The sequence below is a fragment of the Theropithecus gelada genome, chromosome 10 (genome assembly GCF_003255815.1).
Source record: "Theropithecus gelada isolate Dixy chromosome 10, Tgel_1.0, whole genome shotgun sequence".
Taxonomy (NCBI): Eukaryota; Metazoa; Chordata; class Mammalia; order Primates; family Cercopithecidae; genus Theropithecus; species Theropithecus gelada.
This window is the reverse complement of record NC_037678.1, coordinates 31,143,523-31,282,665: the sequence shown is the minus strand read 5'-3', so window position 1 is coordinate 31,282,665 and position 139,143 is coordinate 31,143,523. Positions and strand designations below refer to the sequence as shown.

Genomic DNA, 139,143 nt, shown 5'->3' with positions numbered 1-139,143 from the left:
GCAGGTGAGCGCTGTGCAGGTGAGTGAGTGGGGCATTTACCTGGACGGACAGGTGTGTGTTTACCAAGGTGCACAAGAGTCGAGGTATGCGTTTACCCAGGTGAGTAGGTGGGGCGGCGGGCCATTTACTGGGAGGACAAGGGGATGGGCGTGCACAGATGACTCTGTTCAGATCCCCTTTTGAGGTCAGCCTACTGGTCCCCACCTGCTGACTGTTGCCTCCTGGTGGCTCATGGCCTTGGTCTTGGAGAATTGTCCTGGGGAATGACAGCCACCCACACAGCAGCCCTCCAGACCCAGAGGTAGAACCCTGACAATGGCTGATACATGGCCGTCCCTGCTTTGCCAAAAGGTAGTTCAGATCTGTGAAGTTCTCAGTGTCTGCCCCAGCGCTTTCATGTGGAATGATGGAAACTGACCTCTAACAGAGACAGACTTCTGCTCAGCAGTCTCCACTCCACCACCCAGCCCTGTCCTACTTCCACAGTGACCAGGCATCTCAGTTTTCCCAAGACTAAGGAAGTTCTTGGAAAGCAGGGCTTTCAGCACCAAAACCTGGGAAAGTCCCAGGCAAACCAGGATGGTGAGTCCCTCTAGGTTTCTGTTGTGTCCCCCAGAGATGCCAAAGTCCCAGCTCATCGTACCTGTGAATGTGAAGTTATTTAGAAATAAGGTGTTTGCAGATGTAATTAACATTTAAATTAATTAGCTGGGCATGTTGGTACACATCTGTGGTGCCAGCTACTTTGGAGGCTGAGGTGAGAAGATTGCTGGAGCCCAGAAGGTTGAGCCTGCACTGAGCTTTGGCCACATTACTGCACTTCAGCCTGGCCAACAGAGCAAGACCCTGCCTCTTAAGAAAGCAAAACAACAACAACAAAAACCACGTAAATGAAGATGAAGTCATACTGGAGTAGGGTAGGTCCTTAACCCAGTAAGACTGATGAAGTCCTCAGAAGAGAAGAGCTGCATACAGGAGAAGGCCATGTGATGACCGAGGTGGAGATGGGAGGGGGCATGTGTGAGCCAAGGAATGCCCAGTGGGTCCAGCAATGCCAGATGCTGGGAGAAAGGCAGGGGGTAGACTGTCCCCTGGAGCCTTCAGAGAGCATGGCCCTGCTGACACCCTGATCGGGGGTCCTGGCCTCCGGAAGTAAGAACCAGTAAGCTTCTCTTGGAAACTTCAGGGCTCAGCACCACCGGAAGGTAGCATGGACTTCCCCACTCTCCTAAGCACACGCTCAGCAACAGCCCGAGAACAAGAATCCTCGCTTTCAGGCTTTGCTTCTAGGGAACTTGACCTCAACAGTGGGTGTCTGGTGGGTGGCCCTGGGAAGCCCACCTGAAGGACAGCACTCTGATATTGGATCCTGCACCGGCAGGGTGGCAACGGGGAGCCGTCACTCTTCTCGTGTTTCCAGCATTTTGTGGTGTTCTGTCCTTGTAGATGCCAAGGTGGCAGGTGGAGAACTGAGAGCCCCCGGCCTGGGTGGCAGTGTGACAGTAAGAACTGTCACCAGGGGGAACTGGGATGGGAGACATTGGGAGGCAGTGTCACTGGTGCAGCGCCCTGGGCACCTGAGAGGTGGGGAGGAACTCCAAGAGCCATGGGACTCAGAGGCTGTTGCTAAGCACTATTGATTCCTTGAGGAGAGAACATGACAGATCCAGACACACCCATCAACAGCATGAAGCAGAGTGCCCCGCGTCACAGCCAGCTGGCACATGCAGAGACTGGCCGGCGGGTGGACAGAAATGAAGATGAGACCCCGGGGTTAGTGGAGCACAGCTGAACTGCAGGCAAGGTGGGGGATCTCAACTTAAACAAGTCTCTGGCAGCAAAGTGACAGCGCTGATGGTGAAGGGGTGGGATGCCGATGTGTGGGGCGGGATATCGGAGTGGATGGCCTTGCGCACTTCGGTTTTTTGTTTTAATGTTTTGTTTTGTTTTGTTTTGTTTGAGACGGAGTTTTGCTCTTATTGCCCAGGCTAAAGTGCAATGGCGCGATCTAGGCTCACTGCAACCTCCGCCTTCCGGTTTCAAGCGATTCTCCTGCCTCAGCCTCCCAAGTAGCTGGGATTACAGGCGTGAGCCACCGCGCCTGGCCTTGAGGTATTTATTTGACATGGAGTCTTGCTTTGGTGCCCAGGCAGGAGTGCAGTGGCATGATCATAGTTCACTGCAGCCTCCAACTCCCAGGCTCAAGTGATCATCCCACCTTAGCCTCCTAAGTAGTTGGGACTACAGGTGTGCACCACCAAGCCCCGCAAATTTTTAGAGACAAGGTCTCACTATGTTGCCTAGGCTGGTTTCAAACTCCTGGCCTCAAGTGATCCTCCAGCCTCGGCCTCCCAAAATGCTGAGATTATAGGCATGAGCCACCACGCCAAGTCCTTTATACCTTTTATATATTTTTCTTGCTTTATTGCACTAAGACTTCCAGGACAATGTTGAATAGAAGTGTCACGGATATCCTTACTTTACTCTTGATTTTAGGGAGAAAATAACCAATATTTTGCCAGAAAGTATGATATTAACTGTAGGTTAACTATAGATTATTAATAAAGTTGTTCATTACATTCCCTTATTATCTTTTAATGTCTGCAGAATCTATAGTTATATCCCTTCTCTCAGTCCTGATATTAATTTGTGTTCCTTTTTTTCTGATTCAGTTCAATTTATTAATTTTGTTTATCTTTGGCTTCATTATTTTCTCTATTTTTGCCTTTTTATATATTATTGACTCTATACAAAAAAATCTTCTTTTACTTGCATCTTTTTTTTTTTTTTTTGAAATGGAGTCTTGCTCTGTCACCCAGACTACAGTGCAGTGGCATGATCATGGCTCAGTGCAGTCTTGACCTCCACAGGCTCAGGTGATCCTCCCACCTCAGCTTCCTGAGTATCTGGGACTCCAGGTGTGCACCACCACACCTGGCTAATTTTTGGAATTTTTTGTACAGATGGAGGTCTCTCTATGTTGCCTAGTCTGGTCTTGAACTCCTGGGCTCAAGCAATCTGCCCTCCTCAGCTTCCCAAAGTGCTAGGATTTTTTTTTTTTTTTTTTAAAGATGGTGTCTCACTCTGTCGCCCAGGTTGGAGTGCAGTAGTGTCATCTGTATCCTCAACCTCCTGGGCTCAAGCGATCCTCCCGCCTCTGCCTCTGAGTATCTGGGACTACAGGCATGTGCCACCATGCCCAGCTAACTTTTGTATTTTTCGTAGAAATTCAAGTGGGGTTTTGCCATGTTGCCCAGGCTGGTCTCTAACTCCTGAGCTCAAGTGACTTGCTTGCCTTGGCTTCCCAAAGTGCTGAGATTACAAGTGTGAGCCACCATCCCACCCCAGACTGGATAATTTCTATTATCTAGCTAGTCTCAAACTGACTCTTCCATTATTCTGCTATCTCTCTTCTGCTGTCAAGCCTATTCAGGGAATTTTTTATTTCTGATGTTGCATTTTTCAGTTCTAGAATTTCCATTTAGTTATTTTATTTATTTATTTACTTGAGACAGAGTTTCGCTCTTGTTACCCAGGCTGGAGTGCAATGGCGTGATCTCGGTGCATTGCAACCTCTGCTTCCTGGGTTCAAGCGATTCTCCTGCCTCAGCCTCCCGAGTAGCTGGGATTACAGGTACCCACCACCACACCTGGTTAATTTTTTGTATTTTTAGTAGAGACAGGGTTTCACTATGTTGGCCAGGCTGGTCTCCAACTCCTGACCTCAGACGCCTCCACCCGCCTCGGCCTTCCAAAGTTCTGGGATTACAAGCGTGAGCCACTGCACCTGGCCTATTTAGTTATATCGTTATTTTAGCTATTTTTAAAGTTTCTTTTTCTCAGCTGTGTGCTAGGATGCTAAAACAGTTACCAGATGACTACACAAACATGGACTGTATTTTTATATACCATTGGCAGGCCACTGAAAGATTAATAAAAACAATCCTGGCCTGCTGCTGTGACTCCCGCCTGTAATCTCAGCAATTTGGGAGGCTGAGGCGGGAAGATCACGGTAGTCCAGGAGTTCGAGACAAGCCTGGGCAACATACCCAGACCCCGTTTGTAAAAATGAAAAGACGAATGCATACATAGTGATAAATCCACTATAGCAAAATATTAATCACTGAATAATCTAGGTAGTGAATATCCCTTCAAATTATCTGAATATTTGAAAATTTTCATGATGACATATTGGAAAAAATAATATAAGTAAACTCAACAACAACCACAAACAAACAACTGGCTGGGCACGGTGGCTCACGTGATCGCTTGAGTCCAGGAGTTTGAGGCTGCAGTGAGCCGTGAATAGCCACTGCACCCCAGCCTAGCCCACAGAGCAAGACTCTCTCAAAAAAAAAAAAAAAAAGAAAGAAAGAAAGGAAAAAGAAAAAAAACATAAAAATGAGCAAAGAGGACAGGCACGGTGGATCACCCCTGTAATCCCAGCACTTTGGGAGGCTGAGGCGGGTGGATCACCTGAGGTCAGGAGTTGATGATCAGCCTGGCCAACATAGTGAAACCCCGTCTCTACTAAAAATACAGAATTAGCCGGGTGTGGTGGTAGGCACCTGTAATCCCAGCTACTTGGGAGGCTGAGGCAGGAGAATTGCTTGAACCCAGGAGACGGAGGTTGCAGTGAGGTGAGATCGTGCCAACTGCACTCTAGCCTGGGGGCCAAAAGTGAAACTCAGTCTCAAAAAAATAAATAAACGAAAATTGAAAAAATAAGCAAAGTGGCTGGGCACAGTAGCTCACACCTGTGATCCTAGTACTTTGGGAGGCCAAGGCTGGCCCATCACTTGAGGCCAGGAGTTTGAGACCAGCCTGGCCAACCTAGCGAAACCCATCTCTATTAAAAACACAAAAATGTGCTGGGTGTGGTGGCAGGCGCCTGTAATCCCAGCTATTCAGGAGGCTGAGGCACCAGAATCGCTTGAATCAGGAGGTGGAGGTTGCAATGAGCCAAGATCGCACCACTTTGACTTCAGCCTGGGCGACAGGGCAAGACTCCGTCTCAAAAAATAAATAAATAAATAAGAATGAGAAAAATACTTCATCCCCACTAGGGTGTCTATACATTTTAAAACCAGAAAATAACAAATGTTGTTGAGGACAAAGATAAAGTAGAACTCTTACGGGAACCTAGTGGGAATGTAAGATGGAGCTGCAGCTGTGGAAAGGTTTGGTGGATCCTCAAATCCCTAAACATAGAATTACCATGCACCCCAGCAATTCCTCTCCTCAGTGTATACCCAGAAGGGCTGAATGCAGGAACTGAAGCAAGCGCTGTACACCCACGTTCACAGCAGCGCCATTCACAGGAGTCAGAGGGCGGAAACAACCCAGGGACCCTGGAGGAATAAGTGGATAAACAAAATGTGGTCTGCACATGCGCAGTGCGGTGTTATTCAGCAGTAAGCTCCCCTCGCCGGGCGCTGGGAGTTCAGGGAAAGGCAGTTACTGTGCAATGGTTACAGTTTTCTGATTAGGAAGGCTCTGGGAACGGTCGTGGAGAGTTACACAGCTTTGTGGATATCCTTAACGCACACTTGTATTGCACACGTAGAAAAGGTTAAAATGAATCTGGGCAAATAAGTGAGACCCGATCTCTACCAATACACAAAAATTAGGTGCGCATGGTGGATGCCTATGGTCCCAGCAACTGGAGGCTGAGGTGGGAGAATCGCTTGAGCCCAGGAGGTCGAGGCTGCAGTGAGTCATGACTGCACCACTGCACTCCAGCCTGGGCGACAGAGCAAGACCCCCTCTACAAAAAACAAACAAACAAAAAGGTTAAAATGGTAAATGCTATTCTGTTTTTATTTTACATTTAAAAACATAAGTAAAAATAATAGAAGGGCAAAAGGCTGAGGTCACCTGCCCACTGAACTGTCTCAGTGCTTCGCCCAGTGTCCAGCCAGTTCTCAGGCCCAGACCTCCTCTGCTGAAGTCTCCTTCCCAGGAGAAAGGAGTCAGTAACACCATGAAGGGTATTTCTTTATTTTATTTATTTTATTTTTTATTTTTTTTGAGACGGAGTCTCACTCTGTCGCCCAGGCTGGAGTGCAGTGGCACGATCTCCACTCACTGCAAGCTCCACCTCCCGGGTTCACGCCATTCTCCTGCCTCAACCTCCCGTGTAGCTGGGACTACCGGCGCCCACCACCGCGCCTGGCTAATTTTTGTATTTGTAGTAGAGATGGAGTTTCACCATGTTAGTCAGAACGGTCTCGATCTCCTGACCTTGTGATCCGCTCATCTCGGCCTCCCAAAGTGCTGGGATTACAGGCGTGAGCCACCGCGCCCGGCCCATGAAGGGTATTTCTATTGGTGATCCCCCTCATCCTTCCTTGAAGGGGCCTATGTCCGCTTACTCAGGTAGCTGTGTGCTGGGGAAAGGGAAAACTCAGATCTTTTTAGTGCTATTAGATACTGGTTCCAAGTCAGCACTGATTCCTGGGACCCAAAGTGCCCTCATGGCCTCCCTGCTAGAGCAGGAGCACAGAGAGTCAGGCAGTAAGCAAAGTCCTGGCCCAATTCCATCCCACAGTGGCCCCAGCAATGCATGAGCTACCCACGGGTTATTTCTGCAGTTTCTGAATGCATAATTGGAATAGACGTATTTAGTATTTGGCAGAACTTTCATAGTGATTTCTAACCTTTAGAGTGCCAGCTGAAAAATCACACAATTTATAAATTTAGAAAGGAGACTTTATTTCTTTTTTTTTCTCTAGAGACAGTCTCACTCTGTCACCCAGGCTGGAGTGCAGTGGCACAATCATAGCTCACTGCAGGCTCAAATTCCTGGGCTCAAGAGATCCTCCCATTGCAGCGTCCCAAGTAGCTGAGGCCACAGGTGCACGTCACCATACCTGCTAATTTTTTTATTTTTTGTAGAGATGGGGTCTCACTATGTTGCCCAGACTGATCTCCAACTCCTGGCCTGATCCTCCCACCTCGGCCTCCCAAAGTGCTGGGATTATGGGGTTACAGGCATGAGCCGCTATGCTTTGCCAACTTTATTTCTTATAAAGGGTTACAGCCCGCAAGGCGGCCAGGCTGGGAAGTGTAGCCACTTGCAGAGACCAAAAGACAGGCATGTTTAGGATGACAGCAGTGAAACAGGAATTTATGCTGAATAGGATAGCCAAGTATGCATTTTTTTTTTTTTTTTTTGAGATGGAATCTCGCTCTGTCACCCAGGCTGGAGTGCAGTGGCGCCATCTCGGCACACTGCAAGCTCTGCCTCCTGGGTTCACGCCATTCTGCCTCAGCCTCCCGAGTAGCTGGGACTACAGGTGCCTGCCACCATGCCTGGCTAATTTTTTTGTATTTTTAGTAGAGACGAGGTTTCACTGTGTTAGCCAGGATGGTCTCGATATCCTGACCTCATGATCCACCTGCCTTGGTCTCCCAAAGTGCTGGGATTACAGGCGTGAGCCACCGCGCCCAGCCAGCCAAGTATACGTATTTAACAGGATCTGGGAGGAGTTGTGAATATGCACGAAGGGGGAACATGTGCATATGTGGTAAGCAAATATGCATGTCACATGCAGCCACGTTTACTTTGGGGTGGAGACTTCACATTTAAATGCATTACAATTAGACCCTACACGTCCAAAGGTGAAGCAGGGACGGACATGAAGGCACGCAAGTGTGCAGCCTCTGTAACCAGCCAGAACCAGTCTAGGTTGGGTGGTCTTTTTATCAGAAGACAGTTATTAAATCCAGTCTCTTGTCCTATCAAAGCTGTAGTTGTGGCTTGTAAGAACAGGAGGGTCAGTTAGTGTCCGGCGGTAGTTGAGTTGTAATTGTTTTAATATTGTTTATCTCGAGGTGAGTGCTTGTTTAACTGTTACAGAAAAAAAAAAAAAAAAAAAACCCACCCGTGACAGAAAATAGTTTCTTCTTTACGTATGGGGATGCGTGACTTAACCCTTGCCTAGCATGGCCTTTGGTCCTGTTTATACTTTGGTATCTTTTTGCCACTGTCTCTTCTGTCAGTTTTATGATCTCTATTTTAACATTAATGTTGGTCAGTTGTTGTGTTTAAACCACAAAAGGGACAGGGTTCAGCAAGGCATGTCTGACCTTCTCTCCTGTCACGGCTGTTAACTCAGTTTTTAAGGTTTCTTTGCGGTCCCTTCGGTCAAGGGGGATCTTTTCAGTTGGTGGGAGTGCTTAGGATTCTACTTTTAGTTCTCAGGAGTGAGACCTATTTTGCAATAAAGGCTACATAGAAGTTCCTGAACTGCCCCTACCAAGATAAAAAAAAAAAAAACAGTGCTGCATCCCAGGAAGTATAGCAGAGCTTAGAGGTCTCAGTTGAACATTGGAAGGATGGCCGGGCGCGGCTGGTCATGCCTTGTAATCTCAGCACTTTGGGAGGCTGAGGCAGGGGGATCACTTGAGTCTAGTAGTTTGAGACCAGCCTAGGCAACATAGTGAGGCCCTGTCTCTACAAAAAAATATGAAATTTAGCCAGGCATGATGGTGCATGCCTGCAGTCCCAGCTACCTGGGAGGCTGAGGCAAGAGAATCACCGGGGCCTAGGATGGTGAGGTTGCAGTGAGTGTTGATCACAGCACTGCACTCCAGCCTGAGTGACAGACCAAGACCCTGTCTCAAAAAATAAATAAATAAAGATTGAAAGGAGGTTGCAATGTGGTCCTTAGGAAATCCCAGTTTAATACATTATCTGGCTCCTGCAAAAACCAGTGGATCATGTTGTTTAATCCCAAAACTAGAAGGACATGCTGGGTGCGGTGGCTCACACCTGTAATCCCAGCACTTTGGCAAGCCGAGGCGGGCAGATCACGAGGTCAGGAGTTCGAGACCAGCCTGACTAACATGGTGAAAGCCCGTCTCTTCTAAAAATACAAAAATTAGCTGGGCTTGATGGCACGCACCTGTAATCCCAGCTACTCGGGGTGCTAAGGCAGGAGAACTGCTTGAACCCGGGAGGCAGAGGTTGCAAGGTTGCAGTGAGAGGAGATCATGCCACTACACTCCAGCCTGGGCGACAGAGTGAGATTCTGTCTCGAAAAAAAGAAAAAAGGACACTTCCACAACTTGATAAAGGGCGCCTATGAAAAGTCCTCAGCTAACATCACACTCAGTGGTGAAGACCGAATCATTTTCCTCTAAGATCAGGAACAACACAAGGAGGTCCACTCTCTCGCCACTTCAATTCAACACTGTATTGAAAGCTGGGCACGGCGGCTCATGCCTATAATCCTAGCACTTTGGCAGAACGAAGCAGGTGGATCACCTGAGATCAGGAGTTCAAGACCAGCTTGGCCAACATAGCGAAACTCCATATCTACTAAAAATATACAAAACTTAGCCAGGCATGCTGGTGCGTGCCTGTAATCCCAGCTACTCGGGAGGCTGAGACAGGGGAATCACTTGAACCTAGGAGGCAGAGGTTGCAGTGAGCCACGTTCGTGCCACTGCACTCCAACTGGGCAACAGAGTGAGACTCTGTCTCAAAAAAAAAGAAAAGAAAAGAAAGCTCTGCAATTAGGTAGGAAAATGAAATAAAATGCATCAATCGGTATTGGCCGGGCGCGGTGGCTCATGCCTGTAATCCCAGCACTTTGGGAGGCCGAGGTGGGTGAATCACGAGGTCAGGAGATTGAGACCATCCTGGCTAACATGGTGAAACCCCATCTCTACTAAAAATACAAAAAATTAGCCAGACGTGGAGGCGGGCGCCTGTAGTCCCAGATGGTGGGGCGGCTGAGGCAGGAAAATGGCGTGAACCCAGGAGGCAGAGCTTGCAGTGAGCCGAGATCGCACCACTGCACTCTAGCCTGGGTGACAGAGCGAGACTCCGTCTCAAAAAAAAAAAGGTAAAGGTTGGGTGCAGTTGCTCAGTCCTATAATCCCAGCACTGTGGGAGGCCGAGGTGGGCGGATCACCTGAGGTCAGATCAGCCTGGCCAACATAGCAAAACTCGTCTCTCCTAAAAATACAAAAATTAGCCGGGCGTGGTGGCGGGCGCCTGTAGTCCCAGCTACTCGGGAGGCTGAGGCAGGAGAATGGCATGAACCCAGGAGGCGGATCTTGCGGTGAGCCAAGATTGTGCCACTGCACTCCAGCCTGGGCGACAGAGCGAGACTCTGTCTCAGAAAAAAAGAAAAGAAAAAGTAAAAGCTGCCCACAGAATGAGAGAAAATATTTGCAAATCATATATCTGATAAGGGACTAGTATCTTAAATATACAAAGAACTCTCACAAACCAATAATGAAGAAGAGACAAAAAAAGCATGCCTCTGGGAGCCCAGTGGCCTGGGATACCACAGCAACCCCTCCAAAGCAAAGGGCGAGCACCCAGCTCCTCCCACCACTACGAAAGAACACAACAGGGTGAGGCTTCTTTGTGATTTGGAGGCGGAAAAAACTTGGGAATACCGCCCAAGAAATGTGTGGGTGATATGGAGGATGCAGCTTTTAGTAGAGCCCAGGGCAATACGGGATCTGCTGCAGGTCCAGGCTGTGGTACCAGCAGCCCTGAGCCTGACCCTGTGACCTGACAGAGCCATGGCCAGTGCTTGGCAGAGAAAGGTTTCATGTGGGGCCTTCAGCAGGCTGCAGTGGAAGGGTGGCAGTGCCCACTCCTAGGGTTCTGGAGCAAGGCCATGCCACACACCTTTCACAAAACAGCCGGGCGTGGTGACAGGTGCCTGTAGTCCCAGCTACTCGGGAGACTGAGGCAGGAGAATCACTTGAACCTGGGAGGTGGACGTTGCAGTGAGCCAAGATTATGCCACTGCACTCCAGCCTGGGAGACAGAGCGAGACTCCATCTCAAAAAAACAAAACAAAACAAAACAGCTCCTTCCACGTTTCTGGGCCCTGGCACGAACTGGGCATCTGACAATGGGCTACTGAGTGACCAGAAGGCCCATTAGAGCTGGGTATTGTCAGAGCCACCCACTGGGTCTTTTATTTATTTTATTTTATTATTTTATTTTGAGACAGAGTCTCGCTCTGTTGCCTAGGCTGGCATGCACTGGTGTGATCTTGGCCCACTGCAACTTAGCCTCCTGGGTTAAAACGATTCTCCTAACCTCAGCCTCCCGAGTAGCTGGGATTATAGGCACCTACCACCACGCCCAGCTAATTTTTGTATTTTTAGTAGAGATGGGGTTTCACCATGTTGGACAGGCTGGTCTGGTACTTCTGACCTCAGGTATTCCACCCGCCTTGGTCTCCCAGAGTGCTGGGATTACAGGCATGAGCTGCTGTGCCTGGCTTTACTTATTTTATTTTTTGAGACAGGGTCTTGTTCTGTTGCTCAGGCTGAAGTGCAGTGGTGTGATCTTGGCTCACTGCAGCCTCGAACTCCTGGGTTCAGGCGATCCTCTCACTTTAGACTTCTGAGTAGCTGGGACCCCAGGCGCATGCCACCACGCCCAGCTAATGTTTTTATTTATTGTAGAGACAAGGTTTTGCTATGTTGCCCAGGCTGGTCTACAACTCCTGGGCTCAAGCAATCCTCCTGCCTCGGTCCCCCAAAGTGCTGGGATTATAGGTGTGAGCCACTGCACTTGGCCAAGCCACCAGGTCTTAAGGTACCATCACACAACAGAAGTGGCATTACCAGGATCAGCTCTCAGCAAGTCCAGGGGACACACGTAAGCTGTGAAAGCAGGTGACTGCCATCCCATGTGGCCTGACTTATGACGTCTGCCCTACAGCTCACTCAGACTGCCCTGAACTGCAGTGGAGCATGAGGGCAAAGACCCCCAAACGACAGAGTTTCTGGGAGCACTGTGCCATCCACTACATGCAAAGACAGATGCTGCGAGACCCACTGGCAGTAGCAAATAGTTGAGCTGGTTGGTTCAGGGACCTGGACAGAGCAAGATTAGAAGTTAAGAGATGAGGGCCTGGTGCAGTAGCTCATGCCTGTAATCCCAGCACTTTGGGAGGCTGAGATGGGCAGATCACGTGAGGTCAGGAGTTCAAGACCAGGCTGGTCAACATGGTGAAACCCCATCTCTATTAAAAATATAGGCTGGGTGCGGTGGCTCAAGCCTGTAATCCCAGCACTTTGGGAGGCCGAGACGGGTGGATCATGAGGTCAGGAGATTGAGATCATCCTGGCTAACACGGTGAAACCCCGTCTCTACTAAAAAAATACAAAAAACTAGCCGGGCGCCTGTAGTCCCAGCTACTCGGGAGGCTGAGGCAGGAGAATGGCCTAAACCCGGGAGGCGGAGCTTGCAGTGAGCTGAGATCCGGCCACTGCACTCCAGCCTGGGCGACAGAGTGAGACTCCGTCTCCAAAAAAAAAAAAAAAAAAAAAAAAATACCAAAGTGTAGCTGGGTATGTTGGTGCATGCCTGGAATCCAGCTATTCAGGTGGCTGAGGCACAAGAATCGCTTAAACCTGGAAGGCAGAGGCAGGCTGCAGTGAGCCAAGATCACGCTGCTGCACTCCAGCCTGGGCGACAGGGTGAGACTCTGTCTTGGAGAATGAGGAGGAGGAGGAGGAGGAGGAGGAGGAGGAGGAAGAATGTTAGGAGATGAGGACATCAAGAGAGGCACTTGAAGCTCTGGGGTGATGCGTGCTGCTTCCATGAGTGAATGCGCTGGTCTGAGCCCCAAGGGGGTACTTTGCTCCCTAGGACTCCTGGTAATCCCCCTGGGGTAATTCTGTTCCCAACCTCACAACTTTAGGTTCTGGGTCCCTTGGGGTGGGAGGCGGGGAGTGTCGTCACCAGGGTCATGGTAAGGGTTGTGTGAAACATAAATTATGACAGTTGCCCAGTCACTCTAGGCTCCTTGTGCCAGCAAGCAAAGGAGTCCCCAGGCTGGCCCAGGTACCCAACCCAGCTCATACTGGGGACTGGGAGGAATGTTCCATCTTCCGGGCATCCCTTGGGTGTCCTGTGATGCTCCCATGCCCAGCCCTCCCTGTCAATGGGCCACTGGAGCATTGCAGCCTGCCACAGGCTGGCACCCAGGGGATCAGACCCCTCCAGGAGGAGGACCTGGATCAGCCTGCCAGGTGAGCCACCCAGACCTTCAGAAGTGCTTCCGGCTCCAGGAGAGGGAGCCCTGAAAAAGGGAGGAATGGGGAGGAGATGGTCCTCAGTTACAGCCTCAGGACCAACTCACGCAGCATGGGCGGCTGCTGGCCCCACCAACCTTCCTCCTGTACACCTGCACAGCAGCTGTGACCAATCAGACTTCCTGTTCCCTGCATCTGCATGGAATGGACTTGGCCCAAGAAGCCAGGGGAGTGGAGCTCTGCAGCGCTATGGGAACCACCCTTGGCCTCTCCTGGAGCCTTCCACCTGTAGCTGACTCGAGAAGATCACTCACAGCAGGTCCCTTCTCCGGAGCACTGGCCAAGTGGGAGCCACCTTGGAGCGGGGAGACTGTGCACCCCGACCCTCTGTGGGCTACAGTGGAGGTTCTGCAGTATCACCTGCCCTCCCCTAGCATCTCAGGAAGCCCTGGTGCCCAAATCCCTGTCTTGGGCTGCAATTCCAGGCAGTGATACTAAGAGAGGTGGGTGGCTATGGGATTAGGAAGTGGGTGGGCGGGCAGGTGGGCGGTTTCCTGGCTCCAGCTCCTCTCCAGCCCTCCACACAGAGGCAGTCTCTTTATGCCCCTCCCTTGAACCTGGGGGCCCCTTTCTTGAATTTGTCAGGAACTCCACTCCCTTGCAGCCCCACAGCTGGACCCTCTGGTCTGTTGGAAAGTGTCTGTGAAGCAACCCTTTATGTTCTGGTATTTTGTTTTGTTTTGTTTTAGTTAAAGACAAGGTCTTTCTGTATTGCTCAGGCTGGAGTGCAGTAGTACGATCATGGCTTAGTGCAGCCTCAACCTCCAGGCTGAAGTAATTCCCTGCCTCAGCCTCCCGAGTAGCTGGCACCATAAGCTGGGGTCACCACCAAAACTAATTTTTACAATTTTTTTTTGTAGTCAGTCGAGGTGGCTCACACCTGTAATCTCAGCACTTTGGGAGGCTGAGGCAGGCAGATCACCTGAGGTCAGGAGTTCAAGACCAGCCTGGCCAACATGGAATCTCTACTAAAAATACAAAAAATTAGTTGGGCATGGTGGCACATGCCCGTAATCCTAGCTACTCGGGAGGCTGAGGCACAAAAATTGCTTGAACCCAGGAGGCGGAGGTTGCAGTGAGCAGAGATTACACCACTGCACTCTAGCCTGGACAACAGAGCAAGACTCCATCTCAAGGAAAAAACTTTTTTTTTTTTTTTTTTTTTTTGAGACGGAGTCTCACTCTGTCGCCCGGGCTGGAGTACAGTGGCCTGATCTCAGCTCACTGCAAGCTCCGCCTCCCGGGTTTACGTCATTCTCCTGCCTCAGCCTCCCGAGTAGCTGGGACTACAGGCGCCCGCCACCTCGCCCGGCTAGTTTTTTGTATTTTTTTAGTAGAGACGGGGTTTCACTGTGTTAGCCAGGATGGTCTCGATCTCCTGGCCTCGTGATCCGCCCGTCTCGGCCTCCCAAAGTGCTGGGATTACAGGCTTGAGCCACCGCGCCCGGCGGAAAAAACATTTTTTTATAGAGATGAGGATCTTGCTATGTTGCCTAGGCTGGTCTTGAACTCCTGGCCTCAAGTGATTCTTCCGTCTCAGCTTCCCAAAGCATTGGGATAACAGGAGTGAGCCTCCATGCCCGGCCCTAACTCTTGCTTTTTGAATCATATCTTCTCTCTTTTTGTTATTGGTAGCTAGAAGAAGCCAAGCAGCACCTTGAACCTTCTCTCTGGGCATCTCTTTAGCTGGATCATCTTATTCTTGGGTATACTGTCTGGCTTCTAGTTCCTATTTGGCCACAGGTGACAACGTTGCTAAACTTCCTGCCGCTGCATAACAGTGGTCTCCTTTCCTCCGTCTTCCAGTAACATTTTCTTCACTTTCCTCTAAGTCCCCACTGTCAGCCTCTGCAAGATCCTCCCAGCTCCCGGATCCTGCCCCGTCCCAAAGCCAATGTCACATGATTTAGGTTTTGTGTCAGCAGCACCCCACTTCCACTACCAGATCCCGTTCTGCTTATCTGTAGCTATATAACAAACCACCTCAAACTTGGTGCGGTAAAAACGCACAGCATCGGCCGGGCGTGGTGGCTCAAGCCTGTAATCCCAGCACTTTGGGAGGCCGAGGCGGGTGGATCACGAGGTCAGGAGATCGAGACTATCCTGGCTAACATGGTGAAACCCCGTCTCTACTAAAAATACAACAACAACAAAAAAAAACTAGCCGGGCGTGGTGGCAGGCGCCTGTAGTCTCAGCTACTTGGGAGGCTGAGGTGGGAGAATGGCGTGAACCCGGGAGGCGGAGCTTGCAGTGAGCCGAGATCACGCCACTGCACTCCAGCCTGGGAGACACAGCGAGACTCCGTCTCAAAACAAAACAAAAACAAAACAAAACAAAACAAAACAAAAAAACGCACAGCATCATCTATCTTATTATCTCTCATCGTCCTGGAGCTTGACTGGGCTCAGGGAGGGGATTCTCAGTTTTGGTATCTCCTGTGGTTGCAGTCCAATGGCGGCCCGGGGCCAGAGCCACCTGGAAGGCTTCCTCACTCACTTGTAGGTGCCCCGTGCAGGGGGTGGGTGGGTCTTTCAGCTGACGCTGCTGGCTGGAACACTCCTATCTTCTCCCGAGGCTGCCTGTGCCCCTCACAGCATAGTGGCTGGGTGTGAACAGCAAGCATCCCGAGATATGAGAGAGAGAAGGAGCTGGGTCGCTGATCTGTGTGACTCTGTGTGTGACTTGGCCTCAGAAACCACACGATGTCAGTTCTGCTGCATTCTGTGGATTAGAAGCAAGTCATTGAGGCCAGCCCATGTTCAGGAAGAAACCCAACTAAACTCCCAAAGGGAGGGGTGTCAGAAAACCTGCCAGCATATTTCAGAGGCACCACAGTGGCCAGGCACAGTGGCTCACACCTATAACCCCAGAGCTTTGGGAGGCTGAGGCAGGTGGATTGCTTGAGGTCACGAGTTCTAGACTAGCCTGGGCAACATAGATCTATATTGTTTCTTAATTAGCCAGGTGTGGTGGTGTGTGTCTGTGTTCCCAGATACTCAGGAGGCTGAGGTGGCAGAACCTCTTGAGCCCAGGTGTTCGAGGCTGCAGTGAGCTATGGTCACCCATTGCACTCCAGCCTGGGTAAAAGAGTGAGACCCAGTCTCAAAAGTGAGAAAAAAAAGGGAGGGGGGGGCGGTGGGCAGGCCAGGCAGGCACAGTGGCTCACACCTGTAATCCCAACACTTTGGGAGGCTGAGGCAGGCAGATTGCTTGAGCTTGGGAGTTTGAGACCAGCCTAGGCAACATGGCAAAACCCCCCAAAACCAGAAACATTAGCTGAGCATGGTGGTGCACCTGTAGTCCCAGCTACTTGGTAGGCTGAGGCAGGAGGATCACTTGAGCCCAGGGCACCAAGGCTCCAGTGAGCTGTGATTGCACCACTGCACTCCAGCCTGGGCGGCAGAGCAAGACCCTGTCCCAAAAAATAATACAAAATAGAAAATATTTTGAAAAGGTGCCACAGTGGGCCATTTACCAAGGTGGACTGGTGATGAGGCAGGGCACACGCAGAAGCAGACAGGTGGAAGAGAATGAGCCCTGGAGGTGGACAGGTGGGCAGTGGTCCATTTGTAAAAGTGGGGAACAAGAAAGGGATTTTGAGAAGACCTAGAGTTCCTTTCTGGCATGGTGACTGGGAGACCTTTATTGGTGGTGGAGATGGAGATGTGGAGCAGGCTCTGGAAACAAGAGCCTGGAGCAGAGAGAAAGGCCAGGCTGGAGGTGCACTTGTGAGTCACTGTCACAAAGATGGTGTCTGGATCTCCAAGGCTGGAATAGGTATCAAGGGTGAGAATGGGAAGGGATGAAGCAATGGCCAGGGCTAGGAGGAAGAGGGCTCAGCAAATGTTGGGGTGGCTCTCCTGACCAATGACCCTGCCTCCCCTATCATAGCAGAGCTCTGATTTTCGAGGATGGTCCAGATGCAGTTCTGTGAGGGAGGTCTGCTGGGGTAGAAGGGATCCATGGCCATCCAAAAGGCCATGGGAGGAGACGAAAAGTGTGGGGCTGTGGCAGCCATTCTACCACCAGGAGGTGGGTGTGGGGTTGGCAGAGCCACTCACGGAGGTGGCAGCTCCATCACTGAGCCTCCAGACTAACAACCCCTGGGAACCCTATGTGGGAGCTCTTGTGACAGAAATTAAATCAGTAGGTTCTGTCACAGCGATGTCCACAGCACTTTCACTGATAGCAGAGGGGGGATGGCAGAGTCTTGCAGAGGGGCTGGCGGCGGGAGGAGCGCAGGAATACGCATTGCCCTGTGGAGGCGGCCAGCTTCTAACCGTCTCACGCCTAGTCACTACAGTTTACAGACTGGGAGAGTCAAGCCCAGAGGCTGAAGGCACCTGTGGAAGTCACACGGCCAGAAAGTGACAACTCGGTATGAGCCAGGCCGTCTGTTTCTCTGTGCTGAGTCCCATACAGTATTTTCGGAGGTCAAGAGGAGAGGGTCTTAAGCTGAAGGGACGGTCCCGCTGTCCGAAGCCGCTTCACTGAGGGTGAAACAATGCAGCCAAGTGCGGGTCACCTGCGCTGTGGCAGAAGGGACCGAGGACGGTGTGGCCAAAGTAGGACTGTCCTGGGCGGAGAGCGAGGAGGGGGAGCCCACAGCTCCTGGGGGCAGTGACAGTGCGAGGAAGGGCGGGGTGCAGTGTTGGATGTTTCTGCGGGGATTCTGGGTCCAGTGGGAAAGCTGGAGGACGGACGGCTCTGGAGCACCGAGGAGGGGCCTTGAAAGGAGCAGGGAGGTCTCCTTGACGCAGGTGAGGAGACGGAGAACTGGGGGCACCCGGCAGCCCAGGTTTCCTGCCGCGCTCCCACGCCCTCTAGGGCCATGAGACCCTGGCTCCGAGGCGGCGGGCGGGTTTGGAACCCAGCGCGGCGGGACCGTGGGGTTGCCGGTGGTGTTGGGCCCCATGGAGGCTGCGGTCCCGGAGTTTTGGGTGGGCGGCTAGGCTGGGCTTCTGCGGCGTGCTGAGCCGCCACGGTAGGGCCCCAGAGGGGACGAGGAACAAGGCCCGGCGGAACGAGGCGTGGGGGGGGGGGCGGGCCACCAGAGGCTGGGCCGGGAGGCACCGCCGCGCTCTGGGGGCCGCCAGGGTCGGGGCGCCCTCCGGGCGGCTGCCAGGCCCAGGGGTCGGCGGGGAGGCGGTCATCCGACCCTTCCCCCGCAGGTCGCCCTGACCGCGCGAACGGTGGGCCCCGGCGGGACAGGAGGACGCGGGCGGGGGGCGGGGAAGGCACAGGGCGCCCTCCCCGCAGCGCCGCCGGCCCCCGCGCGCCGAGGCAGAGCCGCCGCAGTCGAGGATTAGCGCGCTCGCGGCCGGCGCTGCGGGATTAACCCGCGTGGACTGGGCGCCCGGCCCGGGGATTACTGCGCGCTCCCCCCCTCGACGTATATATTTCAGCGGCGGCGGCGGCGGCCGGGCCGGGCAGGGCATGGCTGCAGCGGCGGGGGCCCCAGGGCGGCCCTGCCCCTTCTCCATCGAGCACATCCTCTCCAGCCTGCCCGAGCGGAGCCTCCCGGCCCTGGCCGCCTGCCCACCGCAGCCCGCCGGTGGCCAGAGCCCCACCGAACCAGAGGAGCCCGGGGCGCCAGAGGCTGCGCCCTGCGCCTGCTGTTGCTGCTGCAGCCCCCGCGCGGGGCCCTGCGGGCCCCCAGAGGCGGCAGCCGGGCTGAGTGAGTAGGCGCGGGGCGGGGCGCGGGGCCCGGCTGGGGAGCCCGGGGCGCAGCGCGGTGGGTGCCGAGCTTGGCCCCAGCCCCGCGCCTCACCGCGCCCTCGCTCCATAGGCGCTCGTCTGGCGTGGCCGCTGAGGCTGGGACCCGCGGTGCCCTTGTCCCTGGGTGCGCCAGCTGGAGGTTCCGGGGCGCTCCCGGGCCCGGTCGGCCCGGGTTCGCAGCGGCGCACGCGGCGCCACCGCACCATCTTCAGCGAGGAGCAGCTGCAGGCGCTCGAGGCGCTCTTCGTGCAGAACCAGTATCCTGACGTGAGCACGCGCGAGCGCCTGGCCGGCCGCATCCGCCTTCGCGAGGAGCGCGTGGAGGTGGGTGCCCCGCCCAGCCTCTCCCCAGAGCGCGCGGGCCGCGGCTACACTGCACTGGGTCCTGGCGGGCGGGCGCCCTTTGCAAAAACGGCCTCGGCCCAAGCCCTACCCTGGCGCGCCGGAGGTCCCTGGAAGGTGCTGGGCGTCCAGGGGGACGAGGAGCGGGTGAGGGCGGGCAGGTGTCGCGGGAAAGGGACGGGAGGGCTACTTTTGTTTTACACTTTACCCTGATGACGAAAGAGGCGCGCCTTCACGTCCCGAATTTGGGATATTCAGAAGGGCCCTGAACCCAAGAAGGGGCGTCCTGTTCGCCGCCAGCTGGAGGCTGGGGCGGGTACGAAGGGGGTTCCCATTTCGCGTTCAGACCCACCGAGTCTGTCCGCAGCGAATAAGAGCAGCGCCGTCCGCCCACGCCCCTGTCGCGAAGCTCCCTTGTCGGTCCCTGTGGGAGCCTCGGGAGCCGGTGGGACGTGGGACCTGGGCTGGGGCTGAACATTCTCCTCATTCCCAGGTCTGGTTCAAGAACCGCCGGGCCAAATGGCGACACCAGAAGCGCGCGTCGGCTTCCGCGAGGCTCCTGCCCGGCGTCAAGAAGTCCTCCAAGGGGAGCTGCTGATGACTCTAGGAGCTGCCCCTGGGCTCGGCCACCCTTTTTGGGGTCTTTGGAGTTGGCCCTGGGAGAAGACAGATCTACCCGAAAAGGAACTGGGAGAGTATACCCGTCTGCTCCGCCCGTCTCCACAGCCCTTGCCTCCTGCAGCTTGTACCCTAAAGACAGCTGTACCCTAAACACTCCTCGCTGGGAAGGAAGGACCCCAGCCCAGGGCCCCTGGTGCATGGTGTTCCACGGTAGTGGGAGTGGGGAGTCCCTTGGGGGTGGGCTGGGGCATAGAGCAGCTTCCTCACCCCCTCATCACCCCAAGAGACACTAACTCCACCCCAGGAGGGGAACCACTCCGTATCAACACTGGACCCAGAATCCTCCGCAGTGGAGCCTCTCTCCGCACCCTGGGACATGCTGGCCTCCCTCTTCTCAATGTGAACATTGACCCAACTTGACCTGGCCCGCCCTCCCGCAGCGGGAAGCAGGGTGGGGTTCGTGTCTGTGCAGTCCTGGGGTTGCAGGCTTCCCAGGACCTGGGCTGACTCTTGGTATCTGGACCTGTAGGATAAGAAGGTCGCAGGAGCGATTCCAGGAGCCCCTCCCCAGTCCCTTCACCTTCACCTTCACCTTCGAGCCTCTCGCTGATACTGAGAAACAAGCAACTTCAGATACCACAGAAGCCGCCCAGAGTCTCAAGTCCACCTTGGCTCCACCCTCACAACCAACAAGGAGCTGTCCCTTCTTCCTTCCTTCGCAGCGAGGGGAGTTTAGGGTACAGCTGTCTTTGAGAGGAGCACAGCTTTGCGAGGCCTCGGTCTCTGCACCAGGGTGCCCCCCAGCAGAGGAGACTGCTCCATGGATGGTGGCCTTGGGCCCCTGGGGTCCAGCCCTGGCCTCTGGGCTACTGTGAACCTGCCCATGGGTGGGGGTCCCCTGCTTCCTTCTGGGGTTTTCTGTGCTGTGGGGTCGGCCTCCCTCACAGGAATCTCTGCCATCCTAGGGTAGGGCAAGAGGAGATTGGATTGGGGAGACCCCACCCCTGCTGCCTAGGAAGATGCCTGCCCTCCCCTTCTTTATCCTGGCCCATGGCAAAAGGCACCCTGCAAAGAAGCCTTCGATTCTCCAAGTAGGCCCTACAGTGGGTCCAAAGCATCTCACATCCCCTTCAGCTGGCTTGAGCACCTCGCTCTGTCACCTTACAGGCCCTGCAGGAAACGGGGCAGTTCTCCCTGCAGGAAATGAAATCCATCTCTAAAAGCAGGACTGCAGAAGCCAGGGCTGCAGCTCCTCGGACACCCCAAGGCTGGCCAGCTTGGATGACACCAAGCAAGCATGGTGTCCCCAGTCAGAACTGCCCTGACACTGCTGGGTGTCCCTAGCATTCCCGCCTCCACCCCTAGCATGCACACTGCTGGTTGTCACAAAACCCTTCTCCCTGAACCCTGGTCTTGCCCTCGGGGACTGAACAGACGACCTGTGGACATGCCCGTGTCCCGGTCAGCTCCCTTGCAGGTGGGGACACTCCCATCTGGCGGGTTCCAGGCCCCTCGCACTCCTTGGTTGAATGGCCATCTGTCATTGTGTCGGGAGCCCTGATCAGAGCTTGTGGAGCGCCACCTTCCAGGGCTCAGTGGCTGTGTTGCTCTCCTGAATTTGCTCCTTGAGCTCTAGCTGCTCCTTGGCAGGCTGACCCCCCCCCTCCCCAGCAGGCTGTTAACATAGGCATCCTTCAGGCTCACACCCAGGCGCTCACTTCTCATCTTCACCCTCTCCCCGGTTTATCTTTTACCCTCGGGCTCCAGTTCCTATCTTTCTGCCACATTTACATCTCAAGCTCAGGCCCTTCCCCTGAGCCAGGTATTTATCTCCAGCTGTCTGCTTGAAGCCCACAGACTCCTTAAGGTCACCTTGTCCACAGTGAGCTCTTCTGTGCAAACCAGGCACATGAGCCAAAGAGCCAGCGGTCACTGGACCCCTCCTTCTCCTGATCATCCACTATACCCAGGCTGACAGGAAGTCAATTTTACTGTTTATCAATAAATTCCAGAATCTCTTCAGCTCTAACTGTACCAGTCTGATGTAAGCCACCGTCACCTCTCACCTTGACCACTGCCAACTGTTTCCAGTCTTGTCCACCTGCACCCACACTGGCTCTGCTTTTTTGTCGGTTGGTTTGTTTGAGACAAGGTCTCGCTCCGTCACCCAAGCTGGAGTGCAGTGGTGCAATCACGGCTCACTACAGCCTCCAGCTCCTGGGCTCAAGTGATCCTCCCGCATCAGCCTTTTGAGTAGCTAGGACCACAGGTGGGCACCACCACACCTGGCTAACTTGAAAAATATTTTGTAGAGATGAGGTCTTGCCATGTTGACCAGGCGGGCCTCAAACTTCTGGCCTCAAATGATCCACCAGCCTAGGCCTCCCAAAGTGCTAGGATTATAGGCATGAGCTACTGTGCCTGGCCTGTCCCTTCAATTCAGAATAAAGACAAACCACCTCACCATACCCCACGAGGCCCCGTGCAGCCTGGCCCTGCCTCTCTGGCATCATCTCACACCTCACTGCACTCTGCATTTCCAAAGGACTTCTTGGGAACTTGCCTTGCTCCCTCCCACCACTAGGCCTTTGCACATGCTCTTTCCACCTGACCACTGCCTGTTTGTTCATCTTTGGAATCTGCAATCACTTTCTGCCTGGGGAAACTTCTCTGACCTCCCAAACTAGGTCAAGATTCCCCAAGTACAAACTCTTTTCTTGCAAGGACACAGCTGCAATTTTACACCTGTTTGTGTGATGATCTAACAAGTGTCTCTGTCTCCCCCATTGCCCTATCACTTCTACCAGGGCAGCAGCAGCACGCTGCACTTCAGTGAATGAAGGTATGCTTGTATGTTGCAAAAGCAAAATTGTATTAAATTGTTCCAGGCCAGAATTTATTTGTCTGACATAATTCACATCTTCTGTTTGGGGAGAAATTCCTTAAATTTTCTGGTCCACTTGAATGTTAATTTTTTTTTTTTTTTTTTTGGACAGAGTTTCACTCTGTCACCCAGGCTGGAGTGCAGTGGCACAATCTCTGCTCACTGCAGTTTCCGCTTCCTGGGTTCGAGTGATTCTCCTGCCTCAGCCTCCCAAGTAGCTGGGACTACAGGCACCCACCACCACGCCCAGCTAATGTGTATGTGTGTGTGTGTGTGTATACATATTTTTTTTTTAGTAGAGCTGGAGTTTCACCATGTTGGCCAGGCTGGTCTCAAACTCCTGACTTCAAGTGATCCACCTGCCTGTGCTTCCCAAAGTGCTGAGGTTACAGGCATGAGCCACTGTGCCTGGCCTTGAATGAGAATTATCCCTCTTCTGGGAAGCCCACTATGGCATTTGGGGGCCCAATAATCTCTTTTATTTTTATTTTTATTTTTGACAGAGTTTCACTCTTGTTGCCCAGGCTGGAGTGCAGTGGCGTGAACTCAGCTCACTGCAACCTCCGCCTACTGGGTTCAAGTGATTCTCCAGCCTTAGCCTCCCGAGTAGCTGGGACTACAGGCACCCGCCTCCACCACCATGCCCAGCTAATTTTTTGTGTGTGTGCGTGTTATTTTTTTATTTTTTATTTTTTTTTGAGACGGCGTCTTGCTCTGTCCCCTGGGCTGGAGTGCAGTGGCACGATCTCGGCTCACTGCCATCTCTGCTCCCAGGTTCACGCCATTCTCCTGCCTCAGGATTCAAGTGCCTCCTGGGTTCAAGCAATTCTCCTGCCTCAGCCTTCCGAGTAGCTGGGACTAGGCGCCAGCCAGCATGCCCGGCTTATTTTTTTTTGTATTTTTAGTAGAGACAGGGTTTCACCATGTTAGCCAGGATGGTCTCCATCTCCTGACCTCGTGATCCACCCGCCTCGGCCTCCCAAAGCGCTGGGATTACAGGCGGTGAGCCACCGCCCCTGGCCTTTTGTGTGTTTTTAGTAGAGATCGGGTTTCATCTTGTTGGCCAGGCTGGTCTGGAACTCCTGACCTCAGGTGATCCGCCCCTCTTGGCCTCTCAAAGTGCTGGGATTCAGAATAATCTTTAGACATTTCTTAATTGATCCACTGTCTTGTTCTTTCTTTTATCTTTTGTTAGATAGCTATAAAAAAAGATTGTTTTGGCCGGGCGCGGTGGCTCACGCCTGTGATCCAGAGACCAGCCTGACCAACATGGAGAAAACCTGTCTCTACTAAAAATGCAAAATTAACTGGGCGTGGTGGCCCATCCCTGTAATCCCAGCTTCTCGGGAGGCTGAGGCAGGAGAATCCCTTGAACCCGGGAAATCCGGTGAGCCGAGATCGCACCATTGCACTCCAGCCTGGGCAAAAAGAGCGAAACTCCATCTCAAAAAAAAAAAAAAAAAATTGTTTTAAGGCCCTTTTTTTTGCATAAAGCTTGAAACTCCTATATAAGCACATTTCCTCGTGTGTATTTTTGTTGAATAATCTCGAAGCATACATAGTTCTTTCTTGTGGGAAATTAGAATTCTAAGGCCTTTGGGCACCGTAAAGCTAGAATTTTTCGCGTGAAGAACACGCCCCACAGCACCCGCCCCCCGCCACCTCCACAGCACCACCTCGTGTTCACAGCATTGACAAGCATGAATAGCGCGGGGCAGGACAAAGACTACAACTCCCATAATGTCTAGTATTTATAGTGACGTCAGTACGGAGCGCGGGCTGGCTTTCTAGAGCCACAGCTTTTCCATTGGCCAACTATTGGAGGCGCCTGCGCAAATGATGCAATCCCGCCCCCTCCACCCTGTGACGCGCCTGGGGTGCCCGAGGTTTTTCCTGGGATAGCGATGGAGACTCCGGGCGCATCAGGTTCGTCCTTGTTGCTCCCCGCCGCGTCCAGGCCCCCGAGGAAGCGCGAGGCGGGAGAGGCTGGGGCTGCGACGAGCAAGCAGCGGGTCCTGGATGAGGAAGAGTATATTGAGGTACGACCTCGGTGCGGACGCCGGCGACTTCTGGGACCCTCCCCTGCTTCACGCTCCCCTCGGGTTCCCTTTTTCAGGTCTTGACGCTCCGTCTCCTCTTGGAAGTGGAGGAGCCGGAGTCCCTGCCCTTGGGGTGTGGACGGTCCCACGAGTCAAGTAAACAGGGCAGAGGAAGACGTCTGTGGTGGAAGAGGCTGTAGCAGTGTTGTCAGGGAAAAGAGGGAGCGGCTCTCTTTCTGTAGGACGGGGGTCAGGGAAATAAGATTTTCTGTTAAAGTGTAAGAGTTTGACACACTGGAAGGATGGTGGCAAAGAGGGCTTTCTAAAGAGCGGTGGCATCAAGTATGAATGCTGGGGTTCCAGGAAAAAGCCTGCAGTTGTAACAGCATCTCGAGTGAGTGGACCTCCGTCGCCCCACCACAAGCTCACAGAAGGAGCTGAAACGGGGATTGGCGGAAGTCAGTTTGGTTTTAGACCTGTTTAATTCGGGACACCTTTTGGGATATGTAGATGAGTGGCTTTAACGGACGGTTGGGTGCCCAAATTCGCAGCTCGGGAGCAAGGTCTGGCTGGAGGTGCAGACTTGGGAATCTCAGCCCGTGCTAGTGACTGGCTGAAGTTACTCAGGAAAAAGGTTTATTTTTATTTTATTTTTTGAGGCGGAGTCTTGCTCTTGCCTCAGCCTGCCGAGTAGCTGGGACTACAGGTGCCCGCCACCACGCCTGGCTAATTTTTGTATTTTTAGTAGCCGCAGGGTTTCACCATGTTGGCCAGGCTGATCTCGAACTGCTGACCTCAGATGATCCGCCCGCCTTAGCCTCTCAAAGTGCTTGGATTACAGGCGTGAGCCACCATGCCCCGCCAGGAAAAAGGTTTAGATTGGAAATAGAAAGTCATGTGTGGAATGAAAGTGATAATACCCACGTTGGTCTGGCTGGTGGGCAGCCAGCAATGGAGAATGAGAATGACCAGTTAGCAAGGGCAAGAGAGAAGAGTTTCACGGACATCAGAAGAGTGTTTAGTGATGGTAGAGGTTGCAGCATGGCAACCATATGGGATGCTCAATCTGGCTAGAAAGTGCCCTCAAGCTCCCTCAAGGCAGGCCCAATCACTGGGGAAGCAGAATTTGAAGGAGTGGACTCTAAGGCAGGAACGCCCAGACGGCAACTCAAACTTTCTTTTTTTTTGAGACAGTCTTGCTCTGTCACCCAGGCTGGAGTGCAGAGGCATGATCTCGACTCACTGCAACCTCCACCTCTCGGGTTTAAGCGATTCTCCTGCCTCAGCCTCCCAAGTAGCTGGGACTACAGGTGCCTGCCACCATGCCCGGCTAATTTTTTGTATTTTTAGTAGAGATGGGGTTTCATCATGTTGGCCAGGCTGGTCTGGAACTCCTGACCTCGTGATCCACCTGCCTTGGCCTCCTGAAGTGTTGGAATTACAGGCATGAGCCACTGTGCCCAGCCTCTGACCTTCATTCTGATCTCCTTGCAGGGCCTCCAGACAGTCATCCAAAGGGATTTCTTTCCTGATGTGGAGAAGCTCCAGGCACAGAAGGAGTACCTGGAAGCCGAGGAGAATGGAGACTTGGAACGGATGCGCCAGATTGCCATCAAATTTGGCTCTGCCTTGGGCAAGATGTCCCGGGAGCCCCCGCCGCCCTGTATGAGGACCCTATGGGTAGTGGAGAGGGGAAAGCCTGCTGAACTGTTGCTTCGGGCTGCTCTAATTCTCATCCCCCTCTCTTCCCTTAGATGTGACTCCAGCCACGTTTGAAACCCCTGAGGTGCATGCAGGCACTGGAGTGGTGGGCAACAAGCCCAGGCCCCGCGGCCGAGGCCCAGAGGATGGTGAGTGAGCATGCCCTTTTTCAGTCACCTGGCCAGGATTGCCTGGGAATCTTAGCCTGTGAGGCCCTGAGGGGGTGCTCCAGAGGGCTGCAGGTCACATCTTGTTCCTGAGAGGTCTTGCCTAAATAGCAGCCTGTGAAGTCAAAGGACGTTGGTCTAACTGTTAAACATTTGGGTCCAGCTCCCACACGTGACTCGCCTCTGTGAAATGGGACTCTCACTAGCTCTCACTGGCTTTTCGGCTGTGTTCCAGCCCTGCCCTGTGGGCTTCATGGATGTTGGAAGGCCCCTTTTGTCACTATCCTGAAGACGCCTCAGGGCCTCTCCATTTGTTTCCTTCATATTGGTTGCTTCCCAGATAATTGCATGGCTCGCTGCTTTTTTTCCTATAGATCTCTGCATAGATGTTACCTGTTCAGAGAAACCTTTCTTGACCTGCCACTGTAAAGTCACAACACCACTGGTGCTCTGTGGCTTCCAGCCTGGCTTTGATTTTTCATCACAAGACATTTTATTTTATTTTATTTTATTTTATTTTACTTTATTTTTTATTTTTTGACACAGAGTCTCACTCTGTCACCCAGGCTGGAGTGCAATGGTGTGATCCCAGCTCACCGCAACCGCCACCTCCCGGATTCAAGCAATTCTCCCTGCCTTAGCGTCCCAAATAGCCAGGATTACAGGCTCCCGCCAGCACACCTGGCTAATTTTTGTATTTTCTAGTAGAGACGGGATTTTGCCATATTGGCCCTGCTGGTCTTGAACACCTGCCCTCAGGTGATCTGCCTGCCTTGGCCCTCCCCAGAGTGCTGGGATTACAGGTTTACACCCCGGAGTGCTGGGATTACAGGTTTATACCTTAATATACAAGGCTTACGCCACCGCGCCTGGCCGAGACATAACATTTTAAAGGGATTACTATTTATGGTCTCTTTCCCTAATTGGCATCGCTTGCATAAGAGCAGAAGCGTTATTTTGCTTTCATCTGTATGCTGTGTTGGGAACAGCACACGTGGTATTGTGGGCCTTGCACAGGTACACGTGGAACAGATGAAAGTTGTCATCTTCAGCATGTTTGCTGGGACACACAGGTCTATATGGTAACATCGTGACTTGATGGGGGAGTCCGTTTAGGAAAGGGCACTCCGAGTCCTGTTGAATGTAAGTGTTCTGCACGCCATGGGACTTCCGCATGGTCAGGCCCTCTTTTAATCAGTAGTAGAACGTCAGTGCACGTATGGACGAATGAGATGCTCTTTCCTATCAGTTTCTAGACTCCAGTGTGCTGGAACAGCACAGATGTGTTGTATGTTTGCACAAACATGATATTTTTTGCTTTACAATTCAGCTTTTTCGGCCATTAACACAGTCCTTGTTGTCCTTGAAACTTGATTATCTGTTGAAATGTAGCTTGTGCATCACAGGACAATTTGTAGATTTTTTTCTTCCTTTTTTTTCCTATAGAGATGAGGTTTCATTATGTTGCCCAGGCTGGTCTTGAACTCCTGAGCTCAAGTGATCCTCCCACCTCAGCCTCCCAAAGTGCTAGGATTACAAGTGTGAGCCATCATACGTAGCCAATTTGCAGATTTTCAATACCTGTACACCTACATGCCAGTAAATATAGGAATCCTTTTCAGAACCTAAGTGGTAGGAGCCATCATCGCGTTTACAGGTGAGGAAGCTGAGGCTCAGAAAGGGAGTCACTTCTGCAGGTCTCAGCGATGGTCAGGGTTTCACTTCTTATCTCTCTGACCCCTGTCCTCATCCCTTGGGTCTTGAACTTGTAGCCACTGTGCCTTGTGCATAGCCTCGCATGTAGCAGGTGGTCAGGACTGTCACTAGACTCGAAGGCAAAACTCTCCAGGTGGCCCCACTGAAGTTTGCACCACCACACGCAGCACCAGGGCACCACCTCAGTGGGGGTACCACTTTCCATGGTGGCAGGCTTGGTGTCGAGGTGTTTGGGGTTGTGGCTTAGCACCTGTGAGGCCCCATCCAGAGGACCGGGTCATATGGGGTCCCTGGAATTGGGGCTGGCTCTCAGGTCAGGATGATAAGGCGATGACCACCCACCTGTAGTACAGGTACTGGGAAGAGAAGAGTGGTTAAAGTAAGGAAATCCTAGAAAGTGAGGGAGAGCCCCCGAGGATTTGGAGGTACATCCCACAGGGCTGGCACCACTTTGGTGGGGGAGGAGCCTGCCTGTGATCACGAGCTCTTACTCTAACACCTGTGTTGCTCCCTCCAGTCTGAATCAGACTATGTAATTCCCTTGGCATCCAGCACATGAGCAGAGCTAGCCCTGCATCTGTAGAGCACCACCTGAAGGCTCTCTGGGCAGTCAGAGTGGGTGGATTCTGCCCCCATGGGGAGTCCTTGGCAGTGTGGGCTCTCATGGGCAGAAGCCAGGACCAGGGGAGAGGATTCCAGCACTGCATGTTGGGGGCTGTGATTCCTGGGCCTGGGTGTCGTCCTCTTTCCTGACTACAAAGGGTGCTGTGTTCCTCCTCCCGCAACCCCTAAGCAGGAGAGGCTGGAGAGGAGGAGGAGAAGGAGCCACTGCCCAGCCTAGATGTCTTCCTGAGCCGCTACACGAGTGAGGACAATGCCTCCTTCCAGGAGATCATGGAGGTGGCCAAGGAGAGGAGCCGGGCACGCCACGCTTGGCTCTACCAGGCTGAGGAGGAGTTTGAGAAGGTGTCTCTGGGGTCTTGGGTGTCACATAGGCATAGGCACCCTCTGTGGTGGTTGGGGGAGCCCCAGGGCCGTGGGTACAATGCCCAGGGGCATCTCTGACCATCACTTTTCCCCATGTGATTGCAGAGGCAGAAAGATAATCTTGAACTCCCGTCAGCAGAGCACCAGGCCATCGAGAGCAGCCAGGCCGGTGTGGAGACCTGGAAGTACAAGGCCAAGAATTCCCTCATGTACTATCCAGAGGGTAAGCAGCGGGCCTGGCAGCCAGATGGGGAGGTGTTGGGTAGAGCTGCGTGTGTCTGGCTCTGTGTTTGGAGTAGCCTTCCAGGTGTGTATGTCCGTGCCCCCTTGCAGTTTGGGCCTCCGAGGGATACTGGTCTGTCTCAGAGTGGACAGGTCTGTGTGAGGTCAGCAGTGAGTGAGGCCCTCTCCAGCAGCACCAGGGCCTGCGTTCTGCTCAGTGCTTCTGTTCATCTGGGAGTGACTTGGCCGAGAAGCGAGCTCCTCATGCTCCTTAGGCTGCTGCCCTTCTGACACCTGCTGCTACCTTTGCTTCGTCTGCCAGGTGTCCCTGATGAGGAGCAGCTGTTTAAGAAGCCCCGGCAGGTGGTGCATAAGAACACGCGCTTCCTTAGGGATCCCTTCAGCCAAGCCCTGAGCAGGTGCCAGCTCCAGCAGGCAGCCGCCCTCAATGCCCAGGTGAGTGGCGGGTCAGCAGGGTCACATGCGCCAGGCGGGGCAGGGCTGCCTGGGGGCAGGCACGATCTCTCCCATGTCTTTGAGCTTGGCGGAGCTCAGTGAGTGGAACCATCTGCGGCCCTGTGTGGCAGGGTCCTGAGTCTTTCCTCAGCCCCAGTGGGCTTCCATTGAACACTGCCTTGGTTACACACGTTCTGTAGGTCCAGATCTGTGCCAGCTCCCTTGATGGCAGGGGCATGAGAGAAAAGGGGCTGCTGGGAGCGAGTCCAGGCTGGCCGCTGCACGCGCACACGCCGGGCAGGGAAGCCAGCGAGCAGCAGAGGGAGCCCAGTCCCAGGGGGTGGCTGGGGTGAGACAGGCCCTGGGTTGGCAGACAGCAGAGGCTGTCTGAGTCTGGGGGCAAGACGAGTGGACACTCTCTGACAGTGACTGTGGCGGTCACAGGGTTGAAGTGAGGAAGGCAGGAAGAGACTAGAGCATAAGTCCTATCTATCGTCAGCATTGCCTCCTGCAGGGGCCTGGCATCAGCATCCTCCAGAGTCGCTGGGATAGGCGCAGCTGGAGCTGAGCCCTGGCACCTCCCTGGATGGGAGGAGGGGCTTCCCTCGCTCCGGTGCCCACTTTGACAGGCCCTCAAAGTCTTTGGGGTGGTTGGGGCAGGGGCCCTCCCTCTCTTTGTCCAAGAAGGCCGCCAGCCCCAGAGCCCCAGCCTTGCCTTGAGCAGAGGAAGTGTTTCCAGCATGTTCCTACGTGTTTGCCCACTAGCCCGCTGTCGAGCGTGTGGACTGCAGTCCCCCTGATGCCAGCCTCTCTGCTTGTTCCAGCACAAACAGGGCAAGGTGGGCCCCGATGGCAAGGAGCTGATCCCCCAGGAGTCTCCTCGAGTGGGTGGATTTGGATTTGTTGCCACTCCTTCTCCTGCCCCTGGTGAGAAAAGTGCCCACTGGCAAGTGGCCTACTGCTGGGACTCCCTGGGAGAGGTGGGCTTCTCAGTCGGCCCTGGCCACTCTCGGTCTCTACCTGGCCTGCCCCACACGTTGTGTAACTCAGGGACCTGGTCTCCTGTCTGTACAAGGCCTTAGAGGCCAGGTGTCCAGGCTGCTTGGGGCTGTGGGCGGGCTGGACTCTCAGGCAGACCTGACCCGAGACGTCCTGGGGTGATGTGTCCTGTCCTGGTCCTTACTGTGATGTCAGCAGGTGGGGGTGTGTGCATAGTGCTTATGAGTCTAAGTCTACCTAGCACTGCAGGGAGGGAGGCTCGGCACCTCAGGGGGCAGGTGACACTTAGGTGGTCCCGTGGCATGCGTGGGTGCCCCTCCTGCACTCTGGCCTCTGTGCTTTTGGGTGCTGGTGCTGTGTCACAGGCCAGGGCATGTGAAGGCACCACAGGTTTGTCCGGGGTTCTAGGAGGTTTGGGAGCCCTGGAAGGCCTGAGTGTCTCCTCCTGCATGGCTGGGGGAGACCTCCCAGAGGCTCGTAGGCTAAGCACATGGCTGTAGGGCCTTGAGCCTGCCTCGGAACTGCTAGGAGCTTGGCATTTCCCTTTCGGAGGATGGAGGTGCCAGGGTTCCAGAGTCCTGGGGAAGGAGAAAGGGCTAGCTGCCTGTATTCATGTTAGCTGGGATGCACATTGGGTGAACAGGCTGTGACTGGAGGGGAGGGGGGTGGGGAGTCCTCTGGCCTGAGACGGTTTTGGGCTCTTTATTTGCAGGTGTGAACGAGTCCCCAATGATGACCTGGGGGGAGGTTGAGAACACACCATTGAGAGTTGAAGGGTCGGAAACCCCCTACGTGGACAGGACACCGGGCCCAGCTTTCAAGGTGGGTCGTGGTGATGGGGGAAGTGTGTGACCGGGGTGGACACCTCTAGAGCCCTGAGTGCCTGTGGCTGAGGACTGAGCACTGGGATCGGCCCCCAGCTGCTGACAGGCAGAGGGCTGGCTTTTCTGAATGCCAGGGCACCGAGGGCAGGTGTGGGTGGGTGGACCTGTCACAGAGGGATTTGGGGGTGTGAGGGCTGAGACACCAAGGCAGGGAGTGGCTTGGGCCCTGTGGATCCTGGAGGCCGGGTGCTGTTCATGAGTGAGGGAGGATAGTCACAGACACGTCAGGAGCTCTGCAGGCCTGAGGACCACGGGACGCGGCTGTGTGCTTGCAGAGGAAGGACCCTGGCTACAGAACATGACTGGGGCACGCTGGATGACACGGCTCAAGCCTGGTGTTGTAGGAGTGGTCGGGGTGGAGTGTGTGAGAGCCGGCACAAACCAGGGGAGGCTCTTCGTGGGCTGGGTCAGATGCAACAGGCCTCCCCATACCACTGCGGGGCTTTCCCCAGAGTACTTAGTAGAGGTAACCCATGTCCAGACAAAACATGGGGAGAGGTTTTGGTTACTTTCGTTCTGAATTGTCTGGGATGCAAGGATAACTAAGGCAGGCATGCGAGAGGGATAATGAAGAGGATGCTATGCTGTCAAATGTGACAGCATAAGGCAAGGGCTGAGGTGCTTCCAAGGTGCGCCTGCCACTGCTTCCCGAGTCTCCAGGCCAACGGAAATTGTGAAATCATGATCCAAGTCAGAATTTAGGGCTCGATAAAGATGGCAACTCAAATTGCACTGAATAGCAGAGTATTTAGAAATGAAGGAAGCTAGGTTCTTAGGATGTGTAGCAGCATACATTGTGGAAAGGTGAAAAGGTTACATGTAAAAACAATAACCATAAAACAACTAGAAGAAAATAGTGGCAAGTATTTAGTTTGATTTTTTTTTTTTTTTTTTTTGAGATGGAGTCTCGCTCTGTTGCCCAGGCTGGAGTGTGCTGGCGCGATCTCGGCTCACTGCAACGTCCACCCCCTGGGTTCAAGTGATTCTCCTGCCTCAGCCTCCCGAGTAACTGGGACTACAGGCATGCGTCATCATGCCCGGCTTATTTTTGTATTTTTAGTAGAGATGGGGTTTCACTGTGTTGGCCAGACTGGTCTCGAACTCTTGACCTTGTGATCCACCCACCTCAGCCTCCCAAAGTGCTGGGATTACAGGTGTGAGCCACCATGCCTCGCCTTTATTTATTTATTTATTTTAAACAGATAGGGTTTCACTGTGTTGTCCAGGCTGGAGAACAGTGGTGCAATCATAGCTCCTTGTAACATTGAGCTCCTGGGCTCAAGTGACCCTCCAGCCTCAGTCTCTGAGTAGCTGGGACTAATAGCACACACCACCACACCCAGCTAATTTTGTGTGTGTGTGTGTGTGTGTGTGTAGAAAAGAGGTCTCGTCGTGTTGCTCAGACTGGTCTCCAACACCTGAGCTCAAGTGATCCTCCTGCCTTGGCCTCCCAAAGTGCTGGGGTTCCAGGTATGAGCCACCACTCCCAGCCTGTAGTCTAATCTTAAGTTAGGAAGGACTCTCTAAACATAAAAGCAAAGGAAGAAATCACAAATGAAAATAACAAATACAGCAGAAAATGTTATAAGTGAAACAAGTGCAAATAACTGAAAACACATATGCTGGGTGTAGCGCAGTTGACTTGACACAGGGTCTTGGCGAGGGTCTTCTGAGTGACAGCAGCAGAAAAGGAAAATGAGCCCCTTGAGAGTAAAATAGGCCACAGACACGTGGGGAAGCGCCCAAAATACAGAGTGCCGATAAGACAGAGATGTTCACGCCGATAATCAGGGAAACGTTAAAACAGACCTCTTGTTCCTGAGAGGTTGTCAGAGGTCATGGCTTTGGGAGGAACAGGAAGACAGGTGAGGAGTGCTGGGCCCTGGGCAGGTCAGGCGGGGTTGGGGGCTTTCCAGGGGCTTTTAGTGGGAGGTGATGGTGGGTTGTGGGGGTTTTGTAGGCAACAAAGAGAGGCTGGCAGCCACCACAGTGGCTTTCTGTGTGAAGGGCTGCCTGGCATGTGGCAGGCCTGGCACAGCTACCCACACGCCTGCTACCTTGTAGATCCTGGAGCCGGGCCGCAGGGAGCGGCTGGGGCTGAAGATGGCCAACGAGGCTGCTGCCAAGAACCGGGCCAAGAAGCAGGAAGCCTTGCGGAGAGTGACGGAGAATCTGGCCAGGTGAGGGGCCGCCTGGCTGGTGGGGAAGTGTGAGGGTAGCTCTGGCCTGCTCCTGCTTGGCCCCTGCCCTGACGGTGTGGAGGCATGGCCCATGCGGCAGAGTCCAGGGCAGATCTGTGGGGTTCTGCAGTGGGTACTGTGGCAGCTCCTCTATCCAGAGCACAGCCACACATGGACAGGATGAGAGGCCCCCTCCATCTTCTCTTTCCTCCACCTCCTCTTTGGCCCATCCCTAAGAGGCATCTTTAGGCATGTGGTCCTGCTGGGAGCTTTCATCAGCCCTGTGGAGACGGTCATTGTTCCCCTTGGAGAGGGGTGGGGACTCCAACTCTCAGAGGCCTGGGGGTCCACCCCAGCCCCCACAGCCAAGGGCAGTGCTGCTGTTTGACCTTAGGTTTGACCTGAGTGCTGCTGTTTGACCTCAGGGATCCCCCGCATTTGCCGCCATGCCATCCTCCTCAGCTCAGAGTGACTGTGTCTCTGTCCAGGCTCTTCCTGGGAGCCGAGGGAGGCCCTGCTGCCGGCAGCTCTCAGCCCACCTAACCCTGCCTCTCTCGTCCATCCCTTCACCCCAGCCTCACTCCCAAAGGCCTGAACCCAGCCATGTCCCCAGCCCTACAGCGCCTCGTGAGCAGGACGGCCAGCAAGTACACAGACCGAGCCCTGCGGGCCAGCTACACACCATCCCCAGCACGCTCCACCCACCTCAAGACCCCGGCCAGTGGGCTACAGACCCCCACAAGCACACCAGCGCCTGGCTCTGCCACACGCACCCCTCTCACGCAGGACCCGGCCTCCATCACGGACAACCTGCTGCAGCTCCCTGCTCGGCGCAAAGCCTCGGACTTCTTTTAGAGCCAGGCTTGGGCTGGGCCCATAGACGCTTCATGGAGCCTGCAGGGCAGCTGTACACCCAGCAGAGGACTCCAGCCTTCTCGGGGCCCAGGCCTGGGCCAAAGCTGTTGACTACGCCAGGAGCCACTGGAGAAAGGGGCTGTGCTGGGGCCAGGCTGGCACAGGATGCACATGCCCACGCCACATCCCAGGGCCTTGCCAAGCTGTTTGCTGTTTAATCGGCCCCTTGAAGTGTCATTAAAGAACACCTGGTACAGTCTGGGGGTTGCCTCTCCATCCTGCTCCCCACACAAGCCCTAGCCTTGCCCTGGGGCCTACGTCGTGTCTCAGGACTGCAGGGCTTGAAGCGAGGGGCCCCCCAGGTGAGGAAGCTGCAGGTGGCGTGGCTGTGGGGGCACCGGATGACTCTGGCATTGCTTTCTGCAGCACCTGGAACCTGTGTTCTGAGCTGAGCTCACATCCTCCTATGCTTTCTGCTCCTCTGGGGGGATGTGAAGGAGAAATGGAGCCCTTGGAAGTTGTACTCTCGGGTTCACCTGCAGTTCTGGGCCCAGGTCTGCAGCCTCCACTCTGGGCTTGCCTGCTGTGAGGTGCACTGGTTATAGGACTGTGTAGGGGCTGCATATCAGGTGATCTCAGCCATCACCTTCTCCCAGCCCTGGCTTCCAGCTCATGGGGTGGGACTGTCCCGCTCACCCTTCTGCCGTAGGCACTGCTAATCTTATGCTGCTGGCCCTGGCCTCACCTTGTCTCTCCCACCAACAGGAGCTCCCAGATAACAGTAATGTGGGCCCCAGGCTCCATGCAGACCTGGCAGGTCCTCTGTGCACTGCGGGCACACTTGCCCATTGGCCAAGGATATGGGTGTCTGACCCTTAGGAGTCTGGTGGCCTGACAGTCCTGTGCCTGCTTTCTGCAGAGGTAGAGGGGCCCAGCTGGGCCCAAGACCAAGGTCTGGCCCCCAGACCTCAAGTGGAGGTCACAGATTGTGCATTCAGGGTGGGGGTCTCACTGCTCAGGGACACACCTGGCCTCTGCTCACACTGGGATCCTTCTTGCTTTGAGTGTACCCAGCCTGTGCTAGGCGATCTCTGGTCCTCTCACACCTTTCCTAAGTGCTGAAGTTCTCTGGAGGCTGGTGCAGGGCCTGATCTCTGCCACCTACCTGGGGCCACTGCTAACCTGTGTTCCTCGATAGTGAGTTCCTGCAAGTTCCTGGGGTGGCTGAGCTCCAGATGTGCCCTGGGACCTGCAGGTGGATGTAGGGTTGCTGGACAGGTAGGATGGGACTCTTAATGGGTGGGGGATGTGGGGCCTTTGGTGCTTTATCCCATAGGAAAGGGTGCATGTTGTCCTAAGGGAGTCCCCAGGAAGTGGGGAGGGAGGGGGAGGAGCACTGTCTAGGTGCTGACCACCTCAAGCACTTGGCCAGCAAGTGGGCCGCATGCTTTGGGAGCAATGGGTGACACAGCAGGAAGCACAAAAGACAGGCCAGTGCACCATCACCAAGGGCTGCTGAGCAGCTTGCAGAGCCACTGGGTGGGGAGGGCACACCGGGAGGTCTCAGCTGGGGCTGCCCCTGGAGGACAGGGCAGGGAACTTGAGGGCTGAGTACAGAAATCTCAAATGACTCCGGGAAATAGAGGAAGAGGAGGATGCTGAGCGAGGGACTCTGAGGGAGTGGGGGTAGGTTAGAGTGGGCTAAACTGTAGGAGGCCAGGGGGAGTCGTGGACCCCTGGAGCTGGCCAGCCCCAGGGCATTGGGGAGGAGGCCAGGTCAGAGGGAGACAGTGTGGGCCTGGCAGGTGGACCCTGGCAGAGGCCCTCTCGTCCCCCACAAGGCCAGGCCACACCACGAGTCTGCCTGTACCTGAGCACCTGTCCTGTGCTCCTAGGCCGGAGACCACTGTGTGTCAGGTGGGGCGGTTGGCTGAGTCCCAGAGAAAAACACTCCTCACTGGGCACTCTTGATGCTTGTACACACCCTGTGGTTTATTTGGTGGTCAGTAAAGAACGTCTTTGCTACTAAGTGGAAGAAAGCTAATGGAACGTAATCAAAATAGTGGTTTAATTGACGAATTTTACTTGCACCTGTGCCTTCTTCAGATCCTACCTGCCTACTTAGTTAATGTGAAGGCCGACTGCGCCATGCCCCCCCACCACGACCCCCACCACACACGACGGGGCCATCGTCATGCTAGGTGCTTGCTTTCCCCACCTCAGCTCCGGAGACGTGATGGTCTTTGGCCCTGGAGGTCTCGGCCAGCCTGTCCTCCACCCTGTCCTCGTTCTCGGGCACCACCAGCAGCCGGTGCTGGGTTTTGGCTCCAAGCTTGTGGTCGGGTCGGTGGTCGGGCCGGTGGTCGGGCCTCAAGCCTGGCTTGGTGTCCAGTTTGCACTCGGCACGGTACTTGCCCTCCCCCTCCCTCTTGAAGGAGGCAGAAGACATGGCTTTGGGCTTGGGGGGCTGCAGCCACGAGTGGCTGAGGATCTCATCGATGTGGAGCCGCTGGCTGACGTCAGGCTGCAGCATGCGGTAGATGAGGTCCTTGCACTCACAGGTCAGGTTCTTGGAGCGCGGGAAGTCCACACGGTGCTCCTTCTGGATACGCAGCATCTTCCTGATGTCGGAGTCGTCGTAGGGCATGGAGCCGCAGACCATGATGTAGAGGATCACACCCAGGCTCCAGATGTCGTACACCTTGGGCTGGTAGGGGATGCCCTGCAGCACCTCGGGGGCTGCATATGCCGCTGACCCGCAGAAGGTCTTGCTGAGGATGATGCGCCCATTGCTGTCCCGCAGGCAGCGCTTGGAGAAGCCGAAGTCAGACAGCTTGATGTTGAAGTCCTTGTCGAGGAGAAGGTTCTCGCACTTGAGGTCTCGGTGGACAACGTCCAGGTCGTGGCAGTACTTGACGGCCAAGGAGAGCTGTCGGAACATCTTGCGCGCCACGTCCTCGTGCAGGGCTCCCCGGCACTTGATGAACTCGAGGAGGTCGCCCTGGACGCCAAGCTCCATGATGATGTAGATGCGCCCGTCAGAGGTCTCAAAGATCTCGTAGGTCTTGATGATGGAGCCGTGGTTGACAGTTGCTAGGATGTCCATCTCCCGAGGAAGGAATCTCTCCACAAAGTCAGTGGGTGTTTTCTTGCGGTCGATGATCTTGACAGCCACATTGAACTTGAGGCGCTCAGAGTAGGCAGATTTGACTTTTGCGTAGGAACCCTTGCCAAGATTGATGCCTACGATGTAACCCTTCTTCCTTAGGACTGTGGCATCGTCCATGGTGCCAGGAGCGACTGGCGCCGCTGCCGTCTACATCCCCCCGTCACGTGGGCCAGCGGGCATTGTCCTCATTTACACTACCGGGAGGTGTCTGGCTGGGCTGGGCTGGGCTTCAACTCAGGGGTGGAACACTCAGCATTGTCTCTGGGTGACTTCAGCAAATGAACTCATAAAGCCAAGGAGTGGGGGCGGGGACTGGGCTGAGGGGGAACAGGGTTCCTGGAACCATGGAAGCCAGGCTGGTCTGGCAGGAGCGCCCGCTCCCCACCCGCTGGAAGGAAGCCTGTCCCCAGACAGGACTGTGGTAACCCTGTTGCTACTGCTTGCATTGGTTTCCCTGTCTGTCACACAAGTCAGGCCGGAGGGGAGGCGGCCCGTGTCCAGCCTGTTTCCATCACCTGGCTGTGGGGACCGACCCTGTGTTGGTCTTTGTCTCACTAGGGTGGGTTTCCTGCAGCTTCTTTGGGCTATGAAAAAAAGCCCCCCTTGGGCCGTGTCCTTGGTGTGGCAGGACAGTTCTCCCTGACAGTCACCCAGACAGGCCTGCATAGCACCCCGGTTACACAGACAGATTTCCACAGCACTGCCTTAACATTGAGCACATAGTTAAATCTAGGGAAATTAGTGCCCAGACATCGAAGCCAGAAATGAAACATACGGTCAGTAGGAGCCTTGCATGGGCTTCTCTCTTGCTGGAGCCAGCCAAAATAATAGGAACGGTTTTACATTCCTAGTGCCACGACCCATCTCGGGTCGACAAAATCTGAAGACAAGTCAAGGTAACAGGCAGCTGTTTGAATAGATTCATCGAATAGTCTAAGGCAGCTCTCTGGACCAAGCTGTAAAGGAGATAAAATCGAAATAATCACACCCGTACCACAGTAGACAGGCCTTGAAGACAGTGGGCCCCTTTTGATCAGACTTAGCAAGCATTTTTTTTTTTTTTTTTTTTTTGCCTCTGACCTACTTGAAACAAAATCAGTTACCAGTAGACTTAGGTGATTGCTAGCACGTAGGCATATAACCCCAACCTATATAAACACTAAGAAAATTGTAACACTTGGAGTTGGTCTGGTGGAATTATCTCCAGCCTTCTCCCTGTATCCAGTTACAGTAAAAAATTCCCTTCTTTCCTAGTTTGTCTGCTTCTTGTTATTGGGCCTCAAGAAAATGCAGCTGGACCTGGCTTGGTTCTGGGAACAGTGGTACCTGGGAGGGACTGCCCTGGACCAGTCCGGCTGGCAGTGGTGCCAAGCCTGGTAGACGAAAGCAGCCCTGTGTTTGGGAGCGGAGGCGGCAGGCCCCTCAGGGTAGAGAGCCGGGCAGGTGAGTCGCTGCTGCTCCAGCGAGCAAGGGCCTGTGTATGGGTGGGTCAGGGCTGCAGTACATGCCAACTGGGTGCCCAGGGTCCAGGGCAGGTGCCTGCATGTCTGAGGGGTGGGGCAGGGCCTCCCTTGGGTAGAGGTGGCAGGAAGGCACCTGGGCAGCAGAGAGCTTGGGAGAAGAGAGGGCTTTTTCTGAGAGTGGCTGGGAAGGAGGAGGGAAGTGAAGGAGTCGGGGCTTTTTCTGTAAGTGGCAGGCCGCCACTGCAGGTGTAGGACAGGAGAAGGGCCGTCCCAGTTGTGTTTTAAGATGGTCAGTGGCAGAGAAAGAGACAGAGTAGAACTGGCTTTGCGATGAAGGTGGGGGCCAGTGCCTTCAACCAAGTGAGAGGAGGCTGGGCCAGGGTGGGCCTCGGGATCAGCAGGAGACAGAAGGTCAGGTCTGTCTTGTTTGCTAGTCTGTCAGTGGATGGGCCCTGGTGCTGGGGAATCCTGGGGCTGAGAGTACCCAGGCCATGCACTGGGAAGAGCAGGCACCTGGGTGAGGAGGGAGTTCTGAGTCATGTCAGTTTGGGGCTTTGTGTGGAGTGAGCAGCAGTCGCCTGTTGGAACCCTGACACTGAGTATCATTTGCATCTTGGGCTGCCTTTCGCACCTGGAAACAGTGTGAACATCCTGTGTCAGGGCTGGTGTGTGGATTTGTGCTTTGGGAAATGTGGCATCCTGTACATGTCTCAGGTGCTTTGGACGGATGTTCATTTGTCATCCATCACAGGCATCCTGGGTCCACAGGGAGTGGCTGGGACAGACGAGCTGTGTGCTCAGCGTTAAGGGGAGAGGGAGGAAGGCCTGCTCCCAGGTGGGGTTTAGTCCTGGAAGGTTTCAAAGAGGAAGTGATGTTGGAGCTGGGGTGCTGGGAATCAACAGACTCCATGGGGTTGACAAGAGGGGCAGGACATGTCAGGCAGATGTGACATCTTGGCCCTGGCATGGCTGTGGGAACCCACTCTGTCTGGAGTACACAGGGAGCACCCTGTGTCTGGAGGTCACTAGGGAAGATTGGAGAAACAGGGCAGCCAAAGTCAGGATGCCAAGCTGAGAGGCTCAGATGAGCAGGATGGGCCGATGTGCCCACAGTGACTGCCTTCCAGCAGTGACAGCCTCCCAGAGTCCCACCCGAAGCTCTTTGTAGCATCGGTGGTTAATAGCTTTAGTTTGATGCTTTCCTTTTTCCTGGGAGTCTCTATGGCTGAAATGACCAGCACTTCACTCCTTTTTTTGTCCTAGAAGGGGCTGGCTATGAAAATTTGCAGGCCAGGACCCAGGAGCATGAGAATTCCCACTTACCACCCCTTGACCCTTTCCCTTGCTCCCCTAAATGACCTATCTGGGGCATTTCTCTGCATATCTGCTTGCCCTGCCCTTTCCCTTCCCCCTTCCCTTCCCCCTTCCCTTCCCCCTTCCCTTCCCCCTTCCCTTCCCCCTTCCCTTCCCCCTTCCCTTTCCCCTTTCCCTTTCTTTTCAATGGAGTCTTCCTCTGGCACGATCTCAGCTCACTGCAACCTCCACCTCCAGGGTTCAAGCAATTTTCATGCCTCAGCCTCTCCAGCAGCTGGAATTACAAGCACGCACCATGATGCCCAGCTAATTTTTGTATTTTTTAGTAGAGATGGGGTTTCACTCTATTGCCCAGGTTGGTCTCGAACTCCTGGCCTCAAGGGATCTGCCTGTCTCAGCCTCCCAAAGTGCTGGGATTACAGGCATGAGCTACCGTGCCCTGGCCAGATATCTGCCTTCTTGCTAGACTCTATCAATGCCTTCTCCCTCTTTTTGTGCATTCTACTTCACCCCCCGAGTGCCTCTCTGGTCCTTGGGGGACATGCCAGAAGAGGCAGGTGTCAACATCGCAGAGGCGGAGCTGCCCAGGCATGGAGTGGGCTGCTTCATCCAGGAAGCACACACAGGGCCGGGACTCCTGGTGTGTTTGACGGAGAGGGTTGGATTGGATCTGGGGACCTCCAGCGTTGCTCCTAGGGTTGCAGTCCTGTGAGCCAGGTACCTGCACACTCTGAGAAATCCACTTCCCTCTGAACCTTCCTTTCCTTTATAAAGTAGACACCCGTTTACCCATTTGTCCCCCAAGCACTGAGGGTCTGCCCTGGGTGCTGAGGTACACTGATGAGCTAGACCACCCATGCCTTCCTGGAGCCCAGAGGCGAGGGAGGCTCAATCACGCCAAGTGTGTATGCACGATGGTGGCTGTGCCACGCCTCAGAACCATGGTGCTGTGAGGACAGGGAACTGGGGATTGGACTTTGGGAAGCTGAGGAAGGCTGAGGTGTGAGGAACGAGCCAGGTGGAGGGGGATGAGGATGGCTACTACATGTGACGGTTTGAAGGGATGTGGCTTGGCAGGAACATGGACAGGCCATGGAGGGCCTTGTTGAGGTCCTGGTCCTAGCACCTCTGAGGGTCCTTGAAGGGGTCTGAGCCAGGGCTGAGCCACCTATGGGAGTCGCCCGGCATGGCGAGGCCACCTGTGGAGGGGTCACCTGGGCCTCCTGCCCTGGGCAGTGTGATCTCAGACACTCTCTCTGAGCTGTTTCCAGCTGTAAAGCGCAGAGCAGGAACTCCTCCCGCAGCCCCTCCCACCCGGGCTCACCTGGCTGAGCTACAGTGAAGCTCCCAGACCTGCTTGCTGGCCACTCCCCTGAGGACCAGCGCAGGTCTGTGGGGATAATTGGGGAGGAGGGCCCAAGAGCCATTCCTCAGGATGTCCCACCCGGGCCCCCATCCCGGCACTCTGGGCTTCCTCTCCACCGTGAGTTTCTTGGTGGGAAGAACAGGGTGGCCCCTCGAGGCCTGTTGGCAGAGTACAGAGTGGCAGGCTGCTGAGAACCCCTAGAAGGCTTTATGGAGGCCTCAGCCCCTCAGCTGAGCCTGGAGAGCTGGACAGAGTCTGCAGGGGCAAGTTCCCTGTATGATTATGGGCCATGTGTGTGATGGGGGCACAGTGGTGAGGCCTGGTGCCCAGAGGCCAGGGGAGGATGCACTGGGCCACAGGAGGACCCTAGAGGCCAGGGTAGGTTTCTCCCCGCTGGGCAGTGGGAGCCAGGCTGGGTGGGGGATGGCTCTGGACACTGTTGGAGGTGGTGGGAGGGTTGGGGTGGAGGCCTGAAATTAAACCACGTGGAAGGGGGCTTTGGGAGCATGAGGAGGCAGGTGGACTTGAGGAGGAGTGCAAGGAGGGCTGGTCCAGGCTCTCAATGGACCCTGCTTCTCCAAGGGGACTGAGGTTGGGGTCTTCCTGAGGTAGAGAAGTGACCATAGGTAGACTGTGGACAGTGATCATGAATGCTGCTGGCAGTGGAGCTCCTCTGCTCTGACATTCTCTGTGTCCAGTACCTGCTTCAGGCCCCGCCCCGGGGGAGTGGGAGTCGAACTGTCCTAGCCTTGGGTTTGACTTTGGCCCCATCCACTTAGAGGCCATGGGAGAGGTGATTCTGAAAGCGCTTGTCCTTTGTGTGTGTGTCAAGCCTTAGGCCCACATAAGGTTGTCCACAGTGGGGCGAGGAGAAAGGGGCCATGGAGAGGTAGCCCTGCCTAAGATATGCACAGGCCATGCAGCACACTGTAGCCAGTGGTGCCAACTTTAGGCTCATGACCCCTGTGGGGCTCCGATGGTCAGCATTCCCTGTCCTCAGGCCAGGCATGCATTGTGGTTGCCTGGCCTATCCTACTTGCCAGTGTCAACTTCTAATGCTGGCAGGGGTGTCATCCCTGGGGACAGGCTGGGACGGGGATAAGATGTGGTCAAGACCACACACGACTGTGGGACATGCTTGGGCTGGAGTGTGGTTGGGCCATCCGGCAGAGCCTCCTACTTCTCCTGGGCTGGAGAGTGACCACAGGGTGGGGTGACCCCGGCACTGTTGAAAGCTGGGTGCTGGCTGGACACAGGGGGCCTGTGGTGGACAGAGCACAATGAACGAGTTGCCCAGCAGGGTAGGGAGCTCAGGAGTGGCTGAGAGGCTGGCCACCTGTCCTCTGCAGCCTCCTGCAACCCCCACTGGCAGCCTTGTGGGGCTGCAGAGGGCAAGTCTGCCCAGACCCTCAGTCCCAACTGTACACAGAGCCTGCGCTCCTCTGCAGGGGTGCCTGGGCACACTTCTTGGTCCTGTCCTCTCCCTGTCCTTTCCTGACCCCAGCACCGCACTCGGGGGCGTCCCTTCTGAGGCAGCAGCTTCCTCATTCACCTCTCAGCTCTGGCCCCTGCCCCTCCAGGTCTCTCCCAGCCCTAGCCCCAGCCCCAGCACGGGCTTGAGGTCATGGTCTGGGCTGGGCATGCTGGGATGTGTTTTCCCAAGTGAAGAAGGAATCATAGCACAATCTGAGTGGGAAACCCGTGGAGGGGAGCCCAGGACTAGTCAGTTGAGGCAAAGACATTCACTTTGGCATCTGCATTAATATAGTGATTTATTGCTCCTTTAGCAATGTGGTTATGAAGTTCAAGGGGAGAGAGAAGAAACTGATGAAAACAGCGGCTCATCCAGGACTGTCTTCCTTCTCTGGTTTGTGCCTTGACTTCTTCAGAGCTTCGGCCTGAAGGTGTGAGCTCCATCTCATTCACTGCTGGCATACTGGGCCACAAATGCTCACTAGATGCGAATCTCTGGAGGCCTTTGGGGGAACCCTTCCTCTTTCTCCCTGGTTGACGGCTTGCTGGGGAAGCCTAGGATGTCCAACTGCCTGGACATTTGCATTGCCAACCCCTCAGGTTTTGTCTCAGGTTGTCTCTTGGGCTGTGCCTCTTCCCCAGACTCCAGCTTGGTGGCAGACCTCTTGGCAGAGCCAGGTTCAGGGGTCCACAAGAGTTCAGTTCCCCGGGAGCTTTCCCCCTCCTTGTTGATGACCATAGAGGGCAGTCCTTGTGCCTTGGGCTGCACCCAGCATTGGCTGAGAATGTCATGGATGTGGAGCTGTTGGCTGATGTTGGGCTGCAGCATGCACTAGATGAGGTCCTTGCACTCGTCTGTCAGGTTCTTGGAGTGTGGGAAGTCCACGTGGTGCGCCTTCTGGATGCGCAGCATCTTCCTGATGTTGGAGTTGTCCTAGGGCATGGAGCTGCAGACCATGATGTAGAGGATCACGCCCGGGCTCCAGATGTCATACACCTTGGGCTGGTAGGGGATGCCCTGCTGCACCTCAGGGGCTGCATATGCCACCGACCCACAGAAGGTCTTGCTTGATCTCTGTTGGCCATTGTCATCCCGCAGGCAGAGCTTGGAGAACCTGAAGTAGAACAGCTTGATGTTGAAATCCTTGTCGAGGAGAAGGTTCTAACCACTTGAGGTTCTGGTGCACGATGTCCAGGTCGTGGCAGTACTTAATGGCCGAGGAGAGCTGGTGGAACATCTTGCACGCCATGTCCTCGGGCAGGGCTCCCTGGCACTCGATGAACTAGTTTTTTTTCTCAACCCTGGCTGGGCTCCCAGGGCAGACCTGGGGCTGGGGGCCAAAGGCGGGGCCTGGATGCCACCCTGAGCACTGGTGGCTGCTCTGAGGACAGTATAAGCAGCAGGGGCAGCACTGGACAGTGGCTATTGTTTCTTCTGGCAGTGGAGCCCTGCTGCTGTGCCAGGCTCTGTGTCCGGCACCTGTTCCAGGCTACGCCCTAGGGGAGTAGGGGTCACACGACTATCCTAGCCTTGGATTTGACTTTGGCCTCATCCACCTAGAGGGAGTGAACACCCCTTCCTCACAGAGCCAAGTGGAACCCTGGATCCCTCAGGGATGACTTGGTAGTGCAGGCTGGATGTCACTCAGGTTGGGTTGGGTCCCTACCTGCCATGGCCCTTCCCCCTTTTCTCTGCTCCTTCACCTTCTTCCCTAACCCTGACTGCCCACTGCCAGGCCTTTGTGCGTTCTGGGCGCTCCTTCTTCCGGACAGCCTCCTTCTCCTTCCTGCTGGGGACACCCCAACTACTGTCTCCTGGAAACCAAAAATAAAATTCTAAGCTCCCCAGCCATCTGAATGGACCCCTCCTCTCCACCAAGGGCATTCCAAACTTAACCTGAAAAACTAGTTCAGGCCGTGATAGGAAGTGGGAGTCAGGCCTCATTATCCCTCCTCCCTTCAGGTTTCAGGCACAGCTAAGCAATGGTAACATCGACACAGAGACTTGAAGACTGACAACAGACTCTGTGGCAGTAAGATACCAGCATGACAGCAGGCCCGGGAAGAAACAAGTATTTTACTGTAGAACAGATTTCTTTCACATATTTTGAAGTCACTCTGCAAAGCTGTTTCTTGTGGGGAAAATCTACATTCTGTAGAGAATCCCCATCCCTTTCAAGGTCTTTTCTCCTGAGAGAATTAACTAGAGTCTGGCACCTTTTATTTATTTTCCTTTTTTAATTTTTTTTTTTTTTTTTTTTTTTTTGAGACAGAGTCTTGCTCTGTTGCCCAGGCTGGAGTGCAGTGGTGTGATCTTGGCTCACCGCAACCTCTGCCTCCCTGGTTCAAGTGATTCTCCTGCCATCAGCCTCCTGAGTAGCTGGGATTACAGGCGTGCGCCACCACACCTAGGTAATTTTTGTAGTTTTGGTAGAGACGTGGTTTCACCATGTTGGCCAGGCTGATCTTGAACTCCTGACTTCAGGTGATCTGCCCACCTTGGCCTCTCAAAGTGCTGGGATTACAGGCATGAGTCACTGTGCCCTGGAGTCTGGCACTTTTTTTTTTTTTTTTTGAGACGGAGCCTTGCTGTGTCACCCAGGTTGGAGTGCAGTGGCACAATCTCAGCTCACTGAAAGCTCTGTTTCCCGGGTTCACACCATTCTCCTGCCTCAGCCTCCCAAGTAGCTGGGACTACAGGCGCCCGCCACCACGCCCGGCTAACTTTTTGCATTTTTCGTAGAGACGGGGTTTCACCGTGTTAGCCAGGATGGTCTCGATCTCATGACCTCGTGATCCGCCCACGTCGGCCTCCCAAAGTGCTGGGATTACAGGTGTGAGCCACCGCGCCCGGCCGAGTCTGGCACTTTTTAATAAGAAACATTAACAGTTTCTTCTCTGTGAAGCCTGATACCTGGAGGCTTCATCTATCTAAGAAGCTTGGTCTCCACAATCCCTTAATCCAGACAGTCCCTTTTATTGATTCCACGTCTTTAGATAAACTCTTTGAACCAGCTGCCAATCCGCATGACCTGGAAGCCCCCCTCCACCCCTACTTTCAAGTTGTCCCGCCTTTTCCGACTGAACCACTGTATACCTTACATGACTGATGTCTTGTCTCTCTAAAATGTATAAAACCAAGCTGTAGCCCTACCCCCGTGGACACTTGCAGGATCTCCTGGGGCTGTGTCCCAGGCTATTGGTCACATATTGGCTCAGAAGAAATGTCTTCAAATATTTTACAGAGCTGGACTCTTTTCGACAACACTGCCCTCCAAGGTTCACCCTGTTGGTGATGACAGGTGAGAGGTGGCACTTGGAGCACTGTTCGCAGGTGCGCTGGGCCTCCTCTCTGCCTAGCTTTCCTTCCTGCACATGTGGCCTTCCCCTCGCCATTGTGCAGGGAGGTCCTCCAGGGAGCCGGCTTCGCTGCAGTCTCCAGGACCTGGCCTTCCCGGTATCTCTTTGCCTGACACTCCCTTAGGCCATTCCTGTTCCTTACAGGGTGACCCTCTTTTCCCACCCTTAGAACCGGCAGGCCCTCACTCCTCCACAGCGGTTCGGCCTTAAAAAGACCCCTTTGGGGCGCACTTTTGGGCTGCTCACGGGACCTGAGCTTGCAGGTGTTAAGACCCTTGGAGTCTCAGCCAGGTTCCCGCTTCGTCCTCTCCGCTCCCCACCCGCGCGATCCCACGGCGCCCCGCCCCATGCCCCGCGCCTTTCGATGTCTGTCCTTGTGGTCCCGCGCCCGCCGCCCCTACCCCGCGTCCAGAGACCCTACTCCCTTCCCAGGCCGCGTCGCTCAGGCCCCGGCCCCGGCCCTGCCTCTCTGCTTAACCAATGGCACGCCTCACTCCGTATGGTCCCGCCCTTCCCTTAGAGCCCGCCCCTCAGTCACCGCCCTTAGGTCCCCGCCCACCGCCGTCGTGACCTTAGGCCTCACCCCCTTCGGGGGGAAGGTCTGTGGCTCTGGCCCCGCCCCCTGCCTTGGCGTTCATTGGCCCGCGCCGGCGTCGCGGGCGGGAGGCGGGGCGGCGCGGCACGGAGCCGAGCAGGACGGCAGCCATCTTGCGCGGAGCTGGAGTCGGAACCTGAGGCTGCCGGCGAGAGTGCGCGCCAGCCCGCGGCCCAGCCGAAGCTCTTTCCCGCCGCCTCTCCGCGCCTCGCCCAGGTCCAGCCCCGCCTGACCCTCCTCTTGGCACGGTCCCCTGACCCTCAGTCCGGCCCGGTCCGGCCTCCCAGCGGGGTCACGCAGCCGCCCCGGGGACGATGAACGGAGGATAAATGGTGCCCAAGGCAGACAGCGGCGCCTTCCTACTGCTCTTCCTGCTCGTGCTCACTGTCACCGAGCCGCTGCGGCCAGGTGCGCCGCGCGATGGGGGCGGTGTGGGGGCGGGGCGGCGAGCGGGGCCGGGGTCGCCCCAGGACCTCCTTTCACCCGCGGCGCCCTTCTGCAGGGGCCGCGCCTGGGGCAGGGGCGGGCGGGGCCTGGCTCGCGGGCCGCCTGGCACTCTCTGCGGACGCCTGCTGGAGCTTACCTGGGCTCGCGGCGCCTCGGACTTCGTGCAGCTGTGCTGTCCGGGATGTTGCCTCTGGGCCCTTCCTGGGAGCGGCGGCGGCCAGGAGCTACGCCACGGGCGCGCCCTCCCGCCAGCCCAGTGTCGGAGTCGGGCTGGGGACAGCGGCTCTCGGGGGCACCTGGTTTCGCAGAAGTCCTCCCAGCAGTGGCCTAGTGGCAGCCTCTCAGTCCTGGAAACTCCTCGCCTGGACATTGGTGGCTGTGGCAGACTGTCATTCAGTGAGGCGTTGCACTGAAGAAGTCCTCAGCTCACACCCGGTCCAGAGGAGGCACCAGGAGTCAGCCTAGCGTTGTGTGGCCGGCGCCAGCGTCCCGCGAGCGGAGACCTCGCCACTGTGCGGGGCCCTTAGGCGTGCTGCGTGTATGTGATGAATGAGTCCAGGCTTTGGAACTCCCCTAGGAGCTAGTGTGTTCTTAAGTCTGTGGTGGGGAATCAGAACCCGGGCAACCTCCTAGGAGACCCTTTTCTACCTATTTCAGTGTACCTCTCCTTCCCTTGAACTGCCCCAGAAAATCAAACCCCCTAAATACAGGACCGATGTATCCATCAGGCACAGGAATTCTGATATCACTGGCCCACGGTACTTTTAGTGGCCTGCGAATGTTATTTTATTTCATTTTTTAAGTCAGCAGAAAAAAACAACTTCTGGTCAAAGAAAATGTTTTCTTATGTATATTAATACAGTTTTCTTTATGCCAATACAGTGAAAAAGCATGACTCTTAATATTTCTTAGTGGAGGAAAGGTCCCATGAAGGCAGAAGTGCCAGGGCCGTCTTCTCTGATGACCTGGGTGTGGGAGCACGGGGTGTGTGGCCCTCTCCTCTGTCCTAGCCAGGCTCCCAGCCCAGATACACCGCACCTCTTGGCTCTGCGCTTGTGTCATCTGTATGGAATGTCTGCCTCCTCCCTGGTGCCTACCTGGTGGCCAAGGCCCTGACCCATGCTCAACCTGGACAGATTCAGTGATGCTTCTCTGGTCTCCCCATGCAGAGCTAGTTGCTCACTGCTTTTGGCTGCTCTCTGGGCAGCGGGATGACTGGTAGTGGGGTGGCCTTGGTAAGAACAGAAGCCAGGGCCGGGCGTGGTGGCTCACGCCTGTAATCCCAGCACTTTGGGAGGCCGAGGCGGGTGGATCACGAGGTCAGGGGATCGAGACCATCCTGGCTAACACGGTGAAACCCCGTCTCTACTAAAAATACAAAAAATTAACCGGGCGTGGTGGCAGGCACCTATAGTCCCAGCTGCTGGGGAGGCTGAGGCAGGAGAATGGCGTGAACCCGGGAGGTAAAGCAGGGGGGCGTCATAGGAGACCTCACACTGAGACTGAGGTCTCAGTAGGGCATGGGTGGGGTAGCTCTGGTAGAGGGAACAAACATTCTTTTTGATTCCATGACTCTCCAGATGAGAACATTGCAGCTACCCCTGGAGGCGTCTTGAGTTGCCGTGCAGAACCTGGGAGCTGCAGTTGGCTCCCTGGCTTTGGCTGGGCAGTGAGGGCGGGCCTCTGGGCCTGATGTGTTCCTTGTATGCCCGCGTGTGCCTCTTCACACATTCACCCTATGTCCTTCCTGAGAGTGCTGCAAGGATCTGCCTAGCTGGTGCTTTCAAGAGGCTGGGGCTTCTCTGGTCTTAGTCGGCGTTCTTTCTGTGGGGATCCCGGCCTTAAAAGCATACTTGGGTATGTGGAAGGTACCAGTCAAAGCCCACTTCTCAGGAGTGTGTTTTCTGACTCCTGCCTGGTGGGTTCCCTGAAGATGAGGCCAAGCCACTTGGGTCTCCTCTCTGGTACAGGGCAGGGTGGAAGGCCTTTCATGGAGTTATGGGGCAGCAAGTGCTTGCTGTACTTGACCTTTCACCAATTTTTTTTTTTTTTTTTTTTTTTTGAGACAGAGTCCTGCTCTGCTGCCCAGGCTGGAGTGCAGTAGTGTGATCTTCGCCCACTGCAACCTCCACCTCCTTGGTTCAAGCGATTCTCCTGCGTCAGCCTCTCGATTAGCTGGGATTATAGGCACACACCTCCACGCCCAGCTAATTTTTGTATTTTTAGTAGAGATGGGGTTTTGCCATGTTGGCCAGGCTGGTCTGGAACTTCTGACCTCTGGTGATCCACCCACCTTGGCCTCCCAAAGTGCTGGAATTACAGGTCTGAGGTACCATGCCCAGCAGTTTTCTTTTAAATGCATATTTGAACTTGATTTAAGATGTGTCATGTGCCGGACACTGTTCTAAGCACTAATATGTATTAACTCTCAAGAGGTCCCTGCTGGATGCTATTTTTAGTCTCATTTAAAGATGGGGAAGCTGAAATCCAGAGCGCTTGTGAAGCTAAGTGGCTGAGATGAGATTTCATTGTAGGAGTCTGGCCTTCCCCTCATTGTGCACCCCGACTGGGGCTTGTGCACTCCAACTGTGTCTCCAGCCCAGCCACAGGAGTACCTCACATTATGCTCTGAAAAGCTTCCTTAACCCCAGGTGGAGCCACAGGGGACCTATCTGTCCCCTGATAGGTCCTGGGGTCCTCTAGGTGAGGGTGCAGAATCTTTTTCCATGTGGATACTGCAGTCTGAGGGACAGAACCACCCACTCCCCCAAATCCCGTCTGTGTTTGGCCATGTGACCACTGATGATGTGTGTTATGATCACTGGGGGTGTGATGAGGAAGAAGGGTTGGAGACTACTGCTAAGGTAACTGACAGCAAGACGGTGGGGGATTTGGGGAACACTGATAATGTCTCATTGGCCCTTTCTCCATCTGTATAGAGAAGGCAGCATTGATTGCTGATTCTAAAACTGTTTTTCTTTCTAGCTTGAATTGTGAAACAAAATTGTATCACAAGCCACAGCTCTATCCAGGTTGAACCTACCATACATAGCTGAGAAAAAATTGCCTTCTGAGTACTGGTGCACCCTGGTCCCTTCCTGCTGGTTGCTGGTCCTGTACAGGGCTTGTGCTCAGCCAGGCCCCTTGGTGAGGTATAGGATGAGAAGATCGTCTTCCTTCTATTGCTGGTACAGCTAGCTGGGAGAGGCAAATGACTTGTCTAAGGTCACACAGCTGGTGAGCAGCAGAGCGAGGGTTCAGACCCAGGTGGAGCTGGCTGCTAGCTTAGGGTTCTTGCCCTTTTGCTTTCAGTAGGCAGCTGTGCTGAGCTGATAAAATCTCAGGGAGCTGTGAAGTGAACACAGCACCTTGGCTCTGGAGTCCAGAGTTGTTTTTTTTGAGACGGAGTTTCTGTCTGTCACCCAGGCTAGAGTGCAGTTGCGGGATCTCAGCTCACTGTAACCTCTGCCTCCTGGGTTCCAGTAATTCTCCTGTGTCAGCCTCCAGAGTAACATTACGGCGTACACCACCATGCCGGGCTAACTTTGTATTTTTAGTAGAAACGGGGTTTCACCATGTTGGCCATGTAGGCTTTCCTCAAATTCCTGGGCTCAAGTGATCTACCTGCTTTGGCCTCCCAAAGTTACGGGATTGCAGGTGTGAACCACCTCACCCGGGCTGGAGTCCAGAGTTTTCTATCATGTGACGTAGCACAGGGGTTTGGTGAATAGGGAGAGAGTGCATATTTTCATCACAAGAAAAAGTGACCGAGGCTTAGAAGTAGCTGGAGAGGTGAGCTTGCACCTGGCCTTGCCAAAACCTCCTGAGTTTGGAGTGCTTTCCTCTATAGCCTGGTACTGTGACACTTTGTAGAGTTTGCCCACTGGTAGATTTGGCTTTTGGGTTAACAGGTTCATTTTTTTTTAGTTGGAAAGTGGTGTAATATACTTTCTAGCTTTACTAGCTAATGAATTTTCCTTTCTTTTCTTGACAAAAAGAAACCTTTTACTTGGAAATAATTTCAAACTCACAGAAAATTTGCAAGAATAAAATGAGTGCAGAGAACACCTGCATATTCTTTGCTGAGGCTTCCCTACTGTTGGCGTTTTACCTTATTTGCTTTATCCCCCGTCCTCTGTGTGTATATGCATATCGTGCATTCACACACGTTGCTTTTTTGTGAACCATTTGAGAGTAAGTTGCATGCGCCATGGCCCTTTATCCTTGTACATGTTAGCCATTGCAGAGAGTAGAGGCTGCTCCCACTTAGCCCCTCCCCATTGTTCTCCCTAACACCTGCTATGTGCCAAGCCCTGTGTCACGTGGGAAGGTCTCGTGGGTGCACGAAGCCCTGTGGTTAAAGCCCAGGTTGGCCCAGGTGGCAAGCTGGCATCACTGCATGTCAGGGTTATTATTTTAGTTGGCGGTTCTAGGTTCGGGAATGAAGATTGCTGTTGTGGAACATTTGTGCTCTGTTAGGCTCTGTTAAGCTAGCTTATGGGCACTTTTCCCACCCCTTCCTTCCCAGATACTTCCCAGAGTGCTGAGTGATTATATCCTCTTAGCAGCGGTGGCCAGTGATTTGTTTGTGCAAGTGTCCTTCTAGCAGTGACGGCAGGTAATCTTGTTACGCACAGATCCTCTTAGCAGTAATGGGAGGTGATTGATCTATGTGTGTCCTCTTAGCAGTGAGGGCAGGTGGTCTAGCTGTGCACGTGTCCTCTTAGCCATGGTGGGAGGTGATTTGGTTGTGCAAGTGTCCTCTTAGCAGTGATGGGAGGTGATCTCAGTGATGGAAGGTGATCTCAGTGATGGGAGGTGATCTCATTATGCATGTTTCCTCTTAGCAGTAGTGGCAGGTGATCCGGTCGTGTGCATGTCCTCTCAGCAATGATGACAGGTGATCTAGTAGTGCATGCATCCTCTCAACACTGATGGCAGGTGATCTGGTTGTTGACTCTCCTCTGCTGGACCTGAGCCTTTGACGGGCAGGGAGTTCCTCTGCTTCTCTTGGTTGTTGGCATAAGGAAGGACCCGACTGGCGTTTAGTAGTTTCTTGACTCTTAAGTGGAATGCATCAGTGACAACATTAAGGACCCCGTAGAAAGCTCATGACTGATTAGATGTCTTTTCCTTGGTGTGCTGCTAGATTTTCCCTTATCACATGTGCTGTTATGTTTGGGTGCTGAGGTTTGGTGACCGTCCTCTTTCCTTTCTTTCCCTGCCAGTCTGCAGAGTGGGCTTGGTAATCCAGAGAGACCAGTTTTGGGCCAACAGTTCATTGAGCAGCGTGATGCATGGGCTTGGGTATGGTTATTATGTGAAAACTGTGTACCAACTGTATTTGTGTTTCTGGCATGATTTACCAGTTGTCCTGGGAGCTTTAGTCAAAGCCATTCCATCTCATCCTGCCATTTCAAGCTGTGTGTCCTGTCAGTGTGGACATGGTGGGCTTGGCAGGGTAAGTCTAGGTTGAAGGGTGAATGGCCTGTGGACCCAGATGTCCTGGACCTTCTGGGCATCCACTTGGGAGGTAGGGAAGCTCAGGTCTGGTTTGACCTCAGATGAGCTGTCTGTAAAAGTAGCAGCTGGGATTAGATCAAGCCTTCTCCTCCCGGCCCATGGCAGCAGTTGGGTATGGTGGCTTAAGAGCATGGGCTCGGCTGGGCGCGGTGGCTCAAGCCTGTAATCCCAGCACTTTGGGAGGCCGAGACGGGCGGATCACGAGGTCAGGAGATCGAGACCATCCTGGCTAACACGGTGAAACCCCGTCTCTACTAAAAAATACAAAAAACCAGCCGGGCGAGATGGCGGGCGCCTGTAGTCCCAGCTACTCCGGAGGCTGAGACAGGAGAATGGCGTGAACCCGGGAGGCGGAGCTTGCAGTGAGCTGAGATCCAACCACTGCACTCCAGCCTGAGCAACACAGTGAGACTCTGTCTCAAAAAAAAAAAAAAGAGCATGGGCTCTAGAGTCACACTGCCTAGGCTCAGTCTGCTCTGCTGCTCACTCTGTGACTTCTGCTTCAGTTTCCTCATTTGGAACATGGACATCATAACAGAACTTCATGGAGATGTTGTGAGGATTAAAATGGGTAAGCATAAAATTCTAAAAAGTGTCTGATGTAAAGCAAACTCTTCATCAGGCAAAATGTTAGTATTAATCACAGAGAGACTTCAGGAACCCTGAACTGAAATGTGAAATGTGAGGTTGTGTGTGCACAGGGCATATTGGTCGGGAGAGGGCTCCCTCAGGAGGTGGCAGAGCACAGTGGCTCTGAGGAGTGTCTGCGCACAGAGAGTGCGCTTTGCTGTTCTGATGGGATCAGAGGGACTGCGTATGACTCTCTGAGAGCCCCCGAAACAGCCATGGTGCTTTGGACAGGGCGAGGATTGTTCATACACGTTTTGCTCTTTGTCACATTCATGCTGTGTCACCTGGGCCTGGTCAGGCACAGAGTGGGCACTCAGAAATCAGTTATTGAACAAATGCACAAATGCCTATTTATATTTTGACATAAAGAGCAACAGCTAGTTTAGCCAGCAGGCCTTGCAGCTGCCTCTGGTGGGGGTGGCGAGGAGGATGAGAGCCTTGTGGCAGTCCTGCAAAAACGCCTTGGGAGGATGGGATGGGGGGTAGGGGACATGGCTGTGGAGCCAGCTGGCCTGGGCCCCACCCTGGTGGGAGCTTGCTCCTGTGATGGGAGCTGAGCTGAGAGGTGAGAGCAAGTGTGGCTTCTCATTAATGTGGATCCTCACTGAAGCTCACCAGCTGCCCAGCCTGGGGTGGAGGGTTGAGGGGCCCCCCAGAGGGAGGGACCCCAGCAAGCCAGTGCAGAGGGAGCACTGCCTCTCTGATGGACTTGCTGGCACCTAGCTTTGAGAACTGGACTGCCCTGTGTGAGGATGTGGCCAGACCTTCCCTGGGTCGTTTGCACAATGCAGGGCTTGTTTCTGGTCAAGAGCTGGCTGGGTGCATGGGCTGTACATGCTTGCCTCTTGGCCTTCTCCCCTCCTCTGCCTGGGGTAGCTGTTGCTTCAGTCACTCTGGGCTGGTCATTGTTCTCAGTGCCCTTGTCCCCTACAGGTCCCTCCCTGTAGGCTGACTTCTGGCTGACCTCTGGCAAAATGGCAGACAGCTATCAGTTTGGTTAGCTTGTCTTCCTTGGTTAGTCTGTCATCCTTCAGCTGTTGGCTGCTACCTGTTAGGACAGTACTGAGGACAGTACTCTGGTGAGTATGCTGGACTGAGGGTCCCCCAGGTAGACCCTGCCCTCTTCCTTGCCTGGGAAGTCTCATTTTCTGGGAAACCTTCCTTAGGAGTTCATAGTTGTGGAGACGATTGTTTTTGGCTGGCCAGGGCACTGGATGAGGGGCAGGAGTCACAGCAGAGGGACCCAGAAGGTCAGCACAGGGGTGGTCAGCAGGAGACTGACCACAGGACCTGGCCGGGTGCTCCACTGAAACTAGGTCTGCTGATGCAGAGGTCTCTCCGGTGCCCCTGGCTGCTGCTTAGGGCCTCCAGGTAGATTAGTTTACCTACAGAGCTCTGTCTATGGTCTTAGAATAAGAGGACCCGGAAGAGCTAGAGGCTTGTTGAGGCCCATGGCAGGCCTTTGCTGCAGCTCTTGGAGGTTTCTTGGCCACTCCTGACAGTAGGAGCAGCTCTTAGGATTTCCCCATCTACCCTATTTGTGAAGGATGCCTGCTAGACCAGCATGGTAAGCCATGGGGCATGGAGAGAGCCCAAGGGTGTAGAAGATCTTGTCTGCACAATCTAGAAAAAATAAAGTTGATATTTTTTCACATTTGGTAACATTCATACATGGGATATTTTACATAAATGGAATTATGTTTTTTATTTAATTTTTTTCATTTGTTTTCAGATCTTTGTAGATCAGTACATATATAACCTCATTCTTTTTTTTTTGTAACAAAAGATGGAGAGGAGAGGTGGGAATGGGTTGGGGCAGGGTTGTCTAACTCATTCTTTTTTTTTTTTCCAAACGGAATCTTGCTCTTGTTGCCCAGGCTGGAGTGCAGTGGCGTGATCTCAGCTCACTGCAACCTCCCCTTCCTGGGTTCAAGTGATTATCCTGCCTTGGCCTCCCAAGTAGCTGGGATGACAGGCATCTGCCGCCATGCCTGGCTAATTTTTGTATTTTAAGTAGAGATGGGATTTTGCCATGTTGGCCAGGCTGGTCTCAAACTCCTGACCTCAGGCGATCTGCCTACCATGGCCTCCCAAAGTGCTGGGATTACAGGTGTGAGTCACCACACCCAACCAACATGGATATTTTTAAAAGAGTACAGGCCAGTGCTTATAGAATATATTCCTCACGTGAGGTTTATCAGGTTGTTTCCTTGTGGTAAGATTGAGTCCGCTCAATTTTGGGAGGAGCAACACTGCAGGACATTCAGTCCTCAGTGCATCCCATCAGGAGGTGCCTGCTGCTAACTTGTCCCAGGAATGGTGATGTTCACTTTGACCACTTGGTCAAGTGCTGTCTACAGGGTTTCTCTGCTGTAAAGGTGCTTTTTCCCCATTGTGATTGGCCAAGGACTCTGTGGGAGGTAGATAGCTTTGTCAGGTGGTTTTAAGCATCCGTTGATAATTCCTGCCTGAATTGGTTACCATAATGATTGTTGCTAAATGGTGATTTTATCTTATTCTTTCTACTTTTATTGGTATTCTATAAAATAGAGCCTTCTCCTGCAGAATTCCTTTTTATTTACTCTCCGTATGGACTCATGGAGTCTTCTTTTTATTTAGTGTGTTATAACCTGTTATTGTCATAGTTCACATTGGGGCTCATATTATAATTGAGTTGGCAAGTGGAAACCCCTTCACCTGGCCCCTTCAGGATGGGAATGTTGCCTTCTGACATGTGTTCATCAATTGGAACATTCCTTATTGCCAGGCTCATCTTGCACCTTACCTGCCCCAGACTGGAACAGGGCATTTTTCCACAGAGCGCTGGTTCCTTTTGGTGGGAGATAGTATTTAGAAAGCAGGATTTTGGTGGTAGGTGTGTTTATTGCTAGCTACTAGAGTATGCTGCAACTCCATCTTTTCAGTCTAGCCCAAGAGGTATGTCTCTACGTGCATGTGTCTGTCTCTGTGTGTGCATGTGTGTGTGCGTGCATGTGTCTGTGCCTGGGTAAATTCATACTGGTTTTTTTTTTTTTTTTTTTTTTTTTGAGACGGAGTCTCGCTCTGTTGCCAGGCTGGAGTGCAGTGGCGTGATCTTGGCTCACTGCAACCTCCGCCTCCCAGGTTCAAGCAGTTCTCCCCGCTCAGCCTCCCTAGTAGCTGGAACTACACGCACGTGCCACCACGCCCAGCTAATTTTTGTATTTTTAGTAGAGATGGGGTTTCACCATGTTGGCCAGGATGGTCTCGATCTCTTGACCTCATGATACGCCTGCCTCGGCCTCCCAAAGTGCTGGGATTACAGGTATGAGCCACTGTGCCTGGCCCATAGTGTTTCTTTAGTTCCAATCCAGCATTACAGGGTCTTACTTTCTCTGTTTCATGTTTGTTTCTCTTTTTTTCTACAGTGAAAACCCTGGCTCCCAACAGCATCAGTAGGTTTACTCATTTGCTTAGTCTTACACTGTACACAGAATCGTTTCAGAAGTGCTGCATTCACACCACTAGTAACAGCAGACCTACTAAGTAGAGTTTAATTTTTTTTTCTTTTTTTTTAGCTCTTTGTGTTTTCAGACTGATGGTGTATACTCAAGAGTCTTGGGTTCAAAAGCCACTTGGATTAATTCTCTTACACAATTAGGTTCAAAACTGTGTTGTGGCAGGGCAGGGTGGTTCACACCTGAAATTTCCAACACTTTTGGGAGGTTGAGGTAGGTGGATTGCTTGAACCTAGAAGTTCAAAACCAGCCTGGGCAATATGGCATCTCTGCAAAAAATAGAAAAATTAGCTGGGTATGGTGGCGCACGCCTGTACTCCTAGCTACTTGGAGGGGACTGAGGTGGGAGGATCATTTGAGCCCAGTGAGCAGAAGTTGCAGTGAGCCGAGATCATGCCTTTGTACTCCAGCCTAGACAACAGAGCAAGACCTACCTCAAAAACCAAAACCAAAACCAAACCCAAAAAAAAAACCTGTTTTGGTTTGAAACTGTGTTTATTAAATAATATTGAGAGTGGTATTTACTGTAACCTCAGTATTATAACAAGCCCCTCTTTCATTACACTAATTGGTAAGGAAGCATCTCAATTTTGAACAGGTTTTATTATTTTCCTAGGTAAATTTTTTTCCTTTCTTTTTTTCTTTTCTTTTTTTTTTTTGAGATGGAGTCCCGCTGTGTCACCTGGGCTGGAGTGCAATGGTATGACCTTGGCTCACTGTAACCTCTGCCCCCGGGGTTCAAGTGATTCTCCTGCCCCAGCCTCCCTGGTAGGTGGGACTATAGGTGCAAGCCACCACGCCCGGCTAATTATTGTATTTTTAGTGGAGATGGTGTTTTGCCATCATGGCCAGGCTGGTCTTGAACTCCTGACCTGAGGTGATCCACCTGCCTCAGCCTCTGAAAGTGCTGGGATAACAGGCATGAGCCATCATGCTTGGCCAATAATTGGATATTTTAAAAATAATTATTTTTCATTTCTGAGAGTCCTGAGCCTTGGTTGACGCACTTTTGTCAAAACTCTTGGCAAATCACTTTTTCAGTTTCAGTTTCTTCCTGGAGACCAAAAAAAAAAAAAGAAAGTGGGGGTTTAGATGTTCAAGGGCTATTTGGGCCCAAGTGCTGACATTGTGAGCTTGTTGGTGTAATAGGGTCTCAGTTCCCCCAGCCATCACCTTTTGTGTTTCCTGTCCGTCTGATCGCTTGGGTCTGTGCTCTGATAGTCTTTGGGCATGCAGTGGTATGGGGGAGCTGTCTGAAACAGGGCCTGAGGTTGGCCTGGGAGTTTGGGTGTAGTTGTGCACACCCTTTACCTGACAGACTCATTGTGGAGGGGTGATGAGTGGGGTAGGTGGTAGGTCCGTTTTGGAGGTTAGGATGCTGAGGCCCAGAGAGGTTAATTAGCTTGCCTGGTGGCATCACTTAGCTTTTAAGTAGAAGCAAGAACAGGAAACTCAGGACTGCTGTCCTGAGCCCTGTGCTTTGCCTCCTGCACCATGATTCCAAAAGCTGATGAAAGAGCTGTATGGCAGAGGGAGCTAAGTGGAGCGCCGCCACCTGGGGCCTCCTGCCTAAGAACCAGGCACCTTTTCACCGGGTTGAGCATCGCTAGTGTTCACAGTTCTGACTGCACCAGCATCTTGTGTGGACAGTGGTGCTGTGATGTCTCTTTGGGCTTGGGTGATCAATTCAGGCCAGCTGGTGACCACCCTCTGTGATCTCACCATACAGTAATTGCATTCAAAGCGATCTGTACGTTCCCAGAAGCTTGGGAGGCTTATTAGAGAGTCGCCTTCTTTTGTATGGATGGACTTTGTGGATTTTCAACCATGTGGTTGTATTACTTCTTAATAAACACTCATGAAAGTAAAAGATGAGGAAAAGGTATTTTAAAGGGAAAAAGTTTCGTATAACTGAATATAAAACGGATATTACTTAACAGAAAAAATAGATCTAAAATGCTTAGAACCAACAAAAAATTTAATGAAATTCTAGCTTAATGCTGTTGCATATTTCTGCTTTACAATTGCAGCATGAGGTGTCATGATGCCTTTTTATAGGAAGTAGGTACTCATATTAACCTCATTTTACAGATGAAGAAACAGAGCTCGGGAGACTAAGTGACTTAGCTAACGTCACACAGCTTTTAGAGTCAGGGAGTGGGTATTTGAAACCTGGGCTGCATAGAGCTCATGCTGTGGTATTGCACAGCTTCAAGAGAAGTCTTCGGCTCGTTTTCCATCGACTCCTTGTCTTTCTCCTTCCTCCTTTGCTTTCTTTCTTTTTTTTCAAATTTAATTTTATTTTGCTTTAAGTTCCGGGATACATGTGCAGAACGTGCTGGTTTGTTACATAGGTATACATGTGCCATGGTGGTTTGATGCACCTATCATCTAGGTTTTAAGCCCCGCATGCATTAGGTATTTGTCGTAAGGCTCTCCTCCCACCTTTTCAATGTGAACCTCCCCACCCTGCTTTTCTTGTCTTCTTCCCATTGCTTCAGCAGGCTACAGGTGCCACAGCCCTGACTCCTCAGTGCCCACCCCTGCTGTGTCCACGCAGATGCCCCCAGAAAACTGACACTTCCCCGCAGCCTGTTCCTGCAGTCCCTGCCTTGGTTCTTAGCTGATGTTGTCATCATTATCAGCCCCACCCCATCCCCGTTTCTGAGCATCAGGCACCCTGATCAGCACTTGGCACACAATAGCTCCATTAACCTTACCTGTAACCCCACTTTTTGGATAGAGTTTTTGCTGTGTTAAATCTTGTGCTCAATTTAAGTTTTGAAATAAGTGCAGGAAATGAAGCTTTCAGACTGCACATGTTTCTTTGAACATTCTTTAAAGACCCCGTATGATAGGACATGTGCTTTTTGTGAGTGTAACTCCCTGTGGTGATCACACTAAAGTTTGGACCCACTCTGCTAGACAAGGGAGGAACTGGGCAGAGCTACCTGCCCATACTGGGCTGTAGGCTCAGTCTCCTTTTAGATGCCTCAGATTTCTAGTCTTGCTTTCTTGCAGGAGTTACTTCGTTCAGTTGTAGTATTATCCTTAGGACTTTAAAATCCCTCCATATTTTATGTGTGCTTTTCAGGGTTAGGTGACCCCACTGCTACCCCAGTTTTTTTTTTTTTAAATAAAATATAGTAAAATATACCACCATGACCACTCAATTCAGTGTTCAGTTCATTCAGTGTTCAGTTCGGTAGTGCCAGAGTATGTACCTTGTTATGCAACAGGTCTCTAGAATGTTTTCATCTTGCAAAACTGAAACTCCGTACCCATTGAGTAACTACCCTCCCTTGTATCTCTCTCTCCAGCCTGGCAACCACCGTCCTACTTCCTGTTTCTAAGAGTTTGACTACTTTAGATACTCCATATGAGTAGAATCATGCAGCATTTGTCTTCTTATGTTTGGCTTATTTCACCTCAAGGTTCATCCATGTTGTAGCATGTGTCAGAGCCTCTTTTTGAGACTGAGTAGTGTTCCACCGTGTGTGTGTACTGCATGTTGCTTATTCACTGTGCACTTGGATTGCTTCCACCTCTTAGTTACTGTCAGTAGCTCTGCTATGAGCATGGGTATATGAATATCTCTTTGAGACCTTGCCTTCAATTAATTTGGGGTACATACCCAGAAGTGGAATTGCTGGATCATGTGGTAATTCTATTTTTAATTTTTTAAGGAAACTCCATGTTGTCTTCCATAGTGACTGTTCCATTTTACACTCCTACCAATGATGTGCAAGAGTTCTGATTTCTTCACATCTTTGCCAACACTTGTGGGTTGTTTTGTTTTGTTTTTTTTGACAGTGGCTATCCTAATGGGTGAGGTGATAGCCTATTGTGGTTTTGGCTTACATTTCCCTGATGATTAAGGAGGTTTTTTTTTTTTTTTTTTTTTTTTTTTTTTTTTCCTTTTGAGACAGTTTAGCTCTGTCACCCGGGTTGGGGTGCAGTGATATAATCGTAACTCCCTGAAGCCTTGACCTCCTGGGCTCAAGTGATCCTCCTGCCTCAGCCTCCCATGTAGTTGGCACTACAAATGCGTACCACCACAGCCAGCTAATTTTTTGTTTTTTGTTTTTATTGGTAGAGATGAGATCTCGCTTTGTTGCTCAGGCTGGTCATGAGCTCCTGGGCTCAAGCAATCCTTCCACCTCTGCCTCCCAAAGTATGAGGTTCATTTTCTGATATGTGGAGTCCAATCGTCTAGTACCATTTGTTGAAAGGTTATGCTTTCTCCATTGAATTGTCTTTGTACCTTTGTCAAAATCCATTGACTACATTTGTGTGGGTCTGTTTCTGATACCTGTATTCTGTTCTGTTCTGTTGGTCTGTGCATCTTTTTTTTTTTTTTCCAGATAAAGTCTCTGTTGCCCAGGCTGGAGTGCAGTGGTGGGATCACAGCTCACTGCAGCCTTGACCTCCCTGGCTCAAGTGATTCTCCCACTTCACCCTCACTGAGTAGCTGGGACCACAGGTGTGCATCATCATATGTGGCTAATATTTTTAATTTTAATTTTTGTAGAGACTGGATCCCTATGTTGCCCAAGCTGGTCTCCAACTCCTGGGCTCAAGTGATCCTCCTGTCTCAGCTTTCCAAAGTGTTGGGATTACAAGTGTGAGCTACTGTGCTCAGTGTGGTCTGTGTATCTTTACTAAGCTTTTGATCAAAGACTTTTTTAATTTTGAAGAAGTCTGATTTATCAGTTTTTCTTGTTATGGTCATGCTTTCTGTGTTTGTCTAATAAATCTTTGCCTACCCCAAGGTTACAAAGATCTTCTCCTTCCCTAGTAGAATCTGAGCTTCGTAGGGGCGGAGGCACCTTTTGTTTCTCATCTTGCTCTTCTCACTTGTGTCCTGCACAGCACCTGGCCCCTAGGAGGTACACGGCAGTGTTCATGGAAGGAGCAAATGAGTTGTCTTAAGGATTCATACTAATGTATTCTAAGCACTTGATATACTGCCTGGCACATGCAAAATGAGCATTCAGGAATCTGATTTGGCTACAGCTGTTCTTTCTCTTAGAGAAATTGGCTGTGCTATCCTGTAGCTATGATCAAAATGTGGTATGAATGTTGGATGAAACTGCTGGCTGATGTTTACATCAGATGCGAGATAACTCACTCCAGTTCTGTCCCACCTTCCTGCCCTGGTCTTACTTCCAAGTATGTAGCCCCTCCTGCCCGAACCCCCATGAAATAAAGACTGATTGCAGGTTGCTGTTCTTTTCTTGAAAGTGGCACTCATGGAATAGATATGCTTGGCAGACCTGCCTTTCTCCTCTTTCATCTTATATGATCACTTCCTTTTTCTTAGGACCTTCCCTTCTTTTCTAGGATAACTTATTTTAAACAGGGCCTTCTTCCCCAAACATCTGCCTGAGGAGAAGCCACAGGGCAGAGCAGCTGAGCCAGTGTTTTGGTTGGATGGCATCTACAGATAAATGGTAGCAGGTGATGGTCCCTTCATCTCCTGGAGGTAGAAAATGCTTGTTATTTATGAGAAGTAAATGCTGAAGCATAGGCCTTGTCCCTTTGTTCTTGTGTGGTGTTCCCCAGTGTCAGTGTTGTGACCCCTTGGGCTGTGGGAGAAAGTGGCTGGCACTCCGCTAGCGCTTGGCAACCCTACTTCCTCTCCACTGTCACAGGAGAGCTGACCACTTGCCTCCAGTAATGGTGATGGGGAGTCAGGAGCTCCAAGGTCCAGAGAAGGAGTGACTGAGGGTGGAGCCTTCACTTAGAGATTCCACTTGGCCCAGGGGCTGTATGGAAATGGGTTTGGTGGTTATGTGTTTGGGGAGCTACTGCCATTTAGGGAACCATATCAAAGAAGTTGTGGGCATATTTCAAAACTACAGCAAGAGTGTTTGCAGGTTTAAAATATTTCATTCTAGTAACTGGCCACTGGTAGGGAAAAAAAGTAAAATATGTTGGTACATCCTTGGCTTTGTGCCAAACTGGTGGTGGGGCTCTGGTATCCCTGGGCTTTGTGTAGCGAGCCCCCAGAGGCTCCACTGGCTACTGTCTCAGTGAAGGAAATGGCTCAGAACTGGAAAGTTTGGACCTGGTCCTCTGAGGAGTCAGAACGCAGAGCCCCAGCCAGGGGCTCTGCTGGCTTCAGGGATGGGGATTTGGGTGAAAGAGCCCACAACCTGGCCTCTGATGCCCATTCTGCTGCTGCCAACTTGATGTGGGACACTGAGCAGGTGGGTCAGCCCCTCTGAGAAGCGAGCTGACTGGACTAGATGGGAGTTTCAATACATAGAACAGCTTCAGGCCCTCCTTCACATTTTGCTAATGAAACTTCCAATCCTACCATTTTCCACGAGCCATGCATGTCTTGCTCCCCTTTGAACTCTGGGCCCTTGTGGATGAGGAGCCGGCTGGTCCCTGGGCTTCTTGTGGCTTGAAGTTCAGATGCTGGCATTCTTTGTGCTACAGCTTGGTGGCTGCCAGTGCAGAGGATACCCAGGCCTCCAGGTAGCAGCAGTCTTCACTGTGCCTCGCTGCTGCGACGCAGTGGCAGGTCAAACTGCACAGAGCCCCCGGCCATGGTTCCTGCCTCCCGTCCTCTCTTTGCCCCTATGGGTCCCTCTCAGAGCATTTCAGAGGACCTCCCAGGATTGTTCCTAGGGGGTGGCGTATGTGAAAGTTCAGCAGCTGAGCATTGTTGGAGTGATTTTCTCCTTTGGGCCTCATGACCTCCGTGGAAGTCAGGAGGGATAGGCAGGGCAGGATGATCACCTCCATGCTTTACAGATGGAGGAAGCAGCCTGGCAAGGCTGAGTGGGATTACACGGGCCAGGAGCTGAAGCCTGCTGTTTGTCTTGCGACAGATCTCTGGGGCCTCTTTCCAAGCCAATCTCCCTGCGTGGTTCCAGGAAGCCACAGGGGCGGGGAGGTTGCTGCTGGCCTGCTGGTGCTATGGGGCAGTGGCAGTGACAGGGAAGGAGCTAGATGGGCTGCAGGGGAGAGCTGCAGGGACTGATGAGCCAGGACCCCCAAGAACCTGGGTGTGGGGCTTTGAGGGAAGGCTAGAGGTGGCCCTTGGACCCCATAAAAGGGCAGATGGCATTTAAGCACTGTAGAGAAGGCAGGGAGTTTGTGATATGATCACAGTTGGTTCTGGAATGGTCTGTGCACTGTTTGGAATGCCAGGTCCTGCCTTTCCTCACTTCCTAGCTCTGCCCTCCCAGGTCTGCTCTCTGTGTTGATGCAGATTGATATTCTGATGATCTGCTCCTCCATCGCCAGCTGTGTCGCTTTCTGGAGTTACAGCACATCCCGTGAAGCTGTTTGGTCCCAAAGTCCCTTAGGGGCCCTGGAGTACAGTGTGTCTTCCAGAGCACACGTCGCTCCCTTCCCCTGTGGGCAGCACTTGTTCAGGATGGATGCTTGCCAGAGGCTTGCCCTATGGCCCCTGGTGGCTCAGATGTTGGCCATCTCTGAGGCCCCATTCAAGGCCCTTATTATTCACTCTCTTGTCTCAGGACAGAGGTGACCGCTCCATTTAGAAGGTCACTGAGCAATATGCCCTCTGTTTTGTCTTTTAGTTACTTTGCTATCAACAGTGCTCTCTGTCCTCTTTCTATTTTTTTATTTTTTTGAGATAGAGTCTCTCTCTGTCACCCAGACTGGTGTGCGGTGGCACGATCTTGGCTCACTGCAACCTCTGCCTTCTAGGTTCAAGCAATTTTTCCCACCTCAGCCTCCCAAGTAGCTGAGACTACAGGTGTGCACCACCACGCCTGTCTAATTTTTGTATTTTTAGTAGAGATGGGGTTTCCCATACTGTCCAGGCTGGTCTTGAACTCCTGACCTCTGGTGATTCACCCGCCTTAGCCCGCCAAAGTGCTGGGATTACAGGCGTGAGCCACCGCGCCTGGCCTTCTGTCCCTTCTTGAGGGCATCTGGAGAAGAGATGGCTGGCCCAGGGCAGAACCCAGCATCCACAGCTCTGGTCTCCTAGAGCTGCATGGTCACCTGTTAAAATAGCCCAGCCAGCCCTTGACTTTCAAACCCTCTCCCCTCTGCTGCTGCTGCTTTGAAGTATGGTTCCTTTCCTAGTAGCAACTCGTATGGAGGGTGAAATGACCTGTGGGAAAGCCCTACTGGGAAGCAGCTGCCAGCTCTTTCCAAGGCAGAATGTGCAGTGAGGCTTTCCTGCCCAGGTGTGAGCAGGCCTGCCAGGGATGCTGGAACCTTCTGGGCACTCCAGCAGGGCCTGGTTGTCCCCTGCCCCAGGTGTGGGAGCCCGTGTCTGATAGGTCTCAGACCGCTCTGGTGGAGACCTATCCTAGTGGGCTGTGAGTAGTGCGAGATGGGCTGGAATTTCTCTTACATTTCTTTGCTGGGAGTGTTTTGATTTTCTTAGTGATGTAGCTGTGGACATGTGTACTTCTGCTGGTACTCTGTCTCCCTCTTGTTCTTTGTGGGCACAGGTTGAGGAGAAATCAATTCTAAACAATTTATGCAGCATACTAAATTTCACACAGTAATTTGAGACAGCTCAGTTTACATAATTTAAAACAAGGCTAAGACTTGCTGACAAAGAAGAAATTGAATCTAGAGAAAGAATCTGTATTGCAGAGACACGTGGGTTTCTGCAGGGCATGAATCCACTAATTCCCAAGCTTTGCATAACCCAAAGCAGTAGCTCTCTAAGTGTGCCCAGGGGTCTCTGGGGGGGTTCCCTGACCCTTTTAGGGGCTTCGTGAGGTCAAAACTGTTTTCATAATAATACCGAGGTGTCATTTGCCTCTTTCTCTCATTCTCACAAGCATAAAGTAGCATTTCCAGAGACTGTTTGATGTGTGATGACATCATTGCTCTGACAGCTAATGGGATGTATACTTGGGATTCTCTTTCTTGCTCGCTTGCTCTCTGTCTCTTTTTTAAGAACGGTGCCTCACTCTGGTGCCCAGGCGTGACTGCAGTGGCCAGGTCGCAGCTCACTGTAACCTTGAACTCCTGGGTTCAAGAGATCCTCTCGCCTCAGCCTCCTGAGTAGGTATTACTACAGACAGACACCACCACAACTGGCTAATTTTTATTTTATTTTATTTGTAGAGTCAGGGTCTGGCTATGTTGCCCACGCTGGTCTTGAAATCTTGGACTCAGGTGATCCTCCTACTTGGCTTCTCAAAGTGCGGGGATTATAGGCATGAGCCACCACACCTGGCCTCTGTTTTTTTAAAAAAAAATTTTTTTTTATTGTGGTAAGATACACATACAATTTACAACTTTTTAAGTACACAATCCAGTGGCTTTAAGAACATTCAGAATGTTGTGCAGCCAGCACCACTACCCATTTCCAGAACTTTTTTTTAATCCCAAGCAGTAACTTGATACTTTTTAAACAGTAACTCCCCAGTTCCCCTGCCCACAGCCTTTGGCAATTTCTGTCTGTATAGATATGCCCATTCTAGACATTTCGTACTAATGGAATCATGCAATATGTTGTCCTTTGTGTCTGGCTTCTTTCTCTTAGCATTATGTTTTCATAGTTCATCCATGTTATAGAATGTGTCAGTATTTCATTTCTTTTTTTTTTTTTTTTTTTTTTTTTTTTTGAGACGGAGTCTTGCTCTGTGCCCCAGGCTGGAGTGCAGTGGCGCGATCTCGGCTCACTGCAAGCTCCGCCCCCCCGGGTTCACGCCATTCTCCTGCCTCAGCCTCCCAAGTAGCTGGGACTACAGGCGCCCACCACCTCGCCCGGCTAATTTTCTTGTATTTTTAGTAGAGACGGGGTTTCACCGTGTTAGCCAGGATGGTCTCGATCTCCTGACCTCGTGATCCGCCCGTCTCGGCCTCCCAAAGTGCTGGGATTACAGGCTTGAGCCACCGCGCCCGGCCTCATTTCTTTTTTAAATTGCGGTAAAATATATATAACATAAAATTTACCTTTTTTTTTTTTTTTTTTTTTTTCCAGAGACAGGGTCTCACTGTGTTGCCAAGGCTAGAGTGCAGTGGTGCAATCAAATCATAACTCGCTGCAGCCCTGACCTCCTGGGTTCGAGCAATCCTTCCATCTCAGCCTCCCGAGTAGCTAGGACCATAGGTGCATGCCACTATGTCTGGCAGATTTTTCTATTTTTTTGTGGAGATGAAGTCTCACTATGTTGTCCAGGGTGGTCTCAAACTCCTGGCTTCAAGCAATCTTTCTGTCTTAGCCTCCCAAAGTTCTGGGATTACAGGAATGAGCCACCATGCCCAGCCCCATTTTAACCATTTTTAAGTATACAGTTATTTCAGTGGCGCTACGAACATTCAGAATGTTATGCAACGAGCACCATTACCCACTTCCAGAACTTTTTTGTTGTTCCAAACAGAAACTCTATACCCATTAGACAATACTCCCTATTCTTCTCACCCCTAGTCCCTGGCAACTGCCATTCTACTTTCCATCCTTACAAAATTGACTACTCGGCCGGGCGCAGTGGCTCAAGCCTGTAATCCCAGCACTTTGGGAGGCTGAGACGGGCGGATCACGAGGTCAGGAGATCGAGACCATCCTGGCTAACATGGTGAAACCCCGTCTCTACCAAAAAATACCAAAAACTAGCCGGGCGAGGTGGCGGGCACCTGTAGTCCCAGCTACTCAGGAGACTGAGGCAGGAGAATGGCGTAAACCCGGGAGGCGGAGCTTGCAGTGAGCTGAGATCCGGCCACTGCACTCCAGCCTGGGCGACAGAGCCAGACTCTGTCTCAAAAAAAAAAAAAAAAAAAGAAATTGACTACTCTAGGTACCTCTTATGAGTGAAATCATATATTATTTGCCTCTTTTGTGTCTGTCTTCTTTCACTTAGCATAATGTTGTCCAGGTTCATTCATGTTGTATCATGTGTCAGAATTTTCTTCCTTTTTATGGCTGATGGATGATCACATTCACTTTTGTGTTTTATTTTTTGTCTCACTCTTTCTTTTTTTTTTTTTTTTGAGGCGGAGTCTCGCTCTGTCGCCCAGGCTGGAGTGCAGTGGCCGGATCTCGGCTCACTGCAAGCTCCGCCTCCCGGATTTACGCCATTCTCCTGTCTCAGCCTCCCGAGTAGCTGGGACTACAGGCGCCCGCCACCTCGCCCGGCTAGTTTTTTGTATTTTTTAGTAGAGACGGGGTTTCACTGTGTTAGCCAGGATGGTCTCGATCTCCTGACCTCGTGATCCGCCCGTCTCGGCCTCCCAAAGTGCTGGGATTACAGGCTTGAGCCACCGCGCCCGGCCTTATGTCTCACTCTTTCACCCAGGCTGGAGTGTAGTGATGCGATCTCGGCTCACTGCAACTTCTGCTTCCCAGGTTCAAACGATTCTTGTGCCTCAGCCTCCCGAGTAGCTGGATTACAGGTGTGTGCCACCATGCCTGGCTAATGTTTGTATTTCTAGTAGAGATGAGGTTTCACTATGTTGGCTAGGCTGACCTTGAGCTCCTGGCCTCAAGTAATCCACTTGCCTCGGCCTCCCAAAGTTCTAGGATTACAGACAAGTGTGGTGAGCCACCGTGCTTGGCCCACATTCACTTTTTTTTTTTTTTTTTTTTTGAGACAGAGTCTCGCTCTGTCGCCCAGGCTGGAGTGCAGTGGCCGGATCTCAGCTCACTGCAAGCTCCGCCTCCTGGGTTCACGCCGCCATTCTCCTGCCTCAGCCTCCCGAGTAGCTGGGACTACAGGCGCCCGCCACCTCGCCCGGCTAGTTTTCTGTATTTTTTAGTAGAGACGGGGTTTCACCGTGTTAGCCAGGATGGTCTCGAACTCCTGACCTCGTGATCCGCCCGTCTCGGCCTCCCAAAGTGCTGGGATTACAGGCTTGAGCCACCGCGCCCGGCCTTTTTTTTTTTTTTAAAAACAGAGTTTTGCTCTTGTTGCCCAGGCTGGAGTGCAGTGGCACAACCTCGGCTCACTGCAACCTCCGCCTCCCTGGTTCAAGTGATTCTCGTGCCTCAGCCTCCCAAGTAGTTGGGACTACAGGTATGTGTCACTACACCTGGCTAATTTTTGTATTTTTGGTAAAGACAGAGTTTCACCATGTTGGCCAGGGTGGTCTTGAACTCTTGACCTCAGGTGATCCGCCCACCTCAGCCTCCCAAAGTGCTGGGATGACAGGTGTGAGCCACCGCGCCGGGCCCCACATTCACTTTTGAAGCGACACAGTACACCATTACTTGGTTGCCCATGGGGTACTACATGCCTGCTGTTTTTATGGCGGAATAATACTCTTTTGTATGGATATACCGCATTTATTTATCCTCTCATCTGTTCTGGCCACTTGGGTTGTCTCTGCCTCTTGGCTGGTGTGAATAATGCTGTTGGGAACAGTGGTGTGCCAGCATCTGTTTGAGTCTGCTTTTAATTCTCTTGAGTACATGCCTATGAGTGGAATCATGAGCATTTGATAATTCTAATAAAAGGTTAAAACCTTTGAGCAGGGGCTTGGGATTCTTGTGTTTAAAAAAATTCTCAAGTGTTTTTTTTGAGACAGGGTTTCACTCAGACGCCCAGGCTGGAGTATACAGTGGTGCAATCTTGGCTCACTGCAACCTCCATCCACCTCCCAGGTTCAAGTGATTCTCCCACTTCAGCCTCTGGAGTAGCTGGGACTGCAGGAGCGTGCCACCACGCCCGGCTGAGTTTTATATTTTTTGGTAGATACAGGGTTTCATCATGTTGGCCAGGCTGGTCTTGAACTCCTGACCTCAAATGTTCTGACCACCTTGGCCTCCCAAAGTGCTGGGATTGCAGATGTGAGCCACTGTGTCTGGCCAAATTTCTCAGTTTTAATTTCTGATACAGTAAATATTGACAGATATAACCCACATAAATAAAAGCTCTTTGGGGTCTTCAATAATTTTAAGTGTATTAAGGTATCTTAGAATGAAGAAGTCTAGGAACTGCTGATGTGGCAGGTTTTTGTTTTTGTTTTTAAAAATGGAGTCTCGCTCTGTTGCCCAGGCTGGAGTGCAGTGGCACAATCTTGGCTCACTGCAACCTCTGCCTCCCGGGTTCAAGCGATTCTCCTGCCTCAGCCTCCTGAGTAGCTGGGACTACAAGCACAGGCTACCACGCCCCGGCTAATTTTTTTGTATTTTTAGTAGAGACAGGGTTTCACCATGTCAGCCAGGATGGGGCCGTTCTTATTTTGGTACTGCGGCTGGCATGTTGTGGGCATGGATCGTTTCATAAAGTGTCAACAATCCATTGGCTAAGAGGAGCTGGCCTGCCTCTGCCATGCTACAGCAAGGTGACAGTCATCACCAGAAGGCCTGGGACAGGACCTCATAAAGCCAGTAGTGGAAAGGGGTGACCTTTTTTTTTTGTTTTTTGTTTTTTTTGACACAGTCTTGCTCTGTTGCACAGGCTGGAGCGCAGTAACGTGATCTTGGCTCACTGCAACCTCGCCTCCCCGGTTCAAGCGATTCTTGTGTCTCAGCCTTCTGAGTAGCTGGGATTACAGATGTGTGCCGCCACACCCAGCTAATGTTTGTACTTTAGTAGGAACAGGGTTTTGCCTTGTCCAGGCTGGTCTCGAACTCCTAACTCCTAACCTCAAGTGATCCTCCTACCTTGGCCTCCTAAAGTGCTGGGATTATAGGCATGAGCCACTATACCTGGCCAAGGGTGAATTTTTTTTTTTTAAGATGGAATCTTGCTCTGTCACCCAGGCTGGAGTGCAGTGGTGCAATCTCGGCTCACTGCAACCTCCGCCTCCTGGGTTTAAGAAATTCTCTGCCTCAGCCTCCAGAGTAGCTGGGATTACAGGCGTGTGCCATCACGCCCAGCTAATTTTTTTGTATTTTTAGTAGGGTCGAGGTTTCACCATCTTGGCCAGGCTGGTCTTGAACTCCTGACCTCGTGATCCACCTGCCTCAGCCTCCCAAATTGCTGGGCTTACAGGTGTGAGCCACCACGCCCGGCCAAGGGTGACTGTTTTTAAGCAACTCTATATGTCGCGGAAATTGCACTTAATGCTTTACAGAGAGACTGTGGAGGATATTGAGAAAGGACAGGCAGTTATTTGTTGTTGGTGGTGTTTTGTTTTTTTGAGACAGGCTGGAGTGCAGTGGTGCTATCATGGCTCACTGCAGTCTTGGCTTCTCAGGCTGAGGTGATTCTCCCGCCTCAGCCTCCTGAGTAGCTGGGACTACAGGCCTGCACACCACCATACCTGGCTTATGTTTTGTATTTTTAGTAGAGCTGGGATTTCACCATGTTGCCCACGCTGGTCTCGAACTCCTGGGCTCAAGTGATCCACCTGCCTTGGCCTCCCAAAGTGTTGGGGTAACAGGCATGAGTCACCATGCATAGCCGTGGAAACGCAGTGTTGACGTCCAGCTAAAGCAATGCCAGTTTGACCTGTCGGAGTTACCATCTGGCATGCTGTGCTGGATGCAAGCTCTGTCATGTCCTGGAGTTGACTTGCTTTGTTCATTTCCACAGCCCTGTCACCTGGAGAACTGCCTGGCACAGAGTACGTGCCAATGTTAATGAGTGATCCACATCTTCAGTTGCTTCCAGAATAGACCTGGCTTGACAGGTGGATCAAGAAGGGAGAAAACCTTCCCTATTGGAGAACTTTTGACACTTTGTTGTCTGCTAGCAGAATATGGGAAGATTTTGAGCTGTGCAGTTTATCAGGCATTTAGTGAATGCCTTCATGTGTGGGGTGTTGGTGATACGGAGTATGGGGCAGCAATAAAGATGTGTCTCTTGGCCAGACACAGTGGCTCATGCCTGTAATCCCAAAACTTTGAGAGTGTGAAGTGAGAGGATCGCTTGAGCTCAGGAGTTCGAGACCAGCCTGGGCAACATAGCAAGACCTTGTCTTTACTTTAAAAAAAAAAAAAAAAAAAAAAATTAGCTTTGTATGGCGGTATGCGCCTGTAGTCCCAGCTACTCGGGAGTCTGGGGCAAGAGAATCACTGGAGCCCAGGATGTCTGTGCCGCAGTGATCTGTGATCATGCCACTGCACTCCAGCCTGGGTGACAGAGTGAGACCCTGTCTCAAAATAACAAAACATTTACATGTATGTAAAATGTCCCTATCTGTATACTCCAGAACAGGGTTTGGCAAACTACACCTGCAACTGGCCCCCCCTTTTTTTTTGTTTTTTGCTAATGCTTTATTGGACATGGCTATGCCCAAGCATTCCCATATTATCTGCGGCTCCTTTAGCTCCACAGCAGCAGGGTTGGGCAGCTGTGGCGAGAGAGGGTGACCTGCGAAGCTGGAAATACTTATCTGGCCCTTGAGGGAAAAGTGTGCTGACCCTACTCAAGGTGTGAAGAAAAGAACAGAGAAGAGCTGCTTGGGAAAACAGGGCTACGCCAAGGAGGCAGACTAAAGGGAGTTTAGGGAGGGGTTCCTGGTGTGTCTTGAGACCTGGGGAGAGGGGATACCATGGACTAAGACCCGGCAGTGGGGAGCCCAGCTGTGTTCAGGATGTAGTAAGACAGTCATTCTGCTGATAGCTTATTTTTCCTCTTTTGATAACTATTTTTTTTTTTTTTTTTTTTTGAGAGGGAGTCTCGCTCTGTAGCCCAGGCTGGAGTGCAGTGGCGCGATCTCGGCTCACTGCAAGCTCCGCCTCCCGGGTTTACGCCATTCTCCTGCCTCAGCCTCCCGAGTAGCTGGGACTACAGGCGCCCGCCACCTCGCCCGGCTAGTTTTTTGTATTTTTTAGTAGAGACGGGGTTTCACGGTGTTCGCCAGGATGGTCTCGATCTCCTGACCTCGTGATCCGCCCGTCTCGGCCTCCCAAAGTGCTGGGATTACAGGCTTGAGCCACCGCGCCCGGCCTCAACTATTTTTTAAAAGTATTTGGAGAAAGAAAGAAAAGAACAGAAAGTTGGTATGGGGGCTATTTTAGCCAGAGCCGTCTGGTTGTAAGGAGTAGCTGTAGGAGGAACTTTTCCCTGAGCCCAGGGAGGAAGCACAGCCATCCTTGGGGTCATGGGACTGTGAAGGGTGTTGCTCCCCTTTCTCTGCCCTTCTGGTCTTACCCCTTTCCTCTTTCTGCCTCAGGGTGCACAGAACTTCAAGTGACTGTCTCAGTCTGGCTAGCATGGACTTTCCCACTCCCATCACCTTACAGACTCTTCTCATTGGCCCAGCCTGGGGCAGGGCAGGTGGCACTCATGAAGTGGCCAAATGGGCACTTCTCAAAGAGGAAGGCTGTTTGGGCCTTAGGAGCCTTTCCCAGACATGCATAGATTAGAGAGTGGAGAGAAGAAGTATTCTTTGAGTGTGTTTGAGTTATGGACACTAAGTGTGGTCTGCTATGCTCTGGGAACACAGGAGTGAACAGTGCAGACATGACCTGTACCCTCAGGAAACTACTTTTTTAGACAGAGCCTTGCTCTGTTGCCCAGGCTAGAGTGCAGTGGTGCAATCTCAGCTTACTGCAACCTCCGCCTCCTGGATTCAAGCAGTTCTCTGCCTCAGCCTCCAGAGTAGCTGGGATTACAGGCACCCGCACCACACCTGGCTAATTTTTGTGTTTTTAGTAGAGACGGGGTTTCACCGTCTTGGCCAGGCTGGTCTTGAACTCCTGACCTCATGATCCACCTGCCTCGGCTTCCCAAAGTGCTGGGATTACAGGCGTGAGCCACTGCACCTGCCTGCTTCACTTACATATCAATATATGTATATATAGGTTTACTGTATACCAATATATAGGAAGCCAGGAGTGACAAGTACTACTTAGAAGCGGCCAAGGCAAGGCAAGGCAAGGTGGCTGTGGTGCGTGGGGGAAGGGGCCTTGTTTGCCAGAGAAGACTTGGCTGACACCAGGACATTTGCTTTTGGAGGAGATATGGGTATGGAGAAAGAAAACCCACAGGGTTGTTACTTATTACTTCTTACTCAACTATTTCAAAAATAATTTAAGGTAGTGCATTGAAGTTTTTCTAGGCCTAGGGTATGATGTGTTAGGGCGTAGATTTGGAGGGCTGTGATGTGAGCTATGAATTTACTTTGAACAAAACCATAGTTTTTTTTTTTTTTTTTAAACGGAATGGACACTGTTAAAATGTTCTGCTGGGCGGAGTAGCTCAGGCCTGTCGTCTAAGGTGGGAGAGTCATTTGACTTTGAGGCACCGTGATTGTGCCTGTGAATAGCCACCACTGTACTCTGGCCTGAGCAGCATAGTGAGAGTCCATCTCTAAAAAATAAAAAAGAATGTTCTGTTGCTAAATTTCTATTCAGTGAATGAACTCTTTCTCAATATAGTTTGGGAAATTAGAGGGTTTTTTTTCTTTCTTCTGCATTAGTCTTTAAAAAATTTTGTTTTAAACTTTGTGGCACAGTAGTTACATGTATGGGGTATATATGATATTTTGATACAATCATAAAATGTGTAATGATCAAGTTATGGTCATTGGGGTATCTGTCACCTCAAGCATTTATCACTTTTCTTGTGTTAGGAACATTCTGATTCTACTCTTTTTATTTTGAAGTATAGAATAAACTATTATTAACTATAGTCATACTAGACCTTATTCCTTATTTCCTTTAACTATGTTTTTGTATCTATTAACCAACCTCTCTTTCTCACTTCTGCCTTTCCCAGCCTCTGGTAACCACCATTCCACTCTAGCTCCATGAGTTTAACTTTTTTTCAGCTCCCACACATGAATGAGAACGTGAAGTTTGTCTTTCTGTGCCTGGCTTATTTCACTTAACATAATGTCCTCCAGTTCCATTCATGTTCCATTTTTATCGCAAAATAGTAAGAAATTAGAAATTTTTACCATAAAACTGAAGACCTAGAATATGTTGAGGAAGAATGGAGGGTTCCAGATTCTTGATCTAATGGTTAGTTGTGGCTGAGGGAGACAGACCTGGCCTAAAGGCCAGAAGAGCTCGTGCCAATTGCTGATTCACTCATCTGATAGTTCTTCAGTACCAGTCATGGGGCAAACCCTGGGTTTATAATTATGAAAAGGACCTAACTCCTGTATGGATGGCGGAGGTGAGATCTGGTAGGCCAAGGCTGTCTTTTCCAGAGGAGCAAGCACGTTAGATGGGCCATGATTCAATTTAGTTCTTCAGTTCCAGGCATATCTAGTCCTAGAACACAGGGTGCCTGGATTTTTAGCCTTGGGGTCAGTATCTTTTTACCTCAAGATTGTTTCCTGTTTATTTAAACAGAAATCTATTTCATGATAGTTATTATTTTTTTTAAACAGCCTTATTGAGGTATAATTGACTTATAATAAATTATACATAAAGTGTAAAATTTGAGTGTTTTTTTTTTTTTTTCTTTGAGACGGAGTCTTGCTTTGTCGACCAGGCTGAAGGGCAGTGGTGCCATGTCAGCTCACTGCAAGCTCCACCTCCATCTCGGCTCAATGCAAGCTCCATCTCGGTTGCCGGCATTCTCCTGCCTCAGCCTCCCGAGTAGCTGGGACTACAGGCGCCCACCACCACGCCCAGCTAATTGTTTGTATTTTTAGTAGAGACGGGGTTTCACCATGTCAGCTAGGATGGTCTCAATCTCCTGACTTCGGGATTTGCCTGTCTCGGCCTCCCAGAGTGCTGGGATTACAGGTGTGAGCCACTGTGCCTGACCAAGTTTTTTGTTTTTTGAGACAGAGTTTTGCTCTTGTTGCCTAGGCTGGAGAGCAGTGGCGTGATTTCGACTCACTGCAACCTCCGCCTCCCAGGTTCAAGCGATTCTCCTGCCTCAGCCTCCCAAATAGCTGGGATTGCAGGCATGCGCCACCATGCCTGGCTAATTTTGTATTTTTAGTAGAGATGGGGTTTTTCCATGTTGGTCAGGCTGGTCTTGAACTCCTGACCTCAGGTGATCCACCTGCCTCAGCCTCCCAAAGTGCTGGGATTACAGGCGTGAGCCTCTGCGCCCGGCCAAATTTGAGTTTTCATGTATGTATAAACCTGTGAAACCGTCACCACAGTCAAGGTAATGAACACAGCATATCGTCACCCCAAATGTTTTCTTGTGCTCCTTTGTAATCCCTCCCACCCCCGTCCCTTTCTGTCATGACAGCTGCAAGTGCATTTTTTAGATTTTTATATAAATATTGTCATACAATAGGTATTCTTTTGAGTACATGCTGGCTTCTTCACTCAACATAATTATTTTGAGATTCATCCGTGCTGCGCAATGTGTTAATAGCTTATTCCTTTTTATTGCTGAGTAGTAGTCCATTGTATGGCTGTACACAACTTACCGATTTGCTTCTTGATAGACACTGTTTGTTTCCAGCTTTTGGATATTACAAATAAAAGTACTATGAACAAGTCTTTGTATGGACATTTGCTTTCATTTCTCTTGGTTAAATACTTAGGAATGGAATGGTCAGGTTATATGGTAGGTATATATTCAGTTTTTAAAGAAACTGTCAACTTGTTTTGCAAAAAAGTTGTACCATTTTATATTTTCACTGGGAGAGTTCCAGTTGCTTCACACACTTGCCACCACTTGGTATGGTCATTCTTTTTCATTTTAACCATTTTAGTAAGTGGTTTCTCTTCATGGTTTTTTTTTTTTTTTTTTTTTTTTTTTGAGACGGAGTCTCGTTCTGTCGCCCAGACTGGAGTGTAGTGGTGCAATCTTGGCTTACTGCAACCTCTATCTCCTGGGTTCAAGCAATTCTGCCTCAGCTTCCTGAATAACTGGGATTACAGGCGCCTGCCACCACACCCATGTAATTTTTGTATTTTCAGTAGAGATGGGGTTTCATCTTGTTGACCAGGCTGGTCTCAAACTCTTGACCTCAGGTGATCCATCCACCTCAGCCTCCCAAAGTGTTGGGATTACAGGCGTGGGCTGCTGTGCCCCACCTCTTCATGCTTTAATTTGCATTTCCTTAATGACTACAGATGTTGAGCATCTTTTCATGTGCTTGCTAGCCGTCTGTACGTCTTGTTTGGTTAAGTGACCATTAAGATATTTTGCCTATTTTATTTATTTTTTTCTGGAGTTGGGGGTGTCTTGCTGTTGCCTAAGCTGGAGGGCAGCATTGCAATCCTATTTCAGCACAGCCTCCAGCTCTTAGGCTTAGGCAATCCTCTTGCCTCAGCCTCCTGAGTAGCTGGGATTACGGGCATGTGTCACCAAGCCCAGCTAATTTTTTTTTTTTTTTTTTATAACGTAGAGATGAGGTCTTGTTATGTTGGTTTTGAACTCCTGGGCTCAAGTGTTGCTCCCACCTTTGCCTCCTAAAGTGCAGGGATTACAGGTATAAGCCACCGCACTTGGCCCATGCCCATTTGAAAAATTGGGTGGTTTTCTTACTGAAATTTGAGAATGCTTTATATATTCCGGATACAAGCAAGCCCTTTATCAGATCCATGATTTGCAAATGTTTTCTCTCTGTGTGTGGTTTGTCTTTGCATTATCTTAACATGTCTTTTGAAAAACAAAAGTTCTTGGAAAAAAACAAAAGTTCTCAATTTTGATGAAGTCCAATTTATCAGCTTTTTCTTTTATAGATTGTATTTGTGGTAGATATATTAAAGGTATTTGCCTAAACCAAGGGTGCGAAGATTTTCTTCTTGTGTTTTCTTCTCTGAGTTTTATAGTTTTAGGCTTCACCTGTAGGCCTATGATCTATTTTGATTTTTTTTTTGGTGGAGTTTCACTCTTGTTGCCCAGGCTGGAGTGCAATGGCACTGTCTTGGCTTACCACAACCTCCGCCTCCTGGGTTCAAGCAATTCTTCTGCCTCAGCCTCCCTAGTAGCTGGGATTACAGACGTGCACCACCATGCCCAGCTAATTTTGTATTTTTAGTAGAGACAGGGTTTCACCGTGTTGGTCAGACTGGTCTTGAGCTCCCGACCTTAGGTGACCCACCCACCTCAGGCCCACCCGAAAGTGCTGGGATTACAGGCGTGAGCCACCTCATCTGGCTATTCTGAATTTTTTATGCGGTGTGAGGAATGGATCAAAGTAGTTGTTCTTTGTTCCTCTTTCTTCCTCCTCCTCCTCCTCTTCTTTCTTCCTCCTCTTCCTCCTCCTTTTTTTAACTTCGTTTTGTAGATGAACTCCTTCCTTCTTCCTTTCTTTCCTCCTCCTGCTCTTCATTTTTCTTTCTTCCTAGTTTTCCAAGTACCATTCTGTTGAAAGGACTGTTCTTTCTCCAGGGAACTGCCTTTGCACTTTGTCATAAATTAGTTGGTCACATATGTGTGGGTTTGTTTCTGCACTCTGTTCTATTCTCTTGATCTTGATGTCTGTTTTTTTGTTTGTTTGTTTTTTTTTTTTTTTTTTTTGAGACGGAGTCTCGCTCTGTCGCCCAGGCTGGAGTGCGGTGGCGCGATCTCGGCTCACTGCAAGCTCCACCTCCCGGGTTCACGCCATTCTCCCGCCTCAGCCTCCCGAGTAGCTGGGACTACAGGCGCCCGCCACTTCGCCCGGCTAGTTTTTTGTATTTTTTAGTAGAGACGGGGTTTCACCGTGTTAGCCAGGATGGTCTCGATCTCCTGACCTCGTGATCCACCCGTCTCGGCCTCCCAAAGTGCTGGGATTACAGGCTTGAGCCACCGCGCCCGGCCTTGTTTGGAGTATTCTAAGTCTTTTGTCTTTCTATATGAATTTTAGAGTCACTCAGTTTCTACAAAAAGTCCTGCTGAAATATTGATTGGGGTTAAATTGAATCTGTAGGTCAATTTGCGTAGAATTGATATTAATCGTTTTAAATCTACTAGTCCATGAACACTGTATGTCTCCCTAAAGGTTTAGGTCTTTAAAAAATGTTTTTTTCTCAGCAATGTTGAAAAATTTTCAGTGTGCAGGACTTCACATCTTTTGTTAGATTTATACAAGTATTTTTTGTTTTTGATACTATTGCTAATGGTAATTTTTAAATATCTGAACTTATGGTAGAGTTTGTATAGAATTGACATTGATTCTTCCTTAAATATTTGGAGGAATTTTCCATTGAAACTTTGTGCCTGAAGTTTCCTTTGAAGATTTTTAACTAAAAATTCAATTCCTTTTAGGGCTGTTCAGATTGTTTATTTATCTTAGAGTGAACTTTGCATTTCATCTTTCAAATAATTTGTGTATTTCATCCAAATTGTCAGATTTATTGACATAAAGTTGTTCATACTATTACCTTATTCTTCACCCCTCCTCTGTTAGCCTTTTTAATTTCTCTGGAATCCATAGTGATGACACCTCTCTTCTGATAGTAGTTTTTTTTGAGACGGAGTCTCGTTCTGTCGCCCAGGCTGCAGTGCAGTTGTGTAATCTTGCCTCACTGTAACCTCCACCTCCCAGGTTCAAGCGATTCTCCTGCCTTAGCCTCCTGTGTAGCTGGGACCACAGGCATGCGCCACCACACCTGGCTGATTTTTGTATTTTTGGTAGACGGGGTTTCGGCATGTTGGCCAGGCTGGTCTCGAACTCCTGACCTCAGATGATTTGCCCACCTCAACCTCCCAAAGTGTTTGGATTACAGGCATGAGCCACCATGATTGGCCTGGTATTTTGTATTCTTTATTTTTTTTGCTGATCAGGCTGTCTAGAGGTTTATTAATATTACTGATCTCATAAAAACAACTTTTGTTTTTCTTCATTATTTTTCTGTTTTCAATTTCAGTAATATCTACTCTCATCTTTATTATTTCTTACTGCTAGGTTTCATTTGCTCTTCTTTTGTGATTTCTTTTTTTTTTTTTTTTTTTCCCAGGTTCAAGTGATTCTCCTGCCTCGGCCTCCCAAGTTGCTGGGATTACAGGTGTGCATCGCCACACCCAGCTAATTTTTGTATTTTAGTATTCACCATGTTGGCCTGGCTGGTCTCGAACTCCTGACCATTCACCATGTTGGCCAGGCTGGTCTCGAACTCCTGACCTCAAGTGATCCGCCTGCCTCAGCCTCCCAAGATGCTGGGATTACTGGCATGAGCCACCATGCCCAGCCCTTGCTGGTTTTCTATCTGCTTGTTCTATCAAGAGGGTTATTAAAATCTCTGACTTTAATTGTGGATTAGTCTATTAGCAGTTATAGTAGTTTTTGTTTCATGAATTTTGAAGTTTCTTTCGTAAATTTTTTTTTTTTTTTTTTTTTTTTTTTTTTTTTTGAGACGGAGTCTCGCTCTGCCGCCCAGGCTGGAGTACAGTGGCCGGATCTCAGCTCACTGCAAGCTCTGCCTTCCGGGTTCACGCCATTCTCCTGCCTCAGCCTCCCGAGTAGCTGGGACTACAGGCGCCCGCCACCTCGCCCGGCTGGTTTTTTTTTGTATTTTTAGTAGAGACGGGGTTTCACCGTGTTAACCAGGATGGTCTCGATCTCCTGACCTCGTGATCCGCCCGTCTTGGCCTCCCAAAGTGCTGGGATTACAGGCTTGAGCCACTGCGCCCGGCCTCGTAAATTTTAATAGATACATAAACATTTAGGATTATGTCCTTTTAAATCAATCCCTTATCATTATTAAATGACCTTCTTTATTCCTGGTAGTATTTGCACTGAAGTCTACTTTGTGTGATATTAATACACTCCAGCTATCCTTTTTTTGAGACAGGGTCTCATTCCCGTTGCCCAGGCTATAGTGCAGTGGCACAATTATAGCTCACTGCAGCCTCAACTCCCCCGGTTCAGGTGATCCTCCCACCTTAGCCTCTCGAGTAGCTGGGGCTACAGGTGTTTGTCCCAATACCCAGCTAATTTTTTGTATTTTTGGAGAGATGGCGTTTTGCCATGTTGCTCAGGCTGGTCTCGAACTCCTAGGCTCAAGTGATCTCTCTGCATCAGCCTCCCAAAATGCGGGGATTATGGGGATTACAGGAGTGAGCCACTGTACCCGCCCTTCCAGCGATCCTTTGATTAGTGTTATGGTGTATCATTTTTTATTGTTTTATTTTCTCTTATATATGCCTATATAAAGTGAGTTTCTTTTAGGTAATATGTAGTTGTTTCTTGCTTTTTTCCCTATGTACACATTCTGCCTTTCAGTTGGAGTGTTTAGATCATTCCGTATGCTTATTGATTAGGCAAGTTTAATTAAAATCTACCATATTACCATTTGTTTTCATTTGTACCATCTGTCTCCCCTTTTTTTTTTTCTTCTTTTGGATTATTTTTTGTTCTCTTCTATGTTGGCTTGCTTGCTATAACTCTTGCGTTATTTTAGTGGGGTTCATCATTAACTTATCACAGAGTACCTTCAAGTGATGGACCACTTTACCTGTAGTATGAGAGCCTTAAAACAGTGTGCTTCTGTTTCTCTCTTTCCAGCTTTGGTGCTATTATTGACAACATTTTTCTTCTGTGTATGTTATAAACCCCACAATGTAGTATCTGTGTTTTTGCTTTAAATGATTGTAGGCCAACAGGTTTTTCTTTCAGAACTTTAACATGTCACCTTACTGTCTTCTAGGCTGTGTTGTTTCTAATGAGAAATCTGCTGTCATCTTGATCTTTGTGTTTCTGTGCATGTCTTCTTTTTCTGCCTGCTTTTAAGATTTTATCACTGATTTGGCCAGGCGCGGTGGCTCACACCTGTAATCCCAGCACTTTGGGAGGCCGAGGAGGGCGGATCACGAGGTCAGGAGATCGAGACCATCCTGGCTAACACGGTGAAACTCCGTCTCTACTAAAAATACAAAAAATTAGCCGGGCGTGGTGGCGGGCGCCTATAGTCCCAGCTACTGGGAGGCTGAGGCAGGAGAATGGCGTGAACCCAGGAGGCGGAGCTTGCAGTGAGCTGAGATCGCGCCACCGCACTCCAGCGTGGGCAACAAAGTGAGACTCCATCTCAAAAAAAAAAAAAAAAAAGATTTTATCACTGATTTTAAGCAATTAAATTCCAGTGTGACTTGGAGTTGTATTCTTTGTATTTCTGGTGCTTGCAGTTCATTGAGCTACTTGGATTTGTGGGTTTATAGTTTTCATCCATCTGGGAAACTTTCCCCATTGTTTCTTCAGATGTTTTGTGTGTTTCCCCATGTATTACGGTGTGTGAGGTTGTTCCACAGCTTACTGATGATTTGCACTTTTTTTCTGGTATTTTTTCATTCTGTGTTTTAGTTCAGAATGTTTCTTTTTTTTTTTTTTTTGAGACAGAGTCTCGCTCTGTCGCCCAGGCTGGAGTGCAGTGGCGCGATCCTGGCTCACTGCAAGTTCCACCGCCTCCCGGGTTCAAGCCATTCTCCTGCCTCAGCCTCCCTAGAAGCTGGGACTACAGGCGCCCGTCACCACACCCGGCTAATTTTTTTGTATTTTTAGTAGAGACGGGGTTTCACCGTGTTCGCCAGGATGGTCTTGATCTCCTGACCTCGTGATCCGCCCGCCTCGGCGTCCCAAAGTGCTGGGATTACAGGCTTGAGCACCTGCGCCCGGCCTTAGTTCAGAATGTTTCTATTGTTATGTCTTCACGTCACTAATCTTTGCTACTACACACCTGTTAATGTTCTGCAGTGTATTTTTCATCTTAAGTGTTACAGTTTTTATCTCTAGGTAATAGGTTCGTAAAGGGCCAGGCATTCAATGTTTTCAGCTTTGCAGGCCATATAGTCTCTCCTGCAGCTACTCAGCTCTGCTGCTGTAGCTTGAAAGCAGCCATAGACAATACATATTTGTGGCTGTGTTCTGATAAAACTTGATTTTAAAGACAGACGGGGGCCGGGCACAGTGGTACATGCCTGTAATCCTGGCACTTTGGGAGGCCGAAGCAGGCAGATCACTTGAGGCCAGGAGTTCAAGACCAGCCTGGCCAACATTGCAAAACCCCGTCTCTACTAAAAATATAAAAATTAGCTAGGCATGGTGGCACATGCTTGTAGTTCCAGCTACTCAGGAGGCTGAGGGACGAGAATTGCTTGAATCCGGAAGGTGAAGGTTGCAGTGAGCTGAGATCGCACCACTGGCACTCCAGCCTGGGTGACAGAGTGAGACTGTGTCTCAAAAATAAATAAATAAATACATTCATAAAATAAACAAATGGGAAGAGACTGATCTGGCCCGTGGGCTGTGGTTTGCTGACCTACTGCCACTTCCTCAATGGCCTCTCACCCTTTGGTTCCACAGAGCTGCGGTGCAACCCTGGGCAGTTTGCCTGTCGCAGCGGCACCATCCAGTGTATCCCCCTCCCCTGGCAGTGTGACGGCTGGGCGACTTGCGAGGATGAGAGTGACGAAGCCAACTGTCCAGGTGAGTATGTTGCGTAGGCCGGGTACACACCACCTTGTCTCTTTGTTGTAGCTGGGTGACTGTGCCTCTTGTGAGGGGTGGAGGTGTGTGCTGTCTTAACATATTGGAAAGTTAGTTTGAGCCGACCCATTTCTCTCTCTCTCTCTTTCTATCTTTTTAAAAAATAGGTGCCCAACCTAGGCAGATCCCAGAACTTACAAGATGGCAGGACTGTGGGGAGGCCTGTGAGATGCCCAGGAGGCCACACTTAAGGAGGCGCTGCACTCCCTGGACTTGCATGGTCTTGAGTGTGAACCCCTCCTGAGGGGTGGCACCCTGGCTGCCTCTGACCTTATCCCCATCCTGGCTCTGGATGTGGCTGCCTCTTGATCCCGAGTGTGCTCTTTTAGACTGACCTTGGCACGCCCTCCCCTCCTGCTCACTTATTCACCTGGAACTTTGCACTTGTGGGTTCTCTCCTGGCCATATGTAGCCTCCTAAAGATGTATGTAAAGGCCACAAAAAGGCTAAATCAGAGAACCAGGTTCTTTAGCCCCAGCACCCTCAAGGAATACAGGGTACCCCATGAATAACAATGTTCACTGGATCCGTTGTTCTCAACTTGTGTTGGGTGGGAGGTGTAGTGAGTACTTATGCGTGTGTGTGTGTGAATGTGTGAGACATACATATACATGTATCCACGAATTTGTTTTTAAGACTAGGTGGGGCTGATAAAGCCACTAAAGGGAAAGTGTGTCTTACACCAGCTTGAGAATCACAGGCCTAAATGCTTTGGTCAGGGATGCAAACTCCTTCACAAACTGCTTTGCCAGCCTGATTTATCACTACTTCCCCTTCAGTGGCTCAGCTGGGCTGTTGTTTCCTGTACCCACCCCCATTAATAATCTGCTAGATGCGTGCTTCCTTTATGTTTTCCTGGAATTCCTTTGTTCTGTTTCTGCATAGACAAGCCCTGCTGTCCTTCAGGCTGTAGCTCAGATGCTACCACAGTGGGAGAATGTCTGTGGTCCCTCCTTTTATAGATTGGCTTCTTCCAGTCCCCCACTTGTCCCTCTCTTACAGCATCAGAACCAATGGTAATTCTCACCATGCCTGGTGCCCAGGCTTAATTTTTCCATCCAGACTATGAGCTCCCAGAGGGCAGAGACCTTTTCCTTCCTTAGTGGGACTTGGCCTAGGACATGAACGGTGTGCCATAATTCCTGTAGGCTTAGTACTGAAGGAAAACCAATTCATTCCAACCAGGGTATTAGGTAGGGCATTAGGTGACATTTGAACTTGAAGGAGAATGACTTGAACCCGGGAGGTGGAGGTTGCAGTGAGCTGAGATCATGCCAGTGCACTCCAGCCTGGGTGACAGAGTGAGATTCTGTTTCAAAAAAAAAAAAAGAAAAGAATGCTGTTTAGAGGGGGCCCCTCCTGATCATCCCTTCATCAGATTATGCATGTCTCTGGTGGAGGTGTTTGCCTTTCCAATTGGGGGTTTGGATGGTGTTGGCCCGGTCAGGAGCCTCTGGGACAGCCCTTTGACCTGGTGGGTCTTTAGGGTCAAAACCCAGAGAAAGTGGATTCCCAGTGGGCTTTCCAGTGCTTGGGCTCCTTTGGCTGCTGGGTTCCCTGGTTGGTCAGCCTGGGGACGACCATGTGGTTATGAGTGAGAGCCTCGCTTTGTCTGACTCATAGAGTGAGACCTTATATCCAGCCTCTTGGAGAATTCCTGAAGAGAGAACCAGATGATTCTTGATTCACTTTCAAATGGAAGCAGAGCTTATTTGCTGTTCTCCAAGTGCCATTTGGCTTTGCTTTTGTGGTTGTTTGTAATAACTGTCCTGTTACACACACTGAACATAATAGTATCCACTCTCATAGTTGCCGCCTTGTTCATTTTTCCACGCTCTGAAGACTTGTTGAAGGCAAGGTTTGATTTCCCTTTTTGACCACATGGCCTGGCATGGAGGAGGCATCAGCTTTGCACTTGAGTATTGGCTTGAAGTTACATTGGTTGCTATATGTTTTCCCTAGACAGAAAAATAAAATCTCTCATAGAAGCCGAGAGTTATGAGTGGTGGCCTGCACCAGGACTGAGCAGTGAAGGCATGACAATGAGGACCCGTGTGTGCAAGCCCGTTGAGACCCGGTAGGGCCTAGGAGTGTTCCAGGTGGGCTGAGGAGGCCACTGCCCTGGCAAGGCTCACTCTGCTTCCCCTTGACTCATGGTCCTATGATTGTCCTTGTATAGTGCTGTGTCACAGTCTGGAGGGTGAGCAGATTGATTTTTTTTTTTTTTTTTTTTTTTTTTGAGACGGAGTCTCGCTCTGTCACCCAGGCTGGAGTGCAGTGGCCGGATCTCAGCTCACTGCAAGCTCCACCTCCCGGGTTTACGCCATTCTCCTGCCTCAGCCTCCCGAGTAGCTGGGACTACAGGCGCCCGCCACCTCGCCTGGCTAAGTTTTTGTATTTTTAGTAGAGACGGGGTTTCACTGTGTTAGCCAGGATGGTCTCGATCTCCTGACCTCGTGATCCGCCCGTCTCGGCCTCCCAAAGTGCTGGGATTACAGGCTTGAGCCACCGCGCCCGGCCTGATTTTTTTTTTTTTTGAGACGGAGTCTCGCTCTGTCGCCTAGGCTGGAGTACAGTGTTGCGATCTTGGCTTACTACAAGCTCCGCCTCCCGGGTTCATGCCATTCTCCTGCCTCAGTCTCCCGAGTAGCTGGGATTACAGGCACCTGCTATCACACCTGGCTTTTTTTTTTGTATTTTTAGTAGAGATGGGGTTTCGCCATGCTAGCCAGGATGGTCTCGATCTGACCTCGTGATCCGCCCACCTCGGCCCCCCAAAGTGCTGGGATTACAGGCATGAGTCACTGTGCCCGGCCAAGCAGATTGATTTCTAATTGTTCTTAAAGTTGAGATTCTGAGCAAATTAAGTCATTAAAATGTACAAAGAAAATGTAATACATATTTTCTTACTTCCCTGAATTAATAACTGCTAACATCTTGTGATTTTTTTTCTAGTTTATTTTAAAAGAAATTTTTAAAAAATCATGGATATAGAGTCAGGTCTTCATTGACACACTCCCTTCCCCCAACCTCCTCCCCCTGCAAAAAAAGGAAACTCTGCGTTGGTGGGGGGAGTAGAGAGTTAGCTAATAACCACCTTTGCTCAAAAGCTGTGACCTTCCTTTGTATGAGGAGAGTTTTAGTAACCCTTTGGGAAGCCCTGGCCATGCTCAGTCAGGTTGCTTTTGAGCGCAGACTTCAGGACTTCTGGAGTTACCACGTGAGGTTACTTCATTGCCCTGCTAAAAGCCTACTAAAAAGGAATATAAAAAATGTAAAACCAAAGGGGACGAAAAAAGGGGAGAGATGTAACAGTAGATCAGTAATTTCTGCATGTTTTTGAAAAGAGGGAAATGGCATGTTAGGTACAACCTGCTCCCTTCTGGGCTTGTCCCTGGGTTTCAGAGGCTGGAATACTGGAGCAGTAGCACTCAGAACCCTCTGGCAGCAGGCTTCTGTGTGTCATTTGCTCTATCACATGTGTCTTGGGAAATGTGGCAAGTGGAAGGGAGGTGGAACCTTTCTTCCTCAGGCCATAGTGTATGTGGGGGGATGTGTCTGGGCTTAGATTTTGTGGTGACTTTTTGCAGTGGCTTCTGCCTTCCCCCACTGGCCAGCTGTCTCAGGGCTGCAGAGCAGCTGCAGTATTGGCAGCAGATTTTTGCAGTTTCCTAACCTATAGATGGTAGTGGTAGCTTCCTGACTCTTGACGATGACTGTAGGAAATAGATGGAAGAGTAGAGTTAGCCCACTTTACTTTTGCTCACACTATATAGCCTTGCCAGTTGTTTTGAAAGCACCTATTTTCTATATTAAACCCTTTGAGTTTGAAATGCCTTAGCATGGTTTCTATTTTCCCAATAGAACCGTCTTTGATATAAACGATTAACAAAAGATGTGTAAAATTTTTGAGGGAGAAAAATTTGCAATTTTATTAAGAGACGTTAAAGAAGACGAATAATCCCAGCACTTTGGGAGGCCAAAGCGGATGGATCCCGAGGTCAGGAGATTGAGACCATCCTGGCTAACACGGTGAAACCCCGTCTCTACTAAAAATACAAAAAATTAGCCGGGCGTGGCGGCAGGCGCCTGTAGTCCCAGCTACTTGGGAGGCTGAGGCAGGAGAATGGTGTGAACCCGGGAGGCGGAGCTTGCAGTGAGCCCAGATCGCACCACTGCACTCCAGCCTGGGCGGCTGAGCGAGACTCCATCTCAAAAAAAAAAAAAAAGAAGACAAATAAATAGAGGCAGAATGTTCTTGCCTAGGAAGACTGAATATTTTCAAAACTCATATTGTTCTGTGGATTCAGTGCCTCTTTAAACCTCCTTGAGTTTTATGTGAAATGTGATAAGTTGATTCTAAAATGTTGAGGAGAATTAAGTCCTAGTATTGAGAGGTCATTGTGAAGAAGAATAAGGAGGGAGCACTTGCCTTGCCCGTATCAAGACTTACTTCAGAATTGGCTCAGGGAAATCCAGATTGGCCAGTGAGACAGAAGCTGTCAGAAACAGACCTAAGAAGTTTGAATTCCAGAGGTGGAATTCCATATCGCTGTGCAAAGGACAGACTCTTCAAACATAGTGCTGTGACGGTCGGAGAAGGATGCAGTTGGATCCCTAACTCACAACATACAGGAAATTCAGTTTTGGGTAAATTATAGGAGACTATCTTTAAGACCTTGATAGGGAAGTATGCCTTTTTCTTTTTTCTTTTTCTTTTTTTTTTGAGACAAGGTCTGGCTCTGTCACCCAGGCTGGAGTGCAGTGACACGTTCTTGGATCACTGCAACCTCTGCCTCCTGGGCTCAAGCCATCCTCCTACCTCAGTCTCTCGAGTAGCTAGGACTACAAGCCTGCACCACTATGCCTGGCTAATTTTTGCATTTTTCGTAGAATCAGGGTTTCGCCATGTTGCTCAGGCTGGGCTCTAACTCATAAGTTTAAGCAGCCTGCCTCCTTCAGCCTCCCAAAGTGCTCGGATTACAGGGGCATGAGCCACTGCACCCAGCCACCTTTTTCTTTTCTTTTTTCTTTCTTTCTTTTTTTTATTTTCTGGAGATGGAATTTCGCTCTGTTGCCCAGGCTGGAGTGCAGTAGCGCGATCTCAGCTCACTGCATCCTCCGCCCCCTGGGTTCAAGTGATTCTCCTGCCTCAGCCTCCCGAGTAACTGGGATTACAGGCATCTGCCACCACGCTCGTCTAATTTTTGTATTTTTAGTAGAGACAGGGTTTTGCCATGTTGGCCGGACTGGGCTCGAACCCCTGATCTCAGGTGATCTGCCTGCCTTGGCTTCCCACAGTGTTGGGATTACAGGTGCGTGAGCCACCACACCCAGCCTCTGGCCACGTTTTTCCTAATCACAGAAAATGTTCACTCTAAAACAAAAATGACCGAATTTGCTAGATTAAAATTAAGATCTCTTGTTTATTGCAAGACACCAATAGGCCATGTGCTTATGCCAGGAATCCCAGCACTTTGGGAGGCCGAGGTGGGCAGATTGCCAGAGCCCAAGAGTTCCAGACTAGCCAGGGCAACTTGGTGAAATCCTGTCTCTATGAAATAAAAAGAAAAAATTAGCCAGCTGTGGTGGTACACACTTGTAGTCCCAGCTCCTCAGTAGGCTGAGGTGGGAAGAAACACCTGAGTCCCCGAGGTCAAGGCTGCAGTGAGCCGAGATTACACCACTGGACATCAGAGTGAGACCCTGTCTCCAAAAAAAACAAAACAAAACAAAACAAAACCCAAAACAAACAAAAAACACCGGTAAAGACTGTGAAAAGACAAGCCGGAGTAGGGAGAAGATATTTGCAACACTTACAGCCTGTAAAGGATAAGGATTCTAATTCAGTGTATATAAAGAACTCCTATAAAGCATTTCATAGATGGTGATTCAACATGGAAAAAGACATTTAACCTTGTTAGTATTCTAAGACTACATGCAGTGAGATATACCACTTTACAGATGCTTAGACTTTCAAAAATTAAGATGTTGGAGAGGATGTGGATAGTGTGGAAATTTTATGTGCTTCTTTACACCCACTCTAGAATAGAGACATTATCTTGCAAAGCTGAACATTCTTATTTTCTGTGATTCAGGATTTCTATTTAGGGAAACTCTGGAAAAATTCTTGCAGAATTGTTTGTACAATTTTTCTAGAGTGAGTGTAAAGGAGCAGATAAAATTCCAAGCTATCCACATCCTCTCCAACACTTGGTTTTGTCAGATATCTTAATTTTTGCCGTTGATACAGGTCTTGGAAATAACCCTCATGTCTGTGCTCACATGATGGAATGTTATACACCAGCAACAGTAAGTAGGTGTTAGGTTTATGCAGCAACATGGATGAATCTTGAAAACAGAACGTCATCTAAAAGCAAGTTGCTAAAAACGGCATATGGCACAGTGTAGAGAAGCAAAACAGATCATTTTATTACTTATAGATACATACACATGTGGTAAACTAAAAGAAAAAAATAAGTGCAATGATACACAAAATTCTCGTTGCTGGTGGGGACACAGAGGGGAAGACTGGGAGAAGCAAAATGGAAGTTCATCTACAGATGACGCTCGGGTTCCTGAGTCAGGTGTGGGGAGGTCGCTCACAGCCATGCTTTCTTATTAGGCTTATGAATCTTACATATGTGCTACATACATTCTTTGAAATGTTTCACATATTATACAGCTTTTTTTCTTTCCAAAGAACAGCCAACGGGAGAGTTACAACTGACTTGGCATAGCAGAGCAGCTGCAACCATGGGCCTGCTTGAGTGAGAACAACAAGAAATGAGCAGTTTGCCCAGCAGCCCCCCAGAAAGACTCAGTTCTTGAAGGCTCTGAGTGCCAAGGGTGGCAGGCATCAGGCATGGGAATGGGATAGGGATTGGTGGAATTCTCTCTTGGCACCCACATTCCCTTCTTCACTTTCCATCACTGGGTGACTCCTGCTGCTACCAAAAGATGTGGGGTTTCATTTCTTTTTTTTTTTTTTTTGAGATAGAGTCTTGCTCTGTTGCCCAAATGGAGTGCAGTGGTGAAACCACAGCTGACTGCAACCTCGAACTCCTGGACTCAAGTGATCCTCCCACCTCAGCCTCCTGAGTAGCTGACACTACAGGTGTGCACCACCATGCCCAGCTAATTTTTAAATTTTTTGTAGAGACGAGGTCTCGCCCTGTTGCCGAGGCTGGTCTTGAACTCCGGGGCTCTAGCAATCCTGCCCTCAGCCTCCCAAAATACTGGGATTACAGGCATGAGCCACTGTGCCCTGCAGGAGTTGATTTTCTAGACCAACACTGTCCAGTGTAGTAGCCATGAGTCACATGTGGCTGTTTTGAAGGAAGATGTGCAGCAGGTGTAAAATACACACCAAATAGGAAAGACCTAGTACAAAAAAAGAATGTAAAACATCCCATGAATACTTCTTTATATTGATTCCATGTTGCAATAATAGTATTTTGAATATATTGGGTTAAATAAAGTATTAAAATTAATTTCATGTTTGTTTCTACTTGTTGACATGTGGTTTGCATTGTGTTTCTATTAGATAGCACTAATAGAAAAGTCTGTAAAATAAGTGACACCAGGTACAACAGAGGGGAGTCGTGGAGGTTGAAAATAGAGGAATTAAGAGAAGTTCTCGATAGTGACAAGTAGGACGCTCAGGCCTATCTTCTGCCCTGCCCCCCAGATGTCAGCAGCCAGGTGTTTTCCCAGACAGGAGATTGGAGGAGTCTTTCCTGGAGACACTGGCACTTCACAGAAGAGGTAGAAAAGGTGTCAACATAATGGAAGATTTCCAAGTGAAAGACTAGCTCTCCCACCGTGGTCCCTGACAAGCGTCTGGCCCACTAGTGCTCACAGAGCCTCTGGCTAGCTGTGTCACCTCCCTCTTATGATGAAAGACAACCAGTGCTGACCAGATCTAGAAGAAAACATCCACTATGGATATTCACCAGACTCTGAACAAAGCACCCCACCTGAAGGGCCAGAGCAAAGTGGCCTGAGGCAGTCAAGTCTGCTGTATGTCATATCGTGGTTAAATGTGGGGGCTTGGAACCAGGGACTAGGGCTGTTCCCCTGCTTTTACCACTTAGTGGTTGTGATCCTTTGGGCAAATTACATCCATAAAATGGAGAAAATAATAGTGCCCATCACTTGGGGTTGTTGTGAGGATTACATTACATGCTGCATGTAAAGGGGTTAGACAAGAATGTAGCACACAGTAATCCCTCAATTAGCAGTTATTTTATTGATGTAATAAAACTTAAAAAAATTTTTTCTGACATTGGTAAAATGGCAGTCTAGGAAGCTCCAGGCTCTCGTTCCACCATAGAAACGTTAATAAGCAACTAGGGACTAGACGAAATCACTTTATAGAAGCTCTGGAAGACAATCCGAGGTCTATACCAGCTAAGAAAAGGCCTAATCAAGAAAAAGCCACATTCAAAATACAGATTGAGTATTCCTTAACTGAAATGGTTGGGACCAGTGTTTTGGATTTTGTTTTTTTTTCTGATTTTGGAATATTTGCATTATACTTACCAGTTGAACACCCCCAATACGAAATGCTCCAGTGAGCATTTCCTTTGAGTACAACGTTGGCACTCAGAAGTTTTGGATTTTGGGCTGGGCTCATACCTATCATTTCAGTGCTTTGGGAGTTCAAGGTGGGAGGATTCCTTGATGTGAGGATTATAAGAGAATACTGCTAAGAACTGTACATGAACAAATTGCTTAACCTAAATGAAGCGGACACATTCCTGGAAACATACAACCTGCCAAGACTGAATCATGAAGAAATAGAAAATCTGAATAGGACTATAATTAATAAAGAGATTGAATCAGTAATCAAAAACCTCTGAACAAAGAAAAGTCCTGAACCACATGGCTTCACTGCTGAATTCTCCAGACATTTAAAGAATTAGCACTAGTCCTTCTCAAGTGAATTCATTCTGTGACTCTAACATGCCCTGATACCAAAGCCAGACAATAATACTACTAGAAAATTACAGACCAGTATCCTTTGTGAATATTGATACAAAATCCCCAACAAAATACTAGCAAAACCACGTTTCACAGTCTTTCAAAAGGCTGGGACCAAGTGTAATGCAAGGATGTCTCAGCAAACTAAAATCAGTCAGTGGTCAAAGACTGAAAGCTTTTTCTCTAAGATCAGAGACAAGACAAGGATGTCTGCTTTCACCACTTTTATTTACCATAGTATTGGGAGTTAATTGCCCACAGTAATTAATCAAGAAGAGAAAGCTATCAAAATTGGAAAGGGAAAAGTCAAGTTATCCCTGTTTGTATGTGCGATGACGTGATTTTATATGTAAAAACCTTAAAGATTTCACAGAAACATTGTTAGAACTAATAAATGAATGCAGCAAAATTGCAGGACACAAAGTCAAAACACAAAATCAGTTGTATTTATATTTATGTACACTAAACAATCCGAAGAGGAAATTAAAAAAATAATTCCATTTACAGTAATAGTACAAAGAATAAAATACAGATATACCTCACCTTATAACAGATTTGTCTTAAACCTATTGTAAAGTCGAAAAATGTTTTAGTCAAACTATCATAAGTTGGGGGTCTGTCTGTACTTAAGAATATACTTGCCGGGCGCGGTGGCTCAAGCCTGTAATCCCAGCACTTTGGGAGGCCGAGACGGGCAGATCACGAGGTCAGGAGATCAAGACCATCCTGGCTAACACGGTGAAACCCCGTCTCTACTAAAAATACAAAAAACTAGCCGGGCGAGGTGGCGGGCGCCTGTAGTCCCAGCTACTCGGGAGGCTGAGGCAGGAGAATGGCGTAAACCCAGGAGGCGGAGCTTGCAGTGAGCTGAGATCCGGCCACTGCACTCCAGCCTGGGCGACAGAGCGAGACTCCGCCTCAAAAAAAAAAAAAAAAGAATATACTTGGCCAGGTATGGTGGCTCACGCCTGTAATCTCAGCACTTTGGGAGGCCGAGGAGGGTGGATCACCTGAGGTCTGGAGTTTGAGACAAGCCTGGCTAACACATTGAAAGCTCGTCTCTACTGAAAATACAAAAAATTAGCCGGTCGTGGTGTCGGGCGCCTGTAGTCCCAGCTACTCGGGGGGCTGAGGCAGGAGAATGGTGTGAACCCAGGAGGCGGAGCTTGCAGTGAGCTGAGATCGTGCCACCGCACTCCAGCCTGGGCGACAAAGCGAGAGTCTGTCTCAAAAACAAAAGAAAAAAAAATGAATATACTTAAGTACAGATGAAAAACTTAAACACTGACAACTGCAAAATGTTAAAAGAAATTAAAGAAGAGCCGGGCGCGGTGGCTCACGCCTGTAATCCCAGCACTTTGGGAGGCCGAGGCGGGCGGATCACAAGGTCAGGAGATCGAGACCACAGTGAAACCTCGTCTCTACTAAAAATAAAAAAAAAAAAAAATTAGCCGGGCGCGGTTGTGGGCGCCTGTAGTCCCAGCTACTCGGGAGGCTGAGGCAGGAGAATGGCGGGAACCCGGGAGGCGGAGCTTGCAGTGAGCTGAGATCCGGCCACTGCACTCCAGCCTGGGCGACAGAGCGAGACTCCATCTCAAAAAAAAAAAAAAAAGAAATTAAAGAAGACACTGGGCGCGGTGGCTCACACCTGTAATCCCAGCATTTTGGGAGGCCAAGGCGGGTGGATCACTTGAGGTCAGGAGTTTGGGACCAGCCTGGCCAACATGGCAAAAACTCATCTTGGCTAAAAATGCAAAAATTAGCTGGGTGTGGTGAGGTGCCCCTGTAGTCCCAGCTACTCAGGAGGCTGAGGCAGGAGAATTGCTCAAACCCAGAAGGTGTAGATTGCAGTAAGCTGAGATTGCACCACTGCACTCCATCCTGGGTGACAGAGTGAGACACTGTCTCAAAAAAAAAAAAAAAAAAAAGACAAAAATAAATGGAGAGACGTTCCATGCTCATGGACTGCAAGATGTAAGATGTGACTATTACCTAAAGCAGTCTACAGATTCAATCCCTATTAAAATGCCAACAAGTTTTTTTTTTTTTTTTTTTGCTGAAATAGAAAAATTTATCCTAACGTTCATAGAATCTCAGCAGACTCCAAAGAGCCAGAACAGCCTTGAAGAAGAAGAATAAATGTGAAAACCTCATAATTCCTGACTTTAAACCTTTAACTACAAAACTACAGTAATCAAAACATTGTAGTACTGGTATAAAGACAGACATATAGACCAATGGAATAGAATACAGAGCCTTAGAAATGAGTCCTTGCGTACAGTGGTCAAATTATTTTTCACAAGGATGCCAGTACCATTCAGGGAGGGAAAAAGTGTCTTTTCAGAGTGAATGGTGCTAGAAAACTGGACATACACATCAAAAGAATAAAGTTAGACCCTTAGCTAATGATACACAAAACTTAACCCAAAATGGATCAGACTTAAGACCTTAAACCATAAAATTCCTAGAAAAACAGAATAAAGTCTTCATGACATTGGATTTGGCAATGATTTCTTACATAAGACACTAAAATCACAGGCAACAAAAGAAACAATAGATAAATTAGGCTACATCAAGATTTAAAACTTCTATTAATTAAAAGAAACATTCAACAGAGTGAAAAGGCAGCCTACAAAATGGAAAACATTTGAAACTCATATCTGGTAAGGGTTAATATTTAAAATACAAAAAGAACTCCCACAGCTCAATAATAATAAATATCCTGGTTAAAAAATGTGCAAAGGACTTGAGTAGACATTTCTCCAAAGAAGTTAAATGACTGATAAGCACATGAAAACATGCCCAACATCACTAATAATTAGAGCAATGCAAATCCAAACAGAGTAAAACATCTCACAGCCATTAGATGTCTGCTGTCGAACAGAAAATGACAAGTGCTGACGAGGATTTAGAGAAAGTGGAATCCCTCTGCAGTGTTGTTAGGAATGAGAACTGGTGCAGCTACTAAAACAGTATGACAGTGCCACCCAAATTAAAAGTAGAATTACCCGGCCGGGTGTGGTGGCTCACGCTTGTAATCCCAACACTTTGGGAGGCCAAGGTGGGCAGATCAGGATGTCAGGAGATCGAGACCATCCTGGCAAACACGGTGAAACTCCGTCTCTACTAAAAATACAAAAATTAGCCAGGTGTCATGGCGCACACCTGTAATCTCAACTACTGGGGAGTCTGAGGCAGGAGAATTACTTGAACCCGGGAGACAGAGGTTGCAGTGAGCTGAGATCACGCCACTGCACTCCAGCCTGGGCGACAGAGCGAGACTGTGTCTCAAAAAATAAAATAAAATAAAATAAAAGTAGAATTATCATACGACTTAGCAGTTTGACTCAAAACAATTGGAAGCAGGAACTTGAAGAGAGATTTATACACCTGAGTTCATAGCAGCATTACCCATAGTAGCCAAAAGGTGCAAGTAACTCAAGTGTCCATCCACAGATGAATGGATCAACAAAAAGATAGTCTGTCCATCCAGTGGAAGGAATATATGGTTTACCTTAAAAAGGAAGGAATTCTGACACATGCTACAGCATGGATGGACTTTGAGGACATTATGCTCAGTGAAATAAGCCAGTCACAAAATAACAAATACTATATGTTTCTATTTAGATGTGCTGTCAAGATATTCAAATGCAAATATACAGGAAGTAGAATTGTGGTTGCCAGGGCCTGGGAGGAGAGAAAAATTGGGAGGTAATGTTTAACGGATACAATGTTTGGTAAGATGAAAAGAAGTTCTGGAGATGGATGGTGGTGATGGTTATGGAACTAATGTGAAGGTACTTAATAATGACACTTAACTGTATACTCTTTTTTCTTTTTTTTTTTTTTTTGAGAAGGAGTCTCGTTCTGTCGCCCATGCTGGAGTACAGTGGCGCGATCTCAGCTCACTGCAAGCTCCACCTCCCAGGTTCACATCATTTTCCTGCCTCAGCCTCCTGAGTAGCTGGGACTATAGGCGCCCACCACCATGCCCAGCTAATTTTTTGTATTGTTAGTAGAGATGGGGTTTTACCACGTTACCCAGGATGGTCTCGATCTCCTGACCTCATGATCTGCCTGCCTTGGCCTCCCAAAGTGCTGGGATTACAGGCGTGAGCCACCACGTCCAGCCCAACTGTACACTCGTAAGTGGTTAAAAATGAGTTCAGAAAATCCAATATCTGATTAATACAAATTCCTTGAAAGAAAATAGAGGAGATGGAGTAGGAGGGAATTAGCAAAGAAGTTATGTAAGAAAATCTCCCAGAAATGAAAGATTGCAGCCTTGGATTGGAAGGGCCTGGCACAATAATTTAAAAGAGGCATGTACAAATTACCTCCTTGTGCAGTTGCAGAACGTTGGTAATGCAGAGGACATCAAACCCTCTAGCAGGAAACCTGGGTCACAATAAAAGGATCAGGAATCAGAGCAGTAGACCCCTCAGCAGCAGCTCTGATGTAAAAAAAAGGTGGGGTGGGGCCATCCAGATCCAAAGAGGAACTGATTTTGATTGTCTACTTCCAATTTTTAGTTTTATCTTTATTCAAGTCACTTATGCATACAATTTGAATATTCAAATGGTTCTGTAAATCTTTTTTTTTTAAATGGCAAACCCAGTGAACCCCTCTAATTTTCAAGGCAAACATTGTTTTAGCTGTTGCATTTGGTATTTACCTGTAAATTCGTGGTTTTAGGCCTTCTCTGCTGATTCTTCCCTAAGCCTGGTGGCTCAGTCTGGGCCCTGTGCTCTGTGAGGTCTTGCCTACTTTCAGTGCCGCTCCTAGCTGGGCCATGCAGGAGCACTCCATTTCCTTTTTATTGGCACAACATTTTGTTTTCACTTTTTTTTTTTCATCTCACTTTGTGGCCCAGGCTGGAGTGCAGTGGTGTGATCTCAGCGCACTGCAACCTCCACCTCCCGGGTTCAAGCAATTCTTCTGCCTCAGCCTCCCGAGTAGTTGGGACTACAGGAGCATGCCACCACGCCCAGCTAATTTTTGTATTTTTAGTAGAGACGGGGTTTCACCATGTTGGCCAGGATGGTCTTGATCTCTTGACCTTGTGATCTGCCCACCTCAGGCCTCCCAAAGTGCTGGGATTACAGGCGTGAGCCACTGCGCCTGGCCTAATTGAAGATTTATTCAAGGATTACATAAGTATTTTATTGCCGTATTGCTTTGTTCTTTAATCTAGAAGTATTCCCAGCCCTCTTTTGCAGGGAGCGTGGGATGTCTTCCATGACATTGCCATATTTGAAGAGTCCAGGTCAGTTGTTCTGTAGAGTGGCCTTCCATTTGGACTTGTCTCTTTCTTCATGATTAGCTTCAGGTGAGACTTTACTTTTTAGTTAGCAATACTATGTAAGTCATCAATTATCAAATCACGAGGCCCAAGGTCATTTTGTCTCATTATTGGTGATGTTAGGTTTAATCACTGTTGTGAATATTTCTTTCCCTTTTTGTGACGAAAAGTAATTTGGGAATAAATAGTCTGTGGAGTGGTATTCCAGGTGTTCTCCCTGATTCTGTTTCCTTGTTGAACTTGTTCTCCAGTGTGTTCCTGTGCTGGGGAAGCAGCAGCCTGGCACTCCAGTGGTGCTGGAGGCAGAAGGGGCACATATGCTCCGAACTGCACAGGTCATGGGGCCTAGAGTCGGAACAGATGTGGCTCTGGGTGCTGCAGTGACCCCTGCACCACGTCCCCAGCTGGGCTGTGAGGTGGGGCTGCTAGGGCTCTGTGGCCCTGGTGGAGGTGGAGGAGGCCTCCCAGCACACCAAAGGCTGGCCCTCCACAGGAAGAGGGACATTCTCTACTGTCAGAGGCAGTCCTGAGAGGTCTGTAAGGGTTCTGTCCTGTGCTGTGCGCATTCCCCAGCCTGGCCCCCAGACTCTCCCCCAGGACACTGTCCGCCATCAGCATCATCTTGACAGCCAAGCCCTTCCCCTTCTTGCTGGCAAAGGCCTGTGTCTGTGCTGGCGTTTTTCCATGGTGGGCCCAGAATGGGCATTGAATAAATATGGGGGTGAGGGGATGAATGTGAGCATTTATATATAAAGACACATGATGGAGAAAAGAAACGGCTCACAATCGCCACCTGAACCCAGAGGAGCCTGCTCAACAGAGTATTATCCTTTATCACCATTTGTCTTTCTGGTTATGTGTCTGAAATATTTCACCTGGTCTCCCACCCCAGGGGACAGATGGCTTCACTCAGTCAACATGTAACAACCTGGTCTTTGGCATCCATGTGACCTGGCAGCACTCTCCCTCTGTTCACTTCTTCTTTCTCTTCCCTTTCCTCTGCCCTCAATTCATCTTGTCTTTCTGTGAGCAGTTTTACCAGGTACTGTGTTTGGCTTGGGGAAGAGGCCACGATACAAAGTGGAGCCACAGGTCTTACCCATTTAAGCAGAGGGAGATGCTGAATTTAAGTTCAGTGACATTCTCCAGCGACACCCAGGCCTGGCCTCAGGTTTGTCCCAGATGTGTCTGCCTTTGCCCCTTGCCAAAGCTGCTCCATCTGCCAGGAAGCCCCTCGGTTCTTTCTCAGCTTCCAGTCTCAGGTCCAGCTCCTCAGAAGCTCGGGTGGCTCTTCCCTTCTCCACTGCGTGCTGATGCCCCATCCCAGTGGCTGCATCCCTGCGAGCCCTGCCCTGCATCGGAGCTACCAGCGAGTCTGTGGGTCGGGTCTCTTGCCCAGAGTGTCAGGTGCTGCAGGTAGCATGGCTCAGGACATGGGACCAGTCCTGAAGAGCTGATGGTCCCCCAGTACTGCGTGTTTACAGCATCAAGCCTGTCATGGTGCCAGCTACTGTCCCACACTGAGGTCCTTAGGTTGTATTTTGGAGTGGTAAAATACCCCAAAGGCACCTCTACCAAAAAACACAAGCCTTGAAGATGCTTCTCCCTTTGAGGTCTTCACTTTGTGTTGAAGGTATCTTGGACACAGGTAGCGTATTTTGTATTTTAGTGATTCCCAGTCGAATAACAACCCATCCCCATCACATGCCTGACAGGAGCTATGGAACTATGCTTATCAAGTACTGAGTGAGTATCCAGAGTCTCAGAAATAGGACTACATACAGACTTGTGTACAAGGTGTTTAAGGCAGCCTTTTGTAGAATAATGAAAAAAATGCAAACAGCTTAACCTTAAACCATAGAGATTATGGGAACGAAAGAAATCCATTCATGGAATACTATGCAGCCATCAAAAGTCATGTTCCTAAACCCATTTAAAAATATAGAAAGCTGTTTATAATCTTAAGCTTACAAAGCAAGTCGTGAAATGGAGTGTCTGATGTGATCCCAGTATTCTTAAAGATTTGTGTAGAAAAGAGACTGGGTGAGGGGGCAGATGCTCACATAGTTAAGTATGGCCTTTGTTGTTTATTGTCTTTTCAAACTTTTGTATATTTCAAGCATTTCACATTGAATATTTGTTACTTTATCATGAGAAAAAAAAGCATGTAGATTTTTTATTAAATAAAAACCACTGCAAAGTCTATGACACCAGCAGAACCAACCTGCTGGAGAGGGGTTTGTCAGGTGGGGCTGACCGCCGGCTCAGGGTCAGGGAAGGAGGCTTTGCAGGAGGCCTCCTAACCCTCCCTGTGACCTCCTTTGGGGAGCTGAGGCCCCACTCAGCCATCTGCAGTCAGAGTGTACTTGCTGGCAGGTGTCTGTCTGTGTGCAGCCTTGCAGACCAAGTTTGTTGCCCATCTGACCTGACCTTGTACCCAGTGCCCTTCATGACGCATCAAGGTACACCTGTACAGACAGAGTGGGAGGTGGGTGGGCCCATGAGGGCCCTCTTCCCTGTACCATGACCTTGTGTAAGTCACTTCCCTTGTCTGAGTCTGCCCCTCACCTTGTGAGACAGGAGGAGCGTGGTTCTCCTTTTTCACAAGGGGGTTGGAGGACAAAAGAGAGCGTATGTGGATGGAAGGACTGGTGTGCAAATTACTATTAGATCATGCTGCATGAAACTATAGTTATTTCCCCATCTTCAGCTGCCTGTTCACACCTTCTAACCATGCACTGAGACCTGCTGCACACCAGGGCCTGTGCCAAGCACCAAAGAGCCAGACAGGAACATACTGAGGTCCTGGCCTGGAGCCCTTCACAGCCTTGGGGGACCAGCAGGCAGGGGGACAGACAGGCAGCTCAGGCCCCAGGACAAGGGCTGCAGAGGAAGGTTGCACATGTGGGTCTCTGTACTGGGAGAGAAGGCCCTTGAGGAAGGGGCAGGGGCAGCCTGGGCTCTGGAGAGAACTCCTTCGTGGGCCACGGGACTGGAGCTGCTGAGGGATTTTGATTTATGCAGGACCCTTTGCTGTGCTAGCAATGACATGTTAGAAAATGCAGTGAAGAGGGCCTCCATTTCACAATAGTAACTTAAAAAACAAAAACTACCAGGGCATAATTTTAATAAGAAGCACAGGGGACCCATTTGATGCAAGCAGCAGCGTTTCATAGGGCTCTAAAGAAAGCCTGCATTGCTGAACTCTGTGCTACAGGCCCTCCCTCTAGCCTTGCAGCCCTGAGTAGTCTGAACCGTGCTGGCCAGGGAGGCTGCGACTGCACAGGCAGGACTCACAGCACACATCTCCTTTTGCTTTCAGAAGTGACCGGGGAGGCGCGTCCTCACCATGGGAAGGAGGCTGTGGATCCGCGGCAGGGGCGGACCAGAGGAGGCGACCCTACGCACTTCCACGCAGTGAATGTGGCACAGCCCGTTCGCTTCAGCAGTAAGTTGCAGACCTGCCCTGACTGGGACACTGGGGAGTGCAAGCCTGACACGACCCCTGCCTCTCCAGCGCTACTGTGCTGCCTGAGGGGTTTCTCAAAACAGCCCTTGGAGGCCAGTGGGGGGAATGAATGACCTACCCGCAGTCGCCAGGCTCTGGAGTGGTGGTATGTGACTCAAGGCCCTGGGAAGTCAGCCGGCTCTGAAACCAGGCTGCTTGTTCTCACAAAGTGACTGCCTCTCAGGGCCAGAAGGCACTGGCTCTTGGAAATTCCAAAGTTGTATTATTCCCTTTTATAAATGGGGAAACCAGCTCTGAGTTTAGGTACAGCTGATAGAATGGGAAGGCTTGACTCCTGATTGATTGATTGATTTTGAGACAGAGTCTCGCTCTTGTCACCCAGGCTTGAGTGCAGTGGCTCAATCTCAGCTTACTGAAACCTCTGCCTTCCAGGTTAAGTGATTCTCCTGTCTCAGCCTCCCGAGTAGCTGGGATTACAGGCACGTGCCACCATGCCTGGCTAATTTTTGTATTTTTAGTAGAGACCGGGTTTCACCATGTTGACCAGGCTGGTCTTGAACTCCTGACATGAGATGATCCACCCACCCCAGCCTCCCAAAGTGCTGGGATTACAGGCGTGAGCCACACTGTTCCCGGCCATTTTAAGAAAAATTTTTAAGATGATTAGTTATTTAATAAATTACCTATGACATTGAAATTTTAAAGGGGCGTAAGATCATCAAGGAAGGTTGAGGGGAGGAAAAGCCACCGCTGAAATGGCCCTGAACAGACCCACTCAGGCGTGAGGTGCCCAGGTACGCTGAGCAGCAGCTGTGGGCCAGGCAGGACCGACACTGGCTGGGCCTGCTGCCCTGCCTTGGGCCTGTCTGCTAGTGTTACTCCGCAGCCCCCAGACTCTCAGCACTGGGGAGCACCTCAGAGGTGACCAGGTAGGCTTCTGGTAGAACCCCCACCAACCCTGGGTGCCCAGAGTGGGGCCAGGTGTTTCCAGGTGGTCATGCATGTCCGTGCAGCTGAAGCAGGGCTGAACAAATGTCCTGGTGATGCACATTGTCCCCAGCCTGTGCCCACAGCCCGAAGGGGTCCCCACAGTGGAAGTGTGGTGCACAGGCTTGGTGTGTGAGGACACTGAGACTGAGAGGATGCCTGTAGGGAAGGGGCAGTTCACAGTGCAGCCCCAGGGGGTCCTGATGCTTGGCTCCCTATTCTTCCTTCCCCTTGCCTGTCTGTTCAGTGTTGAACAGGCAGCACTTCTGCCTGGGTAGTAAGCAACTCCTCCAAGTTCCGAACATAAAGAAGATGAGTCAGTGCACAGGAGCACTTCCTCCCTCCATGCCCCAGCCAGCTGGCTCTCTTCCTGGGAGGTCTCCTTCCCTCCATGCTCCAGCCAGCTTCCCTCCCTACCGGACTTCCTCTCACCTTGCATGAAATAGGGGCCTGGCCTCTGCCTGCCTCGGCGTCCTCACCTTTCCATGGAGACGGTGCAGAGCCACCTGTGGGGAATGTGGTCAGGCTACACGCTTTGGTGTGGCACCCAGGAAACACGCAATGAGTGCTCACCACACCTTCTCGAGAGCTGATGCCGTGGGGTTTTTTATTGTTTTTGTTTTGTTTTTTGTTTTTGAGACAGGGTCTCACTCTGTCACCCAGGCTGGAGTGCAGTGGCACACTTTTGGCTCACTGCAGGCAGCCTCTGCCTTTTGAGCTCAAGTGGTCCTCCAACCTCAGCCTCCCGAGTAGCTGGGACTACAGGTGTGCCCCACCACACCTGGCTAATTTTTTGTATTTTTGGTAGATAGGGGGTTTCCCTGTTGCCCAGGCTGGTCTCAAACTCCTGAGCTCAAGCAATCTGCCCACATCGGCCTCCCAAAGTGCTGGAATTACAGGCATGAGCCACTGTGCCCAGCCCTCTGATTCCTTGTCTGCACCTAAATAGCTTCCCTGCACACTCAGGTGTACCCTTCACGGTGAGCAGATCATGCTGTCCAGCTGTGGCCATGCCTAGGGGCCAGGGCTGCCCCTCCTTTTCTGTAATCTATGTGCCTTTGTGAAGACGTCACACACACACATGCTTACATAATAAATACATGATGATACGTCTCTAGAAGTTTTACTAGTGCCAGAAGACATAGATGCACTTTAAAAATGGCATTTTTAATTTTACAGCTGGCTTTGCTAACAATTGTTACTCTTCTCCAGTATACTAAGATGAGGTACCCAACATTTGAAGGTTAAAGATTCTATAAAACAGATCACTGGTGTTACCTAGGGTGAGCTGTAAATTACCAGGCATTCCCATGTGTAGGTGTAGGAGTCGGAAGTGGTGGGTGGGGGAAGTGAGAAGACGCTGGCCAGACTCATTGGTACTCAAGTGCTGGCTGGCTCCTCAGCTTTGTCGGCTGTGGCATCGCCCACACCTTATTTTGTTCGCCTGTGGGAGGCAGGGGCGGGTTACACAGTGTCATGGCCCTCCCAGCTGTTATCCTTTGAGCTGCTGTTTTAGTGGAGGGTTGGCCAGCCCCCACTGCAAATGCTCATGTTAGTAGAAAAGGAAGAGGGGAGTGGGCTAACTGGCAGCGGAGGCCAGGAGAGCTGGGCATTGGAAGCAGGGCCCAAAGTGAACTGCATGGGTGTTGTGCTGTGTTGTTAACCCAGAGGATGAAATCCGCTTTACAAGACATAATTCAGCAGCCATTCTTGACTAGTGAATAAATTAAAAGATCTTATAGAAATGGGAGGAGTCACCAAATGTACTTGTATCATTGAATCTGTGTTTTAGAGAAACTTGAGCATTTCTGCAATGTGGTTTCAGAAGCAGAGCTTGTCCTCTTGAGCCTCAGTTTCCCCACTTCTCTAGGGTGATTTACAAGGTGTGCCTGTCCCTGATGGAGCACATAGAATTTCCGTTTTGGAGCTGGATCCTAACTTGGGGGACAACTCCCCTTCTGTCCTTTATGTTTCCTAGGGAAGTGCCCGACAGGGTGGCACCACTACGAAGGCACGGCCAGCTGCTACAGGGTCTACCTGAGCGGGGAGAACTACTGGGATGCCGCGCAGACCTGCCAGCGCCTGAATGGCTCTCTCGCCACCTTCTCCACTGACCAGGAGCTGCGCTTTGTCCTGGCCCAGGAATGGGACCAGCCGGAGCGGAGCTTTGGTTGGAAGGACCAGCGCAAGTGAGTCCTGGATTGGGGACCTGGGGAGCCTGGAGTCAGAGTCTGATGACTACTGAGCACATGGCCTCTGACCACTCAGTAAACTCCTCTCCTGGGGCACAGCTGGCAGACAGCAGGTTGGGAAGACCACCTTGCCCACTGGAAGCCCAGGAGATCCATGGGTTGGAGTGTGCATTGAGATCGGTGGAGGGGCCTGGGGGCAGGGGCGGGCTGGACTCTGCTGCTACTTTGTGGGACTGTGGGGTCGCCCCTTTCATTGGTCCCCCTGTGTGTGTACAGCTGCAGTTGCTAAGGGTAGGCAGGGGACCTGGGGTTGCTGGCTTGTGTGGAGAGAGCTGCTTGGTGTGGGGCTTCTGGGCCTGGTGTGAGGGATGTGCAGTAGGTGTGGGTTCCCCCTGAGAAAGCAAGGGGTCCTTCGCTTCAAGACCTAAGCTGGGTTTTGACTCCACAGTTGTGCCCTGTGTGACTTTGGCAAATCACAAGACGGAGTTGTTTCTCCTTCTGCAGCTACAAAGGGCAGAAACTAACTCTTAGCTCACAGGTTGTTGTACTGATCCCTGAAGACAGACCTGTGAGTCCAGTGGAGAAGCAAGAGGACATATCCCAGAGGGCAGGGCAGCCTCGTCTCTGAGGACAGCCGTGTGGTTGCACAGCACAGGCCAGGGGCTGAGTGTGCCATCCCTGGGCTCCTGCCATGCAGGGAGACCTGCTGATGGGCATCTCCAGGCTTGGGGCTGGATAGCTGAGCCAAGGGGCACAGACTAGGCAGGAGCTTATGGCAGTCAACCAGCTCCCAGTGCAAGGTCCCTTCAGTGCTAGGCCTGCGTGCTCAGGAGCAGGCTGCAGGCCTGAGGTAGGCTGGCTCTGAGCAGGAAGCCATGCAAGTGTTTTCAGCCTCCATGGTAGTAGATATTTGCAGGGGCTTATGTCTTTATTGAGATGCAATTCACATGCCATGAAACTCACCCATGTGGAGTGTCCTGTTCTGTGGTTTTAGCATAGTCACAGAGTTGTATTCATGGGGTTTCATGTCTACCAAGAATAAGATTGTTCTTGCTTAAATTGTGAAAGCTTTATCGGTTCAGCTCATAGAAACAGTCTTGGCAAGAGTTCCCTGAGATAAAAGTTTTCCTGCCCTGTGAACTTCCTTGTTTTGAATTTTAATGCATTGTGACATGAGTGTCTCATGTTAGAAGCTCAGTGTTTTGGAGGTCAGTATAGCTATTAAAAAACAATCCCAGCACTTTGGGAAGCTGAGGCGGGTGGATCATGAGGTCAGGAGATCGAGACCATCCTGGCCAATATGGTGAAACCCCATCTCTACTGAAAAAGAAAAAAAAAATACAAAAATTAGCCAGGCGTGGTGGCGGGCACCTGTAATCCCAGCTACTTGGGAGGCTGAGGCAGGAGAATTGCTTGAACCAGGAAGTCAGAAGTTGCAGTGAGCCGAGATCGTGCCACTGCACTCCAGCCTGGCAACAGAGCAAGGTCGGTCTCAAAAAAAAAAACAAAACGAAAAACAGAAAACACAGTCATTGATGGCTGCATCCCTCCTGCCGCTGAGATCTCTGTCTCTGTCTCTGTGCCCTGCAGGTTGTGGGTTGGCTATCAGTATGTTATCACCGGCCGGAACCGCTCCTTGGAAGGTCGCTGGGAGGTTGCATTCAAAGGTGAGACCTTGTGGTGTGTGGGAGTGTTTGAAGCTGGGCAGAGTCACCCTGATTTGGGGCCTCCCCTCCTCCCTCTCACCCAGTGCTGCCTGGCCTGTAGGGGCGCTGTGCAGAGGACATGGAGAGGGTGAGCCCCAGTTGCAGGGAGGTCTGTGGTCATGGGGCCAGTGCAGCCTGCAGATCAGACCCTGCATTGGGCTGTGGTCATCTCTGGAACCCACTGTTGCATCTCACTTTGGCCAGCTTTCTAGATTGTCCCCTCCTCCCTTTGAAGTTAAGGACCTTGGAGTATAAAAATGAGCATGCAGAGTATGCCCCTGGCAGGCTGGAGGTGAGGACAAGCTTGCCAGGACAAAGAAGGTCAGAGGTAGAATCCAGACCTGAAGGAAGCTATCAGGCAGATAGACTTAGAGAGAGAGAGAGAGTGTGTGTGTGCGTGTGCGTGCGCGTGTGTGTGTGTGTGTGTAAAGATGTTACGCTGCCTGCTTGGAAATACCAAGACGATGTAAAGGAAACATGGCTGCTGCTTCCTTTACGTTGGGGGCTCGGACTTGGCTTGCCCCTCCTGTCCCATTGCCCTGGCACTGGCGAGCTCCTCCTGGGCATACTCCAGCAGTGCCCTCTCCAGCTGCCGCCAGGGCCACACTCCCTCGCCCTGCCCCTTGTCAGGCCTGTGTGTTGGGCTGTGCTTTGTGCCTGTGGCTTGAGCTAGGATTTGGGTTCTTTTCATAAACACATCCTAGTCCTGCTGTTGATGTCTTTTTTTTTTTTTTTTTTTTTTTTGAGACGGAGTCTCGCGCTGTGTCACCCAGGCTGGAGTGCAGTGGCGCGATCTCGGCTCACTACAAGCTCCGCCTCCCAGGTTCAGGCCATTCTCCTGCCTCAGCCTCCGAGTAGCTGGGACTACAGGCGCCCGCCACCACGCCCGGCTAGTTTTTTGTATTTTTAGTAGAGACGGGGTTTCACCATGTTAGCCAGGATGGTCTCGATCTCCTGACCTCGTGATCCACCCGCCTCGGCCTCCCAAAGTGCTGGGATTACAGGCTTGAGCCACCGCGCCCGGCCAATTTTTTCTATTTTTTAGTAGAGACGGGGTTTCACCATGTTAGCCAGGATGGTCTCGATCTCCTGACCTCGTGATCCACCCGCCTCGGCCTCCCAAAGTGCTGGGATTACAGGCTTGAGCCACCGCGCCCGGCCTGCTGTTGATGTCTTGAGTATCTCTGACAGGGTTGAAAAGAGTCAAGGCCTGGATGGCCGGCTTCCCTGGAGAGAAGAGGGCCCCACAGAGACGGGGCCATGCCTGGCTGCTGGGACACGGCAGGAGCAGAGGTGGGGGCTGCAGAGCCCAGCAGATTGGGTCCACACCTGCTGTCCCGCTCCTGCTCAGGACAGGTGCCACCCTGTTCTCATGACCACCAGTGCCCTCCTGAGAGTCCCAGCCACATTTGCATTCCCCGGCTTTATGAGTGCATTGTTTAGATTGCTGTTGACTAATCAGTGGCGTCTGGGTTTCCAGGCCCCAGTGTCAAAGTTTGCCTTGTAGAACATGATTCTCCTGGTAGCTTGTCCTCTTCAGGCTGGTGGTTGAAGAGAGGACATGATTCTGAGTGGGATGACAGCACATTCAGAGTTGGGACTCAGGACCCCACGCTTGGTGTGAGAATGGCAAGGGTCCTGGGTGGGATTTAATGGCCAGGTGCAGCTCGGTGACTCCATTGGAGCATCAGGCAGGAGAGTGAACCTAAAATTTAGAAAAAGATTGAACATGTGTGTCGGTGCTGGCAGCCGCGGCTGGCATAGAGCTCCCTATTCATGCAGCTCAACGTGCAAGGGGCCCCACAGCATCCCGGAGCTTCGCGGGGGTGACCATGTGCCGCTGCCTTCTTGTGCCCAGTTAAATGGATTTGGGAACTCTGTTAGCGGATTTAAATAGTGGTCACAAAACAAATAGTAAAAATAAGTTTTCTGCTGCAGGATAACTGGCCCTTGACGCAGCTCAACATCATGAGTGGTTCTGGGCTTAAAGAGATTAAAGAAACATAAAACCAAATGTGGCACATGAACCTTGATGGCATCCTGGGTTGGGAGGCTTATAAAAAACTCCACAGGACAATTCAAGAAATGTGAGTGGGGACTTGTGGAAGATTCATTTTCTTAGGTGCAGCAATAGGACTGTGGTTATGTGGTTTAGGAGCCAGTATCCTGGAGTCTGCAGGAGAGGGGGTCCCAGGGTGGTAGGGCAGAGAGGAGCCAAGCAGCAGAGTATGGTCAGCGCCAAAGCAGCTTGGGTGTATGCACTCCTCTCTCCATAGTGGCATCGTTTTAAAAATTCCCGTACCAAAAGCAAGCTGCAGAGTGAAGACAGTACTGGGCATAAAACAAGCTAACAAGAGCACGTCCAGCCCAGCCCAGCCCTTCTCCTGCCCAGGGACATGGTGCAAAACAGAGGGCTCATTGGGGTCTGAGGGGTTGGCCCCCCAAAAAATACCCAAAAAACTATGGGAAGTGGATGTGAGTCTTTTGTTATTCATTCTGAACCCTTCCCTAAGAAAAGACTGTACCTGAGAATATTAGCCAATGTTGGTGGGAAGGCCTCACATTAAGATGTTGAAAAATGTTTCTTTCATCTACATGTTGTCCATCTTTTCTGTGTTGTATAATATGTTCTGGATTGGGGTGTGAGTGATACCATGGTACATAGACGCTTACTATGCCCATATGTCGGCACCCAGCACACACATTTGAAGTTGGGAGCTCGTTTCCGCGGGGCTCCTATGCGGCTTGGTGGAGCGCTCTCCAGCTGCTCCCCCGGGCCCACACCAGCCCGTGAGCCCCATCCAGGGGCCAAGACCCTGCAGGTTTGACAGCACCAGGTCATGGTATGCCCTGGAAATAGAACTGCCGCTGCTGCTGCCAGAAGACATGGGGCCAGGATTTCTGTAACATTTGTGCAGAAAGGTTGGAAAAATACAGATCCTTGTCTAGGGAGAATCATCCACACCGCCCCACGTGCTGCTCCCAGGGCCTTCCCGTCAGCACCAGCAGTGTGGCTTCTGTCTGGTGAGTCATACTTGATATTTACCTTAAAACATAAAAGTGAAAACACCATGTGTTTAATGTGTCCACACGTGTCACTTGCTCATTTACCTTAAAACATAAAAGTGAAAACACCATGTGTTTAATGTGTCCCCACGTGTCACTTGCTCATGTAAGATCACTCGGTGCCTGGCCCTCATTTGTCCCCCATGGTGTCTCAGCACGCACGTTACAGGTTGGCTGAGGTCGGGAGGTGTGTAACTGAGTAGAAGCCTTCTTTTCTCTCCCAAGATCTTGTGGCCAGTCCTTCATGGTCTCCATCGTGTTCTTTCTCTGGTGCTATACACGCGGGATTGTAGGGTGCTGCCCCCTGAGGCCAGCAGTCAGGGCTGTGGTCCTGGGCCAGCCTGCGGGACCTGGCGTCTAGAAACCTCAGTCAGCAGTGAGGAAGGGGCCAGGCCGGCCTAGCAGCCACTGGAAGGTGCATTGTAGAGACCCTGCCCTCTGGGTGAGGTGACCATTGGGCTAGGATGGGGTCAGCTGGGGTTGCCGCAGTTCCTGGAGGGGAGACAGCCCCTGAGTGGGGCAGCTGCCACAGTGGTGGGGCATTCGGGAGCATCTGGACAGCCCCTGGTGGTCCCTGAGTGGAGGCTCACTCTGTGGCTGCGGAGGTGGCGAGACAGGAAGGGGAGGTTCTTTGAGGGCTCAGAAAAGTGAGTGAAGGTCTCCCCACCACAGGAACAAGGAGGCCGGGGGGGCCGGGGAAGGTTCTCCAGGCTCAGGGAGCAGGGGCAGACATGGAGGTGGCAGTGGTTGCTCGCATGCGTGGGAGAAGATGTGGTGGCAGAGGTAATCAAGTGACATTCAGATGCCCTCGTGTATCAGTCTCTGGAGCAGGGTGTCCTCCGGTGGCTGGTGATGGCCCACCCCAAGGCTCCTGTCAGAGCCTTGCCCACACCTCATGTGTGGACAAATGGGAGGGGCACCTGGAAACTTGCTGCTGCCCTGTCGAGGTGAGGACTGGATCTGCTGGGGTGGCAGGGGTTGAGGAGGAGTGTCTTGGAGGGAGGTTTGGGAGGAGGGCTCTTCGCGAGGAACTGCTCCCAGTCACTCTGGTAGCCAGGGCGGCTCTGCTCACAGGGCCTTTCTCCAAGATGAGGGTCCTTCAGGAAGAGCGGGATGTTTGAGGTAAGGGGGCGTCCAGGAGGAAGTGGGAGGCCCTAGAGAAAAATCTGCAGAACTCATCCCCAGTGCAGTATAGGGAAGCCTCCTGGCTCCTCTCACACCTTTGGAATACGTCCAGGATCTCATCACCTGGCACCAGTCTTGCAGCCCCCACCTGGACCTGACACCCAATCATCCCTCACCTGATTGTGCTAGTGGCCTCTGGTCTCCTGGCCCCAGCCCCACCGTTCCTCACACAGCTGCTGGGGGTCCTTTTCACCTCTGCTCCCTTGCACAGCTCTCGTTTCTCATAGAAATCACAGTTCCATCAAAGCCAGCAGTCCCTTCCCTCACTACCCTCATCACCTACCACTCCCCAGCCTCTTCTCCAGCCCCACAGGCTGCCTCATTCATGGCTGTCACTGTGACGCCCTTCCAGGGACGCTCCAAAGACGAGCACCTGCCCACTCTGCAAGGCTGCACCTCGGGTAGGCGTGCAGTCCCCGCACGACCAGCCCCCAGTCAGCACCTGGATGCAGAACCACCAGCAGCTTTCCTGGGCAGGGGCGTTGCACAAGTACCCATGCAGCTCACTGCCAGGAGGGAGCACTGTGTGGCTTACTGGGCCTTGGCCTAGAGTCCCACATGAACCCTGTTTTGCTGGTTGCCTGACCCACTCTCTGACTTGGCTGTGCCCCAGTCCAGGCAGCTTTTGGGGGCAGATGCTGGGTCCCAGGACTCTGCCCGGAGAGGTCATTTGTGGCCTTGGTCTCGGTCTACCGTCATGTACTGTAGTTGTGGTCAGGAGCTCTGGGCTGGCAACTAGCTTTAGTACTGAAGATTTTTTGTTTGTTAAAGGTTGGAAGGAACCTGTTTGGTTTTCATCCCATGGGACAAGAAGGCAAATAGTGAAGAAAACAGGGTTTAAAAGGGGAGGGGCTCTACTTAGGTGAGAGGGCATCTGTGGGAGATGAGGAGGGTGTGCAGGGGCTCGGGGGCCTGGAGAAAAGGTGGGGTGGTGCACAGCGTGATGGTGGTGGCACCCACTGTCAGCAGTGGAGACGAGCGCTTCAGTTGGTATGGGGAGGCGACTCCAGACAGTGGGCCTCTTTCCTGCCCTGCTGTGGGTCTGATACATGCTGATGAGGCAGGCAAGATGCTAGGCCTGTGTGTCTCTGGGAAGGGGGCGCAGCTGTTGCTGTGACTGCCTGCTGGCCCGGCACAGGTCTTTCAGGTCTCAGCTTCCTGAGAGCTGTCCTGCCCATGGCAGGGCACCGTTTGTCCGTCCACAGGCCCACAGCATAGGCCTGCTTCTAGACTCGCTGGCTCTTTTGAGGCAGAGCCCCATGTTTAGTGCTGGGTGTAAACGGAGCTCCAAAAGAGGCAGGTGAGCATGCTGGAGGCTTATGAAGGGGTGAGCTGCACTGCTATCTTAGGAGGGGAGAGCGCCAGGTGTGCCTTCATTATTCTGCTTCTTGGAAAGGTTGCTTTGTGTTTCCAGTGATCCTGGCTGGGTAAGCCTCAAGGAATCTCGGCGGCCCAGACTGGAAGGGCCGTGCCGGGGAGAGAGTGGGGCCTAGGGCTGGCTGTGCTATGCCCTGGGTGTGGCCAGAGCCCACCTGGAAGCTTGCAGAAGAGAGGCTTGGAGGTTAGCAGTCCCCAACCCTCACGCTGTCTGTGGCGAGGGTACATGGTTTCTGACTGCCTTGTACCTGGCTTAGACAGGCAGGAGCTGAGTGGTGACAGTTTCCCTTGAGCTGAGAGAGGTCCCTGGGAACCAGTGCTTCCTAAGTGTTGCCTGCAGCCAGCTGGTGGTAGTGCTGGCCAGTGCCGATGCTGCGTGACGGTGCCTTCCTCATGGGTGCCGGGTGGACTTTGTGACTCCTCTGTTTATGACTGAGTGTTCTGTCCTAAGGGAGAACTTTCCTGCCTTTTTCCCCTGCCCATTCCCCTGTTTGCATTTTAATCCAGTGTGCTACAGTCCATTACTTTGTTATTCATGCTGTTGCTCTAACTTTAAATGCTGCCCACTAACCCTGATCCAGCACCCTCTTTTGTTGCTCAGGCTGGCACTTACTGCTACCCAGGGTTTGTGGCCTGTGTGCTTGCAGGCCCCACAGAGTGGCTCCTGCCAGGCCCAGCACCTGGAGTGACTCCCAGGATGTTGGGGAGTCCCGAATGAACACCTGGCCACAGTGACCACCAGCACTTGGTGGCCCAGGCCCTGTGGTTGATGATCCTGTCTGACGCCATGGTCCCCTTGAGGACTACACAACTTGTCCTCTGACATGATGTTGTCCAGCCCCACCTTTTGTCTCCCCAACAGGCTCTTCAGAGGTGTTCCTGCCCCCAGACCCCATCTTTGCCTCGGCCATGTCTGAGAACGACAACGTGTTCTGTGCCCAGCTTCAGTGCTTCCATTTCCCCACCCTGCGGCACCACGACCTCCACAGCTGGCACGCCGAGAGCTGCTACGAGAAGTCTTCATTTCTGTGTAAAAGAAGTAAGCCCCCTTGAGCTGGCGTTCTTGGGGATGTCTGGGCCCTTGTGTCACTTTGTTGGACCCTGAGTTCAAGGTTTCTGAGGCAGAACCTGATTTGCCGTGTTGGGGTGGGCGCCCCTCACCAGCCAAGGTTTCTGGGGCAGAACCTGATTGCCGTGTTGCGGTGGGCGCCCCTCACCAGCTCACACCTTGTTCTTGGGGCCCGTCTGCAGCTCTGTGACCAGGGCAGCTGGTCAGCATCTTAGAGCCCACTATTCTCTTTCCCAGGAAAGAGACAGTCCTCCCCGTCCTCCCTGCTGCAGTGTTGTTAAGAGAGTAGATGGGAATGAGGACCCAAGGACTTGGCGTCTCTGGAGCATCTTAGTCCATCGGTCACCTCCCCACCCCCGCTTCTGCCATCCTTCTCTCTGCTTCTCAGTTTACCTTGCCAGTCTATGGTGTGTTTATTTTATTTTATTTTATTTTATTTTAGCCAGCTAACTCTATTGCTTTTGGGGGGCAGGGGCCTCAGGAGCTCTTGGTGGGACAGGTCCCCTTCCTCTTCATCACAGGCTTCTGGCTTCGCGGGATGGCGCTGGCCCTGGGATGGCAGCTGTGTGCAGGTTGAAGAGAGGCTTTGTTCTTGTGGATCATGTGTCTGATGTTGCCGAGCGTGGTGCAGGGGTTCTTGTTGACATTGGTCCTCTTTTTTTTTTTTTTTTTGAGACAGAGGCTCACTCTATTGCCCAGGCGGGAGTGCAGTGGCATGATCTCGGCTTACTGCAAGCTCTGCCTTCCCAGGTTGAAGCAATTCTCCTGCTTCAGCTTCTCCAGTAGCTGGGACTACAGGCGCCTGCCACCACACTGGGCTAATTTTTTGTATTTTTAGTAGAGACGGGGTTTCACTGTGTCAGCCAGGATGGTCTCGATCTTCTGACCTCGTGATCCACCCGCCTCGGCCTCCCAAAGTGCTGGGATCACAGGCGTGAGCCACCACGCCCAGCCAGTATTTCAATTTTACTACATTTACTTTATCATTCACTTTCTCTGCATATTTTTTCTGAAGCACTTGGGAGTAAACTGAAGATACTGTGGACCTTAAGCCTTTTCTACTTCAGTGTATATTTCCTAAGAACAAGGACACTCTTTTATGTACCCATACTGTGTGGATCAAAATCAGGACACTTAACATGGATACAGTACCATACAATAATCCACAATCCACAATCCATCATTCCAGTTTTATCAGTTGTTCCAATAATATCCTTTATAACTTTTTTTTTCCTGGTCCAGAATCATGCATTACATCTAGTCATCATGTCTCCTGGATTCTTTTAGTCCTTCAGTTTGAGTAATTTCTGTTGACCTGTCCTCAGGTTTACTAATTCTTTCCTTGGCTGTGTCAAGTCTGCTTATGAGCCCGTTGAAGGTATTCTTCATCTGTTTCATTGATTTTGTCTGTTTTTTTATTTCTAGAATTTCCATTTGATTTTTATAGTTTCCATCTCTCATCCGAATTTCTCATCTAACTTTGTATATTGTCCAGCTTTTCCATTAGAGCCTTTAACAAATTAATCACAGTTATTTTAAATTCCCTGTGGGAAAGTTCCTTCATTTGTGTCATATTTGAGTCTGGTTTTTTGAATGTTCTGTCTCTGGAGCATGGTACTTTTTTCTAGGCTTTTCATTGGAAGTCTGACATCTTGTGTGGGACAATAGAGACTGAGTTCAATAGTTTTGTGCTTGCAATGGCTATGCCTTTACTTCCACTGGGCCTTTCTTGTGGGAGGGTCTTTAGTACGGTGAAGGGCATTGATCTGGGTGAGAGTTGGGCTGGGCTTGGGGTTTGTTGGCACTGTAGTTGCTCTGAGTGCACCTCAGGCTTTCGTATTCAGCAGGATTGTTGTTCTGGGTGGAGGCTGGTTTGCCAGAGGGTTTTTCTTCATGTCTCCGCCACCCTGCACTTTAGGTTATCCCTTTGGGCCACATCTCTAGAGAGTCTGTCTTTTGCAGCCCGCCTAGCAGTAGTCCACTGTGTGACTCAAAGCTGGTTAGCATACTGATAGTAGGGTCTGATGTTCTAACTGCATCTCAGCCTTAGACAGGCCCAGTGCCCTGAGTATCCAGGGTTGACCCTTCACAACTGCTTCTGACCCTCCTGCAGCTGGAGTTGGGTCCAGCACAGTGGCTTTTCACCAGGGCCCTAAAGACACCAGGTATGCTCTGATTAGAGGCAGGCTGACTAGAAGCAGGGCAGTGGAGGTGATTGGTTTGGGGAACATATTTGGCTTTCCCTGGTGGGTTTTGAGTTGGAAGTATGGACTCAAAATAGAGAAGCTGGTGGCCATTAACCAGATCCTGACTGCCCTAGACTGGTTGCCACAGAAGTGGTAGGTCAGAGGCCTTTGCTCATATGTGGTCTGGCCTTTGTCAGGTATCGTCGTGAGGCAGAAATGTTCTATAAATGGAATCATATAGTCAGCAACCTTTTGGAGTTGACTTTTTTCACTCATAATTCCCTGGAGAGTCATCCACATTGTTACTTTTATTAACAATTTATTCCTTTTTTTTTTTTTTTGGCGACAGGGTCTCTGTTACCCTATAGTACAGTGGTGTGATCACTGCTCACTGCAGCCTCAACCTCCCGGGCTCAGGTGAACCTCCCGCCTCAGCTTCCCAAGTAGCTGGGACCACAGGTTCATGCTGCTGTGCCCAACTTATTTTTGTATTTTTTTTTTTGTAGAGGTGGGATTTCGCTATGTTGCCCAAGCTGGTCTCAAACTATAGGCCTCAAGTGTTGAAGGACATCTGGGCTGATTCCAGTCTTTGGCTATTACAGTGAAAGCTGCCATGAACATCTGCATACAGGTTTTTGTGCAAACATGTTTTCTTTCTTCCTTTGTGTGTGTGTGTGTGTGTGTGTGTGTGTAACAGAGTCTTACTCTGTTGCCCAGGCTGGAGTGCAGTGGCACAGTCTTGGCTCACTGTAGCTTCCGCCTCTTGGGTTCAAGCGATTCTCATGTCTCAGCCTCCCGAGTAGCTGGAATTATAGGCATGTGCCACTATGCCCAGCTAATTTTTGTCTTTTTAGTGGAGACGGGTTTCACCATGTTGGCCAGGCTGGTCTTGAACTCCCAACCTCAGATGATCCACCCGCATCGGCCTCCTAAAGTGCTGGGATTATAGGCATGAGCCACCGCACCTGGCTGCAAATGTGTTTTCAGTCCTCTGTGATAGATGCCCAGGATTACAGCTGCTTGGCTGTAGTGTAGTTGCATATTTAGTTTTTAAAGAAACAAGCAAATTGTTTTCCAGAGTGGCTGTACTGTTTTATAGTCCCACTAGCAATGTAGGAGTGATTTCATTTCTCCATGTCTTCCCCAGCACTTACCGTTTTCACTGCTTTTCATCTTAGCCCTTCTGTTAGGTATGCAGATATCTATGTAGACATGTAGCTTCTTGTGGTTTTAATTTGCATTTCCCTGAGGCTAATGATGTTAAAACCTTTTCATGTTTCATATGCTTATTTGCCGTCTGTATATTGTTTGTTGTTCATGTTATTTTTCCATTTTCTCTTTGCATTGTTTGTTCGTTTTGGTTTGAGAAAGGATCTTGCTCTGTCACCCAGGCTCAAATGCAGTGGTGCAATCATAGTTCACTGTAACCTCCAGCTCCTGGGCTCAAGCAGTCCTCTCACTTCAGTCTCCTGAGTAGCTGGAACTGTAGGTGTGCACCATCATGCCTGGCTAAGTTTTTTATTTTCTATGGAGATACGGTCTCACTACGTTGTCTAGGTTGGCCTCAAACTCAACTCCTAGGCTCAAGTGATCCTCTTGTATTGAGATTACAGGTGTGAACTAATGATCTGTTTTGTTCTTGTTTTTTTTAAACTGTTGATTTTCGAGGTTCTTTATGTATTCTAGATACCAGTCCTTTGTCGGATATGAAATCCGACTAGAAATATTTTTTCTAGTCTGTAGCTTGCCTTCATCCTATTCAAATGAGATTTCAGGAAAGAAAGTTTTGTTATTGTTTTTCCCTGGCAGTATAAGTTTACCCAAAGAAAAAAAGTTCTTAATTTTAATGAAGTCCTGGTTATTCGTCTCTCCTTTTATGGATTGTTCTTTTTTTTTTTTTTTTTTTTTGAGACAGAGTTTCACTCTGTTGCCCAGGCTAGAGTGAAGTGGTACAATCTTGGCTCACTGCAACCTCCACCTCCTGGGTTCAAGTGATTCTTGTGCCTCAGCTTCCCAAGTAGCTGCGATTACCAACACGAGCCAGCACCACGCCTGGCTAATTTTTGCATTTTTAGTAGAGACAGGGTTTCACAATGTTGGCCAGGCTGGGTGCAAACTCCTGACCCCAGGTGATCCACCTACCTCTGCCTCCCAAAGTGCTGGGATTACAGGTGTGAGCCACTGAGCCCAGCCTCCTCTTATGGATTATTCTTTTGGTTTCAAGTCCAGGTACTCTTTGCCTAGCCTTACATTTCTTCTGTGTTTTTCCCTAAAATGTTAATCATTTTCCATTTTACATTTAAGTCTAGGACGTATTTTGAATGAGTTTTTTATTAAGGTGTGAGACTTAGGTCAAGGTTCTTTAGTCCAGTATAGCTTTGCTCCCACGTACCACCTTTGTGCCATTCTTAGCAAATCTTGTGTGTTACGTTTTTGTATGTTATAGACCCAACACTACATTCCATACATATTTTATACAATTGCTTTTTAAATCAGTTAAGAGAATAAAGGAGGAAAACTATGCATATAGGCTGTAATTTATAATCACATGATTGCCTTTACTGTTGCTCTTCAGTTTCTTGTTAGTATTCAAATTGCTATCTGGGGATTGCATACTTTTAGCCTGCAAAACTGCCTTTCGTGTTTCGTGCAAGGTGAGTCTGCAAACAACTTCTCTCACTTGTTGTTTGGGAAAGTTTATTTTACTTTTATTTTTCAGAAGATATCTTTGCTGGATTTGGATCTCAGTTGATGGTTTTCTGTGAGCAGTTATCCCACTGCCCCAGCCTGTGTTATTTCTGCTGAGAAGTCAGTTGTTTGTCTTTTTGGGATTCCCTTATAAGTAACAAATCATGTCCCATTCGCTGCTTTTCATATTTTTGCCTTGTCTTTCACTTTCAGCATTTTCACTCTGATGTGTCAGTTTGTGGCTCCTTTGCGTTTATCCTATGTGGAATTTGTTGAGCTTCCTGAATGTGTAGGTTATTGTTTTTCAATGAATTTGAGTAGTTTGCAACTGTTAGTTCTTCGAGTATTTGTTTTGCCTCTTTCTCTCTCTCCTCTCCCTCCTCTGCATTTGTTACTCCTGTTTCACATATGTTGGTGTGCTTAATGGTGTTTCACATTTCTCTGGGAGCTCTGTTCATTTCTCTTCATTCTTTTTTCTCTGTTTTAGCCAGGGAATAATTGTATGTGAGTATCTTGCCCTGGGAGTTCCTGACCACATGGGTGACCTAGATTTGATCCCAATCCTTTTTTTTTTTTTTTTTTTTTTTTGAGACAGAGTCTCACGCTGTCGCCCAGGCTGGAGTGCAGTGGCACAGTCTCTGCTCACTGCAACCTACACCTCCTGGGTTCAAGAGATTCTCATGCCTCAGCCTCCTGAGTAGCCAAGGTTACAGGCGCATGCTACCACGCTTGGCTAATTTTTGTATCTTTAGTGGAGACAGGGTTTTGCCATGTTGGCCAGGCTGGTCTCGAACTCCTGACCTCAGGCGATCCGCCTGCCTCGGCCTCCCAAAGTTCTGGAATTACAGGTGTGAGCCACTGCGCCTGGCTGACTGCAATCTTAAGTGAGGCATAGACCTGTGGTTGTGAAATTTCGGAAGAGTCTTTTTCTAGACATCCTTACCCCATTTGGAGACTGTAACAAGCTACCTTCTCATGTCTCTTTGCCTTTCACTGAGGGTAGCTCTCTTGGAGGCTCCTTCATCCCTTTTCTCTTCCTCCAGGCATTCGCAGTGTCTGCCTACCAGTTGAAGACTCTGGGTTTTTAGCCATGGCCATTCCTCTTACTCTTGTCCCAGGTCAGCTCTGTGCAGAGTGTGCCTCAGGTCCAGTGGACTGTCTTCCCAAGCAGAACTGGCAGCTTCCTTAGACACATTCTGATTTTGAAATGGTTAATACTCATAGCAGCTGCATCTTAGAATTGAGAAAATCTCATAAGTAATCTACTTTGGCAACTTCAAGGCAAACACTTCTGCCGTGACCCTGGAGTCTGGCACTCTGCTCCATCCTGGCTCTCTGGCCTCCATTTGCCCTGGCTGGATGTGCTTTGTCCTAACAGTGTGTTGTAGTGACTGCTCTTGGACAGCTACTCCCTGTGCCATGTGCCAGATCCATGACATTCCAGTCCTAGGAAGACTCTCAGCACAATCTGGCCAAGTCTTCAGTTGTCTTGTTGGTTCCCCAGGCCCGGGAGGGAAGGTCAGCTCATGTCAAGTGGTGCAGCGGTGATGGCAGCGTTTGCTCACAGAGCTGTCTCAGAGGCTTTGATGCCACTGCTCTAGTGGGCATGTCTCACATGACCCCTCCAGCTGCCTCATTCCCATTCTAAGGTAGCAGGTAGCATTCACAGGCCCATATGGGGAGGCTACCTTTTTTGGCAGTGTATACATCTGTACACAATGTATGCTCATTGCAGGTCAAACATGTGTTGACATCAAGGACAACGTGGTGGATGAAGGGTTCTACTTCACCCCTAAGGGGGATGACCCATGCCTGAGCTGCACCTGCCATGGAGGGGAGCCTGAGATGTGCGTGGCTGCTCTCTGTGAGAGGCCCCAGGGCTGCCAGCAGTACCGCAAGGACCCCAAAGAGTGCTGCAAGTTCATGTGTCTGGACCCAGGTGAGACTCTTGATAGTAGGTCCCAAGTCAGCCTCCCTATTTGGAGCTGGAGGCTAGGCGTCCCTTTGCTTCCTCAGTGGTGAGGACTCAGGGCAGTTTACAGAGCATGGCGCAGCAGCAGTGGCAGCGTTTGTCACGGAGATGTCTCAAAGACTTTGATGCCACCACTCTAGTGGGCGTGTCTGACACGACCCCTCCAGCTGCCTCCTTCCCATTCTGGGGTGACAGGCAGCAGTCACAAATGAACTTGAGTGTGGCTGTTTGTTCACAAATCACCACTGAGAGCTTCAAACCTATCTTCAAATCTCTGCCTCTAGGGTTTAAGCCATTCTTCTGCCTCAGCCTCCCCAGTAGCTGGGATTACACGCGTGTGCCACTATGCCCGACTAGTTTTTGCATTTTTACTAGAGATGGGGTTTCGCCATGTCGTCCAGGCCAGGTCTTGAACTCCTGACCTCAAGTGATCCACCCACCCCAGCTTCCCAAGGTGCTGGGATTACAGGCATGAGCCACCGCACCCAGCCTAGACTTCTAATTTATGTCCACATTGGAACTCTTCCTCTTCTCTAGTATGATACGGAGGGTAGTGACAGTTGTCATTGCTTACGGTCATCCATTTTTACCTTAGAATCTTCAAGAAAAAGATGAAGTATTGGCCGGGCGCGGTGGCTCAAGCCTGTAATCCCAGCACTGTGGGAGGCCGAGACGGGCGGATCACGAGGTCAGGAGATCGAGACCATCCTGGCTAACATGGTGAAACCCCGTCTCTACTAAAAATACAAGAAAATTAGCCGGGCGAGGTGGCGGGCGCCTGTAGTCCCAGCTACTCGGGAGGCTGAGGCAGGAGAATGGCGTGAATCCGGGGGGGCGGAGCTTGCAGTGAGCCGAGATCGCGCCACTGCACTCCAGCCTGGGGCACAGAGCAAGACTCCGTCTCAAAAAAAAAAAAAAAAAAAAAAAGATGAAGTATTATTCTGAGTTTCGAGATCAGACTCCTCACCACCAGGCGGTAGACAGTACAGGGAATCTGATCTCGGGGTGATCCTCTTCCTTCCACTTGCGAAAAGAGAGGGGCAGGTGGGTCGCTGCTCTCTGAGATGTTAACACCCCTCACACTCCAGGGGCATGCTTTGTCATTCTGCACACCATTGTAGCTGCAGCTCTGTGTGAATTCAGATCTCAAGAGAAATGTAAATCAAAAGTATGAGTTTCTTTCTTTCTTGGGTGCCACAGTAAGAATGAAATGATGGGGACTTATTGAAGTCCCTGGACTTGTGGACCCTGTAGAAGAGCAGCTTTGGCAGGGTGTGATGGCCATCTCCGTCTCCAGGGTCCCTGTAGAGGAGAGGCTGCAGCTAGAGGCTGGACCACAACAGTGAAAGCTGCCCCTGAGTGGAATGTTGTCAGTGTCCCTCCACACCAGGAGGCTGCTGGGTGGGAGGACAGAGCCGGCCTCCAGAGGCCGTGTCTGAGGCTGGGTGAAAGTGGGCACTCTGGCATGCACCAGTAGACATGTGCAGTTGACTGTGGTGAGCACAAGGCTACATTTGCAGCCAGGCCCACCAGAGGACCTAGAGCTAGAGGGTGATGTTTGGACCCCATTCTACAGGGCAGTTTCTCCTCGTATCAGGTGCATGTCTGTTTAAGGCCATGAGAAGCACCAGTTGAGTGCTTACCAAGTTCCCTGTGCCCAGCCACATAACTTTAAACCTCCAACTTAGTGACGGGCTACAAGAGTCAAACTGTTCACAAGCCATGCTACCTGGACTCCTGGTTCCATTTCTCAGGAGTCTACCAGTGCTGCCTTGCCACTATGTCCAAGCTTTGTAAGAATGCCCAGATGTGTACAAGGATGACCCATTTGTGGACATGTATGGCGTAAAGAGCCTGCCCAGCCCCAGGGACTTCTTAGCAGAACAGGGCCCTTAGTGCATCTGGGTGGGCCCAGAGCAGCCGCAGCCCTCTCTCCTGCACGGCCAGAGAACTTAGCTGGGCCCTGCTCTGCCCACCCTGTGGCCATGCTTCCATGGGCTCCTGACTTTCCTAGGGGCCTTCTCCTGGGAAGTGCTCATACTACATTAAGAACCGAGACACTATCACCAAAACTGGAGACTCTGGGAATAGGATGTCATGTGTTAAGCATCAGAATGTCCCCTTCAACAAGCTGAGAGTGTCTACTTTTGCCACCCTGCCATCATTGTGCTCGAGGTCAAAGCCAGTGCCAGAAGGCAAGAAGAAACGAAAAACCGTCCAGGCCAGAGGGGAAGAAATGAAACCATCTCCTTTTACAGATGACTTGGCTGCATAGAAAATCCTAGGGAATCTACAGGAAAGTTACGAGAACTAATAAGTGTGTTTAAGCAAGGTCTCCAGATAGAAGGTCAACTTAACAAAAATTCATTATATTTATATAATCTACCTGTAACAGTTGAAAATTGAAATTTTTGAGAAAAGTACCATTAATAATAGCACCAAAAAACATGAAATACCCAATTATAAATAATATAAAATATGTGCACATTCTGTTTGCTGCAAACTGTAAAACCGTAATGAAAAAAAATCAAAGGCTTAAATAAAAGGGAAGACACCATGTTCATGGATCAGGTGTCTCAATATCATTAGGAGGTTAACTCTTCCCAAATTATAGATTCACTATAATCCCAACCAAAATTCTAGCAGACATTTTTGTAGGTATTGAAAAGCTAATTCTAAAAGTTAGGTGGGGCCAGGCGCGGTGTCTCGCACTTGTAATCCCAGCACTGGGGAGGGTGGATCACTTGAGGTCAGGAGTTTGTGACCAGTCTGGCCAACATGGTGAAGCCTCATCTCTACAAAAAATACAAAAATTAGTTGGGCATGGTGGCTCATGCCTATAATACCAGCTACTCAGGAGGCTGAGGCAGGAGAGTCACTTCAACCTGGGAGGTAGAGGTTACAGTGAGCCGAGATCATGCCACTGTACTCCAGCCTGGGTGACAGAGCGAGACTCCATCTTAAAAAATAAAAATAAAATAAATAAAAGTTAGGTGGGCTGGGTTCAGTGGCTCATGCCTGTAATTGTAGCACTTTGGGAGTCTGAGGCAGGAGGATTGCTTGAGGCCAGGAGTTCAAGACCAATCTGGCCAACATAGCAAGACCCTGTCTCTTAAATAATAAAAAGATGGATAAAAGTTGGTAGAAAGGCAAAATAACTAGAATAGCCAAAGTAGTTTTTACAAAGAACAAAGTTGGAGGATCCATGCTACCTAATTTATAAATGTGGTACTGATGAAGGAATAGACACATGGATCAGTGGAACAGAACAGTCCAGAAATAGTTCCACACTACATATAATCAAGTGATCTCTCTCCTTTTTTTTTTTTTTTTTTTTTGTTTGTTTGTTTAAGACTAGTCAAGTGCAGTAGTGAGAACGGGAAAAGAGTAGAACAAGGAGTTTGATCTGTTAACTGACTGTGAACAGTCAATTGAGATAACTCACTACCTTCAGACCAGCCTCATCTTTGACAAAGGTGCAAGGATGGTTCAGTGGAGAAAGGAGAGTCTTTCAATGACTAGTGCTGGGACAGCAGGACATCTATATGCCAAAAATACGAACTTGCACTATCCCTCCTTCTGTATGTAAAATTTACTCAAAATAGTCATAGACACAACTGTAAAACCTTGAACTATAAAACTTCTATAGGAGAAAACATAGGAGAGAAATCTGTGACCATGGGTTATGCAACATTTTTAGCATGATCCTTAAAAAAAACACAAATTCGACTTCATCAAAATTGAAAACTACTGTTCTTTGGAAGACACTGTTAAGGAAATGAAAAGATAAGCCCCTGACTGAATCAAAACAATTATTTGCAAAACACACACCAAAGGTCTATATTCAGAATACACCAAAACTCAATAAGAAAACAAAACAACCCTATTGAAAAATGGCTTTAGAAGAAGATTTACTTTATTACACTTTACAAAAGAATATACAGGATGGCAGTCAGGCACCTGAAACGATGCTCAGTATTGGCCGTTAGGGAAGCAAACTAAATCCACATGGGGTACCACTCCTGCTCGAAAGGCTGAAATAATGAAACTGACAGCACCAAGTGCTGGCCAAGGTGCAGAGCAGCTGAAACTCATGCTGCCCTCTGCCCCTGCTTGTTCTGCTGCTGTTGGGCAGCCCTGGTATGATGAGGTTTCCAGAGGCATGTTGAGGTGTTTGGCTGGTGCAGCTGCCAGGCACAGAGCCCACATTGGGTTCCTGGTCTCAGCTTCTGATCCCTGCTGACCTTCTGCTCCCCTTGCCGTCTCTGATGGAGATTTTGAAACTGTTACAAGGTAACCAAGCTCAGTGAAACAGTGAGCTCCTTGTCATTGGAGTTCTTCATGCACAGGCTGGATCCTCTCTCTGGGAGCTACAGGATAGCTCAGAGACAAAAGACAACCCCAGCCGCGCAGCCCAGAGCTCCATGGAGGGAGCAGCCCTATCAAGGGGCCTCTGGGGTCCCTGGGCTGGCTCTGGCTTCTGGGGCAGGCTCTGTTCTTTGTGCTTAACTACAAGTGGCTTGGTTCTGAGAGATGATTATTTCTGGTCCCCACCTTGAGGGACAATTGGGACCTTGACCATGTCCTTGGGTTTATTTTAGAACTGATTTAAGAGTTAGTCATTGCAAAGGGGCTGCTTCCTTAGGAGCTCCCCTGGTATCTCTGAACTGGCCTCCAATGAACAGGCACATTGCCAGTCCCTGGGCCACTGGGCTTTCGCCCACTGATGAGAGTGCCCTTGAGACTGGAGGAGGGTCAGAAGCATCAGAAAAAGCAGCTAATTGGTGAGAGGATGTATCCTTCTCACATGTTCACTTCATGTGTTGTCAGCAACAACTGCAGCTTTTAGAGATGCTTCCTGGCCCCGTGGGAGGAGGGCAGGAGATGGCGCTGCTATCTCTGTGGGCATGGAGTGTCCTGGGCTAGCAGGAATGACTTGAGGGCTCTGGGAGCCCAGCCACTGACATGGGGGTTGTGAAGTGTCTCCTTGGGGCAGGCAGTGGGAGTCCTGCCTGCCGAGATTGTTGCAGAGGTGGGAGTGGCCATTCCTAGCTTAGCAGGCTCCCTGCTGTTGCGGGGGTCCTTCTGCTTCCAGGAGCTGATGGGTCACTCCTCGTTCTGAAGTCTCCCTGGCCTTCACTCTTGGTCTGTGGAGGCAGCTACTTCTGGGACCACTTCCTGGTTCCACTGTTCTGTGACTTCTGTGAGTTGCCATTTTACATAGGTCCGGAGTGCGTGGAAGTGCCAGCATGTTATAGATGCATGGCTGGCACAAATTCTCCCTTCATGCCTGCTGCCACTCACATCATCTCTGCCTCCCCATGGGCAGCTCATAGCGAGCTCCTAGGCCGGTGTGCACTGCACCAGGGCAGGGTGTCTCACTCTTGGCGCTGTTGACATTTGGACCAGATATTGTGTAATGGGGGCTGTCCTGGAGAATGTTGAGCAGGACCCCTGGCCTCCACCTACTGAATACTAGTAGCATCCCAGCCAAGTGGTGGCCACGAAAAGCATGAAAGGGTCCAAGAAGAGCAGAGGAAGGTGCAGCAGCTTAGACCCGGTGCTCCTTGATGTCTAGCCTGGCTGGGACTCGGCTTCATGGCCTCTCCTGCCCACTCACCCAGCAAAGAGGTGGAGTCGGGTCCACCCAGCCTTCCTACACCTACGCCTGGTGCGTGTGTACCCAGTGTGTGGGTGTGGCTGAGCCAGGAGAGCATCTCAGCGGGGAGCCTGTGGGACCCAGTGCTGTGTCCAGGTGTCATCTGCACGTGTGTGCTGGAGCTGGGTGCATCAGGGGATGCACATTTTCTCTGCCATTGCTTGTTAAGGATTGAAGTGACAGGCTTCACTCCCAACCACAGCAGAGGCTCATTTGTGAAACGATACCTGAGTTGACCGTGCGGCTGCCCACAGGGACTCACTGTTCCCCTACACAGTCCATCAGGGAGTTTTGGCAATCTGAGTCCCAAGTGTACCTTGTACTGTCGCTTCTCCCAGTCTGTTGCTACCCGGTCCAGGCCTCTGTCATTCCCTTCTCTGCCGCAGCAGGTCCTCCTCCTGGCTTCCTGACGCCCTATGCTACTCTCTTGCAGCCTGTCCTCCCCACGGCAGCCACCCGAGCCATGCTCCGCAGGGACGCCACCCCCACTCCAAACTGCCAGCAGCTGTCATGAGACCCCTGCCTACCTGGCCACCCTGGCCTCCCACCAGGACAAGGCTGTCCCTCACCTCCCCCTGGCTCATCTTGTTGGGCAACTGAACACCTTCCTTCCAAGAGCCCAGGCCTCAGACAAAAGGAAAGCTGCTGTTGGACGGATATGGGTGGTGGCCTGTGCACAGCCCTGGCCCCTGGGAAAGGATGTGCACCTCTGCAGGAGGGCCACTCCCCAGCCGCACTTGGGGCATGCAGTGCGTGAGCACAGCCTGCTAGGAGTGCTGGTCCTAGGACAGGAAACCCCACTTTGCTCCAGTGATAGTCAGATGGGCGTTAGCACACAGCAGCCCCGGGGCCCATGGTGAGATGCTCCTCCTGACCTGAGATTCGCTCTTCTGCTTCTGTGCTGTCACCTTGTTCTTGATTTTGAGTGGCCTTATTTCACATGTATCCTGAAGATGGTTGAGTGCAGGGAGACACCGCGTGCCTTGTCCACACAGCCCACCTGGGCAGGAGGACGACAGCATCCCCAGCCCAGCACGAAGGTGGTCCCCCTTCTCAGATCGGCCATTTCCTTCCCTCCCGTTCAGATGGCAACAGCCTGTTCGACTCCATGGCCAGCGGGATGCGCCTGGTTGTCAGCTGCATCTCCTCCTTCCTCATCCTGTCCCTGCTGCTCTTCATGGTCCACCGGCTGCGCCAGCGGCGCCGGGAGCGCATCGAGTCCCTGATTGGAGCAAACTGTGAGTGCCCTCTGAGGGCCACAGCCCTGGTCCCCATCCCCACCCCAGGTCACCCCTGTCTCCGTGAGCTCCCCAGCCCTGGACAGAGAGGGCAGAGGCAGGTGGAGGGCCCCTGGTCAGATTTGAATGCCGCGTGTTGTGGGGTCTGTGTCCTCACCTGTGGGCCAGGAAAGTTCTTGCCAAGACCCTCCTTACTCCTCCCAAACCACAGGGTGGGCAGAACTCGGAGGCCTCTTAGGATCAGAGGCCTGGATCACCCCCTTGCTGGAGGGTTTTGGGCAGCCAGAGGCTGGGTCTGGCAGAAGTGTCAGCCCAGAGGGACAGATTGGTGTGGTGAGGGTGGGATGTGCCATGGAGCACACCGGGGGTCTCATGGGGATGCCGAATGTGGCTGAGGGGTAGGCAGTGGGGCCAGGTGTGTGCACTCAGGTATGGCAGGCCCAGCCTGAGGGTGGGGGGCTCAGGAGCCAGGCAGCCTGCCGCCAGTGACTTGTCTCTGTTCCCGTTCCACACTTTTGATGGCCCAGTGCACCACTTCAACCTCGGCCGCAGGATCCCTGGCTTTGATTACGGCCCAGACGGGTTCGGCACAGGTCTCACGCCGCTGCATCTTTCTGATGACGGAGAGGGTGGGACTTTCCACTTCCACGACCCTCCACCTCCCTACACGGCATACAAGTACCCGGACATCGGCCAGCCTGACGACCCCCCGCCACCCTACGAGGCCTCCATCCACCCGGACAGTGTGTTCTATGACCCTGCAGGTGCCTGACTCCCCAGGGAGAGGGAACACCTTGTCAAGTAACCTGGCACATGGGGCCAGGCCCAGCACTCCTGCCCAGCTGCAGAGGCCTGGGGCCTCACTTCTTTCAGGTTTTGTCTTTGGTTTTTCCTTTAAGGCTCCTCCTGGGGCTGCCCGTGCAGAAGGGATCCTGATCTCCCTGCCTGGCCGCCCCTGGCGATCTGTGCAGAGAGCTCTAAGGAGGCCTGAGACCCCTCCCTCCCTCCCTCCCTTCTGTGAGCACCTGTCAACTGGGCAGCCCTCAGGGCCCTCAGCCCAGCTCTAGAGACCTGGAGAGCCAGGCACTGGCAGTTGTGAGGACAGGGCTGGCCCAGACCCAGGAGCCAGTCACTTGTCTGTAAAGACACATGAGCTAGAGACACCATGGTGACAGCCCCTCATGTCATGTCAGGAGGCAGCTCTGTGAGGTGGGAGTAAAGCGCGGCTTCTGTGCCACTGGCCCGTAGTTGGAGTCTGCCACCCATCTGATAGTGGCACCATTCCTCAAGGCTGTGTAGCTAAGGAGAGGCAGGCTCCCGACCCCTGGCCTGTCCCTGTCTCTGGTGAGCAGTGCAGGTGTTCCTTCCCCTCTCCCTGTGCATTAGGCCCCCTAACACACACAAACCTGTAGTGTACTTGGCAGGCACTGCCACCCCAAGGCGGCTGTCTCCTTGCATGCCCGCACATCTCAGCAGAATGGGCATTGTGAGGCTGGTGCTGCTGTGCCAAAAGGTCTGAGTCCTATTTGTTTGTTTGGTCAGCTGTCACAGCTCTTGCATGATCTGGGGATGCGGAAAAGACTTGGATTTGACCCCTGCCCTCAGGACACAAGATTGTCACAGTCTTTCAGGGTAGGACTAGCTTCCTACAAGGGATGCCAGTGGGTGGCAGCAGATCCCAGATACCTCAGTGGGCCAGGTTGCAGAGCAGGGTGGGGGCTGTGAGGGGCTGACCAGGGGGGAGATGCGTCACCAGGGCCTTGTGCTGTCAGCTTACAGACAGCACGGCCTGTGGTAATGACAAGCAGGCAGCCCAGGCACAGTGGCTCACACCTGTAATCTAGCACTCTGGGAGGCTGAGGCGGGAGGAGGGGTCTCACTATGTTGCCCAGGTTGGTTTGAGAGCAGCCTGTGAGACCTCCATCTCCACAAAAAATTCAAAACTAGCCATGCATGTGGGCACACCTGTAGTGCCAGTTACTGGGCAGGCTGAGACTGGAGGATCACCTGAGCCCAGGAATTCTAAGCTGTCATGAGCCATGGTCATGTCACTGCACACCAGCGTGCAGTCTTTTAAGATCCTGTCTCTTAAAAAAAAAAAAAAAGCAAGTAATAAAGATCGGGCAAAACAAAGCGAGTGGACTCCTTACCACATAGCCTACCTTGAATCAGAGCTTCCTGCAGACACCTGTGTGGTTTCCAGGCCGCTCCCTGCAGCCCTGTTGCCCACACGACGGTTGTCATATTCCAGCTGCAGTCTTGAATGTTGTTCCACCCACCTGGGACCAGTGCCTCCCTGATGACAAATACCCCTGACTTCCCGCTGAGCCGGGTCTTCACCCGTACTGAGTCTCAGACAGTTTCCCTTTGGGCCCCTCTGTTCTAGTGACTGCTGGTCAGTGTGTCTCCCCGACCTGACACCGATGGTGGGACAGGCGCGTGTCTGCCATTTGAGATGTGTCCTGCACCTTGCATATACCAGGTTCCCAGCCACAGGGAGCAGTAGGTACAACAGGGGTCATGTGGGGCAGGCTCCTCCTTCAAAATCTGAGGCATGGGGAGCCACCCAGGTGTTGCTCCACCCAGCTTCACGGGGGCGTTCAGGCAGGAGGAGTGTCTCCTGGTTCTGCCCAGCTCCCCTGCATCCTCTGTGCCAGGCCTATGTCTGTCTCTGACACCCTTCTGTCTCTCCCTGCAGACGATGATGCTTTTGAGCCCGCGGAGGTCAGCCTGCCAGCCCCTGGGGATGGTGGGAGTGAAGGTGCATTACCCCGGCGCCTGGAGCAGCCTCTGCCCACTGTGGGGGCCTCTCTGGCAGACCTGGAAGACTCTGCCGACAGCAGCAGCTCCCTGCTCGTGCCCCCTGACCCTGCCCAGAGTGGGAGCATCCCAGCTGCAGAGGCACTGCCAGGGGGCGGCCGCCACAGTCGCAGCTCCCTCAATACTGTGGTGTAGACGGCCCGGCCTGTACCCCAACGGTCTGGGAGCACCTGTCTGTTGTCGAAAACACCGGTCCCTGGGGAGACTTGAAAGGCCCCTGTCCCAGCCTGGACGCCACGCACTGCCGCACATCACTGGTGGGCATGCGTGTGTACATAGAGACCACAGCCCGCCTCCTGCCAAAAGACGTGGTGGCCTGCACGGAGCTTCCTTGAGGGCTTCAGAAACATGCTTAGCTTTGGATCACTGTCTTCGCCTTTATAAATGGCAGAAGAGTGACAAAATTCGTTCAGACCACACATTTTAGAGGCAGGGAATGAAGAAGGTACTGTGGGCCATGGCCACACCCAACGCGTCTGTGGTGGGCCTGCTCGCTGCAGTGTGCTGTCCAGAGACCTGCTGACCCAGTGGGGGATGGGCACAGCGGGGGCTGCCACGGTGCCCCTTGCTGGCCGCCCTCAGGAAGGGCCTCTGGACTGTCGGTGTGGTGTAGGCAGTGGGTCTGCTTCAGGGAGGCAGCCTCTTGAGTTTGCCACAGTGGCTGCACTGAAGACGGCCCCACAAGCCCGGTTGTGAATATCAGGGTGGCCCTGCCCCTGGCTGGCAGCTCCCTTGGGGCTCTGGAACCTGAAGCCCTGAGAAGGAGAGCTTGGAAGGAGGTTGAGCTCTTCTCTGTGTCTTTCCATCTGGGCGCTCTGCAGCCCAGCTCTGCGGCAGGAGGCTGACCCCACCCTGTCAATCCCTCCCAGCATTGCTGTGCATGGCTGCCTCAGGAAGAAGCTGTGGACTGGGGCTGTGCTCTGTGGGCTCTGGAGACTGAGCTGCCTCCTGTCTCTCCACTCTGGAGCCCTGGGCTCTTGCCTCCTGTTGAATTGCCCCTGGGCCTGCCCCCGACCCTGTTTGTGCCATAAAGGGTTGCTTCATTGCAGGAGGGGTGGCTGAAACCACCATCCTGGGCTGCATCTTTCTCCTTCAAGTCCACTCTACATCACCGCCACTGCTGCAGCTCAGTGCCCAGCGGCCGCATGCACACCTCCGGGCCCCTCCTCAGCAGCGCGGGGGCTGGGGGCCCTGCCTGGGACCCTTCTGCCTGGAGGACCCTGTTGCCTGCTCCTGGGCAGTGGTCTTGTTGCCTGATACAGGGCCTTTAACATTTCTGAGGTTTGGAGATTAAGCGGGTTCTGTGCGATTTTTAGCACATCCATCTTTTCTACGTTGAATGTCTGGATCTTTCCTTTATATGTTTGTCTCTGTGTGTGTATGTGGCCAAGCATTTGCAGGTGAGGGTGGTACATGGAACTTTGCAGGTCAGTGGGGGCCCACTCTTCCAGGGTCATCGACATCCTGGGCTGTGCTGAGGCAGGGCTGTCTCACTCAGTCTTTCCAGACCTGCGGGGGCAGCACTTGGGAGGCCTGGCTGAAGCATGCAGTTCTATGGTGCTGCTCAGGCACGGACTCCATGCACAGTCCACTCGACACATTCTCACACTGTGGCTGGAGACCCATTTTTTCCATCCCGTGTAGAATGAGAATCTTGAGTTACCCATGGACAGACTTGACCTTTGTGCCAGAGCTGTGAGTGAGTTTTGTCACTGAATTGCCTGTCCCTGAGCTTGGCCTGCTGGAGCATGATGCTAGAGGCTGTGTGCGTGCAGGCTTGCGCTCCTCTTGGAGAAGGGCTGCTACTTCTTGAGAAGGAAGTCCTGGCCACAAGAGTCCCCCGCTGGCTGCAGAAGACAAAAGCAGGAAGCACGTCATGTATCCCACATGTACTGGGGCACGGCAGCCAGGTTCCAGAGCAGCAGGCATGTGCATTATGGGTGCCAGGTGGCCAGTGAGGGCCCGAGGACCACACAGCAGAGTCCCCCACGGGCCTGATCCTGAGAGCTTAGAGGGTTCCTGCCTGGCCTCAGAACTGTGTGTGCAGGACAGGGTGGCTGGCACGAGATGTGTGGGACTGGGACGCTTCCTTTGGGGACCAGAGGAACATTAGGGCCAGTCAGACGCGTAGGGGGCAGCGAGGCAATGGGGTAAAGTGGACCATGCAGGCTGCAGAGGGTGGGCCTTGGGCTGGCCAGGGGTTACTGGGTGGCCCCTTCCCCATGCGCCTCCACAAGCACTCAGGCCACTGGCACGTCAGGCCAGTCAGAAGGTCCGCATGGCAGAGCTGCCTGGAACACCTGTGGCTCCAGGAGGCCCTTGGGGGCATGAGGAGAGCTGGACTCGCTCATCTATCCTTGCACCGCCATCCAGAATGCCCCCGTTGCAAGGCCTGCTGCAGCCCCCAGTCTGACCAGCAAGTCCCGGGGCCACCCTTGCTGAACCTTGTGCTCCAGGGGTCCTCCTACCCCAGGACCACCTTGCCACAGTTTCTCGGAGACCAGGTGCCCTCTGACCTGCCATGTGGAGGTGGGATTTGATACTGTACATTGTCTTGATGCCTGTTTTTTTAATGTTTTCCTTTCATTAAGGGTTTTTAGTTTTTGGTTGGGTTGACACTAACTTTTCTTAAGATGCTGTGAGAACCATTTCATCCAAATGCCAAATAAACTTGTGTTCTGGAAGAAGCATGGTCAGTCCTTGGTGTGACCCCCACAGCTGCCACAGGCTAAGGTGGAAGAGACTGGGTACCCACCTTTCAGCAGAATGCTCCTAGGGTTTGCAGCCCTTGCAGGCGTCCAGCAAACCCCCTGAGGACCAGGCAGAGCTGAGCCTGGAGCCCCCAGGTAGGGTGTGCAGGGAGAGCAGCAGCCCTGAGCTGCCTACAGCTATCCTGCAGCACCCAGCCTCGCTCGGGGCATTGGCTGCTGCCTTGCAGGTGTTGCTGACTTGCACAGGATCCACATAGAGGCTGCTTGACACCATCTGGGAGCCAGCATGGGACGGGGTGTCGGCAGGGCTTGGAACCGGGCCGTCAGCCCCATCTGCTCTAAGCTCCCCTCATCATCCAGGTGGCTGGAAACAGCCCCTCCCTCCAGTCCAAGCCACCTAGTGTTACAAAGTAGCCTAGGTCTTCTGCAGCCTCTTCACACATGTCCAGCAGTGCCATCTCTGGGTGTCAGAGGGTAGGGGGCCCAGGAAATGTGATTGCATGCCCTGCTCTGGGGGCATTCCAGGTGTGTATACTTGTGGGAAGTCCGGCGGCCGGACGTGAGAGGGATCAGGGTTAGGAAAGGAGCTGGTAAGTCCCTTGGCAGGGATGGGAGCCTCAAGGATGCGGCCCCTCATTTTTTATCCCATCTTCTGGGGCAGGAGTGGAGTGGTGGTGTTGAGTCCTGGGCACACAGGTTGCTGTCAGCACCCTGGACAGAGCCCTGAGCCCTGCATCTGGGTAAGGGCTGTCTTCCCATCCCCAGTGTGGGTAGGGCCCTGCCCTCTGGCGACTGGAAAGAGGCGTGGGGTGTAAAGAAGTCCCCTCCTCTGACCTCCTGTCTTGGCCTGGATCCACAGGGGGGTGCTGGGTAGGAGGCAGGCTGTGGTCCTGGGATGGGGTGGCAGTTCCAGGCCCACAGTGGGGCAAGAGACGTCCTACACCTTCCTCCTATCCTTGCCCCGAAAGTCATGGGTGCTGGGGTCCAAGGTGCCCTCACTATTTGACCTTTCTTGCTGGTGGCTTTGGTGTGTCATTTGGGTCCCCAGCCTCTGTTTCCTGGACTGTAAGTGGGGATAATAATAGGTCACCCCGGCCGGGCGCGGTGGCTCAAGCCTGTAATCCCAGCACTTTGGGAGGCCGAGACGGGCGGATCACGAGGTCAGGAGATCGAGACCATCCTGGCTAACACGGTGAAACCCCGTCTCTGCTAAAAAATACAAAAAACAAAAACTAGCCGGGCGAGGTGGCGGGCGCCTGTGGTCCCAGCTACTCGGGAGGCTGAGGCAGGAGAACGGCGGGAACCCGGGAGGCGGAGCTTGCAGTGAGCTGAGATCCGGCCACTGCACTCCAGCCTGGGCGACAGAGCGAGACTCCGTCTCCAAAAAAAAAAAAATAATAATAATAATAATAATAATAGGTCACCCCTCTCCTGCAGGATTAACCTCAGCGATTGTTGCTGCACTCAGTGCAGCCCTGGGACCAGAGCGCACCTGGGTGAGTTTGGAGAGCTTGCTGTCGTCTTGGTGGCCCTGCCTGGGGACTGCCTCCTCCCACCCTCTCCTCAATAGCCATGCCCCTAGCCCACCTAGCTAATGAATACATACATAGCAGCCAGGCCAGCAGCCTGGCCACTTTCTAGTCTTTCCTAGCTGCGGCTGCCACTGAGCCACACGCGCCCCTGGCATTGTGCTTGCCTGCCTTGTAGTGCAGCTGGTGTGGCGCAGACTCTGAGAGTGGGCACCAGGACTCTGCCTGTCTGGTCTCCAATCTACCCTCTCTTGCCACGCTCCACCACCCCTTAGGTCTTGCCACTGGGGGTGGGGAGGGACTTGGGGCAGAAGATACTGGGGTAGGGGTGACAGGAGAGAGGGTTCTTCACTGGCCTCCCCTGGCCTACTTCATTCTTGGACTCCAGCTGATGGCATGGGGCTTAGAGAGGGCCCGGACGACTGGCCTCTCAGCTCAGCCCCCTGCCCACTGTCTCCATAGGCGCCTGCTGCTACGACTCCCAGGACCCCAAGTATGGTGAGGACAGAGTGTCATTGAGGCTGTGTGAGATCAGTCTGTGTCCTGGGACCACCAGAGCATGTGCCTGTGGTGCAAGAGTGGCCAAGAGACAGTCTGCACCCTGCACTCTGTGGTCTTTGCAGGTTTCTGTCTATAGTCCTCTGCCCCAGTGACTGGGCATCAGTGCAAGCGTGTGACTGTCCCCCTGTGCGTGAGTCTGGGCCTGCTGTGACCGTCGGTCCTGAGTCAGTCAAGGCTGGTGTGCCACTGTGGCCAGCCCAAGTGTGTGCAGGTGATAGAGGTCCCAGTGTGGGTGTGCAGCTGTGTGCCGGAGACCCTTCCGCCTTCATCTCACCGTGGGGCAGTCAATCCGGAGACTAGATGGCTAGGTCAGATGCAGGGTACAAGAGAAGGGGGGCGCTGTGACCTGTTCAGGTGTGGGGGAAGCAGGGAGCTGGGTTTCCTGAGGCTGGGCTATCCTCTGGGTGTATGGGGGCCACCCTCTGCTGCACCCCCAGGCTGCCTCCCTGACCCCCCCACCCAAAGACCGCAGTCCTTGTTCTCACAGGTCCCACCCACTGGAAGAAGCTGGCCCCAGCCTGTGGGGGCCCAGGCCAGTCCCCCATCGACACTGACCTTCACAGGGTCCAGCGGAACTCTACCCTCGAGACCTTCATCTTCCAAGGCTATGACTCAGCACCTTGAGGGCCTTGGACCCTGGAGAATGACAGCCACACAGGTCAGCACCCTGCGGTCAGGATCCCTCCTAGGCAGGGGCAAGAGCCCCACACAGGGCATGAGAGCTCCTGCGTGTACATAGGGACCCGGACCCCCTACACACGGGAGCTGAGACACCCTACAGGGCCAGAAACCCTCCACAGGGGCTAGTTCCACAGGGAAGGAGCATCCTCACACAGCAGTCCAGATGCGCCCTCTGTGTAGGCACCAGGCCCCACCCTACAAACCACAGCCAGCCATGGCCCCTGAGGACCAGGAGTCAGGGTCTCTGGCAGGGCCAGGATCCCTGACCACACACAGCTGGGCTCAGCCCCACCCCAGGAGGGCTGCCCTCTGCCCTCTTCCTTGCCATGCTGGGTGTAGGCGGGGAGGCTTTCCCCTGCAGTCTGTGGAGCTCTGCTCTGCTGACCAGCAGGAGCCCTGGACACCATGGGTCCCATTCAGTGGAAGCAATGGGGCCCCACTGGGAAGCAGCCTGGCCTGAGGAAGGGCTTCTGCCCATACCCTGCGTCCTAATGGCACAAGGTGGGCAGGTGGTGAGGTAGAGAGGTTGTCATGTGCCTCCTCTCCATCATTGCTACTCTGAATGGACGCTGATCCTCAGAACCACCTGGAGATTCAGGGGGTTGGGCTGCTGTCACCTGCCTACCGCACACTGTAGCTGCACTTCAACTGAAGGGGGGCTGGAGCTGAGCAGACTGGGAGCACGGCCAGGACAGGCAGAGCCAGGCTATGGAGGTAGACTCAGGCATGAGGTGGGGTGGCCAGAGTGCTCCCACGGAGGTGAGAGAGAGCAAGGTGGGGGCACCTGGGTGTCTCGCCCCATACCGCTCACGTATAACTTCCGCCCACAGCAGGCTCTTAAGGGGCACGCCGTATTGGCCTCCTCCAGAGCCTGGGTCCCAGCGACAGCCCCCTGCTCTTCCCCCACCCTAGCAGGTGTGTACTGGGCTCTGATGGGCCTGGGGCTCAGCTTGTGCTTCTGTCAACCGTGGGCGACCCTCCATGTGAAATAAACAATGAAATAAACAATGCACAGAGTGACCTTAGCCTAATGTGGCGTAGTCGGGCGGGGGGGGGTGTGTGTGACCTGGCGCGGTCCCCTACTGCAAGGGGAGCATTTCCTGCCCTAATCCCACTGAGACCTCAGTGTGCCTGTCTGTTCCGTGGGAGCCCTCTGAGTGACCCTCTCCTACCTCACCAGAACCCGGGATTCTCCAGGTTCCTCTCAGAGGGGGAAGGGCCCCCACCCTTATCCTACACATTGTGTCTGACTCCCCTGGTCAGATGGAAGGAGAAAATCTAGCAGTCAGAAATTCCACTGTTAGGCCAAGATTACATTATTTTATTTAAAAAATAAGCTGGGTGACCAACCCAGGGACACTGTGCTCGGCTAAATGATGACTCCAGCTACATTTCCCGAGGTCAAGAGATGAGAAGCTGCTGGCTCCAGGCTCCGCTGCAGGCTGCCCTGGCTGAGTGGGTGCTGGGCACCACAGAGGGCTGCCTGGTGTTCCGAAGCCATGGTCCCGGTGCCTCCCTGGGAGTTCTGCTGTGGAGTCTGCATGGAGGGTGAGTCTGGAGAGATGTTCGTGTCCAGGTGGCTGCCTGTGGTCTGGCTAAGGGGTGAGTATTCTTGGTGTCACCGCCCAAAGTAAAGCTGGGTCCACGGGACACGGATTGGGTGAGGCTCTGTGTCCAGGTGATGCTGTCCAGTGAGAGGGGTCGCAGTCAGAGTGAGGCTGATTGGAGGCCGCTGTCCAGTTGGTGCCGTGTGGAATGTGATTACATACTGGTTGACACTGTCCTGAGGGACATCACCAGCTGCGTGTCTCAGCCGTCCTGTGTCCCTGGGTTCTGTGCCCTTGTATGTGGGTGACACTATTCCAGTGCGTGGAGACCCTGCCTCCTCATGAGACCTTGAAAGAAACAGAACCTGCAGTCACCCCCAAGGAAGGGGAGTCTCAGCTGTTCCCTGGAGGCTGACCCAGCCCTGACCCAGACCCAAGGCCCAAAGGCCCCACTCTAAGGTCCAAAGGGGCTCCACCCCATTCTCTAACCGGACTCAGTCTCTGGCAAGGACCCAGGCTGCCATCCACACTCCCCAGACGCACGTGGCCCACCCTCCGCCCGTCCCGCGCCCACCCCCTCCCTCCAGTACCAGAGCCCTAGCCGGCGGCACCCGGGCACCCTTCTGGCTCAGAGCCACGCTCCACGAGGGGACCGATCTGTTCACTTGCCCCCTCCTGGGGGTACCAGAGTAGCCAGCGCGACGCCTTCCGCACTTCGCCTAGGCCGCCCTTGTGCGGCCGTCCTCAGTCCCTGCCACCTTGCACGACCCCAGGAGGTACCGGCGTCTTCTTGTGGTTCTTACCGGCCGGGGTTCGGTGCGCTCCGCCGTCTGCTGGGCCGTCCGGGGCGTCGTCTGCGGTCCTGGAGGCGGCAACCAGGGCGCTCACGGCGCCGACCGTCCGCAGCAGGGTTGGGTTGCGGGGCGCGGCGCGGAGGACCGCGCGGGGCTCGCGGCGGGCAGGAGGGGACGGCGGCGGCGGCGGCGGCAGCAGCGCGCGCAGGGCGTCCAGTTCCGCTCGAAGCTCCGCGCGCAGCGCCTCAATCTCGTCGCCCAGCTCCGCGCGCACTGCCGTCAAGCCCCGCTGCAGCCGTCGCTCGCTCACCTCCAGCACCCCCGCCGGGTAGGTGGCCCCGCCGCGCGGTTCTCCGCACACCGAGCACACGGAGTCGCAGCTGTGCGTGCCAGTCCTCTCGCCCACGCCCGCCGCCCTGGCCCGCGTACGCTGCACCAGCTCCAGCAAAGCTGCCTGGGCCCGGATCTGGCTGCGCAGGCGAGCCATCGGGCCCGGTGCTCGGGCGTCTTCCCGGCCGGGCCCATTGGATTGTGGCCCCGGGTCCCGCGGCGCCTCGCTGGCTCCGTACGCACTTTGCGCCTGGGCCCCAGGCTCCGCCATCCGCACTGCTGCCTCCACCGCCGCCAGCGCCCGGGATGGCCAGAAGCCTCAGGCTGCAGCCTAGCGACCGCTGGGGCCCAGGCGACGCACTGTGGAGGGGGCCCTCGGGATGGCTGTGGGAACGACCAAAGCCCTGGGGGATCCGGCCTGGGGCGCGGTGAACCCCGGCAGGGCAGGGTCCTGGGCAGCCGGGTTCCCAGGGGACCCTGCCGGAACGACGGCGTTGTGGGCAGGATCTCACCAAGGGCATGGCCCAGTTTCTGGGCGGAAGTGACATGGAGCATCGCCAGCCGAAGCCCAGGCACCACCCGCTACACACAAATCAGGAACTGAGCTCACGTTTTCCGCTGGAAGCTATGGAGACAGTTCTCCATCATAGTCAAGAAAAGACCAGGAGTGGTCATGGATCCCACAGCCCTTTTCAGTGGCTCAGGGCGACCTCCTTCCATGTAGTCCAGGCCATTATCTCCTCACCCTGTCCCCTAGTCCACACAGCTGGAAGAATCCATCCAGGTGGCATCTCCAGCCCTAAGCTGCTGGCCCTTCCATGCGAGCTCTTCAGGGTCTCCCTTACTCTCCAAGGCGGCCCGCCTAGGGCCTCTGGAAATCCCTGGCCATCTCAAGCTGGGTTTTTTGTTTTGTTTTGTTTTTATAAACAAGATTTTGCTGTGTTGCCTAGGCTGGGGTGCAGTGGTGCAATCAATCATAGCTCACTGCAGCCTCCACCTCCTGGGCTCAAGTGATGCTCCCACCTCAGTCTCCTGAGTAGATGGGACTACAAGTGTGCACCAGCGTGTCTGGCTAATTTAAAATTATTATTATTATTATTATTTTATTTTTTTTTGTAGAGATAGGGTCTTACTGTGTTTCCCAGGTTGGTCTTGAACTCCTGGCCTCAAGTGATCCTCCTGTCTTGGCCTCCCAAAGTGCTGGGATTACAGGCGTGAGCC

At 51.5% G+C, this 139,143-nt stretch overlaps 4 protein-coding genes and 1 pseudogene across 9 annotated transcripts; 3 read left to right on the top strand and 2 right to left on the bottom strand.

The window, feature by feature from the left end:
* Window positions 1-18,500: 18,500 nt before the first annotated feature.
* Window positions 18,501-19,743, top strand: GSC2 (goosecoid homeobox 2). Its single transcript, XM_025400352.1, has 3 exons — window positions 18,501-18,762; window positions 18,874-19,127; window positions 19,639-19,743. The coding sequence occupies exons 1-3, from the start codon at window positions 18,522-18,524 to the stop codon at window positions 19,741-19,743; spliced, it is 600 nt and encodes a 199-aa protein (XP_025256137.1). The 5' UTR covers window positions 18,501-18,521.
* A 4,726-nt stretch (window positions 19,744-24,469) lies between these two features.
* ESS2 (ess-2 splicing factor homolog) lies at window positions 24,470-35,115 on the top strand. Of its 2 annotated transcripts, none has more exons than XM_025400363.1 (10): window positions 24,470-24,689; window positions 26,184-26,352; window positions 26,444-26,539; window positions 29,070-29,239; window positions 29,366-29,483; window positions 29,805-29,938; window positions 30,763-30,865; window positions 31,650-31,759; window positions 33,886-34,001; window positions 34,577-35,113. In XM_025400363.1, the coding sequence occupies exons 1-10, from the start codon at window positions 24,555-24,557 to the stop codon at window positions 34,854-34,856; spliced, it is 1,431 nt and encodes a 476-aa protein (XP_025256148.1). In that variant the 5' UTR covers window positions 24,470-24,554; the 3' UTR covers window positions 34,857-35,113. The 2 variants fall into 2 exon arrangements, with proteins under 2 accessions (XP_025256148.1, XP_025256147.1); XM_025400362.1 differs by having other exon boundaries at window positions 24,539-24,689; window positions 29,067-29,239; window positions 34,577-35,115.
* Window positions 35,116-36,906: 1,791 nt separating this feature from the next.
* Window positions 36,907-38,734, bottom strand: TSSK2 (testis specific serine kinase 2). Its single transcript, XM_025399699.1, has one exon. It carries the CDS (start codon window positions 38,140-38,142, stop codon window positions 37,054-37,056), a length of 1,089 nt encoding a protein of 362 aa, XP_025255484.1. The 5' UTR covers window positions 38,143-38,734; the 3' UTR covers window positions 36,907-37,053.
* A 5,194-nt stretch (window positions 38,735-43,928) lies between these two features.
* LOC112632412 lies at window positions 43,929-47,037 on the bottom strand (annotated as a pseudogene). The gene is made up of 2 exons (XR_003121395.1): window positions 46,927-47,037; window positions 43,929-44,924 (listed from the first exon to the last, which is right to left on the bottom strand). The product of XR_003121395.1 is annotated as a testis-specific serine/threonine-protein kinase 1-like (transcript).
* Window positions 47,038-47,391: 354 nt separating this feature from the next.
* Window positions 47,392-132,453, top strand: DGCR2 (DiGeorge syndrome critical region gene 2). Of its 4 annotated transcripts, none has more exons than XM_025398038.1 (10): window positions 47,392-48,004; window positions 83,686-83,808; window positions 101,478-101,603; window positions 104,590-104,800; window positions 106,394-106,470; window positions 113,000-113,176; window positions 119,816-120,019; window positions 126,797-126,949; window positions 127,477-127,713; window positions 129,648-132,453. In XM_025398038.1, the coding sequence occupies exons 1-10, from the start codon at window positions 47,926-47,928 to the stop codon at window positions 129,902-129,904; spliced, it is 1,644 nt and encodes a 547-aa protein (XP_025253823.1). In that variant the 5' UTR covers window positions 47,392-47,925; the 3' UTR covers window positions 129,905-132,453. The 4 variants fall into 4 exon arrangements, with proteins under 4 accessions (XP_025253823.1, XP_025253822.1, XP_025253825.1 ...); XM_025398037.1 differs by having other exon boundaries at window positions 104,581-104,800; XM_025398040.1 differs by lacking the exon at window positions 83,686-83,808.
* The last annotated feature ends 6,690 nt before the right edge of the window (window positions 132,454-139,143 follow it).

What these genes read in the sequence shown, in the direction of transcription:
- GSC2 (XM_025400352.1), top strand. Translation starts at nt 18,522, where the DNA reads ATGGCTGCAGCGGCGGGGGCCCCAGGGCGGCCCTGCCCCTTCTCCATC. An exon ending in AGAGGCGGCAGCCGGGCTGA is followed by an intron (nt 18,763 to 18,873) that starts GTGAGTAGGCGC and finishes CTCGCTCCATAG; the next exon opens with GCGCTCGTCTGGCGTGGCCG. An exon ending in TTCGCGAGGAGCGCGTGGAG is followed by an intron (nt 19,128 to 19,638) that starts GTGGGTGCCCCG and finishes CCTCATTCCCAG; the next exon opens with GTCTGGTTCAAGAACCGCCG.
- ESS2 (XM_025400362.1), top strand. Translation starts at nt 24,555, where the DNA reads ATGGAGACTCCGGGCGCATCAGGTTCGTCCTTGTTGCTCCCCGCCGCG. An exon ending in CCTCATGTACTATCCAGAGG is followed by an intron (nt 29,484 to 29,804) that starts GTAAGCAGCGGG and finishes TTCGTCTGCCAG; the next exon opens with GTGTCCCTGATGAGGAGCAG. An exon ending in CACCGGGCCCAGCTTTCAAG is followed by an intron (nt 31,760 to 33,885) that starts GTGGGTCGTGGT and finishes GCTACCTTGTAG; the next exon opens with ATCCTGGAGCCGGGCCGCAG.
- TSSK2 (XM_025399699.1), bottom strand. Translation starts at nt 38,142, where the DNA reads ATGGACGATGCCACAGTCCTAAGGAAGAAGGGTTACATCGTAGGCATC.
- DGCR2 (XM_025398037.1), top strand. Translation starts at nt 47,926, where the DNA reads ATGGTGCCCAAGGCAGACAGCGGCGCCTTCCTACTGCTCTTCCTGCTC. An exon ending in GGTTGGAAGGACCAGCGCAA is followed by an intron (nt 104,801 to 106,393) that starts GTGAGTCCTGGA and finishes TGTGCCCTGCAG; the next exon opens with GTTGTGGGTTGGCTATCAGT. An exon ending in GTCCCTGATTGGAGCAAACT is followed by an intron (nt 126,950 to 127,476) that starts GTGAGTGCCCTC and finishes TTGATGGCCCAG; the next exon opens with TGCACCACTTCAACCTCGGC.